Source organism: Hermetia illucens, chromosome 1 (genome assembly GCF_905115235.1).
Source record: "Hermetia illucens chromosome 1, iHerIll2.2.curated.20191125, whole genome shotgun sequence".
In the NCBI taxonomy this organism is placed as follows: Eukaryota; Metazoa; Arthropoda; class Insecta; order Diptera; family Stratiomyidae; genus Hermetia; species Hermetia illucens.
Genome location: NC_051849.1, coordinates 90,766,150 through 90,910,328, shown reverse-complemented (window position 1 = coordinate 90,910,328; position 144,179 = coordinate 90,766,150). Strand labels below are relative to the sequence as shown.

The window sequence follows — 144,179 nt, the reverse complement described above, 5'->3', positions numbered from 1 at the left end:
CAGAAATACAAACGGCTTGGGGTCCAAATAGACCCACGACACCAGTTATAAATGTTTTCTTTTGAATTTGAATTTATAAATAATATTTTTGTTTTTTTCGTTAATTTGAAACAAAAATGTCACGAAATTGAAATGCCCACGGGTACATGTATTTCTGGAAGAAAAGCTTGATTTCGAGAGGGATAATATCCTTGGTAGAAGGAGGTTATTCGACGATGGACTTTTTAGTGATTGAGAAGAAGTGGAGAGTGTTTGTTATTATATAATTATTATTAACTCTGGGAAAAAAGAAAATAACACGTGCAGTCGTTTTAGGGTATTTTTAAGGGATGAATCGATGTAAATGGTTAGTTTTTTTAAAAACTTCTAATTTAGAAAGCTTATGAATAAACATTAATATATAGAGATTTGCTGACACCAACTTTTCAAAGCACACGAAACATGTTGAAACCTTTAGGCCAATGAAAATTTTAGTGTGGGTCATGACGTCATGAACACAAAAGAGGGCATTATTATTTATGCCACCGAAAGAAGGATCAAAACCAATGTTCAAAATGTTGTAAATATATTTGTAAAAGTAATTTAGTGAAGAAGGTAATGTGTTTTAAATGTCAAATATAAATAGTTGTGAAAATATTCTAAACAACTCGCTTTGTTTTCGCTAATATTTTGAAATTACGTTTAGTTTGTCATTTTTTTAAGTTCAGAACCCAAGTAAATATAAAAAGGTGTCTGCTTTTCTTGTTATTTATTTTTTTAATATTTTTCAATTATCTGAAGTACCCACTTAACAAAAAAAAATACTCAAAATCGAAGATAAGTAATATGTGATGAAGGATTTACGATAAAGTTAACAAAAAATTAATTTGTATTTAAAAAAGGTGCTATTTTTTAAAATGTGTAGATTTTCCCTACAATTTTTATACATTTATTTGCTTTGTAAGGGTCATGTGGGCTATCAAATGAAAGGTATCGATCAGTATTTTTCGAAGTCACCCTTAGTTTTGAGGTTTATTAGAAAGGCGGGAAGCGGGAGGGGTCGAAAGTGATGATTTCTTTAACGTACCCATTCTCAGCAACTACTACACCGAAAAATCTAAAAAAAAGGCATGAAGCGGCCTCTATATGGTGCCCAGGCCTCAAAATACTCTCCATATCGATATCCGTTCAAATTAAGTTAATAATAGCATATTACAATATTTTTGGGGAAATTGAGTAAAACCCCCCTTAAGTTTATCCCAGAGTTATAAAAGTTGGTAGTGGTATAAAATATAATATTAAGCATATTATCCCCAAGTTTGATCGAAATCATGCTATTAGTAACAAAGTTACAGAAGCTCAAATTTACTTTACCGTGTAAATTTACTGCAACTGAATATCAATATCACACTAAAGTAGTCAGTAGTAGTCAGACATGCTAAATGCATATACATAATGGGCTACGTTCAAATGGGATAGTTCTACACTTAAATATACGCACACAAGAAGCAAACAAAACCTTTCATACCTGAAGTGCCCAGCTTCCGGTTTCCCGACTTGTTTCCAATTGGGATCATTTTGGACCCACAACACCAATCACGTAGCTAAAAATATCGACACCAGGTAAAGGTTAATAAAGTTATAACAGATCAAAGTTGCCGCTCTTGTGCAAATTTATTGTAATACAACATAGACAGCGTGATGTCTGACTGGATAGAGCGTCAGCTTTTCAATGTCTCTTAAATATGGTAGTTTGAAATGCGTATAATGGAAAATTAATGCGCCAAAACAATAGAACTACCATTTTTAAGTAAATTTGTTCCATATCACCACGTTTTCGTGCATTCAATGCATAATATTCTTAAATTTTCCATAACTAAGCCCATAATTTTTACATGCCATTGCCATAATCAGGCAACTTTTATCAACACTGCAGGCATATTTACACAAAAGCCATTTTGAAACGTCTTTAAAATTTAAACAGTTATATTTTTGAAGGGATTATGACCTTTGCAATTGAAAAAATATCCGTTTATAAGAAATTTTATGCAGTTTCCGAAAATGTTATCAAATCTGGAATTAAATGATTGATGGAGTGGAAAATTGTGGTTTTTTTGTCAAGCTTTTTGATACTTCTTCTTTTCTTTTAGCCTTTGTTGGCTCGTCGTGCCCAGTTGCGCTATTTCATTTTATCAAAATCTTGATCTGGATGTAGTCGTGAGGCCTTCAAATCGCTATCCAGCGTATCAAGCCACAGTTGTTCCCGTCGGCCTCTTGGTCGCTTACCATCGACTTAGATGTTTAGACCAATCTTGGCAAGTAAATTCCCTTTAGCGCGAATTATATGACCATACCATCGAAGACGAATCTCTCACAATTTTTCCACGATCGTTGCGACCTCATATGAATTGAGGATATCCTCATTTCGGATGTGAACAAGGAATGTCACGCCATTAGTCCAACACAACATCTTCGTCTCCATTAACGCAAGACGCGGTACTTGTCCTTTATTGTCGGCCAACACTCAGAACCATAAAGGGTGGCAGGACGGACGACATTGCGATAAATTTTAGATTTGAGACGTTCCTTGATACGTCGATTACAAAGAACACAAGTTGTGGAACACGCCGCTTCATCCAACAATTTCGTAATGCAGTTTTCCATTGACTGAGCATTGACCTGATATATTTAAATTGCTCAGTTCTGGGCAGCCCACTGACATTGACAGTGATAGTCCCTTATTCATGGGGGGCCGTCGTCAAAAATTCTGTTTTATTCAGATTCAATCTGAGATCGTGTTGCATGAGGCGATGCTATTAGATGTTAGGAAAACTTCATCTGCATAAAGCGGTTTATAGGGCGCTGGACGTTGCAGAAATTCAATGTAAAGAGGGTGATGTTGTCACACTGTTTCTTAATGAGTAATAGCGCAGCGTGTATTGTCTCAATAGTTCCGCAGTTCTAGACAAACCCGGCTTGATTCATGTTGATTTCAACGATTTCGCAAATACGGTTTTGAAGGATGCGTGTCTTGCTAGTTAGATGGTGTTCTACCTTCCTCAATAACCCGATCGAAGAATTTACTGCGCCACAGTGGTGGGTCGTTTTATTGCTTCCTCGACTTCAGTGGGCTGACATGTGAAATGGCTTCAAATGTTGGCAATGGTTGCGGAAGTAGAGGATGAACCAATTCCGTTGAAATCTGCTCGAAATATTCTCGCCATCGGTCCGTCGCGACCTGCCTTAATAAGGAACTCCAGACATCCCGGTTTTGCGATGAGGTCCAACAATTTGATATCCCTAAAAGTTATCTGGCATCCTGACCTACGCCATTACTCCATCTTAGGCAGGGTCTGCCTCGTCTTCTTTTTCTACCATAGATATTGGGCTTATACACTTTCTGGGCTGGATCATCCTCATCCATATGGATTAAGTGACCCGCCCACAGTAACCTATTGAGCAGGATTTTATCCACAACCGGACGGTCATGATATCGCTCATAGATTTCGTTGTTATGTAGGCTACGGAATCGTCCATCCTCATGTTGGGGGCTAAAAATTCTTCAGAGAATTCTTCTCTCGAACGCGGCTAAGACATCGCAATTCTTTTTGCTACCCAAATCTCCGAAGAATAAATGAGGACTGGCAAGATCATAGTCTTGTACAGTAAGAGCTTTGACCCTATGGTGAAACGTTTCGAGCGGAACAGTTTTTGTAAGCTGAAATAGGTTCTGTTGGCTGACAACAACCGTGCGTGGATTTCATCATCGTAGTTGTTATCGGTTGTGATTTCGACAAATTATCAATGGTCTCAACGTAGTATTCTCCTATCTTTATTCTTCCCGTTTGATCAGTGCGGTTTGATGTCGTTGGTTGGTTCGTTTTCGGTGCTGACATTACCTCCATATACTTTGTCTTGCCTTCATTGATGTGCATCCTGAGATCTCGCGCCGCCTGCTCGACCTGGATGAATGCAGTTTGTACGTCTCGGGTGGTTTTTCCCATGATATCGATATCGTCAGAACAGGCCAGTAACTGGCTATACTTAAAGAGGATCGTACCTTTTACATTTACCTCGGCATCACGGATCACTTTCTCAAGGGCCAGGTTAAAGAAGACGCATGATAGGGCATCCCCTTGTCGTAGACCGTTGTTGATGTCGAATGGTCTTGAGAGTGATCCTGCTGCTTTTATCTGGCCTCAAACATTGGTCAGGGTCAGCCTAGCCAGTCTTATTAATTTCGTCGGGATACCGAATTCTCTCATGGCCGTGTACAGTTTTACCCTGGCTATGCTATCATAGGCGGCTTTAAGTGATGGTGTTAAAATGTCTGCGTCTTATGAGAATATAGCCGATTTTGCGCTTTATTTTTCCACAATGAAACGTAGGAAGATGAGACAATCGTTTAATGAAACATGTATTCATAAATACAAGGTCATGAGAGCCTGCAAAATGTTCAAATCAAATCGTCTGACTTCTTTAATGGCATTCCGGAAACCCTCTGGGATGGCAATGCCAACACCATAATGAGTGTGTGGGCCACTAAAATAGAGAACTTCATAGCCATTTTTGCCACTTTCGGCTCCTGTGTCACAGATTCGGCACCATCAGGTTTCTTGTAGAGCGCAGATATCAAAGCTCATTTTTCGCAGGACTCTTGCGAGTTTCTCGGCCCCTCCTGTGAGGGTGCTAAAATTTAGCATGCGGACACGTATTTGATTTGCTCTTACTAATTTACTTACGTCCTGACGCCATCCATGTACTAAGAACCTTTACCCATTTCCCGACAGGACCGAGGTTCGTCCTGCCGCGCCGACTGAAGCGCTAGGATTTCAGCATTTTTCCGAAGCTTATAGCTCAACCCAATCATTTTTTAAATAATATTGGATGCATTTTATTGGGCGGCCTGTCGCGGGACCTGGCACCAAGAGAGATCAGGTATAATTTATCATAGCAGAATAGCTACCTATCCCATAAGATCATATTACTGTGTTAATTTGGATATTTGAGAGATTTATTAAGAACTGTCACTCTGCAACCGAATCCTAACAGTGGAAACGCACAGTATAAGGCTAGGATGCCTCAATGCAGCGTCGAAGGAAGAACGTCCAATCGTGATGAATAACTGGCCAAGACAATGCTAAGCCTCACACAGCTACACTCACTCAGAGAAAAATCGGAGTTACGTTTACAGCAATCAGTCTAACACCCATACGCCTCTGCAGATTTTTACTTGTTTCGCTCCTTGGACAACAATCATTTGAAAAATGGAATTTTATAACGAAACTGCTCCAAAAACCGAACTTACGGATTTATGCAATGCAACATTTTTCTTAACATTTGACTTAAAAACAAAAAAAAAACATAACGTGCAAACAAAAAACCTTATTAAAGTCGGTTCAATGTTTGTCTGTTAGAAACTGCCGAACCGATCGATTTTGGGAGAACATGTGGTCTGTGTGTCCCTTAACATACAATGAGTGGCGCCATTTTGTGTTGAATTTTAAGAGGGCTCCCCATACATGCAAAATGACGGTGTATATATAAATAAAAGGGCTCAATTAGTACTTTTTTTTTTCTGATATTGGGTGAAACATAGGGGAGATAGGGCTCATGTGTACCCCAACAAGTGAAGCAGCAACATTGATTGGTTTTGCAGACGACCTGGTGGTGGTACAACAAACCCAGGACGTGGAACTATATGGTAGTGAAACCATTCATGCCATCAAAGCATGACTCCAAATACTGAAACTCGATCTGCTGTAAGCTAAGATGGAGGCGGTTCTTATTACCAATCGCAAGAAAAACACCAGGTTTTTCAAAATCGATCATTGGATATCTGGGGGTAATGATCGATGCCTAGCTAACCTTCAAGGCGCACCTAAATTATTCGCGCAAAAAGGCAGCAAAGGCTACCTCATCTCTAGCAAAGATGATGCCAAATATTGGAGGGCCAAAATCTAATCGTCGGCTATTTATCGCAGCGGTGCTGAAATCCATGCTGCCACACATGGTTTGGGCGTGTGTACTAGATAACACAGTGAACCAGGGACGGATCAGTTCCGGATACGGGCCAATCGGGCTGAGAGTGAGCAATGCATATAGGACAGTATCCGGTGAGGCAGTGTGTGTCTTCGCGGGGATGATTCCCTTGGATATTCTAGCGAATAAGGAACACTGTCTTCACCAGGGAAGGAAGACGATCCCGGCCGAAGTAACTGCGAGCCTCCCGAAAGTCACTAGAAAGAGAAATGGCAGCAACGGTGGGATAATTTCGAACAAGGCCGATGGACTAATACACTGATCCTGTGTATTGAGAGTTGGATTACCACCTAAGACTGTTCTTTAAGGGACACGAAGGATACAGGAAGTACTTGTATCGCTTCGGATTGGATGAGTGCCCAGACTGTCCCGAATGCAGCGCTACACCGGGAGCATGTTATGTTCCATTGTCCCAGATTCGCGATTGGAAGAAGGAAAGAGAAACGGACCCAGTAACTGCGATATAGGAAAAGCTACAGAAACTGGATCGGGCCCGGAAAGCGCGACCGACGCGTCACTTAGTTGTACTGGTATAAATCAGAGTCCTCTTCGCGAAGTAATACTTCACGGTGGTCCTGCGGGAATATGGGAAGAGAAGTGGAGGTGGCCCAACTTCGTCTTTTTAACATTTCCACCTTCACCCATCAAAAAATATGTATGTACATATTTATATCTTGCAGTTTGGCAATATAATACAGAATATTTTGCACTTTTAGCTATGGAGGAATGGAAAAACGTCCATGGAGAGTTCCTCACATAAGATGAATACAAAACTTTTATACTCGAAGCGACGAGTTTCCGGTACTCCGATTTGTTTTAAAGAGTTTTCGCAAATGACCATCAAAGTTTCTTTCAAAATTGTGTAGTATAGAAGTTGCTTAGTTTCAATAACATTAAACTAGTTCCTGCTTTCAAATTGAAAGTTGGCCTAATGAAAGGAACAGTTACATATTTTTCCGGGGAAACTCTAATTGAAATTTTTCCGTGATAAAATTTTGTCCATTTCGTCCGTTTCGTCTCACCCAAAATCTTAAAAATTCACAAGCAGAAATTGAGAACATTTCACGGAAAATTTGGGTGTGTTTTTTGCACCGTCGAAATTTCTAGTATATTTGTGAAAATATGCCGCAAATTTAATTCTCAAACTTCCTACTTGAGGCATATTCTGCGCAGAATGTACTTTCAGAACTTTCGAATCTATTTTCCCCCTTCAATGCATTTGTTCTGTACACTACTGTTTATACTGGATCTAGGGCTGGAGGTCAATAATGACGCAACACAAGCTTTGAACCTTATTATAACGCGCATCGTATATTACAATCTATTAAAACTTCCTAACCTTTAATAACATGCATTTCAAAGTCGAAATCGAAGTGAATGCGAAAATATTTTACATCTAAGTTTGGCGTCGTCTTGTTTTGCGAAGAATTTTTTTTATTTTAACAGACGAAGTAATTCAGGAACTAGTTCTTCTTTCTGTCAACGCTAAACCTCTTAACGGAAACGAAGACATATTTTTCACTTATACTGGTAATGGCGCATTGAAAAATTATACGGGGGTGCAATTACACGACTCTGGGGAAGACATTTTGCGGGCGAGCCTATTATCCTTTTTTCAAATTCAAACTTCTTTTCCGGGCCCCTGAGAGAACTCCGAGCCCGAGCAGGAATTCCCTTTCCATCCCCTCTCGTCTGGCCAGGATATTCATATAAACCGTACATACTTATGCAAAAGTTAAGTGTATATATATGTATGTATACAAATATTCTATAAAAATGGATCGCTGTACTTACTAACGTAAACTACTGCCACTGAGAACAACATTGTATACGCCATACAAGCAACTAATCCAAGGATACCCAGAACGTACGCTCCAGTTTCCAGTTTGCAACAAAAACAACACGATTCAAAGGGTAACATTTTGATAATGTTACTACGTTCTGTTCAATTATATTTGTATATATATTTGTAGGAGTGAAACCGAATTGTCACTAAATGCTAATGATAATTGGAAGACCACTTCTGTCTATTAACTCTTCTAAGATTAAACTGAAAACATAGCCTTCATCTGCAGTCGCATAAGCACTAATTGTGTGGATACTCTCGAGATCCCGAGAACTCGATGAGTAATTTACTTTTGGCAAAGAATTATAGAAAATAGTTTCATTAAATTTAGCCGGACGTAAACAATAAATACTTTAACAAAATTTAACTTTCTGAGTTGATAATGCATCACAGCGTGTGCATACATATGTACTACATGACTTCAACCCATCTACGTTTGTGTTTAAGTTTCATTGTGCGTTATAATTAGTTTCATTCTAATGACAACCAGGAATAATGCTTCACTTGTTTTCATTGAAGGTCATTTTCATGAAGGCATAAATTACAATTATTATTGATAACATACACAGCGCAGTAATTTAATATGGGTTTCATCCTTTTACTTTATTTTCAACGAAAAATGTATCAATCATAATGTAGAGTAAAAGTGGTAAATCTGCTTTATAATTACATAAGCGCAAATAGTGATAGTTTTGAAGATAAATCTAAACGAAAAGTCGAAGAAGCGATGGTAAATAAGCAGAAAAACATCCATAAAGGAGTATACATCCATGATTGGAACTCAAAATGCACAATCGTTAGGGTATGGTACACTAGAGCAACGATATCTTTATATCTTTTTGAAAGAGGAGTAGGAATACAAATACACACTTTAGCAATAAAGTGCGTACACAGCAGTGGAAAAAAAGATTGAAACATTTGCCAAATGCATACCCAATAATAAAATAAAAATACAAACAACGGTAATTATATTCTATATTAATTCAGTTGAAAATCACATATATGGTGTAAGCATATCAAAAGATATTCTATTAGCCCTCACCAAACGAAAGGCCACAAGGAAAAAAATGTCGTCCAACCACTACGAAATCGTTAAGGAGTTGAAAGAGAAACTAGTTTGCTACTTACCAGCGGGCAAGACTTAGTACGAAAATATTAGAAGAAGGTAAGTTTCATTTCATCATGAAGGACCCTCTACCAGACTCCGTTAAAAGAGTGGAAAAGGCTCTGGCAGAATGCAAATCCATCATTAACCTAACCCATCTCTGCCTTGAATCAAGTGTCTCTCCAAAATACATAAAGAAGGTAACGCGGTCAGAGGCATAATAGCAGCCATGAACTCACCAACCCTAAATATTGCGAAGAGGACAAATCATCATCATCAATGACGCAACAACCGGTATCCCGTCTAAGCCTGCCTTAACAAGGAAATCCAAACATCCCGGTTTTGCGCCGTGGTCTACCAATCCGATATCCCTAAAAGCTGTCTGGCGCCCTGACCTACAGCATGGCTCCATCTTAGGCAGGGTCTGCCTCGTCTTATTTTTCTACCATAGATATTGCCCTTATAGACGTTCTGTACTGGATCATTCTCATCCATACGGATTAAGTCACCCGCCCATCGTAACCTATTCAGCCGAATTTCATCCACAACCAGACGGTCGTGGTATCGCTCATAGATTTCATCGTGATGTAGGCTACTGAATCGTCCATCCTCAGGTAGGGGGCCAAAATTCTTCGGAGGATTCTTCTCTCGAACGCGGCCAAGAGTTCGTAATTCTTCTTGCTAAGAACCCAAATCTCCGAAGAATAAATGAGGACTGGCAAGATCATAGTCTTATACAGTAAGAGCTTTGACCCTATGGTGAGACGTTTCGAGCGGAACAGTTTTTGTAAGCTGAAATAAGCTCTGTTGGCTGATAACAACCGTGCGCGGATTTCATCATCGTAGTTGTTATGGGTTGTGATTTTCGACCCTACATAGGAGAAATTATCAACGGTCTGTTGTATTCTCCTATCTTTATTCTTCCCGTTTGACTAGTGCGGTTTGATGTTGTTGGTTGGTTGGTTTTTGGTACTGACGTTGCCACCATATATTTTGTCTTGCCTTCATTGGTGTGCAGCCCAAGATCTCGCGCTAATTGCCGCCTGCTCGATCTGGATGAAAGCAGTTTGTTCGTCTAGAGTGGTTCTTCCCATGATGTCGATATCGAGGGCCAGGTTAAAGAGGACCCATGATAGGGCATCCCCTTGTTGTAGACCGTTGTTGATGTCGAATGGTCTTGAGAGTGATCCTGCTGCTTTTATCTGGCTTCGCACATTGGTCAGGGTCAGCCAAATTAGTCTTATTAATTTCGTCGGGATACCGAATTCTCTCATGGCCGTATACAGTTTTACCCTGGCTATGCTATCACGGGCGGCTTTAAATTCGATTAATAGATGGTGCAACTGTTGTCCATATTCCAACAGTTTTTCCATCGCTTGCTGCACTGAGAAAATCTGATCTGTTGCTGATTTTCCTGGAATGAAGCCTCTTTGGTGTGGGCCAATGATGTTTTGGGCTGGGTGTATGGGGTTATCCGGCCTAGCAAGATATCGGAGAATATCTTATAGATGGTACTCAGCAACGTGATACCTCTATAATTGCTGCATTGTGTGATATGTCCCTTTTTAAGGTTTTGTGTAAACACAAAACCTTATTAAAATCGGTTTACTGTCTGCCTGTCTGTCCGTCTGTCTGTCTGTCTGTCTGTCTGTCTGTCCGTCACACGCATTTTTCTCGGAGGCGGTTATAGCGATTGACACCAAATTTGGTGGAAAGGTGGGAACTGTGAACGCTCACGCATATAGTGAGTTACATCCTTTTACGATGAATTAAAAGAGTGGTCCCCATACATGCAAAAGGGGAGTGTACATTTTTTTTTCATCAAATATAGTTATGTGGGGTATCAAATTAAAAGTCTCGGTTAGTACTTTTCAAAGCCGGTCTTAGTTTTGACATTTATTGAAAAGGTGGGGAGTGCGGGGGGTTGAAAGTGGACATTTTTCCAACGAACCCATTCTCAGGAACTACCCAGCTGAAAAATCTGGAAAAAATCAGGGGGCTGCCACTATATGGTGCCTAGGCTCCGAAATACCCTCCATATCGATACCTGTTCAAATAAAGTTAATAATAGTATATTACTAGAATTTTTAGTAATTGACAGGAAAACCCGCCTTAAGTTCACCCTACAATCAGTAATGTAGGCTACAGTATGGAGCATGTTCCTGCTAAATTTGGTGGAAATCGCACTATTACTAACAAAGTTATACAAGGTTAAATCTGTCACTCCCCTGCAAATTCAAGACTATGAATGTCAATATCACTTGAAAGTGGTAATTTTCACAGAATATATGCATATTTTACGTGCTACATGCTAATGGGACAAATCTACACCCAAATCTCTTTATAAAAGAAATACACAAAACCTTTCATACCTGAAGCGTCTAGCTTCCGGTTTCCCGACTTGTTATGTATGAGGCAGATAATGGTTCGTTGCCAATCGTCAGGCATTGATTCGCTGGCCCATACCATGAGCACAAGTTTATGAACCACTTGGTGTAATTGGTCGCGTCCATATTTAACCACTTCGGCTGTAATCCCATTGGCTCCTGCGACTTATGATTTTTTAGCCGATGAATTGTACGGACTGTTTCTCCTAAACTTGGTGGTGGCAGTATTTGTCTGTCGTCTTGAGTTGGCGGGACCTCCAAGTCGCCGATGTTCTGGTTGTTTAGTAATTCATCAAAGTACTCAACCTATCGCTCCAATATGCCCATTCTGTCGAAAATCAGATTTCCCTTTTTGTCTCAGCAGGATGAGCATCGTGGTGCATAAGGCTTCATCCTGCTGACTTGTTGGTAAAACTTGCGGGCCTGGTGCGGTTGCTCCCTGTACTTTTCTAGTTCACAGACTTGTATGTTCTCCCAGGCTTCCTTTTTCCGTCTATGCGCTTCTCCGCTCGACGGAGTTCGTGATAAGTCTCCGCGTGTGCCCGCGTTCTTTGAGAATGCAACATTACTCGGTATGCAGCATTCTTCCGTTCCGTTACTAGCTTACATTCATCGTCAAACCAGCAGTTCCGACTCCTTTTGCGGCTGGGGCTTGTCGCCGTATCCATGATAACATTCTTCAGGTGATTGTGAAGATCATTTGTTGATGCTTCATCTCCAGGTCCTCTGTTGGCTGCGGTTATTGCGGCATCCATTTCCCTCTTATAGGTGTCGCGGAGGGCTGTGTTGTGGATGGCTTCAGTGTTGACTCTCACCTGATTGTCAGAAGGGATTCTAGGTGGTAGTATTATTCGAGTCGGAGCACCATGCCAACGAGATAGTGATCCGAGTCTATGTTCGCCCCCCTATATGTTCTGACATTCATCAAGGCTGAGAGGTGGCGGCGTTCGGTATTATTCGAGCTCGGAACACCATGCCAACGAGATAGTGATCTGAGTCTATGTTCGCCCCCCCTATATGTTCTGATATTCATCAAGGCTGAGAGGTGGCAGCGTTCGATCAACACGTGGTCAATTTGGTTGAAAGCGGTCCCATCTGGAGAGGCCCACGTATGTTTGTGGACTTTCCGCGCAAACCGGGTACTTCCAACATCCATTTCGTGTGACCCTGCTAATTGAATAATCCGCAGTCCGTTATCATTTGAATTTTGGCGTAAGCTATGGGAGCCAACGTATCGCCTGAATACGGGTTCCTTCCCTATTTGCTGCTAAACCTCCAAGTATGATTTTGATGTCATATCTGGGACAGGCTTCGAGGGTTCGTTCTACTGCCTCGTAGAAGGTATCCTTCTCCAACTCTGCAGTCTCCTCTGTAGGGCCGTGAACGTTAATTAGGCTTATATTTCTAAACTTGCCTCGCAAGCGCAGGGTGCATAGCCGTTCGCTTATGTTTTCAAAGCCGATAATAGCAGGTTTCATTTTTTTGCTGACTAAGAAACCTACCCCGAGCACATGGTTTACTGAATGGCCGCTATAATATATGGTGTAGCGGCTCTTCTCCAGGAAACCGGTCTCTATCGATCGTATCTCTTGTAGTGCTGTCATATCAGCCCTATATTGGGACAGGGTATCGGCTAGCTGCTCATCAGCTTTATCTCTGTACAGGGAGCGCACGTTCCATGAGAAAATGCGCAAATCGTTATTCCTTTGTCGTTGCCAGGTTCGTCGTTGTAAACTCCATCCTGGCCGAGGCTCCTTTCGTGGCTCCTTAACATCGGTTTTCCGTGTAGGGTTGTCAGCCCGACCCAACCCCAACCTACAGGACCAGTTGGTACAGTTTGTCCCGTTTTTAGGTGCGGGAGACTCGCCTTCATCCTTCTCCGTGTGCAGCTTTTCGTTAAGAAAGAGCTCCCAGCGGTCACCACGTGGAGGTGGAGATACGGTTTGGTAGTAGAGCTGTTGGTGTTGGTTCAGCAGGCATTTCCCAGGTTTTATGTTCCATCGTGGGTACCAATCCGCGATTCGCCCTGGAACCTATACTATCCTTTGACCACCATTATGTTTTGAATTTATTTATTGGCATTAAAAAGAAAAATTTGCTTTAATTTGATCAGCATTGGTACATCGTTGATGAAAAAAGTGAATTTGTAGTAAAAACAATGGTTCTGACACAAATGCAAAAAGCTGACCGGCTTACTTATAAAAGGGAATTAGTTGCAAACTTATGCTTATTAAAAAGACAAATGATGCTATATCTTTTAACTTTAACTTTTTCTAGTTCCTACATGGACCGCCTAATTTATAGCGCCTTCCTGCAATATAATTTCTTCAATAGCATTGCTTGTAATTACTTTCCGAGCATAATGCATGGAGAATGATTTACAGTACTCTGTACTCATTCCTCCTTACATTACCCATTGCTTATATGTCGCGGCATGTAGCCCAGTCATTAAAGCTGAAAATAGGGTGCGATCTTCGAATTCTTTCAGTCAAGACCGATTCATATGAAAATTCACCCCCGGAGGAAGGTTTCACACCCGTCCGGGGGGAGACGCAGATCGGCGCTATATATCTTTTGTTTCTCACGCCACCCTCTACCCCACCTCAAATTCAATCGGACTTGACTGAAAGAATTCGGAGGTTGAAAGCTTTAATGACTCCCAAATCTGGACCAATTGAGTTCGTTCTGCTTTCGCCAGAGGAAATTGCATCAGCCCATCACCTGCTAACCAATTTTTGCTTTTTGTGTACCAAATCATTCGGTGGGAACACATTTTCGCAGAAAGAATGGCCTTTTTAAGGTTTTGTAAAAAACAAAACTTTATTAAAATCGGTTCAATGTCTGAATGTCTGTCACGGGCAGGGTTGGGAACTATGAACGCACACCCACGCAATTAGTAACATTGTTTTACATTGAGTTTAAGGGGGAAGCCGCCCCCATATATGCAAAAAGTGGGTGTAATTTTTTTTCACCAAATATAGTCATGTGGAGTATTAAATGAAATGTCACGACTAGTATTTTCCAAAGCCGGTATTAGTTTTGTCATTAGTTAAAGTGAATAGTCTGACATACTAGATGGATTGCGAACTAGATACAAATGAGACAAATATTCAGTATATAAAAATTACACAAAACTATTCATACCTGAAGCGTCCAGCTTCCGTTTTCTCAACTTGTCCTAAGCTTTTACAGCTGAGCTGCTTAAATCCACATTAAAGGCGTTCTTCATTTCCACACTAATTTTGGAGGCAGCTTTACGACAATTACACAAAGATTTTCGGAACAAATTCCTATCCTTCCGCTCGCTTGTCTTTTTTGGAACGCCGCTACTGTATATCATTATATATGTATATATCTGACTATATTTAATGTGTTTAAAGTTAAAATTAACATGAAAGTGGCAACTTTGACCCAAACAACTTTGTGAACAAACCTTAAACTATTCGATGTATATTATGTTATAGCTTATATCATTAACAAATATTGTGCTTCTAGAGTGAACCTAAGGGGGGTTTTTGGTCGTTTGTTTTTGCAAACAGCGAAGTACATCCTGTTTTTTTAGATTTTTTGGGCAGGAAGTTTCTCAGAATGAGTCCCGTCTTATTTAAAATTAGGACTTTTCATTTGATAACCCACATTCCACTCCCTTTGGTTATCATCAAAAACGGACAACGATTGGAATGTACGCACCTCCTTGATGGTGTTGATGGTCCCAATAATACTGGATTATTTCAACTCAAATGAGAATTCCAGCGATATATGCTGGGCATTCTGGGCGGAAGCGAAGTAAGGTGGTGGCATTTCTGGAAAGTATTCCTCGCCCTCTTGCGGCATGTGTTTTTGTACTTGGGAAGGCCAAATGGTAGCAGGCAGGAATCCGTTGTCAGGTTGCTTCTGGAGCCATTTTCTGATAGGAGCCTGACTTCAAGATTCTGGTGTAAGCTAAGTAGCATCATAATTATACACAGAAAGCTGTGCACATAGTTAAGGAGAGGATTTCTAAAGGTGATATTGTTACCGTGATGAGTGATCTATATGCCAAGAAGAACTCTGATCAACACTTTGCTCGGACTTGTGATGGGAAAATACGCTCTTGATGACCATAACGATACTGGTGGGAGGTTTGTGGATTTCTATAGATTCCACCTCCTTGTCATTGGTGGCAAATTATTCCAGCACAAAGCTTGCCATAAGGTCATTTGGATTTCAATAATGACTTATTGTGATTGGTGACGGCCAAAGATCAAGACGGGAGAGCTGTCCCAGAAACCCAAGGGAAACAAGTCGGAATACCGGAAGCTCGCGCTTCGGGTATAAAGGTTTTGTGTTCATCTTATGTAAGAGACGCACATTTCTCTGTCCGTATATAGCTGCAAATCCAACAGAATCCTTCATATTTTTCCAAACTACGAGACATACGTACATATTAGAGCCATAGATATCACGCTCACCCTAAACAAACAAACTGCCTATTACCTGCTGTACACATATATGCACGTATCTAAATTTATCGTACCCATATTTCCGATTTACGTCTTATATCTATCTGAATTAGGCACTAGCCGCAAAGTTCATTAGCACGCATATATTATATACCTACATATACACATGTCTGGTTGACAAATAACTAAAAAACTAAAACAAAATAATTGTCTGCGACCCAATTCATAAGAATTCATTTCGTTGTGGAATTGACGAATTAATATGTGATGATGACGTCATGCGGGTTGTAAAGTGCACGAAATTCACAAAAAATTGTAAAGTTTCACCCCCAATAACTTTGTTAATAATAGTTGGATTTTCTTCAAACTTGACCAAACTGTGCATTATATTCTTCGTTACACTCATGCCAAATTTTGTATTTCTGGGATGAACATAAGGGGGGGTGCCGGGTAAATTTCTAAAATGTGGAAATATACTATTATTAACTTTATTTGTGCAGATATCGGAACCGGATATATTTTGAGGCCTAGATTTCGTAGAGATGCACCACTGTGATTTTTTCCAGATTTTTCGGTTGGATAGGTTCTGAGAACGAGACCTGTTACACTTTTTGTGTGTCATATTTTCAACCCTTACTCCCCTATGTTTCATCTAATATCAAATATTGAACCAGATTCGAAAAGTACTAGTTGAGACCTTTCATTTGATACCCTACTTGGCTACATTCTGTGAAAAAAAAATTTGCACCCTCCATTCACATGTACGGAGAGCCCCCCTTAAACTTAACGTAAGATGGCGCCACTTACTGCATGTAAAGGGATCACCAGATTACATACTCTCACCAATTTTCGTGACAATCGGTTTAGCCGTTTCCGAATAAATCGGGTGTGACAGACAGACAGACAGACAGACAGACAGACAGACAGACAGACAGACAGACGGACAGACGGACAGACAGACACCGTCACCATTCTAATAAGGTTTTGTTTCACACAAAACCTTAAAAAACTGGCGAACTTGACCGAGAATTTTTCCCCCTCAAATATTGAAACTCCAACATAGTTTTTCATCGACAGATGGCTGCTTGCCAATATTCTAGCCAGACTCGGGAATGTGTGGGAGGCCCTTGAGCACTTCGATCCCTCACATTCCATTTACGTATCATTAACTGACACACTGACAGCTAAATAAAGCTGTATTCTTACTTCTGAAAGTGACTACAACTTCTATTACATTTGTATTTACGGGGGTGAATACGTATTCTGTTGGATTCATATTTCTAAGTGCGAATACGAATTCTTTTGAACTGAAATATTAGTATTCGCCCGGATTCCAAATATTAGCGCCTTAATGAACTGATCATGTCGTACATATGTATGAAGAAGTCGAACTTAATATCTCAAAAATAGAAAAAGTGAAAAAATTAAATGGTGTAGTTAAAGAAGTAGAATATGTACGTATATGTAAACTCGAAAGATATTTCCAAGTCGGAAGAATTGTTTTGTGAAGAGAAAGCGCTTGAAAGCAAAGGCATCAATCAATCTAGACAATTTCCCCAAGAATAGTAATACACTGTTATTAACAGTATGCTAGACGCACAGACAGACAGACCGACAGATGGATAGACAGACAGGTGGACAGGCATGGTGACTTTTTTTTTGGTTTTTTGGGGCACAAACCGAATTATCTTCATTGATTGCTTCCAGAAGGGTAAAACCGCCATTAGCTGAAGTGCAAAGAAGGGCCGCATCGGGGTTGCTCCATAAGAACACATTTGTTCATACGTCAATCATTATAATCACTAAAATAAACGGCTTAAAGTTCGAATGGTTCTCCCATCCAGCATATTCATTAGATTTAGTCCCCAGCGTTTTTGTTTCCTAATTACAAAAAATGGCACGGAGATGAAAACCTCCTTTACGTCCTCCGTACAAGGCAACGCCAAAAAAACGGGAATGAAAAGCATCATTGACAAGGTGTCGCTGAATCACTTACGCTATTATTTGTCTCTTTGATATTAGCTATTAGCTACTCCGTATACTACGCATATATTCAGAACATGGGATGTGAAAACGAAGCGGCAAACGGAGTATCAGGGGTAGTTAATTAAGTTTTTATACCAGAAACCGAGATTCGACTGGTTCAAATGTGTTATGGATATATAAATGAGCTATGCGTAAGTGTATGCCTGAATTTTCTTATCGAAGTTTTAAATCCTCGAATCGACTAAGTTGAGATCATCATACTTCCTTGCCAAAACCGGGGATATTCAGTCGTTATTGCTAGAGGTCGTTGTTTTTTTCTCACCGTTTCCGATCTTCATCTCTGTTCAGTTTTATAGTTTCTCAATTACTAAATTGATCGAGACGATTTTGAAACCTTATTAAAATCGGCTCAATGTGTGTCTATCTGTCTATCTGTCTGTCAGAAACGGCTATACCGATTGACACGAAATTTTGCGAGGTGGGAACTGTGAACGCCCAGATATGCAGTGAGTGATATCCTTCTACGTCGAGATTTACTCTCCATATCGATATCTGCTCAAATTAAGTTAATAATAATGCATTACCATTTTTTTGGGGAAATTGAGTAAAATCCTCCATTAAGTTTATCCCAGAGTTATAAAAGTTTGTATAGAATATAATGTGAAATATGTTACTAACAAAGTTACGGTAGCTCAAAGGTTACTTTACTGTATAAATTTACTGCTAACTAAATACCAATATCACCCTAAAGTGAGTAGTTTGATATGCTAAATGCATATACATAACGGGCTACGTACAAATGAGATGGTTCTGCACTCAAACATATTCACAGAAGAAGCAAACAAAACCTTTCATACTGAAGCGCCGGTTTCCCGACTTGTCTTTTATTTTGTTCAGAACGACGCGTAGAATGCTAAAAAAAATTGATTTGCTAAAAAGGCTCCTTTTCGGTACAACTTTCTTTTTGTTTTAAAGAAGAAAGATAAATAAAGGTTGTACCAATAAGTAAACTAGTTAAAAAATTGTATAATGTAAAAACTTCAACTTCTATTTCTTCATTCAAGTTAAGTTTTCTTAACATCTACTGCGATTTTCCGAAAAAGGGCCCGGGGTAATCTTAATATTCTTTTGCTGATGATTTTAAAAAAGAATAAATTATACATTCCCAATGGATTTTGAGAAAAATGTATCGAAACATTGAAAAAGGTAACTTTCCGGGCAACATTATTTTTTAGTTCATGTTCATATTTTGCCGCCCTTTGTTATCCTATCGGTGAAAATCGATTCCTAGGTCGTGTAGAGGTCGATACTTCATAGGAATGCCTTACTACGTAGGAGCAGTCGGCCACGTTTTTAAAACTAAGCTTTGTCTGCCGACTTGCTTATTTAGTAAAATTGTGTAATTATAACTTCTTCACTAATGCCTCGTTTAGGAGGAGTGTATAAACAATTCGGGAAACGGGAAGCTGAGCGCTTCAGGTATAAAAGGCTTTATGTATTGCTTATATTAGCATATTTGAATAGGTATCTATCTCATGTGTACCTAACTCGTAATATTTAAGTATGTAGTTTGTCAGACTGCCACTTTAGTATGATACTGACATTTAAAAGAAGAAAGAAATTTGCATAAAAGTGACAACTGACTTATAACGACTCTGTTATCTCTCTCTCGCACTATTAGTGCGATTTCGGCCAAACTATTATGCTCTATAGTATAACCTATATTACTGAAAAAGTTCAGGATTCTAGGTCAAACTTTGTCAATTTCTAAAAAATAAACTTAAAATAAATAAAATAAATACGGTAATGTACTATTTTAACTTTGAACACTTTTCCCCTTTGGAACCAATGTCAAAATTGTTACTACTTGAGGTCTTGCATTTGGGGAGTACGTGACTATATTCGGTGAAAAAAATACACTACACTACTTTTTTGCCTGTGTGAGGACCCTCCTCTAAACTCAACGTGGAACTATGCTATTTTCTGCATACGAGGGAATTCGCAGGTCCCATATTTCTACCAAATTTCATAGCAATAGGAGTAGTCGTTTCTGTAATAATAGGGGTGGCACACAGCACATAGGAAGACAGACAAGCGGACAGATAGACAAATAAGCAAAAAGTAAACCGTTTTAAATATGATTTTGTTTTATACAAAACCTTAAAAACGAAAAGGAACATGATACGTAACACGACTTCATTTTCCAGCGCTCCTCGTCATATCTCCAACAATGTTGCTTGGCGGGAGCTCCCCTATGTCTGCATAAAGCTGCTGACGAAAGCCGTCCAACCTTTTAATAATAACAATCGTTGGCGCAACAATACATATTGGTTCAGGGCCTTGAAGTGTATTAGAGCACTTCATTCAAAACCAGAACGGTATACTACAATACACTGTAGGAGGCAATGTGGTTAGCATTGCGCTCGCCCGAGATTATTACCCACAGCTGAGTCGCCTGGTGTTGACGTCCATCTTAGCAGCGAGATTTGAACCGCGACCTTCCGCTAAGACAGCTCAGCGCGTGAAAAAATTGTGCTCGGCGTCGCCCGCCACTCGATTGCAGAACACACAATCATGAGATCATGCCTTTCCAATCTTGTGCAGGTACGACTGAAAACCTCCATGTCTACTTAAAAGTTGGGTAAGGAAGCAATCAATCTCACCATACTTTTGATTCAGCCACGGATTTAAATTGCGATGAGCCGCGCAGTCCATCTTCCTTTTGGCTTATTTTGCCAAAAGAGTTGCCACTCGATAAGTGTGCGCTGACATTCTTCATGGGTAACAACCTCTCTTAAATCTTCGCCCATGCGACTGTAGGTAGCTTTACGTTCCTTAGTAAGGGGGGCGATGCGGATAACTTCCCTGATCTCCATCACGGCGGTTTTGAGACAGTGTTATAAGCAAACGCCACCCGTTTCTGCACTTAAAAATGGCGCTTACGATTACCTCTTTGTCAAGCGCAATAGCGCATGCTTCCGTGCGATAGGGCAGAACTGACTGCGTTGTTTCCATAACAAGGCATCTCCTGTAAATACAGAGCCCTCAACATTCCCCCTTAGCCGACTCAAGACCAAGACTCCCGCTGCAGCACTGTCCGCTGCTACTTTGATTTGCACGAAGACGCTACCCCCGACGTGATCTCCATCCTGTTCTGCCTCTCTAGCGTCTCACATGGCAGGGAGCGGTACTTCAGATAATCCTTCAATGTCCGCAAGAGATAGCTTGATCGGTGGAATACGTTTTAAATGTGCCTTGCATATCGGTTCATCTTACGGAATAGAAGACATTTCTGACATCAAGCATTATGAGGAGCACTCTCCGCCGAAGTCGTCCGATTTGTGTCACGCACATCGTCGATGAACCGTATCCATGACCTCGATAATAGCAAGTAGCGTTAACCAATTCGAACACGATGTGCTGGTGACAACTTACCAAGAAGTTTTCTAAGACCTGCCACCAACCTACCGATGTTGCCAGAGATTTTGAAGGTAGAGCCCGAAAGCTGGACATAGCAGTAATTTTACGGCCTTTGGTACCGTTTTAAAGTAACATGTACACACTTTAAAAATAATTCTTACACAGCTGTAGCTGGAGAATTTATTCTTATGTGAGACATGAGCCATGTTTCCCTTTCAATAAACTACATAACCTTCAATTTATATGAGGTTACTATCTTGCTAGGATACTTGTTGCTTTGAGATCGATATAGTTCGCTCCTTGTTAGCTGCATTTAATCTACTTTGTTCAGCCTTGAGGTGCATGAATATATCTAAGTTATTAAGACTGGAGCGAGCGACTTTTCATGCATTTTCCTTTCCGTCCTTCGTAAATCGTATTTGGATGCAATATTATGTGGAGCGAGTTTAGAGAGTATAGTGAAAAGCGTTCCTCTTGAGCAGTAAATATTTAATTTCATGGAGACAAAACGGAGGGGCTTTCATTTTTTCTTCAATCTAGAAAGATAAGCTACTGGAAGTTGGCAGATCCTATGTATTTACATTTTGCCATTAAAGACAAAAACCACCGAGACTAATCGAAAAGGTTTTTTTGAATATCTGAGACAAGCATAAGAAGGACTTGCAGGTGTTATCCATTATAAAGTATTTTTTTTCATATTAGAAAATTATGATTGCGCCTAAGAGATTGAAACATTAAAAGCACATCCATCAAAGTACTTACTTTTTCCACCAAGGGGATTCTGCCGATCTCCATTGATTCAAGCATCTGCGCTGCAAAGTTTTTCTTGTGAGGCGTGTTATTTTTAAGATTTTGTGTAAACACAAAACCTTATTAAAATTGGTTTACTGTCTGTCTGTCTGACTGTCTGTCCGTCACACGCATTTTTCTCGGAGACGGTTGTAGCGGTTGACACCAAATTGACACGCATATAGTGAGTTACATCCTTTTACGTCGAATTTAAGGAGGGTGCGGGTAAATTTTTTTTATCAAATATAGTCATGCGGGGTATCAAATTAAAGGTCTCGGTTGTTTGACATTTGTTTGAACGGTGGGGAGGGTGGGGGGTTGAAAGTGCTCATTTTCTTAAAGAACCCATTCTCTGAAACTACCCAACCGAAAAATCTGAAAAGAATCAACGGGCTGCCACTATATGGTGCCTGGGCTACGAAATACTCTCCATACCGATATCCCTTCAAATAAAGTTAATAATAGTACGTTACTATAATTTTTAGTAATTGGCAGAACAATTTTGCAGCAATGTAAGCTATAGTATATATTAGGTGAAAATCGCACTATTACTAACAAAGTTATACTAGGTCACAGCGGTCGCTTCTGTGCAAATTCAAGACTATGAATGTCAATATCACTTGAAGGCGGATATTCTCACATAATATATTCATATATTACGTGCTATATACTAATGGGACAAATGCACACTCAAATCTCTTTAGAAAAGAAATACACAATTCCTTTCATACCTGATGCGCCTAGCTTCCGGTTTCCCCCTTGTTTACTAATCAAATGTGTTACCGAAAAATGCTTGCAGGTTGCTTGCCAAGGGTAGTGACAAACGAACTGGTTTTAACCGAATTTTACTCGTTAGCGTTACTTTGTTGTCAATGGGTGATAATACACGTAACGGCGCGTTTTATGTTAAAGTCATTTAACATTTTAAAAAAATATAAAAATGAATAAAACACCGATTCACTATTGACTGATTAATTTAATTACTCCAAAGCCAGTTGAAATTCTAGGTAGCATCCAAGAAAATTCAAATATGCTGAAGTTGCATGTCCAAACTAAACATTTTCCAATCTGACACGTGGCTGACACAAGTGTAAGAATTATTTGTTGATGAGTGTGGAGTTTCAGGTAACTTAACTAGCACTAGGTGGTTTGAGGCAGCCTCTGCATTGGAATTACCTGACATTAAGGTGCTATGCTGTTATGGTTGTTATTTTCCCGAAACATTTAATCACGTTTTTTTCAACTACCTCAATGTTTACCTTGGTATATTCTCTCTTTGCTATCGAACTGGCTTGAAAGCTGATCGTAAAATCATCGTATGAATAACTCCATGAAAATCGCAGCGGGACGCTTCGGTTGAAACCGTTTAATTCATCTAAAAGTTTACAGCGAAATATCTATGAGATTGCATTTTATGAATTTTATATCATTTGAAGAAAAGGATTTGACTTAGGTTTGTTGCTGCTTTCGAAATTATATAGATTGAAAATCAAAAGATACTTCTGCTGAATGCTATATTTTCGTGGTGATACATATTCTTATAACATTTGACAATTACTATTCATAATTGGAGTACATATGAGACAATGTTCCTAAAATGAAATAAATTTAAGAAAGGTAATTAAAGAATAAATTGAGATTTAGAACATACCTATAACCTAATTTTATATGTGCATATCTTTCTCCAACCGATAGAATCCATCCTTTCTTGTGTCCGCTTCTTCCTTCCTGAATTTCATGAACAGAGAAATCATACTAAGCACACAATGAATGCCCAGTAGGAGACCTTTTGAGAACAAAGAAAACTGTTAATTTGAAAAGTGCGCTTTCAATTTCGACTTACAAAAAATGGAGATTCCTAAGAGCTCAAGGTCGTTTGCATCCACTTTTCCATGCAATAATGAAATAGTAAGCATTATTAATATATCCGTAACAAGGATTATGATAGCGAAGACTATGTATGGCAATAGGAGCCATTTATTTCTTGTCTTCGCCCCGAATATCATCAGCAGAAAACAACTCAAAGCGTTCGATGCGAAAAGTATTAGAATTACTGGCAAAATGACTGTAAAAATAAATAGAAAAAAAGAAAAATGAAAAATATGTATATGTGTGGATAACGTATATATAGTGAAGTCATTCGAGAAATTTTAGGGCTTTTACACTTTGCAGCAATTTTTTTCCATATAAACCGATGGACCTGTGAGCAGAGATTCGACCAATTAATCGACACCATAGTCTGGTATTTATGTGGGTCATTAGGCTGTTTCGCTCCTACAGCATTTCATAATTGAGCTCCCTCAAAATATTATATCTTCACAGTATATGTGCCCAATATCGAATCTCGAAAAAGTTTCCTTTTGTAGGTATAACAACTCGAGACGTATATAATTTAGCTGTTACTTGCCATTTCAGGCCAGGCAAACAATTCTCTTATAAGATACATACAATAACTATTTGTCCAACTAACTACAACGATTTCCTACACTCGTAGCACCAACGAGTCGGTCAAACGTCAGCTTCTCGATGCCATTGCCCTACGTTCGGAGCTCATTTGGTTGGTTGTTTTCGTCTTTGTGGTGTCCCGCTGCTGTGGGCTTATCACTTGCACATCATTAAGTGTGATAACAATGAAGCTGAAGCATAATCTCCCTGAAAATCAAGTAGAGAAAGATCAATACGGAGTAGATATCGTCTGGATGCCCTATACTTAGGAAATAACAGGAAATTTACTAAGCTATTAAAGGAGGAATAGTTCCATTTTAGAACGCTCTAAATTCTGTGAAGCTTGTGTGGCTGAAAACTTTTCTGACTCTAGATGATACCGAAAGTGTTCCAAGAGTTGTATAAAACAATACATTATTAAGATCAATTCAATGCCTGTCTATTACACGCGGTTCACTCGCAAAAGGTTGAAACTATCGTCGCGAAATTCGGCGAGAATGTGTGGTCTGTGAAACTCTTTAAACTCTATTCATACTATTCAGTAACTAATGTGTCCAGCACAGCGCAGACGAAAGTATTCACACCTTCCAGCAGCTAGCGTGTCCAGCACAGAACGTGTCAGACCCAAAAGAATTCTTCCGTACATTTACTATGAGCATTTATGGCACGGAGCTTTTCAGGCACGGCATGGGTAGGAACCAAGAAGACTTACTTTTTGGCTTCAATTTGTATGGTGGAAGAAATTTTTTGCGCAGGTACGCCATTCCGCGTATCCCAGTGGGACTTTGTGCAAGTAATTTGTTCTTGCATCAATGCAAACTAATGAAAAATGAATGTATCTAAAATTTGTATCGACAATGGCAACTACAGCTCGTTCTGTGTGACATTGGAATAATTTGTTTATTTACACAAATTAATAATAAATTCACAGAGCACGAGGAGAAATATTCTTTCAAAAGTGGATTGAATCAAGCCAAGGCTGGCGACTTGAACTACTTCCCCAGATGTGTCAATATGATTGCGAATGTGGAGCATGTTGTATTTCATTGCTCGAGGTTCACTGCGTAGTGTGGAGGCTGTCATATTTAACAGCTGAAAATATTATGGAGTTCATGATACAAACAAATGAGATTTGAAAGCTAAGGAACAAAAAAATTCAGATGACAACAAGAAAGGGAGAGAACCATAGTGAGCCGCACTTAAGGACTGATCAAGTTCCATGACGTAATGCTTTGGGAAAGTTTATGGAGACAGTGGAAGGAGGTGGTGTTTTCAAGTACAAGTCTCACATAACTTTGGGCATGAGCCAGCGATCACCCTAGAATGCTAGCAAGGGTTGCGTTGTCGAACTGGGTGTAGCAAATACAAGCTATAATACTCCTAATCCGAAATCGTCGACGTCGAGGACCCCTCCAAAAGTAAGGGCTGAGGAGAATGATGGCCACTACAAACCAGCAAAGAAGCGAAGGCCCACTGGAGTCCAGCTCAAAAGCGAGTACCAGAAGGTCATACAAATTGGCGACATTGAAACGACAAATGAACTGGAATCAAAGGTCGAGCTTCAGGAAAAGGCATTCGAAACCGCCTTCAAAGTCTCATGCTCTCCTGTCAGTTGGTGGAGTGTAGATCTGTATAACCTCAGAAAACTAGCCAGAGAAGTCTACAACATATGCTACCCTCACAAATATTGGCAGCGATACAAGGACTGCATTGATTCATTGTCAAACAATTGAAAGAACCAGCAAGGCTGCCAGACTCAATGAGATTCTGGTCTAGTTTTACATAGAAGCCGATTCTTTCTTAAAAAGCCGGCAGGCTCCTGCTCGGAATCTTCTGGTGAAACCCAGAAACTGCTGGTTGAATAGCATTTCCCCACCAGTCGTACGTTACAGTCAAATCGGTGATTACCGAGGATAAAATCGGCTGAGCTATAAACAGCTTCTCCACATATAAATTTGTGGGCTCAGATGACATAAATCTAGTCATGCTACAGAATTAACAAGAAGAAGTTGAGTCATGGCTTGTCGGGATTTACGGAAACTGCATTTCTTTGGCATACGTTCCCCACTTTTGGTGACGCGTGCGCGTGGTTTTGATACCGAAAACGGACAGATGCAGCCATGAATTCGTGGAGGATTTTTGACCGATTAGCCTCATCTTTTTCATATCAAAAACCCTAAAGCATGCAATGGACATCCACTTAAAGAGGATTATGGAGAGAATACCTTCCTCCGAGTCTCAGCACGCCTACCTCAAAGGCAATCCATAGCATTATACCCTAGCCGCCTTCCTTGGTCAAGAAAGAGTATTCCATGGCGTCAGTGTCAACTCCATGAGCCATCAAAGAAGTTTTAATCAGGATAGAATTGGAGGGGTTTCTTAACTGTTGGGTAATATCCACGCTAAGAACTAAGATAAACCAGTTTAATCTAGGAGGAAACACTTAACCACAGCAGAAGTACGCTGCAGGGGGGTTAATAGTGATGAACGAAACTCTATGCATATTGGACAGAATTAAGATGAAACTATTTCGGCGTTGTTTCCCTCCGATACGGGTGTGGTGCCCCCGTTGACTGCGAGATGTGGACTCGGTATAAATTCAACCAAAACGGAGCTGATGCTATTCATCATCAAGGCAAGGGTACCTGAATTTCTCCATCCGCGGCTTTCCTCCAATGTAGAATTATCGGTGTGTCACCTTGGATCCTAAGTTAAATATGAGATTGAACATAGAACTAAGATTTAGCAAAACCGGGCAACATAATTTGAACAGCAAGTTCCAGGTCACCCTTCTCTGGGTTACCGGTCTTAGGAACATAGAGGGGACCGGGCGGACTGACGGACTAGCCAGGTGGGGCTTTGTTTTCGGCAACCCCGCGGTAGCACAGTTTGTGTCCCGCTGACGACTGTTACACGCACTACCTTATAGCCAGACCCGATCTTGTGGCAGACACGTGCATACAAAATGACGGCAGTTTGCGCGGGCACTGGTCTATAGAGACCAGACAAGGTATACCTAACAATTCGCATTGCCTACATCAATTGTGGTCTTAAAAGTTTGTGGAATCACAACGGTGCATAATTGGGCCCCTCGCGACCTCTGATACCTATTTACACTTTACAAGCAAATTCATTATCCGTGCATGAGTTTTTCTCTTTCAAAATTCTTTTTATCTTATCTAATAGAGCCGCGCATAAGGGGAAGGGTGTAGCGAGTCCAGGACGTAAACCAGTTTTTGCTTTTATTGGGACAGATTTATTCTACACATTGAATACTTAATGAAGTACATAAAACGTTACAGTTTCCCTATTCTAATCTATTTCTATCTTTTCCTACTGAGACCAGTGGCGTGGGTCTTTCCCAATTACAGAAGATACCATCAATAACAGTGCATTATGTTCTTACCACCTTTTCTCTTTTCAGTAGCGCTTTCTCCAAAAGGTTACAGTTTAAAAACCTGGACCTCCTGACATTACCAGGAGCGCAACAGAGAAATTGAAGTATAATAGTTATCAATATAAATTTTATAATTATTAACTGGAGGGCCCCTCGTTCGTTAATCAGGTAGCATACCAGGTAGGCCAAAAAGTTTTAGGCCATCCTAGAAAAATATTTCTTTTTTGACAAAATTTGAATTTATTATTTAATATAGTTGCCTTCCAGGGCAATACAACCATTATAGCGGCCATACAATTTTTCGATACCATTTTTAGTCTCAAAGTTGGCCTCCGTTTCTGCGACTACCTTTTCATCGGCGATGGATTTCTTCCCAGCCAGCATTCTCTCGAGGTCTGAGAATAGGAAAAAGTCGTTGGGGGTCAGATTTAGAAAATACGGTGGGTGCGGGAGCAATTCGGAGCCTAATTCATGCAAATTTGCCATGGTTTGTGGCACAGTGCATTGTCTTGATGAAATAACGCTTTCTATTTCTCCAAATGAGGGCGTTTTTACACAATCTCATCCTTCAAATGCTCTAATAACGCTATGTAATAGTCGCTATTGATGGGTTTTCTTTTCTCAACATAGTCGATGAATATTACATATACCATGTGACTGGATGGCATAGGCTTGCTACCTGACTTTTGCGTCTTTGCAGCCTTTAGAGTGATCCACTCAGATGACGATCGCTTTATTATTATTATTTTTGGCCAAAAACCAATGCTTTATTAACGTACGAAATTCCCTTTTATCCATTTTTAAAGTTTTGTGTAAAACAAAACCTTATTAAAATCGGTTTACTGTCTGTCCCTCTGTCCGTCACATGCATTTTTCTCGGAGACGGTTATAATGATTGACACGAAATTTGGTGGAAAGGTGGGAACGCAAGCAGCGAGGTACATCCTTTTATGCAGAATTTAAAGGGGTGCAGACTTTTTTTTACCAAATATAGTCATGTGGGGTTGGTTTTGACATTTGTTGGAAAGGTGGAGTCGAAAATCATCATCTCTTTAACTAACTTTAACTCTTAAACTACCCAACCCAAAAATCTGAAAAAAATCAGGAGTCTGCTACTATATAGTGTCTAGGTTGCGAAATACCCTCCATACCAATATCCTTTAAAATAAAGTTAATAATAGTATATTACTATAATTTTTAACAATTGGATGCAAAACCCCGCTATGGGGTATGAGTTTGGTAGAAATCGCACTATTACTAGCAAAGTTATAATGGGTAAAATTTGACGCTTCTTTGCAAATTCAAGGCTATGGATATCAATATCACCTGAAAGCGGATATTCTCACATAATATATGCTCATATTACGTACTATGTACTAATGGGGCAAATGCACACTCAAATGTCTTTATATAAGAAATACAAATCTTTCATATCTGAAGTGTCCAGCTTCCGGTTTCCCGACTTGTTTTGTAACTAGCAAAAGTTAAGCCAATAGTCCGACAACTGCCAAATTAGTGCACGTGACTTTTGAAGGTTATGGTTAACCAAAAACCAAATTAATTTAACCCTAGTAGTGCCATCTGTGTTAGCCTACGAACTTTTTCACCTGCCTGGTATGTTAATCGAAATCTTAAGGTATAAGAAAAAAATATTTCTACTTTATTTTAAAACAAAATGGCGGCCAGGCAACTGATTCGACAAAGCTGTATGTGCGAAAGTCTGCAAGTCGTTACTTTTTTATATACAGCATAAAACCAAAAAGTTTCTTAAAGTAGACAAGAAAAACCTAGTGAATTACATCCGATTTCTTTAAAATATTGGGTATTTACAAGAATAAATATCTACACCAACGAAAAAGAAACAGCAAGTTTTTTATTATTTCAGATAATTAATCGTTGGAAACACTGCATAATTACACTCTTATAAAAATCGCATTTTTCGCAGAAACAGTCATGCCGATTGGAACCAAATTGGGCGGAAAGGTGGAAGTGGTGATCGCCCACGTACGCAGTAAGTTATATCATTGAACGTGGAACCTAAGGGAGTCTCCATACATGACAAAGGAAGTATACAATTTTTTTCGCCGAATATATTCAAGTGAAAGGAATCGATTAGTACCTACTTTTCAAAGCTCAAAAGCGGAAAGAGCAGAGTAGAAACTGTCATTTCTTTCACGGACCTATTCTTAGAACTTACCCAACCTGAAAATCTTAAATCAATAAGGAGGCTACCAAGGCGTCAATTGTAAAGTGCGCGAGTAAAGAGTCAAAGCGTGCACATTTAAAGTGAAACAGAACTCACTTTCGGAAACTACCCAAAAATCTAAAAAAAAAATCAAGGTGGTGCGCTTATATGAAATTTAGGCTTCAAAATATGTCCCATTCCGGTATCTGCTTAAATAAATTTACTAAAAGTATATACGAATTTTTAGAAATTGACTGAAAAACTTCCCATAAGTTCATCCTAGGAGTACTAATTTGTCCAGCATAGAGGACAGTATTGTGCATACGTATGCCAATTTTCGGGACATCCCGGTATTAGTGTCAAAGTTGTTGCAGTTCAAGCTTATGAATTTCGCACGAATTTAATGCATCTTAAGTCATGCAAATAAGATGCCGACACTATAATTAATGAGAATAATTGATATTCGAGTGAAATGTTAAAATTCCATCCATACTATATGCAAATTGGAAACCGGGAGCTTGGCGCAGGTGTAAAAGGTTTTGTTTTCGCTTATGTAAGTATATTTAAGTGCAGAACTATCCCATTCGTACGTAGCCCGTAATGTATATGTATATAGCAGGTGCTCTGAGGTGGCGGGGAGGAAGATGGGGCGGCAACCCTGTCGGCTGAACCAAAACCAAACCACGACGTGGTGTTGCGTATCAACACGGGTGCCGTTCGGTAGAGATTTAGGTGATGCTCGCATCCACCAGTATGAATGCCAAGCCATGCACTTGACATAGACCGGTACCGTTCTGCTTCTCTAACGGGGCTCTGATTGTGGTCACAAAATCAATCCATGCCTGAAGAGGGCCGTAGGATTAAGTCTCAAGACAGGTACCTACGTTAAACACCGAGGACTTCACTGTATATTTAGCAGGTACTCAACCCTGTCGGCCAAACCAAAACCAAGTGCCCGAGGAGAACCTCCATAGTGGTGGTACCGGGAAAACGCGGTACTCACTTTGGCGTGCCGGCCGTGATGCAGTAGCCGAATGCTCCAAAGAACTAATGAGGGCGATCAGACCCGAGTCTGCACGGGGACTCATCTGAAGTGGCAAATTGGTCACGAAACCTCACCAGGGGTATACTGATACCATGGGAACCGAGATGGCCCCTGGACTCTCATACTTCGGGTGAACTCCCGTTGTATGTGAGTACAGCTCGGTTGTTTGCGGTTGGCCCCCTAGTAGGAGCTTCATGGGGGTTTTTGGTATGCTCAAGCGAGAAGAGACCTTCGGGCCTCGACGTGGTGTTGCATTTCGACACGGGTGCCGTACTCCTTAGTTCGGTAGAGATTTAGGTAGGTCTTGCATCCATCAGTATGAATGCTAAGCCATGCACTCGGTATAGACTGGTACCGATGTTACTTGTCTCGGGGGGGTCTGATTGTGGTCACAAAATCAATCCGTATCCTAAGAAGACTGTGGGATTAAGTCTTCCAGACAGGTGCTCACGTAAAACCCTCAAGGACTCACTGTATATTTAGCATGCTAAACTACTCACTTGGTGTGATATGGTATTGAGTACTTTAGTTTGCGGGAAATTTACACGGAAAAGGCAACTTTGAGCTACTGTAACTTTATTAGTAATAGTACGATTTTGATCAAACTTTGGGAGAATATGTTTCATACTATAGTCTATATTATAATAATGACGCTCAATTTCTGAAAAACATAATAATATACTATCATTTACTTAATTTGAGTATATATCAATATGGGGTGTATTGTGAGGCCTGGACACCGCATGGAGAAAGCATTATGATTATTTTCAGATTTTTCGGTTGAATAGCTTCTGAGAATGGTTCTGTTAAAGGAATGATCACTTTCAACCCCCTGTACTCTCCGCCTTTCCAACAAATATCAAAACTAATACAGATTTCGCAAAGTACTAATCGAGACCTTTCATTTATAATGATATAAACAATAGTTAGATTCCGTTCAAATTTTCAGGAATTATGTCCTATATTATCGCCTATATTGCTACAATTTTATATTTTTAGAATACTAATACTACTAATAATAACTTAAGAGGGATTTTCAGGTAAATTTCTAAAGTATGGTGATATACTATATATTATTATCTTTATTTGTGCATATATTGGAACAAGATGTATTTTGAGGCCTAGATTTTCTATAGGCGCATCACTATGATTTTTTTTCATATCTTTCACTTGGATAGGTTCTGAAAACGAGACCTGCTTCACTTTTCGGAGCTCACATTTTGAGTCTTCATTTCCCTTTATTTCACCCAATATTAAAAGTAAGAAGGTTTTCGAAAACTTCTAAGCCCTTTCATTTAATACCCCACATGACTATATTCGGTGAAAAAAAAATGCAACCCTCTTTTGCATGTATGAGGTCCCCCCTCCTCCGTTGATCCAGACATAAAAAAATGTAACTTACTACATGTATGGGCGTTCACAGTTGCCACCTTCTCATCAATTTCGAATGAATGTGAATATGAATATAGCTTTTTCTGAGAACAGTGCGTGTGCCAGATAGATAGACAGACGGACGGGCAGACAGCCAAACAGGCACTGAACCGATTTTAATAAGATTTTGTTTTACAAGAAAACCTTGAAAATCTACTTCTCTCCAGCCATTTTGTGATTTTGTGTAAATACAATGTATATGCTAATGGAGTTTGCGGATAGTATTCAATAAGTTGGACAGGTGTACGTATGTAACATATGCTTTCGTGCATACAGTTAAGTGGAAATGCGCCAAGATGCGCTAGATCGATTAGATGGAATGTTTGTTTATTTAGGATGAACATAATTTAAAAAATGCCATTAAAGAAATCAAACGAATTGATGATCGGCTGATGAAGCTCACCATTATATCAGCTGATCGCACTATTCACCTCTTCATCGCGTACGCACCACAGACAGGTCGAACTGATACCGAGAAAGATGCCTTCTGCCAACTTCTCGATAGAAAGACTTGATTTTGCGAACACCTATGACCTTGTACTTATGAATACATGGTTCATCAAATGATTGTCTCATCTTCCTACATTTTATAGTGGGAACAGTAAAACGCAAATCGACTATATTCTCTTCAGACGCCGACATTTTACCACCATCACTGATTGCAAAGCCGTTTCCTATGAGACCATCGCACCTCAACATCGGCCATTGATTGCCGCCCTGCGAATTAAGCCACCAATAAAACAGTGTGAGGAACGCACTGGACTGCCGCACATTAAATGGTCTCGATTCTCGAAGGAAGAAGAGACGATCTCACTCAAACGATTACCCACCATTACGAATGTGGAAGAATCGTGGAACCAAATAATTTTACCTGAAGCGCCAAGTTTCCGGTATTCCTACTTGTTTGTATCTGTTCTAGGTTACTTTCTTTATATTTGTGAATAATATTGAACTACTAGTGCGAAGTGTATTAGGTTGTCTATTATCAATACAGCGCTTTCCAGAATTATTTGAATATGTTTTTTTTTAAAATAGAGAGTAATGAGGTTTTCAACTATGTGCAAACGGAACTGTCATGCATTCATCGATTTCCACATAGGGAAACACAAAACCTTTTATACCTGAAGCGTCTAGCTCTTTCGGTTTCCCCACTTGTTCTATATAATATAACATATTACAATATAAAAGGCTGATGAAATCAATTTTGTCGTGAGAAACACGACTCACTCACAACGAAATCTATCGGAGTTTTTGGTATCAACTCTTGCCTAGGATGAACATTTACCTACTAGAAACATCTAGTGGGCCATTTCAAAAGATTTACAAACCTCGATAATACGTAACACATTATTAGCTTACAAATAAACTAGATATTAATGGGGTGATTTGCTTCCAAATTACCTTCGAAACGACACCAAAACAAGCATTTCTGTCAATAAAAACGTACATATTGCCCCTTAAATTCTTTTTTAGGTAATTAAATACTATTATATTAAATATGATTTATTAAATTATACAAAATATTATAATAAAAGTTATTCGTGCTTCAATGGCAGAATTAAACATCTTTAAAAAACGGAAAACCGTTCCTCATCGACTGCTTGAGACTGACTGCTCTCTGAAATTTAAGTGTCAACTCGAATATCGCTTCGCAAATGACCAATTATTATCGCTAAAGTTCTGATTTTAGTTTCGAAAGCATCTTTGTGTTCAGAAATTAACAGCTAAAGAACCAAAAAGTATGTGCAGGCTGGCTCCAAATGTTGCCAAGAACAACCAGTACTCGATACAGAAGGTTGGCCACGGCTTATATCGATTATAAATCGGCCTTTCACTTCGTGCCACATTTGTGCTACTTCTCCTAAAAACAGTGCTGGGGAATTGGAACACAAAGCTATTGGTGTCGTCACAAACAACAAGAGGGATTTCAATTGGACATGGATTATGCCAAGGTAACTTCATGTCGGCTGCCGGTTTTCTAGGAAAAAAATCCTCTATCCAATTTCACGAAGCTACCGTCACGGGACATTATAAATTGTCCCCTTCGAACTTGAAAAACAGAGAATGGGGTCCTATGTCGAGACTAAATTCAGCTTAATAAAAGACCCACATAAGAAAGGTCAAACCCATTTACAGAGGGCACAATCAAATTAACTGTTGCCTCGAATTGATAGTGAAGAATCTAACAAAAGGTTGTTACTATTGGTGTATTATTTTACCAGACCATACTTTACTTAAATTCAGGTTGCTTCGCTCCCAACAAAAAACTATAAATCGTATGTTCTTCCCAACTTTTCAATCAGTGCCCCATCGTAGACTATCTAATTGTAAAGAGCAGACCATCCAACATAAACATCTGTGGGCAGGATGCTGACCAGTACTAGATTCAGTGACAAACTACCATCCACAGTGTTGACCACTATTCGTACAGTTGGACCGGAATACTGTTGGAAAACAACCAAAAAACCGGGATTAAGAGCTGCTCGCTAAAAACCCTGATGTTCGAGGAATACATAGGAATACATACGGACTGATAAGGTCATTGTCTTGTCAAGTAGGTGCTTTGGTCTTTTGGTGAGATGTTCCGAGTGAAAGAGGTCGAATGCCCAATGTAACCTTTGCCATAAAAAGCTTTCCACAATACGCAGAAACGACAGGAAGATAATCTGCGTTATTGGCCATGTTTTGTTCGCAGTGTTATTCAAAATGTCATGAAAACAATAGATTCCTTGGTTAAGGGCACCTACCATAAAATATTCTTTTCGAGAACGTCTCACACATTTTGCGTCTAATGTGATCCATTTTACGTACACACAGATTATCTCCACAGTGAAAAACGCCCCCGATATTTACCTTGCCTGAATCATGATGTTTTCTTTTCCTGTCATACCTTGTAATATAATTTGAGCATAATGCGGTGTACTCACAAAAGTAGTAAGGTGTTCGTAACTCACCTAGGATTCGAACCCAGGGTCCGAAGACCAAGAGTGGGCTACAAATCCTCGTTTTTCGTTATTCCACATGCAAAATTGTATTATCTTCAAATATGACTTAAACTTACGTAAAAAAGGGATTTGTTGGAAAATGTGACCTAAAATTATCAGACCAAAGAGAATAGTTCCTAGTGAACCGAGTGATCCCAGAATACCCAAAGTATATGCACCCGTTTCCAATTGACAACAAAGGCAACACGTTTTAAAAGGAAACATTGCGAAAAAGTACTTGACACTTGCACCGGATTCGTGTAAAATTTTTTTATTATTATCTACGATCACACAAACTATAGATCAGAACATTTGGAGGAATCAACAAGAAGCACTTCGAAGAACTGTGAACCTGTTCGAGATTGAACTGAAATCGACGCAGATCCCAATGCACATATATATATGTTGTGTGTGTTGCTTATGTGGATTTCCCGTGATTCCCAGAAATACAAGTTGAATGTTTTTGTTTTGGGTAGCTTTCTTGCATACTCATTTCAAGAATCTACAACGGAAAGCTTCGTAGAAACTTGCAATGCACCACTAAATATATGCAAATAATCTAGTAAGAGTTTGACCTCCGAAATTGATAATCTTCAATGTAGTATGGACAGTGAGCAAAATTGAAATCCGGACACTATTGTAAGAAATACATAAATATTCAAACAAGTCGGGAAACCGGAAACTGGGCGCTTGAGGTATGAAAGGTTTTGTGTATTTCTTTTATAAAGACAGTTGAGTGTGAATTTGTCCCATTAGTACGTCAGACGTGATATACGCATATATTATGCCAGAATATCCACTTTCGGGTGATATTGACATTCAAAATCTTAAATTTCCAAAGAAGTGACAACTTTAACCTATTATAACTTTGTTAGTAACACTGCGATTTCGACCAAACTTGGAATAATCAAGTTCCATATTATAGCCTATAGTACGGCTTCGTGGTGCCAGGATGAACTTAAGGGGGGTTCTGCAGCCAATTACTGAAAATTATAGTAATATACTATTATTAACTTTATTTGAAGGGATATCGGAATGGAAGGTATTTCAGAGCCTAGCCTCCATATAGTGGCAGCCTCTTGACCTCTTGATTTTTTTCAGATTTTTCAGTTGAGCAGTTTCTGAGAATGGCCCCATTAAATAAATGACCACTTTCAATCCCTCCCACTCCCCGCCTTTCCAAAATCAAAATTAGGACCAGCTTCTGAAAGTATTACCCGAGACCTTTCATTTGATACCCCACATGACTATATTTGGTGAAAAAACAAATGTTCACCCCCTTTTGCATGTTTGGGTCCCCCCCTCCCTCCTTAAGTTCGACGTAAAAGGATGTAACTGTATGTTTGAGTGTTCACAGTTCCCACCTTTCCACTATTTTGTCTCAATCGCTGCCACAGTCTCTGTGACGGACAGACAGACAAACAATTGTAATCTCCAGCAGAGGACGTCTAATGCGGAGATACTCAAGAAGGTGAAATCTGATCCCGACCTAAAAGACCTAAGCGGAAATGTCTGCAAAATCCGGAGGACCTAGAAAGGGGATCTCATGTTTGAACTGAAAAAATCCAGCGTGGGAAAAACTGACGGCTTTCGTAACCAAGTTATAAACTCACTTGGGGAGAATATCGCGGTTCGTTCCCAAAAACATGAGGTCTATATACAGTGCAAGGATCTCGATGAGGTAACATCCAGAGAAGAGATCTACACTGCCTTGAAACAACAATTCAAGTTGGAGGAATTCAGGGAAGAATCTATCGTGAGCCTAAGAAAAGTTTGTGGCGGTACTCAAACGACCACAATGCGACTGCCAGTGGAGTCAACGCAGAAATTGTTAGTCGTGGAGAAGGTTCAGATTGGATGGGTTGTTTGCCGACTAATGGAACAGATCTCTTTAAAAAGGCATGCACTAGCTGCATTGATCGGTCTAATCAATGTGGAAGGTGTGGGGAAAAAGGACACATTGCCAAGGAGTGCAATAGAGACCCCAAATGCATTTTGTGCGAAGAAAAGGAGGGAAGGGATAACCGGCACATTGCAGTGAAAACATGAAGTTAATACAAATAAACCCCAATCGTTGCAGAGTCGTACAAGATTTGCTAGCGCAGACCACTTACGAACCCGCGATGGAGGTTGCTATCTTTAGTGAACCGTACAGAAATCTTGACGATAGTGTATGTGTTACAGATTCGACTGATGGAGCGGCGATATGGACGTACGGTCGGCTACGGCTAGTGGCTTTGTGTGGGCAAAAATAAGCGGTATATTCGTATATAGCTGTTACGTCACACCGAGCCTCACATTGCTCGAGTTTGAAGACTTGTTAGACCATCTTGTTCACGAAGCAAGGGACGAGGTCCAAACGTGATAATAATAATCGTTAGCGCAACAATCCATATTGGATCAGGGCCTTGAAGTGTGTTAGCGCACGTCATTCAAGACCGTAACGGTACACTACAATTTATTGTAGGAGGCAATATGGTCAGCATTGCGCTCGCCCGAGATTATTACCCTGATCTGACTCAGGTACTCATTCACCGGTGAAAACCGGTGACTTTAGTGCGTGGGCTATTGAGTGGGGCAGCAAAAAGACTAACGCAAGGGGCGGTGCTTATTAGAAGCATTCGCCCAATTGGATGTAGTTCTGGCCAACGAAGGCGATGTAAACACTTATCGGAAAGGGGGAAGTGGTTCAATTGTTGATCTGACTTTTGTCAGCCCTGCGTTAGCACGTGACATATCCTAGGAAGTTAGCGAGGACTTCACGTACAGCGACCACCAGGCAATCACCTTTGAACTAAGGACGGAGTCACAAGGCAGTAGACTCGCACCCCGGAAACCGAAATCCAAAAGAACACCAGAATGGTCTGTAAAAGCGATGGATGGGTAAACATTCATGGAAGTGTGGCTAGACTTGCCTAGCAAAGCAGGCACTTCCTCTGATAGAGCTCTCCATGTCACACAGAGCATCTGTAAAGCATGTGACGCGTCGATGCCTAGGAGATGCTCATTCCCCACTAGAAGACCCAATTATCGGCGGAATAGTGAACTTGCCAGCGTTCGATCGATTTGCCACAGAGCCAGATGAACGGTTCAGAGGGCAATAGGTAGGATCGATCAAGGGCCAAAGGAGCATCCTTATAGGGAAGCTCGCCATCCAGCGGAGTAAGAGGGGGTATGTTTTAAGGAGCTCTGTTCGGAAGCGGACATAAATCCGTGGGGTAGCGCCTATAAAATCGTGACAGGACGATTCAGAGGCCGATCATCACCACACATTACGTGCCCTATGCTCTTGTTGAAAATAATCCAGCGATTATTTCTCCAGCAAGAGGGGGTACTGACACCTTCCAGCGCGCCCTGAATGTGACGCCGATTCCACCAGTCACCAGAGACGAGCTGCTGGAGATCTGCAGTGAAATAGGTGACATCAGAGCCCCGGGTCTTGACGGCATACCGAATAAGGCCCTCAAACTTACCGTCAAATGTAGACCGGATATGTTCGCATAGCTGTTCGAAACGTGCATGCCCGAGGGTACCTTTCCTGCACCATGGAAGCTTGTGCTACTGCCTAAGGCTGGCAAACCTCCAGGCGAACCGTCCTCCTATAGAATATGTCTTCTAGACACTATGGGGAAAATGTTGGAGCGGGTTATTTATAATAGATTACTCCCAGTCGTCGAGAGCCAAGGGGGTCTTTCAGATAGGTAGTATGGGTTCTGCAAAGCCAGATCAACCATTGATGCCATCAAAATGGTTACTGGCTTGGCCGAAAATGCAATTCACGGAAGTGATTGTACCAGCAAATATTGTGTGGTGGTCACTCTGGATGTGAGTCTCTGGCGACGATTGGTGTTCCCAGCTACCTCGCCGCTATTATCGATAGCTATTTGCATGAGCGAACACTCTAGTATAATACCGATGATGCACCCAAGGAGTAAGTTGTCTCCGCGGTTGTCCCACAGGGCTCTGTACTAGGACCACTACTGTGGAATATCATGTATAATGATGTACTTAACATTCCGGTTCCGGAGGAGGCCACGGTGGTGGGTTACGCCGATGTTATAGCACTGGTTGTGGTCGCAAAGCGACGATGCTGAGTTGTACCCAAGCGAAGCAATCAGTGTTGTTAAGGCTTGGTTAGAGAGTGCTGGACTGGAACTTGCGGAGGAAAAGACGGAAGGGATCCTCATCACCAAGCGCCGCAATAAAAATTGCGCTTGCATTAGAATTGGGAATCGCATCATCACTTCCAAGCCGGCCATCAAATATTTCGGGGTGATGATAGACGGAGGACTTAATTTTAAGCAGCACATAGAGTATACTTGTAAAAGAGGCTCTGGCAAGGATGATGCCGAAAGTAGGAGGACCACGGTATACTTGCAAGCTGCTCATAGAAAGGGTGGAGAGTTCTATCATGCTGTATGGAGTCCCAGTTTGGGGAAAAGCGCTGCAGGTTTTAGGCAATACACATAAAGTGAGTACGGTTTACAGAAGAACATCCTTCTGTTTCTTGAAGAAACCTAAGGTTTATAGACTAGGTATAGCAGATTAATGATCAGTTAAGATTTTATGGCTAAAAATCACATTCTACTTTTTAAATGCGTTTTTTTTCGCAACTGCATATTGAAAAAAAAATCTGCCACCATAGTCCAAAATCTATCCAATGAAATTCTTTCAAATTTCCACGACTTATTCAGAACATATTTCTACGGTCCGCAAACTAGGCTAATTGCGATTCATTCAGTAGTTTTTTTTTACCGGCCACAAAAATTTGGCTATATTTTAATATTTTTTAATAATCTTAGTTTTGCGGACTGTATTACGTCTGCACGTTAAATTCCGTTTACTTTTTTTCCTTTAAGATTATCACAGCGCCCTTTAGCATGGCAGCAGAAAAACACTTTTTTTTTAGATGGGTTTATAAATTGCTCTGTATTTCAATAGTGAACTATGCTATCGGGCTGGAAAATTATTACGCATGCTCAAGATATTAGTAAATATATGGTGAAAAATTCGTATTTGTATCTTTATCCAGTTCTTCACAACAAATTTATAAAAAAAAAACGAAAAGAAACGGTCTTCACACGGGATGACCCTCTTATCAATACATCGACCGATATCCTGAGCCTGCCATCTACCGAAAAGCGAGCCTCGCTAGTTTGAGGAGGGATGTAACCTATTCCAAGTGCAATACAAATAAACCACAAACTCGATCGTTTCGATTTGACCACATTTTCCGTACATTTGCTGCACTGTGTTATCTAAATAAACGACGCAGGTTTTATCTATGAAATCCCTGAGGACGCTCATTCGATCATTAGACGTTGAAACGTGGCCGTGGCGTTTTTTAACCCAAACGACATTCTAATGAACTCATACAACCCATGTGGTGTTAAGGTACAAACGCTGTTTTATACCTGTCCTTTTCCTTGACCAATGCCTGATGGTGGCCTTTGGACCACTCAGGCGTAGCCATTATCCGACCGGTCTTGTGAGTCATACCTACTTTTGAAAAATACATTTTTTTTAAACAATGTACAGTGTTGAACCTTTATTAAGACAAATATACATCCATATATACATTGATTCGATTCTTATATCTAAACTCCAAAAATGAAATTCAAACCAAAACTTGTGATGTGTTATGCCCCCATTTTAAATATGTCGATTTTCTTCCAGTTTATAGAATGTATTAGCTTTATCTTCGATTTGTTCATGCTTGATTTTCAAAAATAGAGAAATCATGCACAGAATAATGTAGACTGCTAAACAAAAGCCTGCACAAAGATAAATCGTAAGGAAGTCTTCCATATAATTTGATTATAATTTAACTTACCTAACATATAAGAGATTCCAAACACAAGTTGAAATTTATAATCGGATGCTGACGCTAATATGCGGATTACTAAAACTGTATTCGCAATCAAACCGATGATTGATAAAATAATATACGGGAGCAAAAGCCATCTATTTCTCTTCTTTGTCCCGACTATCAACGAGGTAAAGCAAAAGGCTCCAACAACGGCGAATCCAACTTGAATTATTACTGCAGAAGCTGTAAGAAACCATATTAAGTCAGTATTTATATATCTGTAAACGCAGCGTGGATCTGCAAAAATGAAATCAATCTTTGAAATATTAATTCACTCAGATAGTAAAGTTAGAGTTAGTAAACAACGGAAAAGGATTTTTGAAAATGGTGTTATAATATTTAGTTTAAATATTCGGGTAACTCGATCTCAGGCGAGTGGAAAAGGATGCAGGAAATTTCATTCCAGCCTGAGTTGACGAGAAAAATCTAGCCGTTATCCCAGGGATTATCTGCACAAGCAGATCAACTAAAATAAATAAAATTTCAATCTTTAAATTCAGCAGCTAAATCATTGGTAATGAAACGGTACCTCCACCTCAAATTGCACAATTTTTAAAGTCTAGACATTGCAAAACTCAGCATTTCTCCAATATATCCCTTCCACTGTGTCGATTTCCATCCCGGCATTCATTTATACGAAAAAGTTAATTTTTAAAGTAATCAACTTAATTTTTGTTTTTATAATTTGGTTTGTTTACTGAACCTTGTAATTTTTCCGAAAACTCTAAAACCCATTTTCATTTAAATATTTCTAAATTTACCATATCAATTTTCAAATATTGCAAATGATCGTCGAGTTTTTTGCCGACACAAAGCTTACTCAGGCTGCATATGATTGCATGCAAACGTGATGTTATTGTTAATGGCTGGGGCTGTGTTGTTGCTGCTTGTTTAGCTGGTGAAAATTTAAAGTCATTTTTGCTTTTGCTGTCGCCGACATTGAATGCGAGGTTGAAAGTTGGGGTTAGCGAAAGCGAAAATTAGTGGGCCTAGGCCCGTCAACAGCTGGACGACTCGACTCTCTCGATTTTAAGACGGAAAGAAATTAGCAGTGACAGTTTGTCGTAATGAAAGCAGTGAGGATTTCAACGTTGAGTGCTTCATGAATAAAATGGAGCGCCTTTGTCCGCTATTCAAGCGTTTTTTGTTAACATCATTTATTCGAGTGTCTTGAACAAGATTTTTAAATCTCGGAGCTTTTTTCCCCCTGATTTTTACCATACAAATGTGAAAATCAGCCAGAAATCAATGCAGCAAATCATGTAAAGTAAGAAGCAAGCTTCTGTCATCCACCGCTGACCAACCAACTTCAAAAGTGAAAAGGAGAAGGAGCTGAATCCACTATCCTTGTCGTCTGTAAAGATCTCTAATTAGCATTATCTTCCGTGAAATTATTTTCACGCAATTTCTTGATTCTCTTGCTAAGGGGTACAACCATCTGATCGGTTAAAATACAATAATGTCCCTGAAAGTCCCGCAAAACCCCGGTACGTTTGTTCTCCCGTTTTCCGCTGGCGTGTTTCCGTGAATCAGCTCTGATTGGGCGTCATTCAATCAAGTGCTCTGTTAGGATCTTGTGAAAACATGTGTGAATCGAAAAGCTGATGAGCGACAGTAGCAGCGCACAATTTGCAAAATAAACAAAAACAAACCTTAAATAGAACCGGCTTATTTGCACTGACTATTTGATAGAAAAACGCAAATTGTTCCTTTAAGTCTATGAGCGATTTATTGTTTCAAATGTACATTTCGATAGCCACTTGCTACCTTCGGAGATCTCGTGGACTTTATAATAGTCTTACACCAAATGTACGTGGATCCGGAAGCGCACTGGGAGTTCATATTGGGCTCATTAATCCAATTAAAACCTGATCACAAGGACGAAATACTCACAACTCCTTTAGGACTAACTTTGCTTATGCTGCCTACCTCAGAAGCAGGCATGTTGATGCTCATAATCACAGGCCCAATTTGAGTTATAAAACAAGTCGGGAAATCGGTAGCTAGACGCTTCAGGTGTGAGCGATTTTGAGTATTTCTTACATAAAAATATTTGAGTGGAAATTTGTTCTATTTGTAGCTAACACGTAATGTACATACATATATTATATCTGAATACTCACTTTGGCATGATACTAACATTCAAAGTCTTACAATTTACAATGAAGCGACAATCTAAACCTGGCCTAACATAAATAATTCTATTAATGACAATGCGTTTTCCACCATCATGCCTTATAGTATATATATTATCTGGGTAGTATAGGTACCCACGATGGAGCATAAAACCTGGGAAATGCCTGCTGAACCAACACCAACAGCTTTACTACTAAACCCTATCTCAACCTCCAAGTGGTGACCATTGGGAGCTCTTTCTTAACGAAAAGCTGCAGACGGAGAAGGATGAGGGCAAGTCGCCCGCGCCTAAAACCATGACAATTGTACCAACTGGTCCTCCAAGTTGGGGGTTGGGTAGGGTTAACGACCCTATATGAAAACCGACGTTTCTTAGCGACAGAAGGAGCCTCGGACAGGTTCGACTTTAAAACGACGAACTCGCCAACTTAAACGAAATAATGATTTTCTCATGGAGCGTCCGCTCCCTATACAGAGATGGAGCTGCCAAGCAGCTAGCCGATATCCTAACCTAATATATGGCTGATGTAACAGCGTTGCAGGAGACGCATTGGACAGGGACCGGTTCCTTAGAGGAGAGCCACTACGCTATATATTATAGTAGCCATCCCGTAAATCATGTGCTCGGAGTAGGTTTCTTAGTCAGCAAAAACAAAATGAAATCTGCTGTTATTGGCTTTAAAAACATAAGCGGCAGGCTATGCACTCTGCGTTTGCGAGGCAAATTTAGGAATATAAGCGCCGTTAACGTTCACGCCGCTACAGAGGAGACTGCAGAATCGGAGAAGGATATCTTCTATATAGCAGTAGAACGAACCCTCGTATTCAAGCGATACGTTGGCTCACATGGCTTACATTAGGATACAAATGATAACGGACTGTGGATTATTCAATTCGCAGTGTCACACGAAATGGTTGTTGGAAGTCTCTGCTTTGCGCGGGGCACAGTCCACACATATACGTGGGCCTCTCCAGACGGGACCACTTTCAACCAAATTGACCACGTGTTGATCGAACGCTGTCACCTCTTAGCTTTGATGAATGTTAGGCCAATAAAGACTCGGATCAATATCTCGTTGGCTCCCGGCTCGAATAACTTCACCACCTACATTCTCCTATGACAATCAAGCAAGACTTAACACTGAAGTCATTCACAGCACAGCCCTCCGTAAAACCTATAAGGGGGAGATGGATGCCTCAATAACCGCAGTCAACAGAGATCCTGGAGATGAAGCATCAACAAATGATCTTCACAATCACCTGAATACTTATCACGAATTCCGGCGAGCAGAGAAGCGATTCACAGACGGAAAAAGGTAGCCTGGGAGAACCAACAGGTCTGTGAACTCGAAAAGTGGAGGGAGCAACCGCACCAGGCGGGATGTTTTCCCAATAAGTCAGCAGGATGAAGCCTTATACAACTGGAGCGATAGGTTGAGTATTTTGATGAACAGCTGAACAACCAGAACATCGGCGAGTTGGAGGTGCAAACACTGCACCACCAAGTATAAAAGAAACAGTCCGTGCAAGTCATCGACTTAAAATTAATAAGTTGTGAGGAGCTGTTGGAATTACAGCCGTTACACGTTGCTGAGTACCATCTATTAGATATTCTCCTCTATCTTGTTAGGCCGGATAACCCCATTCGCCCAGAACATCATCGGCCGCTACCAAAGAGGCTTCATTCCAGGCAAATCAGCAACAGATCAGATTTTCTCCCTGCGAGAAGCGATGGATGCGTATCGAACTACTCTGGGATCACCTATTGTCACCGACCACAGTGTTAATCATAATAGACCCGATCTAGTTCTGCTTCTCAAGAAAGAACGAGTGTGTTTCATAATCGGTGTAGCGCACCGTTGCACCGGAATTCTGTTGAAACGGCGAGTCCAGAACCACGGCTCTTGACGGACGATATGAGGAAGACTTAGAGACTGCAAAAAATTGAAGTAATCCCAGTCGTAATTTCAGCGATGGGCTCAATCCCGAAAAATTTACATTACGCGGTAATCCTTGTAACCTGTGCTGTAGTCCGGATAGCCTTGTCTGATATTAAGTTAGCCTGGCCTATTGAGCCTACCTATGTACATTTCTGTAGTTAAAAGCCACTACGTCACTGCTTGACCTTCAGCCCATCTCTAGGATGAAGAAAGATCGTTGGCTTTTTTGACTATACATATATATAATGTTTCAGGTTCTGTTGTGGTTGCGGCCGGATTAAAAACAAATTAAGTGTTACACATGAGCTAAGATGACTTAGTGATGGATTCCATTCCATGACATGGCGTCCGTGTCCTACCCACTGCCACGTTCACACACACCTGGTCGGCCAAGTTCCGCATTGTCATATTGTCTCAGGCCAGAGTACCTCGACAGACATAAATTCAAAGAATATGCTTTTTTTCCTAAACATGGCTAAGGGGGAGGCACGCAAGCATGCGTTGATGGTTGAGATGCACTTCAGTGCTAGCGGATCTATATTGTCAACCGTCAAAACTGTTTTTATCATCTTTTGGAACCGCTATGCTCCTGTAGTAACAGAAGTTAATCCAGTATGATTCGCTACCAGCTGGAAATTGCAAAGGGTACATTTCTCAAGTACAAGTACATAACATGCCACGTACTCAGCCCTCATAGCTAATTTTACAACAGTCTTCGTCAAAACGCCGCGTTGGAGTGCATTTTATCGAGAAACTACCATCCTTACTATAAGATTACTCCGCAAAAAAAAAATTGGAGAATGGTGCCCGACCGCACGCCTGAAGTAGGGTCTTGATAGATGGTGCGACGACAAGTAACTGACTTTTCGAAAGGCAAACAATATCTGTTTGTTGAGGATGAGATAAGTCATCACCTGGATGAAAAATTATCCATCACTACCCTGTGAATGGTCTTGACGTGCTTTAGCTAGAGGTTATGTATCTTAGTAACTATTGCCGCCTTCAAATTGCATGCCATTTCAAAGCTACTTCACCATTGTCGGTTATATGAAAACTGTGGTGATGATTTTTCAAGATATGATCGAGTGGCGCGATTAACTTCATTTCTTAACTTTCCAGCTCTCTTATTAACGACGAAACGTCCGGAACGGTAAAGTCCTCCTGCGCGTAGTTCTCTGTTATTCGCACCAAGGTATCGATTGTGGAAATGAACAATCATGACAACCGCAAAATAAACTCTGGACTCAGTAATCTCATAAGTTAATGACATCCAAAATTCTACCATCGCATTGGCAAAAATGATTTTCTTAGTTGTCGTTTTAGGATTTTTAGCCTGAGATCCGGGACAACAACATATAATGCATTCAAAGCCTCATTATCAATTGGAGATTTATCCTGGTTACTGGGTTCATGAAGTACGTTACAGGCCCGTGATGTCAGCTCCATATTGAGCTCAACTGGAGCTATATTATGTTCTACTATTATCCGATATTGGCTCCCCCTCGGACACCACCTTGTTGTGGTGGGGGAGCCTGTAGTAGTTTACTACTACACTAAGGGTGTCCAAAAATATGGAAACGATGGATTTAAACTCTCCAAGTGGTGAGAAGTCACAGACTTCGAATCCACCCGCGACCATGAGCAATCATGTCGCGGCCGAGGCGCGGATTTTAGAGGCCTCACCATATTCATATTCGCCTACAGATCAATTTGTAGAAGGCATGCTTTCCGACTCAGTAGAAAGTTTGCACTTGGTGCCTACGGCGAAGTTAGCCAGAAAGGAAAGTACGGAAACTTTCAAATTGGGAGAAACTGGAAATCCGACTACGGCTGAATTCTACCTGTCAGAACCTTCTCCTTCATCCTTACCAGGAAGAGCGGAAGAACGGGAAGCTGGTGACGTGGACGCTACTGGTTTAACGCCGGTGTGTGGAAATGGATCCAAGCGGTCCGGACACCGTGGACCTGGAAAGGCCCTAAGCCGACGGCAGAAGAGAGCACTGCGAAGGACGATGAAGCACCTTGGGAATGAGGACATGGACGTGGCTGTACCACTAGGCGCGGTAACGCCCAGAGAAATCAGACACAAGGAAGCGGAATCTCCGGCAGAAGGTGGGGATAAACTGGAAACCCCGGTAAGATCCACACTGGACGCACCAGACTCCTCTGTCAGCGACAATAGACTAAGTTTATGTCGAAAAACATAAAGATTGGTCAAATCAACCTGCAGCATGCCAAAGCTCCCTCCTACCTGTTGGCAGCGAGAATGACAAAGCTGCAGGATTTCCCCTATATCTTTCTGGTGCAAGAACCGTGGGTTCGATTTAACAGAATCTGTGGCATTGGATCAGTAAAGGGGGCTAGGATCTTCTACGACGAAAGATCCATAAGACCGAGAGCTTGCGTCCTGATGTCAAGACGGTTAGAGGCAACTATGCTGAGACAACATTGTTCCCAGGACTTAGCTACGGTCATCATACAATACCAAATAAGTGGCGAGAGTATCCTCCACCGACGCAAGAACTTAGGGATCTGGTGGCGTATGCAGAATCAAGTAGTCTCGAACTCTTAATAGGTTGCGATGCGAATGCTCAACATATTTGTTGGGACAGTAGCAAATGCAATCCAAGAGGAGAGAAGCTATTTGATTTCATCACTTCAGTTGGTCTTATGACTGCAAACGTAGGGTGCGAAGTAATTGACCTAACAATCTGTACCCCAAAATTGTTAGAGTTGATTACACACTGGCGAGTGCTAGACGAGGTCTCACTGTCAGATCACCGATATCTAGAATTCAATCTGACTATTGCGGACGAACAGTCTGCAGTACAAAGACGGAACCCTAGGCAAACGGATTGGGCAAAGTTCAATGAACTTCTTGGCAATACAGTACAGTTCTCTAGGCGACTAAGGACTCCTTTGGTGCTGGAAGATGAATTGAAAACTCTGAACGGCACACTTTTAGAGTGCTATGAAGAGGCTTGTCCTATTTCCCGAAGCCAAAGCGGTAAAACGGTTCCTTGGTGGAACCGAGAACTGCAAAAACTCAGGAAATCAACCAGGCGACTTCTAAATCGTGCTTGCAAAAGTAACAAGGACGAAGACTGGTTAAATTTCAGGAACTCACAACGTGAATATAAGAGGCTCGTGAGGTGCTCGAAACGAGATTCCTTTAGAGCGCACTGTGAGGAACTGGAAGGCGAAAGGGAGACTTCAAGGCTGTGCAGAGTCCTCAAAAGGGATGAGTCGGCCAAGTTGGATTCTCTTAGAAAACCCGCCGGTACTTTCACGAGCTCCAGGCTCACGAGACCCTCCTGGAAGTGCACCACCCGGGAGAACGGGTGAGAGAAGTGGCAGGGGGAGAGTTGACGGTTCTTGCAACCCCTTCAACACGCAAGCGTTGCAAGGGGAACTGGAACACTGCGAAAGCGGTTGTTACCCATGAAAAGGTGGAAGCTGCCATACTGTCCTTTGAACATTTCAAAGCACCTGGCATGGATGGCATCTATCCGGCAATGCTAAAGGAGGGTATGGAGCATTTCGAGCGACCTCTAACAAATATTTTTCGAGGATGTCGTGCTCTGGGCTACGTGCCTTCTTCTTGGCAACAGGTTAAGGTAGTTTTCATACCGAAACCTGGGAAAGATGACTATTCTAATCCAAAGAACTTCAGACAGATCAGCTTGACTTCATTCTTGCTGAGAGGTTTGGAGAGACTGGTGGAGCGTCATATTCGTGGAAACGCACTTAGGTCACACCCACTTAGTGAAAACCAACATGCTTACCAACGTGGAAAGTCCTGTGAGTCTGCTCTTCATTCTTTGGTCACAAAGATAGAGGATGCAACTTTGAATGGTGAGTACGCGATGGGGGTGTTCGTGTACATTGAAGGGGCTTTTGACTGTGCGCCTTTTCAAAAACTTTGTGATGCCGCCAGAGCGCATGGTGTTGATGATGCTTTAATTAAGTGGATCCATGCTATGCTAACGCAAAGGTTGTTGTGCGCTGAGGTAGGGGTCGATCGCTACCTGACTACAGAAGCGACGAAGGGCTGCCCCCAAGGAGGTGTGCTTTCGCCGCTTCTGTGGAGTATGCTAATCGACTCACTGCTTTGCGAACTGCAAAATTTGCCAATACACGCTCAAGCTTATGCTGATGACGTGGCTGTACTTGCTGTTGATCGGGATCTTGGAACGGCGTGTAGGAACATACAGCGTGCCGTTGATTTGATAGACAGCTGGTGCCTTAGACATGGTTTGTCAGTTAATCCAAATAAAACCACAATGGTTTTATTCACAAAAAGGAGAAAACTGGATAGACTTTTTCTCCCTGAGATGAGGGGTATTACCCTTCAACTCTCCGAAGAAGTGAAATATCTGGGGGTCACTCTAGATAAAAAACTTCTTTGGAACAAACATGTAGAGGTAAAGATGAAACGAGCTCTCACAGCTTATGGGCTGTGCAGACGGACCTTTGCCTCGACATGGGGACTCAGGCCTCATGTGGTAATGTGGATATACGTTGCCATCATTAGGCCGATGTTCGTATATGCATCCGTAGTGTGGTGGGTTAAGGTGAGACAAAAAGGTTTTCACCGTAAACTAGCTGCATTGCAAAGAACTGTTTGTCTGGGTATCATTGGTGCCATGAGCACGACATCCGGCGCAGCTCTGAATGCACTACTCAATTTGCAGCCCCTGGATATATTTATTCAAAACACTGCAATGAGAGCAGCTCATAGGCTAATTCGATTAGATCTATGGGAAAACAACGGATGTGGGGGGCACAGAGCATTGGAAGAGTTACTGGGAGGACTAAATCCAATTCTTACAATGCCTTCCGATTCTCGTGTCCCCATACATCTGTTTGGTAGAAGATATGTTGTTACCCTGAAGCGTTGAGAGGACTGGGAAGACCCAGAGGAATGCGTGGCGGGATATACGGAAGTCTTCTATACCGATGGCTCAAAAACAGAAGAGGGTTCTGGAGCCGGAGTCTACCTCTCGAATAAAAACGAGAAGTGGGTTTTTCCTTTGGGACAATATGCAACGCTTTTTCAAGCCGAAGTTTATGTGATCTTAAGGGTGGCAAACTGGGTGATTGACGAGCGGTTGAAGGGCAGGGGCATCGCAATCTGCAGTGACAGTCAAGCTGCACTGAGGGTATTGAGCAGTCCTTTGATCACCTCGAAAATCGTTTAGGAATTCAGAAACCGTTTGAACTCTATGTCTAGATTCAATACGGTGGAACTACTCTGGGTACCTGGTCACTGTGGCATAGAGGGAAATGAAATCTCGGACGCTTTAGCGAAAGAGGGGTCAATCTCCCCTATGCCGGGACCGGAGCCAGCAATTGGGGTACCAGTAGCATTGGCTAAATCTGTTTTCAAAAACTGGGAACAAGTTTCCCATAACGACAGGTGGCAGACCTTAAATGCTGCTCGACACACCAAACTTTTCCTGCCAGAACCCAACATACGTACCGCAAAGTTTATCCTGTCGAAAAGCAGGAGGACTTGCAGGTGTATTGTGGGCATTCTGACAAGCCATAATTCACTAGCTGGGCATATGTTCAGAATAGGAATTACCGAAGATGATACGTGTCCCTCCCCTCCCGTAATGAGGAAGCGGAATCCACGGAGCATTTCCTATCTGAATGCCCCGCCTATGGACGCATTAGGCATCAGATCTTTGGTGCCGATTTCCTCCAATTGCCACGGGTAGCATCACAACCACTAACGGAAATCCTGCGATACGTTAACGAATCCGGAATATTCCGTTAGACGGGGGAGGCGAGTACAATGGGCCAATACGGACTGAGTGCTAAGAAGCTGTAGCTTCTCCCCCACCATACACACACACACACACACACATCCGATATTGACTAATGACGCTAAACATGGCCGGGCTCCAGGAAATGGACGATGAACCTGTTATTGAGTTGATGTCTGCACTATGAGAAATTTCACTTTATACCTGCAGCATGGTAATATTGTTACTTATTGATTTATGTATTCCAATATTTAAAAATATTTAAGCGGACATTTGCCTCATTAGTAGCACTAGCATATAACATATATGTATACAGACATGTCGGGCACAATAGTTCCTTAAGGACGCGGTGCGGCTTCCCCTTAACAGAATAATATATGAAGTTAGAATATTCACTTTCGCGTGCTACTTTGTCCTATTATAATTTTGTTATTAATAGCGCGATTTCCACCAAACTATGCTATGTTACTGATTGTTGTGCATTAAATGTCAGAACTGAATTGAAAAGTACTAACCGAGACCACTTAATACCCCACATAAATATATTCGATCAAAAAATTGAAATCCCCCTTGTGCATGAATGGAGAACCCCCTATAAACGATGTAGAACGATGTAGCTCACTGCATTCGTGGACGTCCAAAACTCCTACCTTCCCATCAAATTTGTTGTTATTGGGAAAAGAGTTTCTGAGAAAAGACATTAGCCGGTTTTCTTAGGGTTTTGTTTTATAGAAAACTTTAAAAATTGTTGTGTGTTGGAGAAAAAGTAGTGGTAAACAATCATCGTCAATCCACTAATATAATAACGGCAGGCGTGACATCTTCAGTACAGACTGAAATCTTTTTGATTTTCCAAAAGTCGATCAACCAATTTGTATAAATATCCCCCGCCATCCATGAACACCTGCCAAATAATTGACGGGTAGATAATTTATTCACTGAAAACAATGGGATTTGCTCCTTCTTCTTATTATTGAAGAATTCAACTTATTTGACATGTTGGCTCCGATCGGTAAATTTAATCTTTCTTTGCTATGCTTTCCGTCAAAACATTTATCTCCTTTCAGCCCTAAAGTCCTATTTGGCAAGCGCTGGTAAATAAGTCAAAATACCGGGAGCTAGATGCTCTAGAGGTTTTCTGTTCATCTTATGTGAAAAACTACCGATTGATACGAAATTTGGCAAGAATGTGGGAACTGTGAACATATGTACATGCAGTGGGTTACATCCTTTTACGCTGAATTTAAGGGGGTGTCCACATATGTATGTACACGAAAAGGGGGGAATGTGATATCGTTTCCACCAAATATGGTCGCATGGGGTGTTAAATGGAAGGTCTCAATTAGTACTACCCGCAACCAGTCTTAGTCTTGATATTTGTTGAAAACTAGTCGGAGAACAAGAACTATAAAATGCTAATTTCTTCAACGGACACATTCTCAGAAACTGCTCAACCGAAAATTCTACCTATATCTGCCCAAACTAAGTTAATAATAGTATATTATGTTTTTGAAAAGTTGAGGTTTCAAGGAACGTCACAACATCATTTTTAAAACAAATAAAGGTGGTCAAAGGGTAGTGTAGGTCCCAGGGCGAAACGTGGATTGGTACCCACGATGGAGCATACAACCTGGGAAATGCCTGCTGAACCAACACCAATAGCTCTACTACCAAACCCTATCTCCACCTCCACGTGGTGACCGCAGGGAACTCTTTCTTAACGAAAAGCTGCAGACGGAGAAGGATGAAGGCGAGTCTCCCGCGCCTAAAAGCGGGACAAATTGTACCAACTGGTCCTCCAGGTTGGGGGTTGGGTAGGGCTAACAACCCTACACGGAAAACAACTTGTTACGAAGCCACAACAGGAGCCTCGGACAGGACGGACCCGGCAACGACAATGGATGAACGATTTGCACATTTACTCATGGAACGTGCGATCCCTGTACAGAGATGAAGCTGAAGAGCAGCTAGCTGTCCCAATATAGGGCTGATATAACAGCGTTACAAGAGATGCGATGGACAGGGACCGGTTTCCTGGAGAAGAGCCACTACACCATATATTATAGCGGTCATCCAGTAAACCATGTGCTCGCAGTAGGTTTCTTAGTCAGCCAAAAAATGAAACCTGCTGTTATCGGCTTTGAAAACGTAAGCGAACGGCTATGCACTCTGCGCTTGCGAGGCAAGCAGAGTCGAAGAAGGATACCTTCTAGGAGGCAGTAGGACGAACCCTCGAAGCCTGTCCCAGATATGATATCAAAATCATACTTGGGGATTTTAACAGCCAAGTAGGGAAGGAGCCCGTATTCAGGCGATACGTTGGCTCCCATAGCTTACACGAAAAAACAAATGATAACGGACTGCGGATTATTCAATTAGCAGGGTCACACGAAATGGTTGTTGGAAGTACCTGGTTTGCGCGGAAAGCGGTTCACAAACATACGTGGGTCTCCCCAGACGGGGCTTTCGACCAAATTGACCACGTGCTGATCGAACGCCGCCACCTCTCAGCCTTGATGAATGTCAGAACATATAGGGGGTCCAATATAGACTCGGATTACTATCTCGTTGGCATGGTGCTCCGAGCTCGAATAACAATACCACCTAGAATCCCCTTTGACAATCAGGTGAGAGTGAACGCTGGAGCCATCCACAACACAACCCTCCGCGACACCTATAAGAATGGGAAATGGATGCCGCAATAACCGCAGTCAACAGAGGACCTGGAGATGAAACATCAACAAATGATCTTCACAATCACCTGAAGAACGATCATGGATACGGCCACAAGCATACTTGGCCCCAGCCGCAAAAGGAGTCGGAATGGCTGGTTTGACGATGAATGTAAGCTAGCAACGGAACGGAAGAATGCCGCATACCAAGTAATGTTCCATTCTCAAAGAACGCGGGCACGCGCAGAGACTTATCACGAACTACGTCGAGCAGAGAAGCGACTTCACAGACGGAAAAAGAAAGCTTGGGAGAACCAACAAGTCTGTGAACTAGAAAAGTACAGGGAGCAACCGCACCAGGCGCGGAAGTTTCACCAGCAAGTCAGCAGGATGAAGCCCTATACACCACTATGCTCATCCTGCCGAGACAAAGAGGGAAATCTGATTTCTGACAGAATGGGCATATTGGAGCGATGGGTTGAGTACTTTGATGAGCTACTGAACAACCAGAACATCGGCGAGTTGGAGGTCCCGCCAACTGTAGACCACGGACAAATACTGCCACCACCATGTATAGGAGAAACAGTCCGTTCAATTCATCGACTTAAAAATCATAAGTCGCCAGGAGCCCATGGAATTACAGCCGAATTGGTTAAATATGCAGACGACCAGTTACACCAAGTGGTTCATCAACTTGTGCTCAAGGTATGGGACAGCGAATCAATGCCTGACGATTGACAACGAGGCATTATCTGTCTCATACATAAAAAGGGAGATATCACATAGTGCAGCAATTATAGAGGTATCACGTTGCTGAGTACCATCTATAAGATATTCTCCTCTATCTTGCTAGGCCGGATAGCCCCATATGCCCAGAACATCATTGGCCCATACCAAAGAGGCTTCATTCCAGGAAAATCAGCAACAGATCAGATTTTCTCTCTGCAGCAAGCGATGGAAAAACTGTTTGAATATGGACAACAGTTGCACCATCTGTTCATCGACTTTAAAGCCGCCTATGATAGCATAGCCTGGGTAAAACTGTACACGGCCATGAGAGAATTCGTTATCCCGACGAAATTAATAAGACTGACTAGGCTGACCCTGACCAATGTGCGAGGCCAGATAAAAACAGCAGGATCACTCTCAAGACCATTCGACTTCAACAACGGTCTACGACAAGGGGATGCCCTATCATGCGTCCTGTTTAACCTGGCCCTCGAGGAAGTGATCCGTGATGTTGAGGTAAATGCAAGAGGTCCGATTCTCTTTAAATCCACCCAACTACTGGCCTATGCTGATGATATCGACATCATGGGAAGAACCACCCGAGACGTACAAACTGCCTTCATCCAAATCGACCAGACGGCGATCGGCGCGAGATCTTGGGCTGCACATCAATGAAGGTAAGACCAAATATATGGTGGGAACGTCAGCACCGAAGACGAATCAACCAACAACATCAAACCGCACTGGTCAAACACGAAGAAGAATAAGGATAGGAGAATACAACTTTGAGACCGTTGACAATTTCTCCTATCTAGGGTCGAAAATCACAACCGATAACAGCTATGATGATGAAATCCGCGTACGGTTGTTGTCAGCCAACAGAGCCTATTTCAGCTTACAAAGACTGTTCCGCTCGAAACGTCTCACCATAGGGTCAAAACTCTTACTGTACAAGACAATGATCTTGCCAGTCCTCATGTATTCCTCGGAAACTTGGGTTCTTAGCAAGAAAAATTGCGAACTCTTCGCCGCGTTCGAGAGAAGAATCCTCCGAAGAATTTTTGGCCCCCTACATGAGGATGGACGATTCTGTAGCCTACACAATGACGAAATCTATGAGCGATACCATGACCGTCCGGTTGTGGATAAAATCCCGCTCAATAGGTTACGGTGGGCGGGTGACTTAATCCGTATGGATGAGGGTGATCCAGTCCGGAAAGTCTATAAGGGCAATATCTATGGTGGAAAAAGAAGACGAGGCAGACTCTGCCTGAGACGGAACGATGGCGTAGGTCAAGACGCCAGACAGCTTTTAGGGATATCGAATTGATGGACCTCGGCGCAAAACCGGGATGTCTGGAATTCCTTGTTGCACGCCTAGACCGGATACCGGTTGTTGCGCCGTTGATGATGATGAAAGGTGAAACCGAAGGGATACCTTCAGATTTAGTTAAGAAACTTTCAAAAATGTGTGATGGATATGAGTTACATTTACAATTTTGATGAGACTGGTTTATTTGATAAAGCAACACCTGAGAAGACATTGTATTTGAAGAATGAAAAATGCTTTGGTGGGAAATTGGCGAAAGAGAGATTGACGGTAGCTGTGCCCTGCAATCCGCTAGATGATAAAGAACCTTTGTTAAATATCGATAGGATGTTTCAAATTGATCAACAGTCAATGTTCACTGTGGCGAAGTAACAGAACAGCCGGGATGATTTCGAAATTCTTTGATGACCTGACGACATCGCATCTGAGCTCTGGCAAGGGAAGAGCTGGGACCCAACACGGTGGCCCAGTGAATTCTTTAATCGGGTTATTTAGGAAGGGAGAACACCATCTGACTGGCAAGAAAGTACCACTGTTCCAATATGGAAAAAGAAAGGTAGTCCAGCAGAATGTTCAAATTACCCTCCGATCCGGTTACTTCGCCATACCATGAAGATTTTTGAATGCATTCTTGACAACCGTATTCGCGAAATCGTTGAAATAACCGTGAATCAAGCCAGATTTGTCAAAAACTCCGGAACTACTGACGCAATACACGCTGCGCGGTTGCTCATGGAGAAACACCGTGAGAAGCATCGCCATCTTTACATTGCCTTTCTGGATCTAGGGAAAGCGTTTGACCGTGTGCCACACGAACTCATCTGGTATGCTTTACGACAACACTTCGTGCCAGAAGAACTCGTGCGCTGGATTCAATTGCTCAACCACGATCCGAAAAGTAAAGTTCGAAGTATGGCGGGTGTATCAAAACCGCTTCGTGTCTCAGTTGGAGTTCATCAAGGAAGCGCCCTCTCACCACTCCTCTGTGTTCTTGTTATGGACACCGTCACACGGGATATCCAACGTCCAGCGCCCTACACACTGCTTTATGCAGATGATGTTTTCCTAGCATCTGATAGCAAAAATGATCTTGAGCAACTTGTACAAAAATGGAATGATCGCCTCATGCAACACGGTCTCAGATTGAATTTAAACAAAACTGAATTTTTGACGATCGATCCCCATGAAACAGGCACAATCACTGTCAGGGGCTGTGATCTGCCCAGAACTGAGCGATTTAAATACCTCGGGTCAACGCTATCGGCCAATGGAGAACTGCGTTATGAAATTGCTTCATGCATTAATGCAACCTGGATGAAGTGGCGTTCCGCAACTGGTGTTCTTTGTGATCGACGTATCAACGAACGTCTCAAATCTAAAATTTACCGGAATGTGGTCCGTCCTGTCGCTCTCTATGGTTCTGAGTGTTGGCCGACTATAAAAGGCAATGAACGACGTCTTGCGGTAATGGAGACGAAGATGCAACGTTGGACTAGTGGCGACACACGTTTAGATCACATTCGAAATGAGGATATCCGCGATCGTTATGGGGTTTCACCGATCGTGGAAAAGTTGCGAGCGAGGCGTCTTCGATGGTATGGTCACGCAATTCGTGCCAACGAGAATTCACTTGCCAAGATAGGTCTGAACATCGAAGTCGATGGTAAACGACCAAAAGGCAGACCTAAGCAACGGTGGCTTGATACGCTTGTTTTTAGTTGAAGACTGCATGGAACGAAGTAATAAACGGGAATACACTTAAAAACTGTTTCAAACAAAGTGAATTTCATTTCCCGTCAAGTTCATAATCGATGAAACGATTCGTTGATATGGATGATGACATCTTGACATTCGAACCATGGGCCTCAAACCGGAAAAATGAATTTCTCGACTCACTCGATGTTTTCAAAGAAGAAGATGAAATCCCCATATTTTCAAGATAATGGAGTTGATGATACAGACGATTCTCTTAATTTTTTTGCAATTAATAACGGTTTAGGTGACCGATTTGGAAAAAAGTAACCAAAGATTCACAAATGTCATTATTTCAAAAGAACAAGTGTCAAAAAAAATGATTTTTTTGGCTATGCATACTCTAAGTTTCATTTTGTATTCTTTATTTCTTTGTGTGCACTGTTGATTAAAAAGTACAAACATATTATGCTTATGTATAGTTTCAAAAAGCAAAAAAGACGGCAACGGTTTCGTACCAGGGCAGAGGCAACTCATCAGACGCTGCCCCACCTCTGCCCTGGGAGCAACGTGACCAAAGTGGCTCGCAAATATATATTATAAATATATAATTCGCAAAACACGACAAGGGTGCGAATTATATCCAGCGTAAATCCGCCCGTAGTTCGGACCAAAGCTTGGTCGGAGCTAGACACTTTTTTTAGGAATTTAGGAGTCCTAAGTCTGCATCCACTTGATGCCAGACCAGACCAAATGGAGAGTAACTTGCTTCCATTCTTTATGGTTTGGTCCGGCATCAAGTAGATGCGGACTTAAGAAATGCAATGAACAACATCAATTTGAGACTGTTCTGTGCTACTGATCTTTGTGTGTTTCTATATGGGAGTAGCACATGGAAAGTGAACACTACTGTTATCCAAAAGCTCCAAGCTTTCGTTAATACCTGTCTACGTCGTATCATCGGGGTACGCTGGCCTGCCACTATCTCAAAGGAACAACTTGGTCGGCACACAGGCTTGGCACTCATATGCATTGTGATCGGAAGATTGAAGTGGCAGTAGATACATCACACATTAAGGAGGGGAGGGCAATTGTATTGCGGGCTACACCATGTAGTGGAATCCATCTTGGGAGGGCGGACGAATGGGTTACCCCAAGGGCATGTAGTGTAGAACAGTAGAGGAAAAGTGCGAGCGTCTCGGGAAGTTGTGGAGGTGCTGGAGCGCATTTCAGATCACCGTGAGCGATGGAGTGTAAGTGTGGTTGACGCGCTATACCCCACCAAGGGTCGAACCATATATACTAGCCACTACTAACAAAAAGACGCAAGCAAGTTAAAATACCGTCAATATTCCGTCATATATTGCCAAATAAAACATATGCAGGGTGCGGCAGCATAACTTCCTTTTTTAAAATGCGCGCCACTCAGTTAGTTGATGTCATAGCGGAGCGCTAGTGGTCTCGTTCAAGAGGGGATACTGTAAAGTTTTGTCCCGACACGGTTCAGTCGCCATCATGTATTGGAATAGTGAGGAGCGTGCCTTTGCCGTTGAGATTTACTTTTCAAGCGGATGTTCGGTTGTTGCAACACAGCGTGCATTTCGGTATCACTTTAATTTAGCCCCGTTGGCTCCCGTCCCAGACCGCAAATCAATTGTTACATGGGTCACTACATTCAGACAAACTGCAAGTGTGACAAAAGGAAGAACTGGAGTCCCTCGGCCCGTTAGATCACCTGAGAACATTGAAGCAGTGAGAGCGTCAATGTTGCGCAAACACGCATCTGCTCTTGGACTATCCGATCGTTGTGTGAGAAGATTTCTTCGTGATGATCTTCATTTTCATCCGTATAAGATGGCGATAGTGCAGGAACTTTCAGAACGTGACTTCAATTCTCCAGAGCGCCTTATCTCAATTAGAGGCGATTTGGAATGGCCGGCACGCTCTCCCGATCTGTGCCCTTGTGATTTTTTTCTATGGGGTTTTTTGAAATCCCGTGTTTATGTGAACCGTCCAAGAACCCTACAAGATTTGAAGACCAAGATCCAAGAAGAAATTGCCAACATAACACCTGCTATGCTAACAAGAGTCATGACAAACGCCAGAAATCGGTTTACGCAATGTATGGAGAATGGGGGACGTCACCTAACAGATTTGATCTTCAAAACAATGTAAATAAAAACTTTAGACATGTACCTACATTATAAATATCTTCCGATGCATACAATAGTTTTTATTGAGTTTTGAAAAAAGGAAGTTATGCTGCCGCACCCTGTATATGTACATACATATTAAAGACAAATATTGTGCTTATCCAAAACAAACAAACATTACCTACTACCGTATACCGATGCTTACATACATATATGCACGCATTTAAATCGATTTAATTTTTTAATTTCTTCACGCATTTCCCCTTTACTCTGCGCGCGAAAGCATATATACGTACACACATACATATAACATATATATACTTGATAATGATACTCAAATAATCAAAAATAGCTTAAAAAGAAAAGGGAAAATTTTTCCATGAACATCGCCGTTCATATAAGTTCACTTTATACATATAATGATGACATCATATACGTTCTAGATTGTAATAAATTTACTAGAAATGCAAAATTTTCAACTTCTGGTACGTTGTTAATAATAGTTAATAATTGCGTTCAAACTTTATTATGCTGTATATTATTCTCTATATTGCTACCAAATTCTATACTTTTTAACTTTACTTGAGCAGATATTGAAATGGGATGTCCTTTGAGGCCTAGATTTGATGATGATTTTTATTTCAGATTTTTCGGTTGAATAGGTTCTGAGAACGAAGCCTTCTTTCACTTTTTAGAGCACACATTGTGAGCCCTTAATCCCCTTATCTTTCACCCAATATCAGAAATAAAATCAGATTCGAAAAGTACTAACCGACTACCCTACATGACTATATTCTGTGAAAAAAAAAATATACACGCCACTTTCGCATGCATTTAAAGAGACACACAGACCACATCTTCTCACCAAATTTCATTACAATTGGTTCAGCCGTTTCCGAATAAGTCGGGTGTGACAGACCGACAGACAACGCATCGAGAGCTGCCAAAATTCTGCTTCACTACCGATCCCGTTAATTCTATTTCGGGCCATAACTACATGTGTTTGCGCTTTCTTCTTCGGGTTCACGGTTGGGTCAAAAGAGCTGGAGAAGTTGGGATAGCATACTTAATACTATAATCTATAATCTATATTACTACAAATTTTTATAACTTTAGGATAAACCTAAGGGGGCTTTCTAGTCAATTTCCTCAAAATTTAGTAGTACATTATTATTAACTTAATTTGAGCAGAGGCAGAGACGGCTTCATAATTTTTCTCGGATTTTTGGGTTGGGTAATTTCTGAAAAGTCTGTTAAAGAAACCACCTTCGACCCCCGCACACCCCGCCTTTCCGAAAAATTCCAAAACTAAGACTGGCATTGAACTACCAATCAAGACCTTTCATTTGATAACCAACATGACTATATTTGGTGAAAAAAAATTTTACACCCCCGTTTCGTATGTATGAGGACCCCTCTCCCTTACTCTCAACGTAGAAAGATGGAACTAACTGCATGTCTGGACGTTCACAGTTGCCACCTTTTCACCAAATCGTGTCAATCAGCCGTGCGTGTGACAGACAGACGGGCAGACTGACATTGAACCGATTTTAATAAGGTTTTGTTTTACAAGCAAAACCCCAAAAAACGGTCATTTTTAACATAAAATTTTAATTTTATGCTTTATCTCCAGAATAAATCGAAAATCATCATTTCTGAGAAATCTAAATTTAAAAAAACTTTACTAATTGCCCCCTGAGTGTTTTCCCCAAACTTACAAAATACGCTTCGACTACTTAGAGCAATTCGACTTAGAGGTTCAATTTTGTATAGGAAATTGATGACAAAATAATTCGGCATAGAGCGATTTCGCAATAGAGAGATTTGACTGTATAAAGCTTCGGATACGCTCATTCTTAAGTACACTTATATAGATGCAAAACGCCAAGCAGCAACTAACAATTCGCTAAACGAGTATGCAATCAAAAGCACAAAACAACAAATAAATAGAATCATAAACGCCTTTTTCGATAAATTTCATTCGACGGTAGAGCTTGAAACTTTGTTGAACATATTTCGGGGCTCAATCATAAAAAGCAGAAATATTCTTTGTGATTTATAGTTGTGATGTAAAAGAACTGGTTCTTACTTCAAAATACGTCAACCAAGATACAATTTGGCAAATACCAATATCTTATTGTAAACAAATCGGGTTTGCGATCAACCAACAGAAATATACTCAAGCTCTTCTCAAATTTGCTTTTCTGATTTTCAAATCTTTATAATGTACGTATACGTATATGCATGTTTCCATTTTACTGAAAACTATCGTTGAAACGTACCAAAAACTAAGCAGCAGAGTTAATAAAAGTTAAACATTTCACAATTTCGTATAAAATTTTTAAATTATCTATTCACTGGCATTGCTAACAACCAAATTCTAGGAATATCCGTTCTTGTATACATATAGTATGTTACTAATTCGATAATCACATATTCAGGTGTTACAACACTATTAAACGGAGAAACGGGAGTTTTTCTGAAAACTATTATTGCCAAATCTTTTTTTGTACTTTATAGATTATGTTGCTGACTACAGACTTCAAAAATAATAAAACATAACTGCATCTGCCTTTTAATTTAAAGTGCAGTTTTCTATTTCACAAGCATTACAACAGACTGCGACTGAAAGCCTTACCATCAGTGTTTTGTATATTACTCAAATATCACTGAACCAGTCAACTGAAAACATAAACTTGTTAGTAAATAATATCGAGGCGTTATAAATCCTTTTCGAGCAGGATATCTGTGTATACTATATATTTCCTTTTAACTCCTTCGTAGAGTATAGGGTATCCATACAATCTTCGTCTGATTGCCGTTTTTCATTCCTATTTGTTCTTCAATGAGACTGTGCCCCAGTTCATTAAGCCTGCAGAGACAGAACCGGGATTTGAACACGGGGTTACAAGATCGAAAGGGTATCCCTCAATTAGTTCAGTCAGTGTATTGTTGACCAACACATAACCTAGTCAGACAATAAATTAATAAGAACTTTGAATCTTATAACATAAGCTTAAAGTATATTGTATGTTCACATGGAACTTCTTCACCTCCACCCTAGCCAAGGCACCATAAACAACGCCATCGACAAGGAGAAGAAAAAGTAGAAATTTACATTTTGACTTACATATGTCTCTCATGTGAAAGGTATCAGCTTCTCCACAATGCCTGTCTGTGAAGTGGCAGTGGATAGATCACACATTAAGGAGGGGCGACAATTGCAACCATGAAAATATCAAATCGAAATTCCAAGTTATAATCCCTCACATCCTTAAACGAGTTTTTCTCAAAATGTGTAAAACAAAACTTTATTAAAATCGTTTTTGAGACCTTTGTTGATACGCCTATCACAAAGAACACCAGTTGTGGAACGCCACATTATTCAGGTTGCGCTAATGCGTGAAGCAATTTCATAACCCAGTTCACCATTGGCTGATAGTATTGATCAGGAATAGTTAGATCGCTCAGTCCTGGGCAGGTGACTGCCACTGGTTCGACGATGAATGTAAGCTAGCAATATATAGCATATCCATATCCAGTAATGTTAGATACACAAAGGACGCGTTACATCCTCACATACTCCGTCGAGCGGAGAAGCGACTTCACAGACGGAAAAAGAAAGCCTGGGAGAACCAACAGGTCTGTGAACTCGAAAAGTACAGGGAGCAACCGCACAAACCGCGGAAGTTTTACCAACAAGTCAACAGTATGAAAGGGGGATATCACCAGTGCAGCAATTATAGAGGTATCACGTTGCTGAGTACCATCTATAAGATATTCTCCTCTATCTTGCTAGGTCGGACAGCCCCTTACAACCAGAACATCATTGGCCTATACCAAAAAGGCTTCACTCCAGGCAAATCAGCAACAGATCAGATTTTCTCTCTGCGGCAAGCGGTGGAAAAACTATTAGAATATGGGCATCAGTTGCACCATCTCTTCATCGACTTTAAGGTCGCTTATGATAGTATAGCCAGGGTGAAACTGTACACAGTAATGAAAAAATTCGGTATCCCAATGAAAGTGATAAGACTGACTAGGCCAGGATCGAGCCAATATGCGACATGCCGACATCAACAACGGTCTAAGACGACAATAACGTGGCTCTGGAAAAAGTGACCCGTGATGCTGAGGTAAATGCAAGAGGTACGATCCTCTTTAAGTCCACCCAACTATTGACATATGCTGACGATATCGACATCATAGGAACAACAACCTGAGATGTACAAACTGCCTTCATCCAGATCGAGCACGCGGCCCGAGATCTCGGGCTGCACATAAATGAAGGCAAGACGAAGTACATGGTGGCAACGTCAGCGCCAAAACCAACCAACCAACAACATCAAACTGCGCACGATTGTTGGCAGCGAACAGAGCCTATTTCAGCTTACAAAAACCATTACATTCGAAACATCAAAGCTCTCTCTCTCTATACAAGACAATGATCTTGTCAGTCCTCATGTATTCCTCGGAGACTTGGGTTGTTATTAAGGTAGGTCTAGACCAGATACCGGTTGTTGCGCCGTTCATGATGATGTTGACTGCCACTGACAGTGATAGGGGTCAGTTTCATCTGGATTGGTCGTCAAAAAATCAGTTTTGTTCAGTTCAATCTGAGACCATGCTGCATGGGACGATCATTCCATTCGCGAATGAGTTGCTCAAGATTTTGCTATGGGACACTAGGAAAACAGCTCCTGCATTAATGTCGCGAAAGACAGTCGCCCAAAGGTCCTCCATTAGGTTTCTGCCTAGTGAATAACTGACAATGGGTTCCTGAAGTCGCCCTTTCACAATGTGGTAAACGATATGGAATATTGCACTGGAAGAAAACTAAATATAACGATTGATCCTAGGAATAGATATCTGATTGACGTGCTCTTATGGTAGCCCAACTCGCCTACCACTTACCACTCAATCGTTCATTTAAGAATAAGTCCCAGAACCCTTTTATTTCACTCCTAAACACTGGCTAAAGTAAATTTGAATCACATTTGGCGTTAAATGGGCCAGTTTTGAAACGCCTAATGCCAATTATCGACAGTAACATTGAGCCGTGTGACTTTTCCTAGAAACTGACAGCAAAAATATATTCAAGATGTTGAGTTTATTTCTTATATTTTCACTCAATTGATAATATCGCACCAAACTTCCGTTCCAATGCATTTTACGATATTGCAAGCAAACTGAGTGGAACCTTTTCTGCTCGCATCCGGTGCAATGCGCTTTTATCTAATTACTAATACTTTGATTGTAATAAATGATTCATTCATTTCATTTATTTGCATTTGGCGTGATAAGAGAGAGTGGCTCTTATATTCTATCCGAGTATTTTAGCCGCGGGTTCCATTGTACAAGAGGAGCTATAATGGGCGATCTCCACGGAACGGTTGGATGCCATTATGATGCACAAAAGAACGTTTTACAGAGTAAATTAGAATTTCAATATCAACCAAGAAAACTGAAAAACGGTGGCACGTTTTGTTGACATGGGTAATTGGACCATGTTAATATTTATTAGAAAACTAAAGTAAAAATTCAAGGCTCAAAATGATTACAAGAAATGATAGCAAGTTGTTGCACTTTAATGGCGGTTGTGGATATGCATACTGCTATTTATTTGAGAACCCAATAATCATGAAATCAATCTATGATAAATATCCTAAAAAGGAAGTAGATTAGAAAGTAATATACAATAAATCGAAAGCTGTAGCTTCTAATGCGGCGTCTTTGAATTGTCAAAGTCGGGTATCGAAATAGAAACCGTTCTGCGGCAAATCATCATGCCGCCAGTAGGCAGAAATTTCTTCGATAAGATACGTTCGAACCCATTGTCCTTCTCTCGCCAGAGCTTCAATCGGGGTAATCGCTGATTGTTCGGGGAAAGAAAGGGATATCTATATTCTTGCCATCACTTCTCCGATGTTATATATCTTGGTTGCTGCACCCTCCTAAATACTTGAGCATAGGCGTGGAACGTATTATTTCTGTTGTTTGATCTTCATAGACATGCCCTTACTCCGCTTAGTAATAAGTACTACTTCTGTTTTATGTTCTGAGAGCGACAGGCCCGCCTTCTCCAACCAGGACTTATTGCCGTAGACTGTTTCATTCGGGTGAATCTCGAGCTTATCAAGCATGCGTTCTAAGAATTTCAAACCACTGTCGTCCGCGAAGCCAATGTTTGCTATGAAGGTAAACTGATATAAAGTCGGCACCCCGTTATACATAATTGTCCGCAAGAGCAGTCCTAGGGCGGATCATTGTGTAGCCTATCGATTAAAAATGATGCTCGCAAGACGCAAATTTGTCCAAAAGTTTGTTTAGCTTGCGAATGAGTATTAGCCCCTCCCTCTGTCTCTTCCGTTTATGGGAAACGCTCCTTTCTTACAACATGCGGTAAATACCTCGACAAACATATTTGGCGGTATCTTGACTGCTGTCTTAAGAACTTTCTTTGGGATGCTAGCCAGGAGCGTATTTCCTCTTCCCATTCTTAACTTCATTCAATACCTCCATTACCCTCCTTTCAATTTCCTAGACCAACATCCACTAATTTTGAAATATTAACTTTAAAAGGAGGATTTTTAGTTTCAATTCTGCTTATGAAACTCTCTCACCTTTTAACTTCTAACGAAACCCTAAAATTCATTTAAATATTTCATGGTTAATAAAGAAATTTCCTAGCATTTCCAAAACGGCCATTAACCTTTATGCTGTTTTTTGAAAATAAATTTAATCATGTTCCCTAAAAAGAAATGCATTCCTAACGCTTATTTCTAGCTAAAGCGAAATTTTGTGAGCGCAAATGCGGACTTAGCGGATCTATATTTGGGTAGATGATGACTCGATGAAGAACGGCTGAGCCGCTGCTTGGGGAGTGCAATGGGAAGGTAAACCACACATAACTTAGTTCCCTTGTTTGCTGTTGAGCAGTCTCCATGTTAAACCATTAACAAGTTTTACTCTATTCTTAGGGAAATTGAGCACTGTCGACAGCGGTCAAGTTGTGAAAGTCTAGGCATTGACTTTTTCTTATAATCTTCTGAATAATTTTCGGAAAAACCAGAGTCCCGTATCTCCATTGAATTTGCCCAACGGTGGTAGCGGTGGCATTGAAGAAAATCATGGAACTTTTCATATTGACAATCTACCTAGTGGTAATCGTAATAATCATCGTCAACAAGGAGGTTTTGTTCGTATGGGGTCTAAAACTAGCAATCAGCAAGATGGGACCATACGTAAACAGAATGCCTTTATCGGACCAAGAAACTTCCGGCTAAAAATTCTAAAATATATTATGGATAATGTTAATTCTGCGGTGCAAGAAGAGTGCGATATTTTCGTTTTTGCAGGGCGATTTGGAGAGACTGCCCAGAGTGCGTGCGTTCTTTGCTTTTTTTCTTGAGCGCACTTGAGGCTTTTATCCTGAAATTTCTTAAGCCGTGGATTAATTCCTAAAGGTTCGTAAAGTCCCGCAAAGGGGGGAGGGGGGGGGGGGGGTTTCGTATGAAAACAAACCTAAAGTAGAGAAAGGTACTTGCAGGGTACTTCGCCACAATGTCGTCATCGTTAAGAAGGACCATTGTATATGAGCCCCAAAACATTGCAGGAATTCTTTTCGGATTCGTCGAATACAGTTGTCAAAATTATTTTCACATAACGATATTCCAGTATTTAGTAATGGAATTTGGTGTTACGACCTGGCATTTTAGACAAACCTCTGTTTTCGAACGCCGGTTACCTATTAAAATTATGTTAAAAATCTCACTGGCTAAATGAAATCACGCGTGCGGATAAGACGTTATGTTTTTTTTTTGTTTTGATTTCTAGTTTTAACTTGCGCCTTATGTATTATATTCCGACGTTTATTTGTTTTGAGGTTCCGTATAAGGACACGTGAAGCTTTGCTAAATGACACGTGAGGAACTAAAGTGGGACTGTTTTGCTGACTGTTTCTTCTGGCTTTGAGTTATTCCTCAATTTGAGAGTTCCACCAAAAGTTCAGTACTCTTTTCTAGGAACAAGTACGCCTTGGGCGCACGACATGTTCACGTAGCTTTTCGACGATTTGGGTGGCCTTACAATTTGCACTACCTTCCAACATTGTGTTTTGCAGCAGAACCTCTTTCAAAGTCTCCTAATCAAACCAGTTTACTGCCCATCTTACAACTAATCATCTAAGACCAATTTATTTTTTTACATTGCCTGATTTTGTCTTGTTTGTTATTATGTCGTTGTGGCCACTGTGTGAATAGTTTTCACTAAAGTATAATACAACTGGAGATCCTTAGCTAAAGTGTCACCAGCAAATGTGATATCTATCACCACCCCATTTCTCACCAACAAGATTCAGACGGGAAAGAACTCAAGGCCCATACCCGGTAGAATATTTGTGTCCTGCATTGATTGTATTCCAGCTGGGACCGTAAAGCTTGGCGAATTTCCTCCCTCCTAGTAACCTCATCCGAGTCCTTGCATTCAATGACTATATGACTTTTACTCATTCCTATTTCTGCCGTTTCTTCCAGTGACGATTCAATTTTCTTCTGCAGGTTTTCTAGTTTTTCGCCCGGTTTACATTCAAATAATGAACCATACCTCCGACGTTCGCCTTATATCGTCCACACTTCATCTACACCTGCCTATCTATCCGCCTGTCTGCTTTTCCATTTCACTGCCTGTTAGCATATTTGTGGGTCACAGGCAATTTAGTCGGAAAATATTGCACATATAGACATGCAATTTGATGGAAATCGGTACCCCCATTTTAAAGAAGTTATACTAGAAGCCTGTAGCCTTCAGAGAGAGTCATCTTCAAATAACTTTATTCATTGCCATTTTCGAAGTCTACGCGCGATAAAGGACGAACACGGAGAGAGTGACAAGAAACGAGAAGCAACGAAACTACTAAGCTCCCCAAATCGACGCTTGCAGACAATTAGAAGTATATAATAATCGTTGGCGCAACAATCCATGTTGGATCAGGGCCTTGAAGTGTGTTAGAGCACTTCATTCAAGACCGTAACGGTACACTAGGAGGCAATGTGGTCAGCATTGCGCTCGCCCGAGATTATTACCCTGATTTGACTCAGGTACTCATTCACAGCTGAGTCGACTGGTGTCCGACGTCAAATCACGATACAAATTCCACTGCCACCAGCGAGATTTGAACCGCGACCTTCCGTACGACAGCCTTGCGCTCTAACCACTCAGCTATCCGGACACTATTAGACTAATTAGAAGTATGATCCAACGATATTTGGGATTTGAGTCCACTGACTATTCGTTGTGGAAAGCAGCACAGATCATCATCAATGACATAACAATCAGTATCCGGTCTACGCCTGCGTTAATAAGGAACTCCAAACATCCTGCTTTTGCGCAGACGTCCATTAAGCTAAACAGATTAATAGATCAATAATCAGGAAGACTCCGTGGAGGTCAGTCATACGGATTTCAGTTAAAATACAAAGTTAAAGCACAGCTCACTTCGAAGCAGTATTAATAGCAGCCAAACCCTAAATGTCACTTGACCATCCCCAAATGTCGAGTAAGCAGTAGAAGGATACTCGAATTAAATCTCACACACCTTAAATTAAAACAAGTCGGGAAATCGGAAGCTCGGCGCTTCAGGTATGAAAGGCTTTCTTTGCTTCTTCTGTGAGTATATGCATTTAACATGTCGGACTACTCACTTTAGTGTGATATTGGTATTTAGGACTTTGGGATGCAATGAATTTATATAATACAATACAGACAACTTTGAGCTACTGTAACTTTGTTAGTAATGGTATGATCTTGATAAAACTTGGGGATAACATGCTTCAATCCAACTCAAAAATCAACTTATATGAAATCTAGGGTTCAAAATATGCTCCATTGCGATATTAGTTCAAATAAACTTATTGTTAGTATATTAACAACTTTTTGAAATTGACGGCGGTAGCGTAGAAAAAAGTATCGCACATAATACTGTCAATTTCATGGAAATTCAAGAGAATAATTGACAATCGAGTGAAATATTAAATTCCATTGATGAAAGATCTACTTGTTCGCAGCCCTTTTTAAGGTTTTGTGTCCCCATACATGCAAAAGGGGGTTTACATTTTTTTTTTTAAAAATATAGTCATGTGAGGTATCAAATTAAAGGAATCAATTAGTACTTCCGATGCCAGTCTTATTTTCGAAAGGTGGAGAGGTCAGAAACTACTCAACCCAAAAATCTGAAAAAAAACAAGAAGCTTCCATTATATAGTGCCTAGACCTAGGCTCTGAAATACCCTGCATGCCGATATCTATTCAAATGAAGTTAATAATGGTATATTACTATAATTTTTAGTAGTAGACTGCGAAACCCCCCTTAAGTTCACCCTATAATCACGAAATTTTGGAGTGATGTATGATGTATGTGACGTGGCTATAATATAGAGCATGATCCTACCAAGAAATACTCCAAAGTTATAATGGGCCAAAATTGTCGCTTCTGTTCAAATTCAAGACTTTGAATGTCAGTATCACGCAAAACTAGATATTCTCACATAATATATCCATATAAAGTTGAAATTTATATCCATGTTTTTTTCAATTTTTGAAAGTGGTTATATATTAAGAAAAGAACTAGGTTTTCTTCCTTATTCTGTCAATTTTTTATTTTCCTTTTACATACAATCGTTTCATCACTCATCAGTGCTAATACCTAAAATTAGGTATTAGCACTGATAAAGGAGGCACGTGGCCTCCGAAACAATTGTAGTTATTTTCTTAATATATCCATATATTTCGTGAGTGCACATTTGTCCCATTAGTACCTAGTAATGGGACACATGTGCACTCAAATGTTTTTATGAAAGGATTACACAAAACCTTTCATACCTGAAGCGTCCAGCTTCCGGTATCCTGACTTGTTTGTATCTATTATAAGTGAACTTCTTCACATTTGCTAATAATGCTAGACTCCCAGTCTGAAGAGCATGAGGTTGACAATTATCAATACGGTCCTTTCCAAAATCAAATTATTTTTGTAAATATTTTTTTAAAAATTAGAGGGCGATTCAAAACTTTTTAAAAAGTGTGAAATACCAAACGGGTGATCATACTTAGTACTTCATGAAATCGACCTTCAAGTGTAGTGTAATGCAAGAAGAGTCTTTTTTCAGCCTTTGCCAGTTCAGAAAGGCAGACGGCTCGTCTTGATCAGCTGTGTCATCTTGCTCGATCATAGACTTGATCTGGATCGAGTCGAGAGGCTTCCAAATCACCATCCCGTGTATCAAGTCATTGTTGCTGCTAAATGATTCATATCAGAATGATAAGAAGACAAATATATTATGGAATTATAGCAAATACTATTATAGTTTACGACTATTCTATTGTTAAATTAATTTAACAGCCGGGCTATTGGCCCATCGACTTCGATGTTCAGGCTAATGTTGGCAAGCGAATTTTCATCAGCACTCGCTCGTAATTTTTCTACGATCGGTGTAAGCCTATATCGATCACTGATGCCCTCTTTTCGGATATGATCACGACTTGCTACTCTGTTACACCAATGGTCCAATGCAACATATCTAACTCCATTATCGCGAGGCGTTGTCCGTTGTGTTTTGAAACTTCATTTATACATCGATCATAAAGAATGTCGATTGTGCAACACCACTTCACCCAAGCTGCGCTAAAACATCAAGGAATTTCATAACGCGGTTCACTGTTTGCTGATAATATTGATCCTACATATCTCAATCGCTCAGTTCTAGGCAGGTCGCTGCCATTGACAGTTATAGTGCCTGTTTCATTGTCTATTTTATTCAGATTCAACTTCGGACCGTGCTGGATTAGGTGGTCATTTTTGGACATGTTGCTCAAGATCAGCTTTGCTATGTAACGCTAAACACACAAAACATTATCTGGAGAGAGCAGTGTTTCGGGCGCTGGACTTTGGATGTCTCGTGTAACAGTATTCATAACAAGAACAAAAGGGAGTGGTGGGAGGGTGTTTAATTGATGAAAGCCGACAGAATCACGAATGTGTTTTGATACACCTGCCACACTTCAAACTTTACTTTTCGGATCGTGGTAGAGCAATTTAGATGAGATGAGTTTGTGTGGCACACGGTGAAACGCTTTCTCTATATCCAAGAACGCAGTGCAGAGAGGGTAATTCTTCTCACGGTGTTTCTCCATGAGTAACCGCGCAGCGTATATCACGCCAGTAGTTCCGCAGTTCTTGATAAACCCGGCTTGATTCATGGTTATTTGAACAATTTCGCGAATACGGTTGTTAAGAATGCGTCCAAAAATCTTCAAGTTGTTGAACAGAAACCGAGTCGGACGGTTATTTAACATTCTGCTGGACACCCTTCTTTTTCCATATTGGAAGGGTTATGCTTTCTTTACCAGTGACTATTTGTCAGTGACCATTTGTCAGATGTTCTACCCTACGCAATAATATGATTGAAGAACTCACTGGGCTCTTTGGGTCCCAGTCCATCGCCTTTCAGGACTCAATTACAATGTCTTCATGCCCCGCGAGTGTTTCATAGCTACCTTAGGGATCGTATTTTATGGGTGGCTTGATTTGCAAGACAGCAATCATTGGCCGATGTTTAGGTGCAATGGTCTGACTGACTTTTCAGTCAGTGTTAAAATATCGATGTCTTATGAAGTCGATTTGTGTTTTACTGTTCCCACACTATTAAATGTGGGAAGATGAGACAATCGTTTATTAAAGTATACTTTGAAAAATACAAGATTGTGAGTGTCGACTCTCATTGCGTGCTCCAAACCCTTTACCCTATGACATCGGTTGTCGTCTGCCTTTTTACCCATATATGTATAATAACAATTGAGATACCCCGCAATGACGATAAAGTCATCAGGAGGCACATTACAGGCCTTTATATCAAGCCGGTATGTCGAGTCGACTTGTTCGTGGTGCGTATGCGGTGAAGAAATTAATCGTGTGGACACCATATAGCTTAAGTGAGCTATCAAAATAGAAAAGTTTATAGCCATTTTTACCGCAAACATCTATGGAATCTAGGGTCAAATATTTGCTCCTTTGATTTAAACCGTTTAAACACAAACAAAATTTAAATGGAATCCCTGACAAATAATTTACTTAGAATATATTGCACTTATTAACACGAAATTTGGTTGTATTGTATGGTTTGTCATTGCGTTCAAGAGAGACTCTAGTTGCGTGAAGATGAAAACCTTGACACTTGAATAAGAAATCGAAAAGCGTATGTATATGAGATCGTACCTTAAGATTGCGATAAATTTGCATGAGGGCGACAAGTTTGAACTATTATAACTTTATTACAAATAGAGTTAGTTCGTAACTGATATTGTTGTATTTTATGATTCTATGATGAGTTTAGGGGAGGGGGATTTCCACGCTATTATTAAATTTAATTAACCATTTCTCCTTACCGGGGGTATTTTGAGCCTTAGGTACTGTATAGTGGCAACTTCATGATTTTTTTAAAATTTTTAGGTTGAGCAGTTTCTGAGAATGCTGCCAATAAAGGAGTGCTCCCTTTCCCCCGTTTACTACTAATGCCAAAACTAATACCACCTTCGGGAAGTACCTTTCATTGAACACGTGACATAAGATTAGATTTTCGTCTGCTACTTGTAGTCCAGCCTAAAATTAATAGACAAGGAGTAGTTTTCTCCAAACTACAATTTTTTACATGTCGCTGCCGAAATATATATATATACGCTAAAAAAAAATTGTAGTTTGGAGAAAGCTACTCCTTGTTTACCTCACATGACTATATTCATTCGCTTTTGCATATATGGAGAGACCATCTGCTCCCTCTTCGAGGGGGGAGGCGATGTTAGTCACTGAATACATGCTTGTTTACAGTTCCAACTTTCTCACTAAATTTCGCGTCAATTGGTGCAACCGTTTCTGGGAAAAGTACGTATCACAGACAAACAGACAGACGGAGAAGCAGACAATGAAAGGATTTAATAAGATCTTATTTTAAACAAAACCTTAACACTGTACTCCCAAAGTTCCCTACACAAAATTTCCTACTTCCAAAGTGTCGAGCTTCCAGTGTTCGATTCTTTTGTAAGGGGAACTTATAGCATCTGAGAATGTATATACCTTTTTGAGTTATTCTTTTCAATGCCTACCTATGATTCCAGACTGAATAAAAATTCGATTGTTTTGTTATTTTGATTTGTGATTTTTGCTGAAGTTGCGATTTGAATCATCTAGAGATTACAAAATTCTGTCTCGGACCATCAAACTTTATTCTTCACTTATAGCTAAACCAGAGTTACATTGCTGGGTTACCCCAATTGCTTCCACGGCAGCAGGTTATCACTGATCTTTTGAGGAAACAACCAACGGCGCACATTTTTAATAAGATGTAAGTATTACGTATTATCGAATCTATGAGTTCATTTTTAATCCGAAAAGGATATGCAAACCAGCAACAACCTCTATTTACCCACATCCATAATCATTGAACACAAACAATGCACATTGGATCAAATCCTTAAATTGATGCACTTACTTGATTCCGGATGATTCTTCGTATGATAGGCCAGAAAGAAAATAGTGAGAGCAATGTTAATTGCGCATCCCACTAATCCACTGATACCAATAGTGTAAGCACCCGTTTCAAGTTGACAACAAAAGCAACACTTTTTGAAAAGCCGCATTTTGAATGATTGGTACCTGCACCAGCAACTTTCGTTATACTTGAAATTTTTCTAGAGCAGCACTCCTCACTGAATTAGAATATTCACTCAGCTACAGCTAAAGCTAAACTAACGACTTTATCAGCTCGATGTCCATCGGGAAGTGAAAAATTACGAATATTGCCAATAATTGAAATTGAAAAAAACTGAAATTTATTCTACGAAAAAGATTATTTGCATTGGTATGAAGAATGTACATATGTACACATGCCAGCCTCTCATATTAGAATAAGCAGAAAAGCATTTAACATGGTGGTCACTAGCAGCTAATATTTGGCGACATACATACGTAAATGATTTGTAATTTTTCATGATTTGATTAGCGATTCGTATGTATATACTTACTTACATATGTAATTTTTGTGTAATGGAATAAATACGATTTCGGCAAAAACTCTGTAACTTTTTAGTTGCCTAACAAAACGATTAAAGCAATCGTGGCTTAGAAAAATTGTTTTGTTTTTGTTAAGCAATTCCCTAGGATCTTGCTCGATTAGGGGTTATGCAGTTGTAGCGTTATGAGTTTGGCCAACTCGAAAAATGTAGTTTCGAGAAAAATACGAGAAAAATTCCCTTAGTTCCCATCGGACTAAGTGGCTGCGCCAAAATTTATAGTTGAAGTATTTAGATACTGTCTTCTTCTTTCTTAAGAGGTTAGGGTAGAAGTTCCGTAGAAAAAGAAAGGATCGATTTATGAAATTTCTACAGCGGCCTAGCGCCTTAAGGGACTTCTCTTATGTCACTCCAGATATTTCAATCTTTTTCAGATTTTATTGACAATAAAAAAGATGTTATCTTTTTGATATTTGTCCAATAAAAGGCATCTTGAATTGTGATACAAACTTTTTAATTAATAATGTGTTTATTTATTTTTTCTGCGATCAAAGTGTACTCTTCTAAAAATAAGTAGGTGGTAGGTGGAAGGCATATTTCTATTTGAAGTAATCTGGAAGTATAAATCTAAACGTTTTCTTATTCCGTATGCTTGCCTTTATCGTCCGCACCACAGTTGTAATTTTACCTTACAACCACATCAGCAGTACTGGCTCCCCATTTTTCTCTAAGGTGCGTCCATTACCACCGCAGAAGCTCATTGTTGCGCAAAAAGAATTCGAACAACTTCTTAAGCAGGGTATTTGCAGACTTTCAGACAGTTGGTAATCTTCGCCAGGAGGAGTAGGAAGGAAATCGTTCGTAAAGAAGTGGGGGACATTCTAGACAAGAGAACAACAAGTGAAAAAACATACCGATATGACCCGAAAGTTAATAAATGACGGGAAAAGGACGTTCCCAACACGCAAACCCGACAAAGGAAACGCAGTTGTGATAATAAACAAGAACGAATACAACAGTGCCCTAGAAGAAAAACTGAAAAATGGAAATTTTTCCAAGTTGAGAAGCAATCCTCTTCCCGAATCCATAAAAAGGGTAGAAAAGGCGCTCAACGAAAGTAGGAAAATACTAGGAAACATAGCAGACTTGAGGATGCCAAACCCGTTTTTACCGAGAATGAGGATCCAGCCAAAAATCCATAAGCAAGGTAATGAGACACGAAAGAGCATAGCGGACACCAACTCTCCAACCTATAAAGTTGCAAAGTGGCTTATGAAAGAAATAAGCATCATCGGAAATTATCCCCGCAAGTATTCAGTAAAAAACAGCATGGAGCTAGTGGAGAAACTTGTTGCACACAAAACCCAGGAAAAGCGACTGTCTGGTATCATTCGATATAAAAGCCTTATATCCGAGCATACCAACCAAAGAAGCCATTTGGAAACTCGAGGATTGGCTAACGGAACAATGCGTGGAAATTAACGAGAGGAAAAAGGCGAAAGTCTACGCAAAATTAGCAGCTCTCTGCATGAATGAGAACTACTTTATCTGCAGAGACCAATTCTACAAAATCACTTCAGGAACTGCAATGGGGAATCCGTTATCCCCTTGATAAACGAAATAGAAGAAGAAATTGAAAAACGGGGCATCAGGAAATAAACAGAATATTACGTAAAAAAACAAAATAGAGTAAATACGGACCAACTCACAACACTCTATAAACAACAAAAAAGGAATAATGCTCCTATCAGAGCGAGCATTACATTTTCATCGCTAACGAGCAAAATAAGGAATACACTTTCAAAACATCGAAATAATAAGCGCAAGCGCTAACAGACAACTGAGGACTAAGCTAGGTTCAACCAAAGATAAATTGAAACAAGTCGGAAAACCGGAAGCTAGACGCTTCAGGTATGAAAGGTTTTGTGTATTTTGTGATTCTAGGGTGAACTTAAGCGGGGTTTTCCTGTCAATTCTACCAAAAATTATAGTAATGTACTATTATTATCTTTATTTGAACAGGTATCGAAATGAAGGGTATTTCGGAGCCTAGGCACCATATATTGGCAGTCTCCTGATTTTTTCAGACATGTCGGTTTGGTAGTTTCTTCTTCACATAGGTTCGTTAAAAAAATTATCATTTTTGACTCCCCGCACTCCCCACCTTTTCAACAAATGATAAAACTAAGACCGATTTCGAAAAGTACTAATCGAGACCTTTAATTTGATACCCCACACGACTATATTTAATGAAAAAAGAATTTACACCCCCCTTTTGCATGTATGGGGACCCCCCCTTAAATTCGACGTAAAAGGATGTAACTCTCTATATGCGTGAGCGTTCACAGTTTCCACCTTTCCACCAAATTTGGTGCCAATCGCTACAACCGTCTTCGAGAAAAATGCGTGTGACGGACAGACAGACAGACAGACGGACAGCCAGACAGACAGTAAACCGATTTTAATAAGGTTTTGTTATTACACAAAACCTTAAAAAGAAGAGATGAGTGGAATCTATAAGGTTAGCTGTCCAGAATGTGAAAAATTATACATTGGTCAGACTTAAAGGCTAGTGACCACAAGATTCGAGGAACACTTAAGAGAGTACAACACACGAAAGAGCGGCGACCCTCGAAACATCAAGTCAATGGTTGCAAGGCGTACGGTGGAAGAGGGACATACCCTAACGATGGACAATGTGGATATTATAAAACGGGTGCGGAAACCCCACCTTTTAGATGCAGCAGAAAGCATATACATCATCAAAGAAGGGAGGCAGGTAACCTTAAATCACGACGAAGGAGGAGGAGGCACGTGGTCTCCGAAACAATTGTATGCGGGGAAAAAATAAAAATGTTTACAGGATTACGAAAAACACCTAGTTCTTTTCTTAACTTATATATCAACTGTAAACAAGTCGGGAAACCGAAAGCTGGGCGCTTCAGGAATGAAAGGTTTTGTTTGCTTATGTGAGTATATTTGAGTGTAGAACTATCCCATTTGTACGTAACCCGTTAAGAATATGCATTTAGCATGTCAGATTCAGTACTTCGGGTTGTAAATTTACACGGCAAAGACAACTTTGAGCTACCATAACTTTATTACTAATAGTATGATTTTGATCAAACTTGAAGATAATATGCTTCATACAGGGTGCGGCAGCATAACTTCCTTTTTTCAAAACTCAATAAAAACTATTGCATGCATCGGAAAATATTTATTTATTTTTTATAATGTAGGTACATGTCTAAAGTTTTTATTTACATTGTTTTGAAGATCAAATCTGTTAGGTGACGTCCCCCATTCTCCATACATTGCGTAAACCGATTTCTGGCGTTTGTCATGACTCTTGTTAGCATAGCAGGTGTTATGTTGGCAATTTCTTTTTGGATGTTGGTCTTCAAATCTTGTAACCGACCCACACAAATGAAAATGGGCTTCATCGCTAAAAAAAACAATAGCACCCTCGGGAACGACATCAAGAAGAAGCTCACACGCGTTCATCCGAGAATTGAAGTCACGTTCTGAAAGTTCCTGCACTATCGCCATCTTATAGGGATGAAAATGAAGATCATCACGAAGAATTCTTCTCACAGAACGATCGGATACTCCAAGGGCAGATGCGTGTTTGCGCGCAAAACGCCGTGGCGATCGCAACATTGACGCTCTCACTGCTTCAATGTTCTCAGGTGATCTAACGGGCCGAGGGACTTCAGTTCTTCCTTTTGTCGCACTTGCAGTTTGTCTGAATGTAGTGGCCCATGTAACAATTGATTTGCGGTCTGGAACGGGAGCCAAAGGGGCTAAATTAAAGCGATTCCGAACATCCGCTTTAAAAGTAAACCTCAACGGCAAAGGCACACTCCTCACTATTCCAATGCATGATGGCGACTGAACCGTGTCGGGACAAAACTTTACAGTATCCCCTCTTGAACGAGACCACTAGCGCTCCGCTATGACATCAACTAACTGAGTGGCGCGCATTTTAAAAAAGGAAGTTAAGCTGCCGCACCCTGTATTATAATTTGTACTACTACCAACTTTTATAACTCTGAGATAAACTTAAGGGGGGTTTTACTCAATTTTCCCAAAAATATGGTAATATATATTATTAACTTAATTTGAATAGATATTGATATCGAGAGTATTTTGAGGCCTGCGCACCATATAGACGCTGCTTCATGATTTTTTTTAGATTTTTCGGCTGGGTAGTTTCTGAGAATGGGTCCGTTAAAGAAGTCATCACTTTCCACCGCTCCCACTCCCCGCCTTTTTAATAAATCTCAAAAACATGGACATCAATTTCAACTGTATATAGTACCTGCTGAAATACATAAAATCTTTCATACTTGAAGCGTCCAGCTCCCCGTTTCCCGACTTCTGTTATTAAGGTTTTGTGTGAAACAAAACTTTATTAAAATCAATTGAATGGCTGTCTACATGTCACACCCGATTTACTCGAAAACGGCTAAACCGATTGTCACAAAATTTGGAAAGAAGATGTGGTCTGTGAATCCCATTTCATATAGCCAGTGGCGCCATTCAGTGTTGAGTGTTTGAGGACGGGCTCTCTATACTTGCGTTTGTTTAGGTTGAAGATAATATCTATGGCTGTAATATGTACGTATATATTGTAGTTTAGAAAAATATGAAGGAATATGTTGGATTTATAGCTATATAAGGATAGAAAAATGTGCGTTGAAGTTTCTTACATAAGATGAACACAAAACCTTTATACCCAAAGCGGGAGCTTCCGGTATTCCGACTTGTTTGTATCTGTTATAGGTTAAATTCTTCGTATTTGCTAATGACATTAAACTCCCAGTGTGAAACGTATGAGATTGACTATTATCAATACGGTGCTTTCAATTCAATTAGTTATTTAAATCGCTTTCCAAATAATAGAGGGCAATGGATGAACTGTCCAGATAGCTGAGTGGTTAGAGCACGAGCCTGTCGTATGGAAGGTCGCGGTTCAAATCTCATTGGTGGCAGTGGGATTTATATCGTGATTTGACGTCGGATACCAGTCGGCCCAGCTGTGAATGAGTACCTGAGTCAAATCAGGGTAATAATCTCGGGCGAGCGCAATGCTGACCACATTGCCTCCTACAGTATACTGTAGTGTACCGTTACGGTCTTGAATGAAGTACTCTAACACACTTCAAGGCCCTGATTCCAATATGGATTGTTGCACCAACGATTATTATTATTATTATTATTGGATGACCTGTGTGCCCACGGAACTGTCATGCACTCATCGTTCCTCACATCTTCTTTCCCTTCAGCCTTTGCCCCGTTCACAGACGGTGTCGGCTAGTTGTGATCGGTTTTGCCATTTTATTTTATCAAATGAATGATTTAGATGTAATCCCGAGGCTTTTAAATCCCCAACCAGCGTAACAAGCCACCGTTCTTTCGACTGGTCTTTTGGTCGCTTACCATCGACTTCGGTGTTCAGACCAATCTTGGTAAGTGAATTCTCGTTAGCGCGAATTACGTGACCATGGCATCGAAGACGCCTCTCTTCTAATTTTTTCACGATCGGTGAAACGCGCGCGGATATCTTCAGTTCGGACGTGATCAAAACGTGTCACGCCACTAGTCCAACGCAACATTTTCGTCTCCATTACCGCAAGACGCCGTTCATTTTCTTTTATAGTCGGCCAACACTCAGAACCGTAGAGAGTGGCAGGACGGACGACACTGTGGTAAATTTTAGATTTAAAACGTTAATGCGTTACGCAAGGTCATTATGCAATTCTTCATTGGCTGATAACATTGTCCCGAGATGTCTAAATCGCTCACTAGGTAGGTCACTGCCTCGGACAGTACTGAGCGACTTAAATATCTCGATTCAATGCTATCAGCCAATGGAGCACTGCGTTATCCTCCTCACATAGGGAACCACAAAACCTTTTATACCTGAAGCATCAAGCTTCCAGTTTCCCGACTTATTTAAAGAACGACTGAATTTTATATGTTTTCTTCCTTATCTTATAAAACAAATTTCTTAATTCTTAAGCGATTTTTTTTAAATCATCATCTTGTCGGATAAACGCAACAATTTTGCAATTATATAAAGGACGGTTAATTGCACAATACTGCTTTTATCCAAATTCTGGCTAAATACACAGCCTGGTTAAATACCAAAGATTTTGAAGCGGGCTAGGTACTACTGGGACAAGCGTCCACTGAAATGTTTTTATAAAAGAAGTACACAAAACCTTTCATACCTGAAGCGTTCAGCTTCTGATTTCCCGACTTATTTAGCACTGTCCGAATTTCAGTTTTGCATAGGAAAATGGAATTTCTTTTGTGACTTAATTTTAGTTTAATGCTTTTTCGTTGATCTTGTTCGCATTGTATACAACGTTATGTTCTCGTAAAAAAAGCGAAACACATACCACTCCTTTTACCCCCTTTCTAAAAAGTTATGTATTTCGTACGACGGTGTCAGGATTTCAATTTTGCTTATTGCATGTGTCAGAAAAACGTTTAATTTTGTAGCTGTTGAGCGTATTTATTACCACGTTTATAGTATCCATTCTGAACATACTCTAATTTTCCAGTAATCAAACACAACATGGCCAAAGAAGTTTTTGTAAAAATTTTAATATAAAAGACTTGCCATGTTCTCAAAACCATTCCGTGCAAGATTCACTTTGCAGCTCCTGCTATGGGAATTTTTGAGGATCCCGAAATGGTTACCGCTCAATGTGCTCAAGCGTGCCCAAGGCTTGACTACACGTTACTATACCGATAAAACTTGTTTGGTAAGCTTCAGTTAAAATATTGAGAAACGGTAGCTTTGCATTTATACATATTAGAAACGGTGTTAAACACCATAATGCTTCTAAGGTATTATACTTTTCGGCGTTCTAGGTGTAATATCTACAATATATGTAGAAACATTTAACTGATGTTGATTGGTCGACAAGGGCAAAAAAGATTGATTTGCAGCCATAACCCTGGGATTATGAAAAAACTTGAAACGATTATCAAATTCAAGTTCACATGGAAACATCCATCAAAAAGCGCGCAATGTACCAAACCCAAATATGTCGAAAACAATCAGCTTCACACGATTGTTAACCGCATGAAACAAAATGTTTATATTTCTATTTTGTTTCAATTGAGGCTATAAGCTTGGATACCGGTTAGCGAGTCTCTATAAATAATTACATATTTGTTCAACTATAAATCTTTTGTCTGAGAATTTCGTCTTCTTCACTTTTGGTTTCACCTGCAATTTAGATGTCGCTTCCAAATTGTTCTCTCATTTTTTATTTTGCCGCTTCAAGTATCTATGAAATCCGTACGAAGAACAGGTACAAACTGTGGAATGCAACAAAAACCTACGAGTATGTATGTGCATGATATGTAGTGAGTACGCTAGGCTAGTTATACGACATTCCAGTTGAATGAGTTTCGAGCGTGAAATGAAGAATGTACGGATAAAAGTATGAATAGTAAATGCAAGAGCGTCTACCTGGGTAAGCTGGAGAAATACTATACAGTATAACATTCTCCGATTTTTCAGCCCGTTACTTGGGAGTACATGTTATATTTCAATGATTTCCGAAACATTCTCGCTGAGCATGTATGGATTAGGTTGGTTCATTCTGTGCTTCGGGTTAGATTTCCAAAAAATTCAAAATTTGAGGGAGGCAATATGATTTGTCTTCAGAAGTTTCTAGTTATTTGCATCCCAATACGCAGAGCATACGTTCATATGTATATTATCTGAGAGTGCTGTTTAAAAAAATAAGATGTTAGATCTCTTCATCCACATACATGCCACTCATTACCACGAAAGGTGGCACCGTACTGTTGTGAAATATGAAGGGTCTCCCCTTTATAAGGTTCTGCGTCAAAGAGGGGCTAGCTGTTTTCGAGCGAATTAGGTAGATAAACCCACAAAAAGATGGGTAAACGGATAGACGATCAGACAGGTAAACGGATGTTAAAACGGGTGTTATGAGATTTTTTTAACGGAAAACCTTAAAGATATACTTTCCACCTGTAAACAAGTCGGAATACCGGAAGCTCGCGCTTCGGGTATAAAGGTTTTGTGTTCATCTTATCTAAGAAATTTCAACGCACATTTTTCTGTCCGTATATAGCTACAAATCCAACATACTCCTTCATATTTTTCCAAACTACGAGACATACGTACATATTATGCTCACCCTAAACAAACAAACTGCCTATTTCTGAATACTGTACACATATAGGCACGCAATTGATCGTACCCATATTTCCGATTTACATCGTATATCTATCTGAATTAGGCACTACCCGCAAAGTCCACATACAAATGACTAAAAAACTAAAACAAAATAATCCTTTTCCACCCAATTCATACGAACTTACTTCGTTGTGGTATTGACGAATTAATATGTGATGATGACGTCATGCAGGTTGTAGAGTCCACGATATTCACAAAAAATGATAAAGTTTTATCCCCTATAACTTTGTTAATAATAATTGGATTTTCTTCAAACTTGACCGAATTGTGCACCATATTCTTCATTACACCTATGCTATGCTTGTACTTCTGGGATAAACATAAGGGGGGTGCCGGGTAAATTTCTAAAATGTGGAAAAATACTATTATTAACTTTATTTGTGCAGATATCGGAACCGGATATATTTTGAGGCCTAGATTTCCTAGAGATGCACTACTGTGATTTTTTTCAGATTTTTCGGTTGGATAGGTTCTGAGAACGAGACCTGTTACACTTTTTGATGGTCATATTTTGAGCCGTCACTCCCCTATGTTTCACCCAATATCAAATATTGAACAAGTTTCGAAAAGTACTAATTGAGACCTTTCATTTGATACCCAACATGGCTACATTCTGTGAAAAAAAATTTTGCAGCCTCCTTTCACATGTATGGGGAGCCCTCCCTTAAACTTAACACAAAATGGCGCCAGTTGCTGCATGTAAAGGGAACGGTCCAGCCGTTCCCGAATAAATCGGCTGTGACAGACAGACAGACAGACGGACAGACAGACATCGACTCGATTCTAATAAGGTTTTGTTTCAAACAAAACCTTAAAAATGAAATCATCTTTTTAACGGGGTCATCCCGTGTGTTAGGTCCGGGAAATCGTTTTTTTCGCCAACAATTATATCCAGATATGCCGTAGATTATTTGAGCATCGATTTTACGACATTGGGAAATTACTATGTTAAACAAGGAAGGTTTTATATGTCAGGTTTATGTCGTTCGTCATAACGAAACGCGAATTTACGGTTCGCACACTAGGATAATTGCGATTCACCGAGTCGTTTTTGAGGTTTTGCTCGTAAAACAAAACTTTACCAAAATCAGTTCAATGTACGTTTGTCTGTCTGTCACACGCACATTTCTCAGAAATGCCTGTACTAATTGACACAAAATTTGGTGAAAATTTGGGAAGTTGACGTACTTCCCAAATTTTCAGTCAAATTTGAGTCCACTTATATGCAAAAGAGGGGTGTCAATTTCCTTCAACGAGTGTAGTCATTTTGGGAATTAAATGGGAAGTCTCGATTGGTACTTTTTGAAGCCCGTCTTAATTTTGACATTTGTTCGAAAGGCAAGGAGAGCAGGGGTCGAGATTGATGGTTTCTTTAACGGAGCCATTTTCAGGAACTAACCAAACGAAAAATCTGAAAAAAAATCTTGAAGCTGTTTTAATTAAAATAGTCCATTTCTTTGCAAACCACAATTTTTAGGTACACTGGAACATAGACTAGGTTTTTTACAATCAATACTCGATAGATGAAATAATTATAATTTATTTATTTTAATGAATCAGTAAGAGCAAACGACTATTTACACGTTAGAGGCAGAAGAGAATCATCTCGCTTCATGTGTTTCTTTCTGCCCCTAACTCATGGCACACTTTCCTCGCTAGTCCTCCACTCCCGTGGCGAGCTCTACAAAGTTAGTGCAGCGCCATCTATTTGTTCGCATTCGCAACATTCGAAATAAATTTCGAATGCTGCGAATCCTGCCGCGCCACACTGTCTCTATACGGTGCCCACGCCTCAAATACCATGTTTTTGGAAAATTGACCAGAACCCCCCCCCCCCCTTAAATTTATACTAGAGTCATAAAAATTAGACTATGAGGCATGATATCCCCGAGTTTAGTTGGAATAGTACTATCAATGACTACTACCAAACGCCAATAAATGAATTTTGATCAACATAGAAATAAGGTAAAAAATTTAACATGATTCGTACTTTACACAGAATCCCTCCGGATTCATCTATAATCAATTTTATATCGTGGTGGGAGGGTGGGCGTATTTTTGGGTTCAGATATGATATAGGAGCAGGTAGTTTTCAAGGATAGGTCCTTTGCGTCTAAATCACGTATTACAGCAACTCTAAAAAAAATATTAAAAAACATTTAAATAGATGTAAATGACTGTGTAAGAGTACATTGCGAAAGCAATATTGGTGTTTCGTTGTGTACTGATTATTTTTTCAGGAATATTATACAGAACTTAGGGTATTTCGGGAATAAACCAAATTCGTTGTAATATTACACAGCAAGCTTTGTAAAGTTACTACAATTTCAGTGGTTTCAACATTGGAGTGATTTTGTAAAACTTTTCATTAAGTCTCTTTGCGTTAAGTCATTCATTGTTTTGCGACTTGACGTGGGCGGACGTAATCGTCAAATGGCCAAGTGGAGGATTTTTGAACACTAGGCAAAATATGTGGAGAGTTAGAGTTTATTAAACAGTCTCACCTCGATTGAAGTTTTTTTCTATGACGGCTCATAACGTGATTTTTGTCCTGTCCTCGCTGATTAATATTTAGTGGAGTAAGAAAACAAGCGAATTTGGTGTGGAGTCAGTGAAATTTTTGATTTTATTTTAAAATGACTTTAAATTACGGTCAACGGGTAGCATAGGTCCCAGGACGAAATATGGATTGGTGCACACTATGAAGCATAACCTGCGTAACACGTGCTGAATACAACACCACGTAACTCTATCTACACATGGTGGTTCCGCGGAGTTCTTTCTCAAGCAAAACTGCAGATCTAGAAGGATGAAGACGAGTCAACCGTGTCTAAAACCGGGGCAAATTGTACCACCTGGTCCTCTAGGTTGGGAGTTGGATAAGGCTGACAACCCTACACTTAAAACTAAAGCTACTGAGTCACGAAAGGAACCTCGGACGACGCATTTTTCAACAACGGACTCGACAATAAAAACGGGCGCATTTTCTCATGGAACGTACGCTTCCTATATAGAAGAGGAAATGCCGAGCAGCAACCCAATGGCCTGTCCCAATATAAGGCTGACGTGACAAAGTGACGGGCCCCGGTCCTGTCGGGAAATGGGCAAAGGTTCTTGATGCATGGACGGTGTCAGTACGTAAGCAAGTTAGTCCGAACAAAACAAATACGTATCGGCACATTAAATGTTGGCACCCTAACTGGAAAGACTGAGGAACTCGTAAGAGCCCTTCGGAAAAGGCGCATTGATATCTGCGCTCTGCAAGAAACCCAATGGTTTGGTGCCAAAAGCTGCGACATAGAACGCGAACGTGGTAAAAATGCCTATAAACTTCTCTATTTTGGTAGCCGACACTCTCAATACGGTGTTGGCATTGTTATCTCAGAGGGTTTCCGTGATCCCATGAAAGAAGTCGAACGATTTGATGACCGGCTGATGAAGCGCTATTCATTTCTTCATCGCGTACGCACCACAGATAGGTCGGCCTGATACCGAGAAAGATACCTTCTGGCAACTTCTTGATACAAAGACCTGCAACGTGCCTGCTGATGACTATATCATCATTGTAGGCAGCCCTAATGGCCATGTGGGTGGAAAGATAGACGGTAACAGGTACCATTGAGGAAAGGGGTTTGGAGCGCGGAATGAGGGTGACGAGCGTATAATCGATTTTGCGGAAACCCAGGACCTTGTACGTACGAACACATGGTTCATCAAAAGATTGTCTCATCCTCCTACATTCTATAGGGAGAATAGTAAAATGCAAATCTACATTACTCTTATAACACGCCGATATTTTACTACCGTCACTGATTGCAAAGCCGTTGCCTATTAGACCACCGCAGCTTAACATCGTCCGTCCAATACCGCCCTGCGAATCAAGCCACCGATAAAACAGCGTGAGCAACGCCCTGGCCCGCGGTGCATTAAATGGTAGCGATTTCGTGAGAAGAAAGAGAGGGTCTATCAAACCACTTCGTGTCTCTGCTGGAGTTCATCAAGGAAGCACCCTACCATCACTCCTTTTTCTTCTTGTTATGGACACTGTTACATGGGATATTCAACGTCCAGCGTCTAATACCAAAAATGATCTCGAGCAACTTGTCTAAAATTGAAATGATCACCTCATGCAACACGGTCTAAGATTGAATCTGAATAAAACTGAATTTTTGACGAACGATCCCCATGAAAGAGGTACAATCACTGTCAGCGGCAGTGACCTGCCCAGAACTGAGCGATTTAAATACATCAGGTCAATGCTATCAGCCAATAGAGAACTGCGTTATGAAATCGCTTCCTGAAACCTGAATGAAGTGGCGTTCCACAACTGATGTTCTTTGTGATCGACGTAACAACGAACATCTCAAATCTAAGATTTACCGCAATGTCGTCTGTCCGATCGCTCTGAACATTTAAGTCAATGGTAAACGATTAAAAGGCTGGCCGAAATAACGGTGGCTTTATATGCTGAATGGGGATTTAAAAACCTGTGGTCGCATACAGATCAGGCATTTGATAGAACCAAACGCGAGACCGATTATGGCGAGCCGACCCCGCTTGTGAATGGGACCAAGGCTGAAAAAAAAGAAGTAGTCGTCTATTAAACCATGTGTTCGGACTAGGCTTCCTAGTGACCACGACCACGTGGCAATCGAACGCCGCCATCTTTCAACCATGACCAATGTCAGAACATATGGGGGGGGGGGGGGGGGGGGGTGTCAATATCGACTCGGATCACTATTTCGTTGGCATGGTGTTCTGAGCCCTCTGACAATCAGGGAAGAGTCAACACTAAAACTATTCATAGCCGAATTCTCCATAATATCTATAAGGGGAAAATGGATGCGGCAATGCCGAAGCTAATAGAGTTTCTGGAGATAAAGCGTCAACAAATATTCTTCACAACCACCAACGTTGTTATTGGTACGGTGGAAAACACACTTAGTCACAGCGACTGGTTCAACGAAGAATGTAAGCTAGCAACGGAACGGAAGAATGCCGCATACCGGGCAATACCGCATTCTCAAAGAGCACGAGCGCGTGCAAAGATCTATCATGAACTCCATCGAATGAAGAACACATGTGTGTGAACTTGAAAAGTACAGCGGACAACCGGACCAGGTGCGAAACTTTTACCAACAAGCCAGCAAGATGGAGCCTTATTCACCACAATGCTCATTCTGCCGAGACAAAGAGGGAAATCTGATTTGCATCCGGACGGGCATATTGGAGCGATGCCACCACAATGCATGGAAGAAACATCATCAGCTTAAAAATCATAAATCGCCAGGAACCGATGAAATTGCAGCCAACTGGTTAAATATGGAGGTGACCAATTACATCTAGCGGTTCAACAACTGATGCTCAAAGTGTGGGACAGCGAATCAATGTATGAGGGCTCGCGACGAGGCACTATTTATCCCATATATAACAAGTGAGATATCATGCATTGCAACAATTATACAGGTATCAAGCCGCTGAGTGCCACCTATAAGATATTCGCCGCTATCTTGCTAGGCCCGATAGCCTCATATGCCAACAATATAATCAGCACATACCAAAGAGACTTAATTTCAGACAAATCAGCAGCTCAGATTTCCTCTGTTCGACAAGCGGCGCAAAAACTGTTGGAATATGGCCATCAGTTCCATCATGTTTTCATCGACTTCAAGACCGCCTCTATAACCTCACCGTGGAAAAAGTGATCTGCGATGCTCTTCAAGTCCACCCAATTACTGGTCTGTGCTGATGATATTGACATTATGGGAACTACAACCCGAGAAGTACAATTGACCTTCATCCAGTTCGAGTAGGCAGCAATTGGAACTACATCTTGGGCTGCACATTAATGGCAATACGAAGCACATGGTGGCAGCATAAACACCGAAAACAAAAGAAGCAACAATCAAATGGCACTGGTCAAATGAGAACGATGAAGATAGGGGTCGACAACTTTGAGACCGAACAGCTACGATGCGGAAATCCGCGCACGGTTGTTGTCAGCCAACAGAGCCTATTTCAGCTTACAAAAATTGTTCCGCTTGAAATGTCTCACCATAGGGTCAAAGCTCTTACTGTATAAGACAATGATCTTGCCTAAACTCATGTATTCCTCGGGGACTGGCTTCTTAGCAAGAAAAATTGCAAACTCTCGAACGTTCGAGAAAAGAATCCTCCGAAGAATTGTTGGCCCCCTACATGAGGATGGACGATTCAATAAATAACAACGGGATTTATGAGGGATATCGCGACAGTCTGCTTGTAAATAAAATCCGGTTAAACAGGTTATGGTGGGAGGGTTACTTAATCCGTATGGGTGAGGGTGATCCAATCCGAAGAATCTCAAAAGACAAAACCTAGGATGTGTCCGGATGGCTCAAGTGGTTGGAGTGCTGGGCTGTCGTAGCAGAAAGTGGTGGCAAGAGGGATTTGTTATCGTGACTAGATGTCGGATACCCCGTCGACTCAGCTGTTAATGAGTACCTGTGTCAAATCAGGGTAATGCTGACCACATTGCCTCCTAGAGTCTACTGTAGTGTACCGTTACGGTCTTGAATGAAGTGCTCTAACACACTTCAAGGCCCTGATTCAATATGGTTTGTTACGCCAACGATTATTATTAAAATCTAGGACATAAAAAAAAGACGAGGCAGACCCTTCTTTTGATGCATACCGGTTGTTACGCCTTTGATGATGATGATAACTGTCAGCATATGTCCCGTGATGATTTGCGTAATTGTTTATTGAAAATTTGGGAAAGTCATTCTAAAATTGGCAGTTCTGCAAAATGTGATTAAAATGAGGCAAATTATATGAAAACAAATTTTGTTTAATTGCAAAAATTCTGCCCCCTTTTAACAACTCATCATTTGGGAACCATAGCTATAACATTGAAATTTAGAAGGTGTGTCAGTGATAGATGTGGCAACGTGACAAAAAACCAAAGAACAGAAATCTGATCAGTAGAAGTGTCACATTTGGTCATATGACTAAAGGATTCTTACAAGTCATCAGCCATATCTAACCTGCCGTCTCCTCGCTAAGGACAAGACAGATTTTTTTCACCGAATATTATTATGGGGTATCAAATTGAAGTCCTCGCTTAATACTTTCCTAGGCTGGCATTTACTTTGACATTGGTTGCGAAGGGGAGAAGTGTGGGGATCTGCAAAGGCTCATTTACTTCGTGGACCGGTTCTAACCGTCTTCTAATTACCCAATCCAAATATCTGAAAAAAATACGGTGCATGCTAGGCCTCAAAATACGGATGCTTGTTACAATAAAGCTAGTAATATATCCATTGTAAGTATATTTTTAGAAATTGACTGGGAACTCCCTTAAGTTTATCCTAGAATCATCAGGTTTTGAAGTAGTAAAAACTGTACTATAGAGCAAGAAACTGCCAAGTTTGGCCGAAATCGCACTATTACTAACAGAGTAAAAAATGTCACATTTGTGCAAATTTATTGCATGCTAAATGTCAGTATCCATACTGAAGTGAATGGTCTGCCAATCTAAATGCATAGAAATCACGAGCTAGGTACAAATGGGGCAAATATCCTTATATATGCAATACACAAAACCTTTCAACGTTTAGCTTCAGGTTTCCCGACTGCTTCATTTTCGCTAGTATTTCCAGTTAGCAATTGTAGCACCGAGGAAAAGAACAATTGGTTCCCGAAATATCCGTATATATGGATTAAAATAATTTTTTTTTTAGAAAATACTTTTATCTTGTTTGATCGAACCACCTTAATCAACAAATTTCTTCAGTAGATACATACTATCATATATGTATGCCAGCAGATTTCTTCGGTCTGCTGAAGTTCAGACTTCTTGAGCCTAACTTGAAGCAACAACCAATCTTTCTTGAGGCAAGCTATACACAAACAGAGAGTTGAGTTTCGACTCAGTTGCTTCGTATTACCTGTTCGCTACAGGTAGAAGATGGATGTGAGTATTTGAGATACAATCGTGGTATGCAATGTTAAAGAGAATCTTCTTGCCTGGTGTGGTCGTTTTCTGTTTGTTGATGCTCAAAGTAAGAACGAACGTGCACATACATACATACCTGTCTCTCCATTAACTTGACTTAAATAAACAGTTGTTAACCTGAACTTGTGCTGAGTCCGCATTGAAAACGCATTTGTGTATCGACATTAAGGAAAGCAGTTTTGTATTTGGGTGGTAGTTTGTCGAGAAGTAAGAAACGGAAAAACGTCTTCAAGAAGCTTTTCTAGAAGTGTGGGCTCAGTGTTTTTAAGGTCAATTCGTTTAAGTTTGGAGTGAAACGTTTTTGCATACAAAGTGTTTTTGTGAGTTCCCCGTAGTAAATAATTAGGTGTGACAACAGTGATGTACATAGGCACCAAGCAAGCAATCTTAAAGAAAAATCTTTCGTTAGTAGTGGGTTACATTCTCATTTCTCAGAGTCTTGTGTTTCAAAAGCTGAAAGTTATTAGTGCAGATAATAATTGCTAGCCAAGCAAATCTGAGCTGGATTTCTAGGAATGTGATGATCCGTGCGACTATCGACTTCTACTAATACGTAAAAGTGGAACAACTATTCCAATCAGCAGCTTCGGTGTCGGTTCAATGTACTTCAGACATATAATGACCATGTTCTGCATACCTTAGCAGACGCCAGCAAAGAAATCATATTCATCAGCGATAAGCAATTTCTTCAACATCTTCATCGTCATTCCGGCTTCCACCTTTTGGAGCAATCAAATTTGTGAGTAAATTTTGATACATTGCTTGGTTTTTGTACGTTCAAAACAAAATATGCAAATGTGCTCTTTGGCCGTACAAAACGGACTAAGAATTAAGCGTCATCTGCCATTTAAAACGTGATCGAAATTACTAATGTAATATTGGTGGACAAGTGGCTGAGCACGTATCGATCAAAAACAATGAGGAATAAAGTTGACACACAAGGTGGACAAACTACTCCTAACAGCTGATAGGCGAAGATGCACTAAGCCACTTCAATCAGCTCTGCCATTTGTGCAATATATTGTCGACTTTATTCACTCGTTCAAGATAACTTTGCGAGCGAACCGCCTAGATATTGTCTGGAGAACACAGAACAATTGAAATCGGTTTCGACTTGGAACTCCTTTTTCGGAAATAAGTAAAGGAATTTTATTTGATTTTTTCTTCATTTTAACCCATTGATCGGATTGAAAGAGATTATTTGGCCACTTACGTGAACAATTAATAGAAAATGCGATAGTCGGCTTTTGTGATATCCACGAAGTACACCGGTTGTCGAAGATATTTAACCTCTTTCTGCTTTTTTTGCTGTCAGTAGGAAGGAAGGGCCTTTGGCATACTGTTCTAACCAGATAATTGTATTCTATTTTGTCACAGCAAACTAACCGACTTTTGCATTACTTTGAAAAATCTGAACGATCTAAATTCGAGTTCAGTAATTTACAGGCAAAACCAATGGTAGTGGATCAACTTAAAAATACTGAATTCTGTCGTCGCCGTCGAGGCACTAAAGAATATTTTGATCCTTGGCCTTCAGGAAGTCTTTCCTCGGCCATCTTGATATATCGATCGCGACCCTATTGATCAACAGGATCCGCCCAACGCTTCTGGGGTTTTCTTACCGGTCTTCGTCTTTCTGCTCTCTGCCCAGTGGACGTAATTTTTTTCGTTTACTTCATAAAAATCGTCTTATTTTTGTTAATTCGAAGACCAATTTCGTTTGCTGTTTTATCGAGGTTTATAAAAATCTCCTTTGGTTATATGAAAGATCGAGTCATGATGTTTATATCGTCGGCATATGCGACGATTTGGAGGCGTGCCTTCTGTGTCCACAGATAACTTCCGTATAACTTCTATTATTATTCTGTTAAGGGAAAGTCGCATCGCGTCCCTCAAGAACTATTGTGCCCCCACCCTCCCCCCCTCCCGTATAACACTCCAGTGCCAGCTTGTAGAGTAGAGGTGCCAGCCCATCTCCTCTTTTATATCTACGTTTGTCCACTGGGAGCTCTTCCTTAATGAAAAGCTGCAGACGGAGAATAACAGGCGAGTCTCCTGCGCCTAAAAACGGGATAAATTGTATCAACTGGTCTTCTAGGTTGGGGGTTCGGTAGAGCTGACAACCCTACACGGTAAACCGAAGTTACGAAGCCACAACAGGAGCCTCGGACTGGAGGGATAACACAACGACAACGGAATAACGATACCCATTTTCTCATGGAAGATGTGCTCCCTGTACAGAGATGAAGCTGCCAAGCAGTTCCAATATAAGGCTGATGTAACAGCGTTACAGGAGACGCGTTAGTACCCCATATATTATAGTGGCCATCCAGTAAACCATGTGCTCGGAGTAGGTTTCTTAGTCAGCCAAAAAATGAAACCTGTTGCTATCGGCTCCGAAAACATAAACGAACGGCAATGCACTCTGCGCTTGAGAGACAAATTTGGAAATATAAGCCTCATTAACGTTCACGCCCCTACAGAGGAGACTGCAGACTCGGAGAAGGATAGCTTCTACGAGGCAGTAGAACGAACCCTCGAATTCTGTCCCAGATATGATATCAAAATCATACTTGGGGATTTTAACAGCCAAGTAGGCACGGAGCCCATATTCAGGCGATACGTTGGCTCTCATAGCTTACATCAAAATACAAATGATAACGGACTGCGGATTATTCAATTAGTAGGGTCACACGAAATGGTTGTTGGAAGTACCTGGCTTGCGCGGAAAGCGGTTCACAAACATACAGACTCCGGCGAGCGGAGACGCGACTTCACAGACGGAAAAGGAAGCCTGTCAGAACTAACAGATCTGTGAATTCGAAAAGTACAGGGAGCAACCGCACCAGGCGCGAAAGTTTTACCAACAAGCAGGATGAAGCCTCGATGCTCATCCTGCCGAGACAAAGAGGGAAATCTGCTTTCCGACAGAATGGGCATATTGGAGCGATGAGTGGAGTTCTTTTGAACTACTGAACAACCAGAACATCGGCTAGTTGGAGATCCCACCAACTGAAGACGACGGACAAATACTGCCACCACCAAGTATAGAAGAAACAGTTCGTGCAATTCATCGGATTAAAAACTATAAGTCGCCAGGAGCCGATAGAATTACAGCCGAATTGGTTAAATATGGCCGCGACCAATTACACCAAGTGGTTCATCAACTTGTGCTCAAGGTGTGGGACAGCGAATCAATGCCTGACGTCTGGCAGAGAGGCATTATCTGTCTTATACATAAAAAGGGAGATATCACACAGTGCAGCAATTATAGAGATGTCACATTGCTGAGTACCATCTATAAGATATTGTCCGCTATGTTGCTAGGCCGGATAGCCCCATACGCCCAGAACATCATAGGCCCATACCAAAAAGGCTTCACTCCAGGCAAATCAACAAAAGATCAGATTTTTTCTCTGTGGCAAACGATGGAAAAACTGTTGGAATATGGACATCAGTTGCACCATCTATTCATCGACTTTAAAGAACCACCCGAGACGTACAAACTGCCTTCATACAGATCGAGCAAGTGGCGCGAGATCTTGGGCTGCACATCAATGAAGGCAAGACAAAATATATGGTGGCAACGTCAGCACCGAAGACGAACCAACCAACAACATCAAACCGCACTGGTCAAACAGGAAGAATAAGGATAGGAGAATACAATTTTGAGACCGTTGATAGCTTCTCCTATCTAGGGTCGAAAATCACAACCGATAACAGCTACGATGATGAAATCCGCGCACGATTGTTGTCAGCCAACACAGCCTATTTTAGCTTACAAAAACGAAACGAAACGTCTCACCATAGAATCAAAGCTCTTACTGTACAAGGCAATGATTTTGCCAGTCCTCATGTATTCCTCGGAGACTTGAGCTCTTAGCAAGAAAAATTGCGAACTCTTGCGTTCGAGAGAAGAATCCTCCGAAGAATTTTTGGCCCCCTACATGAGGATGGACGATTCCGAAGCCTATATAACGACGAAATCTATGAGCGATACCATGACCATCCGGTTGTGGATAAAATCCGGCTTAATAGATTACGGGGGGGGGGGGGGTGACTTAATCCGTATGGATGAGGAAGATCCCACCCGGAAAGTCTATAAGGGGAATATCTATGGTAGAAAAAGAAGACGAGGCAGACCCTGCCTGAGAGGGAGCGATGGCGTAGGTCAGGACGTCAGACAGCTTTAAGGGATATCGAATTGGTGGACCTCGGCGCAAAACGCGGATGTCTGGAGTTCCTTATTCAGGCAGGCCTAGACCGGATGCCGGTTGTTACGCCGTTCATGATGATGATGACGTTTGTCCCAAATACATCTGTCAGGCTATAATTTGTTTTCACAAAGGCTGGTTTTGGATTGATATCTACGCATCAGGCTCTCCATTACTTTGTAGACTTGTCTTGTGTTGTTTGCTCGCGATGTTGTCAACAACTTCTTCGCTTCTTCGTAAAATGTTTTCTCTTCTTTTGCCCCAACATTTTATTAACTGTTCATCAAAGGTTCCGTCCTTGTACCTCATTCTATGTATTGTTTGAATCCCTCATTTTCCTGTGAAGCACTTCTTGGCATTCCTCTTCAAACCAATCATTTTTTCGGAGCCGGGATTTACATCCAACCACTTCTTCTACTCTTGTTTTGATAATGTGTTATAGATCATACCAGGTGTCATCTCTAGGCTAGGGAGAATAGCACCTGATAGTTCTTTCATTTTACATTGTATTCTCCCGCTATTCAATCATTTTTAGCTTTCCCACCTCAAATTTTCGAAATAGGTCTCCGCGGGTCTTTGTAATTCGGCACATGTAGTCAATACTGCCCAAAGCTATTCATTTGGTTTCTGTACATAATATTTGGTTTTTTAATGGATGACGGGTTGTGGACCCATAGCTCCGAACCCCATAGGCTTCGAGGGAAAAATTATATTTGGTGAAGTAAATCGACTTGGCAAAGCGTTACTCTAAGAATCGTCCGTAATCCTTCGCAGCATAATTCACTGTCGTGAAGAAATTCTTTACCTGCCATAGATCATACCCGTTTTGCCATTGTAGATAATCAAACGTGTGAAAATACCTTTATACAGTCGTGAGCGATATTTTTCGATCCAAAGCAGTATATTTGCATCTATTTCTCTTAGGGTGAAAATTCCTAACAATACTTTTATTCAAAAAACAAATTGGTTGGTTGGTTTTGTTGTAATCAGTGGTCTACACCCCAGGTTCTGACAGAATACCTTGGACTCATCAATTTATTTTTCAAAAGGGACTTGACGACTCCCTAGCATTTGCACCAGCACCAGCCTGCATCTTTACAAAGTTATCTTTAACTCTGAAGTGTAGTTTACATGCATTAGATAACTAAATGACTAACTCATTGCCAATAAAGCGTTTCGGGTAATTTAGTACTTTTAGAAATATTTATCTTCAATCTTGCTTCCGATTCTTCCTTCCGATATACGCCTTTCTACTTACTGAAAATGTGCAGGTATGCATTTATTGTATTTATATGTACATGTTTAGACAGTCACTCACCTTTACCTTAGTAATGAGTCAGTATCAAAACACTTTTTGCTTCATACTTTCCAATACGTGCTTTCAGTAGCCGCTATCCACGGAATTGGCGTCCACACTCGTACATATGTGAAATATTCGAACAGTACAATTGATAGAAAGCAACTTGATGTTTATAATTTTTTCCAGGCAAATTGAGATTAAAGTTGTTAAATAAAAAAGATGCGATTGCGAAGAAAGTCAATGAAGACAAATTTTTGTAGTAGATTAGAAAAATTGGCTTCGCAATTTTCAGAGCAATTTGACTTTCAGTTTCTTTTGATAATTGTTCGATGTTTATATCAATTGCGGAATTGTCCTATTTAGTCTAAGTGGCCTTTGATATTCAGCTAAATAAGGAGGGACTAAGTAAATCTTTCTTCCGCTTGCCGCGGTTTACACATACTTCACAAATGTGGGACAAAAAAGAATCTTCCCCTGGGTGCAGCTGGGGCAGTTAGCTTTTCTCTATGCATAGTGAGAAATAGGATAAGACTATATTCGATCGACCGATCAACGGCCCTTTTCTGCTTGTGTTCGTCGATATTGTTACCTACATACTTTTTGAAGTGCGGCCCACAGGAACTGCATTTCTCATATGTGGATACGCTTTGCCTCATCCGACACATCATTACAGCGACAGTCTGTCTCAGCTCGTCCAAGGCGAAACTAAAGGCTCAATACAATCTTCGGACGCTCATCTGTAAACCGCACTCAGACTAATGCCGACGGATGGCTGAATGACGAACTTCGATACTTAGCAGCATCTTTGTCGGAATCACGCTGGTATTGGATGCTTTATCGTAAGCATAGTATAGTTTGTGAACTCAGCCTGGCGTCTATCACGATTTCAAGATGTCTGGTGCACCGCCCTGAAGTCAAATAATTCACTGTTCCTTTAAAAGCTGAGCTTGTTTTGTACGCTATTCTCTTCTGGCCAAAATTCGTTGCGCACGTAGGCTTGCAAAACCTTGACTTTTTGTTTATATCTAAAGCTATTGGACTATGGAAAACTAAACACTACGTTGCACTCGCAAGAAGGATTCTGTTGTTCGAGGTTATATCGCCAACGTTTGCCATTTGCCAACTTGGGGCCAAAACTCCAGCTGCCTTGCCAGCTTTGGATTTGATTTGCTCGAAAAAAGCTTATTTTCGAGTGTAGCATCAATTCAAGGCACTTAACCGATGATTTTGACTCGCCGATCAAAGTGTGGCGTATTCCAGAGGAAGTATCCCTGTACTATACCCGAAGTGATTTCCATCCCTATCTGCATGTATTCGAAATAGATTTCGAATGCCGCGAATCCTGCCGCGCCACATCACTCCGCCCCCAGATGAAACCGAGGGGTTTCAGCGACCGAATCCGGAACGCTGTTCCCCATCAGTCGTTGAAGCGAACGCGCCATTGTTTAGGCCTGGACAGGGAGACCGCCTTTTTGTGTCCACCGATCTCGAGCTGAAAGAAATGTTCTCCCCGCTCGAGAACGCGGTACGGGCCTTCATAAGGAGGCTGCAGCGGTTTCCGGATGGCATCCGTCCTGACCAGGACGTGCGTACACGTGTCCCGTTCCTTGGGCGCACAGACAGGTGCGGGCGAGTGTTGGGTGGGAGGAGTGGCCTTCACACCAACCCCGACTCTGTGATACCCGATCTCTTGTCGAAGACCGGATCACTTCGGAGTCTCGGGTTCTCCCCGTATACCAGCTCCGCGGGGCTGGCAGCTAATTCTTCTCGGCGGGTTGTACGTAGGCCGAGTAGGACGAGAGGCAAGACTTGGGTCCAGGACGGATCGTCACGTGCCATAATGGCAGCTTTCAGCGTCCGGTGCCAACATTCTAGCATCCCATTGGATTGCGGGTGGTATGCAGTAGTCCGCTGGCGTTTAAACCCCAGGAGTTTGCCTAACTCCGAGAAAAGGGTGGACTCAAATTGCATTCCCTGGTCAGTGATGACCACTGTAGAGATGCCAAAGCGAAGTATCCACTCTCGACAGAGGGCTTCGGCAATGTCTTTCAGAGGTATTGCCTCAGGCCCCTGCGTAAACCTGTCGATGATTGTGAGGCAATACTTGTAACCGTGCGAGTCTCGCAAAGGCCCTACTATGTCGAGGTGTATGGTGTGGAATCGATTAGTAGTGCGGGGGAATGAGCCCACTTCTTTCCTTACATGTCTGGTAACTTTACACTTTTGGCATGCGATGCACTCTCTGGCCCAGGACTTGACATCCTTGTTCATGGAGGGCCAGAAGTATTTATCGGTGACTAACCGATTTGTTGACCTGATACCTGGATGCGTTAAGTCGTGAACTGCGTGGAACACTTCCTTGCGAAAGGTGGCCGGAATGTATGGCTGAGGTCCCTTTTCCGAGTCTGCGCAGCAGAGAGAGGTTCGAGCCGAAGATGGGCAACTCTCGAAATTTGTATTTGGGGTTGGATTTGAAGCTCTGAAGTACTGCGTCATCCTCCTGCGCCTTGGCAATAGCCGAGAAATCGAGTGAGGCGGGGATGTTAACCTCGGAGACACGAGACAAAGCGTCAGCAACTATGTTGTCCTTGTCGGACACGTGCTGGATGTCTGACGTAAACTGGCTTAAAAAGCTCAGATGTCGAAGCTGACGAGGGGACGCTTTGTCGGGCTTTTGTTTCAAAGCATATGCGAGAGGTTTATGGTCCGTGAACACTGTGAACGGCCTGCCTTCAAGGGAGATGCGGAAGTATTTCATGCTTACTGTATACTGTAGTTCCGTTGAGCGGGGTTCAGCTGCCTAGAGAAGATGCTCAACGGCAACGGTTTAGCATGCCCAAGAACCTGCGCAAATCCTTTACAGTTTTCGGACGCGGGAAGCTTGTAATCGCTTGCGCCTTGTCTGAATCGGGCTGTATTCCTTCAGGGGAAATGGAGTGGCCGAGGAATCTCACCTGTGTTTGAAGGAACTTGCATTTCTCAACGATTAGGATTAACTCGGCCTCAAGAAGACGTTGAAAAATGCACTCGAGATGGCTAAGTGCTCAAAATCTGAGGAAGAAGCGACCAAAACATCATCCAAATAACGAAACAGAAGTCGAGGTTTCGCAAGACCGAGTGGATGAACCTTTGAAAGTTTTGCGCCGCATTGCACAATCCGAAAGTCATCCGGGTGAACACGAAAAGTCCAAAGGGTGTGCATATTGCCGTCTTTGGAATGTCTTCTGGAGCTATAGGGATTTGATGATAAGCCCTGGTTAAGTCCAAGGTCGAAAAGATGCGGCAATTCGCGAGGTAATGCGCAAAGTCGTGGATAAGTGGAATTGGATATCGGTCAGGAACCTGAGCCGTTTGGCTTAGGGACCATATGTAGTAGGGAAGACCAACAGCTCTTTGAGGACCTGCATAATTGCTGGACTTATACTTCGACTGACAACGACCTGAAAAAAAAGGAATGGACATCTGCACTCCGCTGACATTTTGAGATATAAAAAGTTTTTATGAATTGTGTTAGTTTATGAAATTAATTGTTTTTTAAAAAAATTTAAGTTTAACAGTATATAATTCATTAAATACTAAAAACTCATCTTCCCAGGTGACAAGTTTATAACCGAGTCCCTATGGAGCCCTAATCGCCTGGTCGACTACGTACTGCCAACAGCGAGCTTTGTTTTGTATATCTTGTTCCGAAGTTTCTTTTTGGTTGATCAATACTTTGCCCTTATGGTGCGTGCCTTCTCCCGGGCGATTAAACATTGTGCCAAATTTCTTGGAACGCAATATATTGATTGTCGCTTGTTGAGAAGTCTTGCAGAACTCATCATTCGTCTACCAATGACACCAGTGATTCCGATGCAAAGATTACACCGGGAATGCTCCGCTGCATGGGCACAGAATCATTGGATGAATCCGGTGTTTAAAATTTCCAGCCTTTTTCTCGCCGTCATTTCCAAAATCTGCTTCCCTCTAAAGCTGAGTGTGACATGCCTCGCCCAAGGGCCTTGTCAATAAAGTTATCAACCAGGATACACTCTTCGTGCCCAAGCCATGGTCTTCCAGAGCACCAAGCCTGCGTCGAAAGTCCTGTATCGCCTCATTCCGTATTAAATATACACTGAAAAATATTATGCTTAAATACCGAATTCAATCAAAGCCATCCTATCAGTCTTGGACAAGAATCCGAATTCGAGTGCTTACCTCAACTAGGCAGATGCCACGTGACTGGGATCTTGTTTCGATACTACGCGCTGATTAGCACTAGATCTAGATCTTTATCTCCGCAGTGAACTACCCTAGCAACTCGTATTACTTGTAAGGTGGGTCAAGTTTATTGCGTTTTAGCCTTTTCTAGTTTCACTCTGAAGATCGGTCGTACCATTGTTTCTTGTCTTCGGATATAATTTAACGCCACAATTACCACCTTCGTCGATGCCAATTCACGGCTCTGCGGACTCGCAGTATGTCCGCAGGTGTACCGGTCACTAGCGGTTAGCTCTTCATCAAGAAACTTTCTTAAGGCTACTAACTAGGACATAGGTATAATGTTACCTAACGGATTAGAACTACTTGCTCAGGCACCTCGGGAGCACCATTCCCCGTATCGTAACCGCCCAGATGACCCAGACAGTAGACACTAGTAGAATAACGTCTTATATGTTTATATAGACTAAGGCACTGATTTATATATATGATAATAACTTACAGTTCAGAGAGAGTGACATCCACAAAAAGGTTTTAAACGTAAGTCTGAGTTGCTAATTCTTGCCATTCTGACCTACAAGAAACACTTTTAATGAGGCTTGTTCCCAGCTATTTAGCGTCATTTACAGATTAGTTTGGCAAACTGAAAGTGTTTTACATACACTTCGAATCGTTTACCTCCATCCTTCATACCTTTTTATTCTACAGCACTGTACATATTCTCCCATAATGCGCATATTTGAAACACTTGAAGCATTTCCTTCAAAGAGACCTGCCCCTCATTAAGCCAGGGTCACCCAATGCGAACTTTTTGTATACCTAAGTATGTGTAGGTTGCGTAGTAGCAGAATAATCGCTGTGAATGTCACCACATATCTTCATGAGAATAAGTCACGACATCTCCTGCAAAGCCTATAGTTTAAACTATCCTATTAAAGCAGTACCGATATTTACCCCTTAGATTTAACCTCTGCACTTGGTGGCTTGGATCTCATTCTTTTGAAGGCGTCCTGCGGTATTCTCCACAAAGAAAGTTCTTACTTGGCTGCAGAGTTGAAACACCTTTTTTAGAGTTCTCAGATTCTGGTACTATTTCCTTTTCTTTAGATTGAATTCAGCGTTCACCTCTTTGGACTTGAGTGTAAAACAGCAGCAACATTTCTGCCATTTCAATCACAACTGATCCAATATATATCGCGCTCATGCTGCACACTTTTCGTTTAGAGATCGGCCCGCCTCCGGGCGCTTACACCTGGCCCCCACTTTTCCACCTACTGAAGTTTTAGCCTCCTTGTTCAACTTGAGTGACATGTTTATTTTTTGTTTCTTAAACTTCTTCTGCTCACTTAGGATTTCCCATTTTTTAAGGTTTTCGTTGTCTCCCTGTCTGTCACATGCACTTTTCTTCAAAATGACTACTCTGATTCAAGCGAAATCTGGTGGACATATGGAAGCTATGAAATCCCACGGAAACAGTGAGTGGCATAAATTTACGTGGAGTTTAAAGGGGGGCTCACCATACATGCAAAGCATGATGTAGAGAAGGCGTATCAAATGAAAGACCTTGGTTAATACTTTCCGAAACTGATATTGACGTAAATTGCAAAATACGCGAGTAAGGAGCTAAAATATACACGATTAAAGTGAAAGAGGACTAGGAAACTACCCAAACCAAGAATCTGAAAAAAATCAGGGTGATGCGATTATATGAAATGTAGGCTTCAAAGTGTCCTATCGCTAATAGTATATTACCAAGTTTTTGAAATTGACCGAAGAACCCTTCTTAACTTCATTCTAGGAGTTTCGTGGAAATCCTACAAACTTATCAATTGCCCGCGAATTTACTCGATTTTAAACCATGCAAATAAGATGTTGACGTCATAATTAACGAGAATAATTGGCATTCGTGTGAAGTATTAAAATTCAATTTATGAGGAATCTACTTCGCTCCAGCCCTTTTCAAGGCTTTGTGTAAAACAAAGCTTATAAAAACCGGTTTACTGTCTGTCTGTTCGTTTGGTCGATGGAATGTTGAAAACTTCAAAAGCTACCGCTAGTTCATGCCAGACAGTTATGTGGGACTCTTACCCACTCAAACCACCTCCTTCTCCTTCCAATCTCCCCGTGGGACTCCCATATGATATTATGTCGCGGGGCTGTGTCATGATTTATCCTATACTCGGGTTCACGTTCGTGCTCCTCTGTCGTTCATTCTTCCGACCGTCTTCTTCCTGCCTAAGCTGCTATTACCTTTTCGACTTGGGTCCATATCGCCTTCGACTTCAATATATAATGCATGCTGTTTTCGGCTTTTAAGTTCTCCTCGATTGTATCATAACTTCGAATGCAGCCCTCTAAGCTGCGAATATCAGAAAGTGAAAAAAAGGTCTTGCGTCCTCCGCAATATTCGTGCACTTTGGGCAACATGGAGAATCGTCGTTATGTCGAAACCAACTTCTCCTTGTGGTTGCTCGATCCATTTCCAAATATCCCCTGTTCCACCTCTCCTATAATATACCTATAATTGGGAGCATTCTGGAAATCAGTTCTTCGGTATTATATACCTTCGTGGCTGCACACTCTAAATGCTATTTGAAATTCAGCCTCTCGTCAATCATTACGCCTAAGTGCTTGAGCGTAAGCTTGGAATGTATTGTTTGATATTGTTTGATTTTCATGGACATGCACTTTCTCCGTCTTATTTTCTACAAGCAATAGACTAGCATTCTCCAATCAGGACTTAATCTCATAGATTGCTTAATTCACATAAAGCTCGACTTCTTCGAGGAGGCATGCAATAACCGACACATCGTTCGCGAAACCAATGGAGGCCCCACCAATAGGAAGTTCTAGTATCAGGACTCCATTATACATAATAATCCACAAGAGTGGGTCTCGATCGAAGCTTTGTGAGACTTGCAAGTCGTTCGATATTAATTCCGTAATCTGGTTTGCAGCACAAAAGCCTATCAATTAAGGAGTCGGCAAAGTAAGTAAGTATTTTGCTTCATCTCGCGGACTTGAAGGCATTCTTAACATGATCAGTGTGATCGCTGCGCAGCACTTATCCTCGTCAAGTGCGACCTTGGCTGTATTAGTTACCAGGTTAACTGCATCAGTCGTAGTCCTCCCCTTTCGAAAACCGAACTGATTTTCAGAGAGAACGCCTTCTTTTTCGGCAATAGGATGTAATTTGTTATAGATGATGCCAGTATTATTTAGAAGGCGTATCGACCTGTAGAATGAAGCTTCACCCAAAGGTTTGTTTAGATTGGGAATTAACATTGGTTTCTAATCCTCCTTCATTAAGGCATGTGGTAAATGCCTCGGCAGCATATTTGGCGCTATCTTGACTGCAGCCCTAAGAGCTTTGCTGGAGATGCTATCCAAATCAGGCGCTTTGTTCGCATTTTTTTTTTTCGCGGCTTCTAGGACTTCCTCCTCATTTACCAAGGGAACTTCGTTAGTGTCTACCTCAATCAGTGGGAAGGTTAGCGGTGCTCATGTTTTGTGGAAACAGATTCGTTTCGTTCATTTTCGTTTCATAAAGCAGATTAGGGAAAAAAATTGGTGAAGAGCGTTTGCTTTTGGCTTTTGACATTATTTTCTTGTAGGCGCCACCTCAAGGGTCCGTGTCATCTTCCTTACACAGTCGCTCTTACTTTCTATGATAGCCACATGTAATTTCTTCTGAGTCTCTGTATATTCTTCATGTAGCTGCTCTTCTGCTTCGTTGATTGCGTCTTCTGGCAAACTTTGCGACATTTTCCGATTTCAGAATTCCACCAAAAGTTCGGAAATCGCATCTGTCTGGTGTGACAACACGCACTTTTTTTTAGAAACGATCATACTGTTTGGCACCAAATTTGGTGGGGAAGTGGGAACTTTGAACTCTTACGCATACAGTGAGTCACATCGTTCTACGTGGAAGTTAAGGCGATTTCTATGGGTGAAAAAGGGGGTTCTAAATTCACCAAATATAATCATGTGGGACATCAAATGAAAGTCCTAGATTAATATTTCTGGCTTCAGTTCTGGCATTCAATGCATGGGGTAGCAAGGGCTAATTTCTTTCAGGGACCTACCCAACCAAAAAATCTGAAAAAAATCACAAAGCTGCTCCTATACGATACGATAAGCCATACCGATATCTGTTCAAATAAAATTAATAATACTATATTAACACTATATTACTAAAAATTTTAGTAATTAACTGTTAAACCCTCCTTAAATTCATTCTAGAATCGTGAGTGCTGTAATATACGTTATATTATATTGATCCTACCCAAATTGGTGGAAGTCGCTCCACTATTTAACAAAGTTATAGCAGGTCAAAGTTGTCGCTTCAGTGCAAATTCTAAAACTAAGATTTGACATAATACATTACGTGCTAGGCACAAATGGAACAAATGCTCACTCAAATATTGATATATAAGAAAAACACAAAACCTTTCATACCAAATCCAGTTTCTGGTTTCCTGACTGGTTTGTATCTGTTGGAAGTGTACTTCACATATTTTAGTAATGTTGAACTCCTAGTGTGAAGCCTATGAAGTTGACTACTATCAATACATTGCTTTCCAGATCAAATTATTTGTGTAAATGACTCTTTAAAAAATAAAGCCCAATTAAAGTTTTAATGACGTACATACGGACTGTTACGCACTGTTCATCATATTGGGCAATACAAAATCTTTTATACCTGAAGCGTCTAGCTTCCAGTTCGAATTGTTGTCTTCTCTTCTCTCGTTCATTTGACCAGAGGTCAACGGGAATATAATTAGATGCTGTTGTAAGCCTTTCCTGCTTTTATTCCCATGATTTATTGCGTAGTGCTTTCACCGTGTTCTTGATTTACGTCTATTTATGTTGCTTGCCTTTGGTAAATTCAACCAGCTGAACAATTTTAGTTCCAAGAGGAGTGTAAAGTGACTTTTCTTGATCAGATCCCCATTCCATTTCCTGTCGTGTAATATTAAAGAAAAAAAATACCAACCTTTCCGTTTTCTTCAGCGATAATCAGTAAAAGTAAGGATTACCTACAAAATAACTTGTTATATGTACATGCATACTATATGCATTGTTGAATGTTAAGGTGAAAATGGCTACAGCTAGTCTGATCCGCATCCTATAAATCAACATGCGACGCAGCGCAGCTTAAGATTTTATTAGCGCAATTCGCTCCTAGCTGATTTAGTTCTAATCAGCGAATAGTACCGGAATAAGGACTCAGCTACATAGCGTCTTGACTTATCAGGTATGGGCTCGGAATTTGGTGACCATCAATGCATCGCGTTCGAAGTGGTTGACGCTGTCCCTCGACGTCCACCAGCCTAGCGCTCTCTCTGCGCGTGGAATGTCGTAAAGGTGAACATCGGAAGATTCGTCGAAGCTCTTAGAACGCTGGAGGATACTTCAGGGGGTGGTCGCGCTGCAGTTGGCACTGTGGTATTATACATTATGTTATGAACCTGGTAGCGACGGCCAAATAAGCGCCATGCCGGGCCATGAGAAGCCATCTATGTCTGGGTGGGCGGACAGAAGGAGTGTCATCAGCTTCGCCGTTCGGCGCAATATTTAAATGGCCGGAAGGCATCCATTACAAAGACACGCTCGAGATTATTACCCTGATTTAACTCAGGTACCTATTCCCAGCTGAGTCGACTGGTATCCGAAATTCAGTCACGATAACAAAAACCACTGCCACTAGTGAGATTTGAATCGCAACCTTCCGTACGACAGCTTTATATTACAGACCATTATTTCGTATGAATCCTGTTCGGGTTGACGACAACAACAGATTGCCTACTTTTCACTGCGAAAGAGCTGAGAGAGAAAGTCCCCTCTATCATAAATAAAAAGGCGCCGAGATCTTAGGGTATCCCGGGCATTTCTCATTGTCGCTGGAGACCTTGAGCTAGTGTTTATATACCGGTCACTGTATGTTTGACATACCCGAAAAAATACTCGAAAAGCTCATAAGAAGACTGCTGCCGGGGAGTTATCTCCAAGGCCGTTCGGTTTTAGAACAGGGAGATCCACAGTGGATGCTATTCATCAAGCTGAAGCATACATCCGTTGATCTCGACGAATAGTACTCTTCGTAACAATTGATGTCAGAAATGTAAATACCTTGGATTGACACTTAACTCGAAGATAGACTTATTGTGCAAATCAAAGCAATAGTGGATAAGGTTGTAACTTACATTTCGGCTTTAAGTCGACTGAAGGCGAATGTTTGGGATACTTCTATATCTGGCTGTCTTCTTGTAAGTGCAGCGCAGTCCGTTCTGCTCTATCGGCCGATGCTCTTGGCAAGGAGGTGTATCGTAAGCGCCTTGCATAGAGACAGGGAGCTTTCCGGGTATCGCGCTCAGAATCGGCAGTGACAATGATCGCGGGAGTTATTCCCGTGGCCTTCCTTGCTAAGGAACGTAAAGTCCTCTATAATGCTTGGGAGAGACTCAAGGAAGTGATTGCTTCTGGCAAAATGAATCAAGAGGCAGTGGAACTGCGCTGCTCATTGACAACTTAGGTCCGTGACTGAACCGGAAGCATGGTGAGATAAATTATTTTCTCGGGTATGGAGGCTTTCTGTGATACCTGCATAAGTTTGGTAAGGCACGGTGGACGACGCTGATCATACTTTTTTTGTGGAAGATGGATTCGTTGGCAACTTTGTCCAAGTACAGGGAAGCTCTCTCCGGATAACATTTGTCAAAGACATAATGAGGTGGATTAACAGATGGAGCCGCGTTGCACGTTATGTTCGCATTCTTGTTTTCGTAAAGCAGATTGACCTCGATCGGTGGAGAAACCGGATGGCAGGGTTCTTTGAACTAATAATTCCCTTCCTCCTCTCCGCTCCCTTTGATGAAAGGAATCCCCTGACTTGTAAGCTTCGTAGTCCGGGAACTAGAAACGAGTTCTTTGATAACGGGGTGGTGGATGTTGCGGTAGCCCAAATGCAATGCGTAAATATTATATATTCACCTACCCTACCGAAAAAAGGGAAATAAAACATAAATAAATACTTTGTAAACTGAAAACGGATTTCTAAACTCAGAAATTAGAACCAATTATTCCAATCTCATAGCGACACATGTAAAGCTTTTCTAGTTTCTGTGAGATCTAATTTTAAAGCGGATACAGTAAGTATGCAATGGTTGGAAGGCAACGAGGCAGTGGGCAAACTAGTCAAGAAGGGAGCAGGGACGCCTTTACACGGGCCAGAACCCTTCTGTGGAATCGGAAACGGTTTCATGGCTATGAATCTAAGAAATGAAGAGGAACGGTTGAGGGAACTATACTGGGCGGGCCTACCGGGGATGTAGCAGTCCAGGGTGCTTATTGGGGGATACGAACCCATACGCACAAAGGATTGCTTAAACCTCACCAAAAAGAACCTCCGAATCATAGTGGGAATTCTCACTGGTCATTGCCGGCTGAACTATCTAGCAAGGGATATCTACGGACACTGCCTGCAGGTTTTGTAAGGAGGAGGACGAAACCTCTATACAAGTCCTGGGACAGTGTCCGGCACTTGTGCAAAGTAGGTCGAGGCATCTGGGAGAACACTTAGTACCAGATGCAAGGCTGAAAGATCTGGAAGTAGGGAACATACTAAAGTTCCTAACGGTTATAGGCCTGCTTGAGATACTATGATCAATAGGTACACTATAACCAGTAAAAGGGGCACAATAGTTCTTCAAGGACGCGGTGCAACTTTCCCTTAACAGAATAATAATAATAAGTATGCAATTGCATCCATTTGAAGATTTGATAATCATAGATGCCCATCCTTTTGAAGTTTGCGAAAAACACAGCAGATATACTTCGAAAACGCACTTTTCCAATTGACCACCCAAACCTAATAATTTGTCTGCAATTCTAAGGCAAATACAAGGTAGAGGCTAAAGGTGGCTCATCGACACTTTAGTGTGAAACAACAATTTACGGATTTAGAAACATAGATGTTGGTGATAGACTTGTAGTAGGGGCGGAACACAATTTGGCCTTTAATCAGAAAACCAGGGGTCCAGAGTAACATGTCCTGATTATACATTCCATATGTTAATACCCATTATTTGATCCATGGCCTATAATCAACTATAAGGAGCAAATCGAAGAATTACATCAAGTAATAGAAAATACGTGTCCGGATAGCTGAGTGGTTAGAGCGCAAGGCTGTCATACGGAAGGTCGCGGTTCAAATCTCACTGGTGGCAGTGGAATTTGTATCGTGATTTGACGTCGGATACCAGTCGACTCAGCTGTGAATGAGTACCTGAGTCAAATCAGGGTAATAATCTCGGGCGAGCGCAATGCTGACCACATTGCCTCCTAGTGTACCGTTACGGTCTTGAATGAAGTGCTCTAACACACTTCAAGGCCCTGATCCAACATGGATTGTTGCGCCAACGATTATTATTATTATTATAATAGAAAATACATACAATGATTTGAATGATATCTAATGTAATAGAGAATAAGACTTATCCCGTTTATATTAAAAAAAACTATATCCAACTGTCAAGGAAATTGCTACAAAAAATCAAAGAGTATAATATAAATGAATTGTTTTTTGACTATAGTTTCACAATTTTCTAGATGATCTACCAAAATGGGAGTCCGGAGAACTGGAGTTGGCAGAGGATACGAGGAAATGGATGGCGCCAACATACAGGTACCGCAAAATAACAACCTTAATGATTCGCACGTAATCAACACATCACTAGACACTGAATTCGAGTTGTCGTCAGTAAGCGTTGTACCTGATGGTGAGTGTTTTTACCCTTAAATTTTTCAATAGTAACTAATATCCTTATTTTTCAGATACTTTCACTGTGCAGCAGGCAGTCAATGCTTTGGGTTTTGGATGGTTTCAGGTGAAACTTTCTCTTTGCGTTGGGCTATGCTGGATGGCAGATTCAATGGAAATGACAATACTGAGTGTTCTTGGTCCGGCATTACATTGTGATTGGGGCATTTCCAGATATCAGCAGGCTCTCACCACAACAATAGTATTTTTAGGGATGATGCTTAGTTCCACATTCTGGACGCAGCTCAGTGATCGATATGGGAGGAAACCAGTAAGTAATTGACATGCCTAAATTTCAAAATTGAATTTAAGTTGATTATTCAATTCGCTTGTTAATATTTGAAACGGTTTTTAGGCTTTAACACTTTGCGGCATTCTGTTGTTCCTTTACGGATTGTTAAGCGCGGTAGCGCCGAGTTTTGGGTGGTTGCTATTACTTCGAGGATTGGTGGGCTTCGCTATTGGATGTGTTCCCCAATCGTAAATTTTACCTTTACTTGCCCTTTCGAGAAATACAGTTTCCATTTTCTTCCAGGGTAACTTTATATGCAGAATTCCTTCCAACTAAGCAAAGGGCCAAATGTGTTGTCCTTTTAGATGTAAGTAATCAAAGAATAGTAATAGGGTGTATATGTAAAGGGAGGAAGTTGATTAAATTTCTTTTGCAGTGTTTCTGGGCGCTAGGGGCGTGCTTCGAAGTTGCTCTTGCATTGGCTGTTGCCCCAAATCTTGGCTGGCGATGGCTACTTGGACTTTCAGCTGCACCCTTGTTCATTTTTGCTGTAATAACACCGGTGAGAGTGACATATTTTTCAATTGAGAATCATGAAAATGAAATATTCTCTATTTACAGTGGTTGCCAGAATCAGCACGATATCATGTCTCAAATGGTCAAAATGAGAAAGCTTTACGAACGCTTGAGGATGTGAGTCTTGAATAGCAATTGTAATATTTTATAAATGCCGATTTAGTTGCATTTCGAAGACTATAATAAAAGATACTGCTTAGCAGCTATTATTTTCTCCTATAGAACTATTCCCACTTTTAGTTCAATTTTGGCACTTTTGCAGCAAGCAGACATAAATGATTATTATAATAAATATAATTTGTACATATGAATATACATACAAAAACTATTAAGAATTTTTGAAAATTGCCAAAAAAATAGTATATTTTAAAACCTATCCATTTTATTTGTACTCCGACGAAGCTTTTTCTGATATTTACAGATTGCCAAAGATAATAAACGACCAATGCTTTTGGGAAGACTAGTTGTTGATGGACCAACAATCAGCCGAGGTAGTGTTAAAGCTTTGCTGAGTGTATCGCTACGAAGAACGACACTCTTGTTGTGGTTCATATGGTATGTCTATTATTATTATAAACTATTTTTAGTTTATCATGTTTTTATGAATGCCAATGAATGAAACTACATGAAATTTTCTGTAAGCAGAAAGTCGACTCACGAACAACTTTACAAATCCGCTCTTAAAGTATTGATACGTAAATATCTGGTGTTTTATTTGTTGAAATTATGAATCCAGAAGAAAGTTTCATGAGAACAAAATCAGAACAATAGAATGAATAGGGCCAGCATGAACGCCACGTACGGTACTTAAGAACAAGCACAACATAGGAATCATGAGTCAACTTCCAGCATTTTATGAAGTTGGACAATATTCGAACAATTAATACTCGCCAAATTTCAGTTGCAAATATTCTATGAAAGCCAAATAACGAATGACGGAACTTAAGTTGACAATTATTAGCATTTGATTGGAAGCTATCTAAACTATATCTGCCTTTTGAAACTTCTTTGAAATTCAACTCCAATGAATTACACGTCTCACGAATAATTAATTCCACTACTAATAAATGATGTACGTATGACTGCACTACAGAAAACTTTCACTGGCGACAAACAAAAACAATTTTTTTATAGTTACTAAATCCAGCACACATCCCCAAAAGCTGATAGCGAAGGGTATACATTTTTTTTTTGGGTCTTACATAATTCCATATGTCCAGAGAAATGCCATTGCATACAGATTTCTAGAATGGTCGCCATTATACTCATTTTACAATTTTTTCTTTAGCGTCAAGTATCCAAACCTTAATGAAAATAAATGTGCTTGATTTTGTAGCTGATTTCTAAAATGTATGAAAATTTTACTATTATTTTTGAGGTTTCATGTTGAATGTTGCAGGATTGCGCAATCTCTCCGGTCTTTTAGTTCATGGATGAAAAGTTAAATTGGAAATTAAACATAGAACTAACCCTCAGTTCTGTATAAGGAAATAGTATCTTCGATCATGGATTGGTCTCTGGCTGAACAGAGACGTGGTGCACCCCACCCTACCGTACGATTCTATTGTGTGGTGACCGGCGCTAAGAAAGAACTAGTGAATTTCTTAAAAACGACGGTGTTGTTCGGCATATACTCTCAATTTACTCCTGCACCTCCTTCCTATGACCCCTCATTAAATATGCTGCAGCGTGCCATCAGACTGCGTGAATCCGGATGTTGACCTGTGAAGGGCATAGTAACACCCTAGCCGGGAAGTACGTTGAGATCTAGATACCATGTATATCATGGACCACCGTATCCTTTAAGATTTATCAGTTGAGTAGTTTCTCAGAAATGGTCCTTGAAGTAAGTGACACTTTTCGGACATTCCCCTTCGTAACTAATGTGGAAACTAATATCTGCTTCGGAAAGCACTAATCGCGAACTTTCATTTGATACCCCACCTGAATATATATTCGGTGAAAAAAAATTTAAACTCAACCTTTCCACAAAATTTCGTATCAATAGAAGTAACGACACATAAATGGACAGACAGACAGAGAGACAGTAAACCGATTTTAATAAGATTTTGGTTTACACAAAACCTTACAAAAAGGGTCAATTATAATTTCTAGCTGTATACAATTACATGATTATTAAATAGGATTTAGAGTTTCGAGAAATTTGATGCATCTTTGACAAACATTGTGTGCGATTTATATCGTGACTTACGGTCGGACACCAGTCGACTCAGCCGTGAATGAGTATCTGAGCCAAATCAGGGTAATAATATTGGGCGAGCGTAATGCTGACCACATTGCCTCCTACAGTGTACTGTAGTGTACCGTTACGGTCTTGAATGAAGTGCTCTAACACACTTCAAGGCCCTGATCCAATAAGGACTGTTGCGCCAACGTTTATAATTATTATTTTCCGAGTTATCACAATCTCGGCAGATGCCGGATTTTACCTAATACTAGCACTAAGTGCCAAGCATTTAGGCTCGGACGATCCTACCTACTTAAAAACTAAAGGGGCACTGGTGGTGGTGGCCGGTGGTAGGTCAGTGGGAGAATCCGTCGAGTCCTCCCCGCAACATCGATCACGTATTCAGAATGGTGTACTTCTGCATGGTTTGAACCAGACTGTGCGAAAGTTCCAGGACATCAAGGGAAGCCGTGAGGGATTTAGGTACAATACCTGTAGCTGACAATATTATGGGAACTACAATCACCCGCTCGAGACGCCAAATTTCTTTGATTTCCCGAGCCAATGGCTCATAGTTCACCTTCTTCTCCACGTATTTCAGTTCAATGTTGCTCTTGTGGGGAGTAACAACATCAATAATATACGCGGAGCGACCCGTCTTGTCAACTAACAGTACGTCAGGCTTGTTGTGTGCAGTATGGCGATCAGTCAGAACTTGCCGGTCCTTTAAGCAGAACTATCAAGTACTGCTTGCGGCTCATATCGGTAAACCGGACATGTTCCCGTGATCAGCCCATGCTTATATGCAAGGTTTTGATGGATAACCTTACACACAGCATTATGCCTGGTGATGTATTGCACCGGTGCCATAACAGTACAGCCAGAAATGAGATGGACCAACGTCTCTAACGCCGAACCACACATTCTGCACTGGTCGTTTTCCACCCGTTACTTCATGATGAGCTTTTTATAAGCTCGAGTGGCGACCACGCCGTCCTGAATGGCATACATGAACCTCCGTCTCAGCAAAGAGCTCCCCAGCACACAGCCATCTGTTCGACAAATGCAAATCGACAAATGGCTGTCAAAGACAATTCACGTGTTTACCGTGCATTGCCTTCGACTTCCATTCATCGATCCGCTCTTGGTCCGACTTCACCCCACTCAGAGGATTGAAAGATCGATCCTTCAAGTTAGGTGGAGTCAGCCCACAGTCTGCCTTACAGACAGCCGCATGCAAGGGACTCGCCTGCTCTTTGCTGTAAAAATAAGCGTGTAGCGAGTCAACTTGGTGATGATGTTGTGCCGCCACGTCAACCACGCCCCTACCGCCGATGTCACGAGGCAGGTTCATCCGCTCAACGGCAGACTTTGGATGATGTATTCGGAATTTGGACATAGTTGTCCGTATCCGCCGTTGGACGTTTTCCAGATCGGTCTTCGTCCACGGCAATATTCCGAATGCATAAGCCAGTGAAGGGATAGGGAATACACTCAACGCGCTTACTTTATTCTTCCCCGAGAGATGCGATTTCAGCACCAGCTTTACACGTCGCAGGAATTCGGACAGCAGAGCATCCTTCAGATCACTAACTCAAGCATGGGTTCCTTGCAGAATTCCTAGGTACTTGTAGAAGTCCGTCTCGGTCATAGCTGCGATGTGGAGGTCACCAATGCTATGTCCGGCATGCAGCTCGTGATGACCTTTGCGAATGGCTTGAATTCGATATTTGTCTAATCCAATAATCCAAACTCCATCCGAATATCACGGCTGAACATGTCTATTATTCGCAACAGACTTCTAAGATGGTCGTCAGTACCAGTATACAGCTTGATGTCATCTAAGTACGTCAAGTGTGTCAGTTCGCACTTAGCACGTAGGCCATACTTTATTGCAAAACCATGCCCTCTAGCTTCATTCAGTAGCCATGAAAGGGGGTTCAGTGCCATACAAAACCAAAGGGGACTCAACGAATCCCCCGGAAAAATGCCCCTCCGGATACGGATGGGCTCTGAGGTATTAGCACCCTCAGATGTTTGCACTGATAAGGTGGTAGGTCACCCTTCCATAACTGTCGCCAAAAACTTTATTAGTTTTGGATCAATGCGATACAGATGTAGGACATCGATTAGCCAGGTATGCGAAACGCTATCAAAAGCCATAATTAATATAGCAACTGAAGAGGTTTCTTTGGCCTCTAGTTGCTTGTCCTATAACTACCGAGTCGATAATGAGTTGCTCTTGCAACCCCTTGACCCAACTCGGCAGCCCTTCTGCTCCTCGGTCAGAATGTTGTTGGTCTCGAGATGCGCATTAATCCTTCCACTAATAATGGACGTGATGAATTTGTAGAGGGTTGGTAAGCAAGTGATCGGTCTTGTGTCTGCGGGGTCCTGCACCGTGTCCTTCTTAGGGATAAGGTAGGTAATCCCCGCAATGAGGAAGGGTGGAAATTCCTCCGGCCGACTTATGACCTCATTTATACTGCGTGCCACCCGACTGTGTATGCTGGTAAATTTCTTATACCAGAAATTCTGCACCCGATCCAGACCTGGGCCCCTCCAGTTCTTCGAGCTGTTTATAGCTCGTCGAACTTCATCTTCGGTAACATCCGCAAAATTCATGCCAAGCGTATTGGCATGGTGGGTGCTTTCGGCGGTGATCCACTCAGCATGCTGGGCGGGTAACCCCCAAAGTCCATCCCAATACTTTTTCGCTTCTGTCACCGAGAACTGTATTGTCTGGACGCTCTGTTGGGATTCGTTGAGAGATCTGAAAAAACTCCGCTGGTTCCTCGCGTATGTTGCATTCTGGACACGTCTGGAATGACTTTCGCCATACCATCGTAACCGACTGCATATGACAGAAAGTTTCTGTTTTATTATTATTATTATTATTATAGTGGGAGTGCGGGAACTGGAATTGGAAGTGGGACAATTTAACGGATGGAAATGTTATGTAGTAGACGGAAGAGGATGGTGCATACAATCAAATGAATTTCTCCATCACGAATTGAAATTGAAGAAACAATGATAGTTCGCAAGTCGCGAAACCGGCGAATAGTGCAGATTTTACTGCACCCTTTACAAAACCAATAGGAAGCCTATAAACGAGGTAATTAAACATTCCAAATTTACCTCATACCCATAAAATGTTACGGTTGCTGGACACTTCATTACTTTTTAAGGTTTAGTGTAGAACAAAACCCTATTGAAATCGATTCACCGTCTATCTATATGTCTGTCTGTCTATTTGTTACACGCATTTTTCTCCAAAACAGCTACACCGATCTGAACGAAATTCGGGAAATATGAAATCCCACGCATATAGTGAGTGACATAAATTTACGCTGAGTTTAAAGGGGGCTCTCCATACATGCAAAGGGGTGATGTATTTTTTTTTCACCGAATATAGTTACGGTATCATATGAAAAGCATCGATTAGTACTTTACGAAACTGGTTGTAGTTTTGACGTAAATTGTAAAATGCGTCAGTAAGGAATCAAAATGTATACACTTAAAGTGACACAAAACTCATTTTCGAAAACTATCCAACTCAAAACTCTTAAAAAAAACCAAGATGATGTGATGATATGAAATCTAGGCCTCAAAATATGCCCCATTCCGATATCTGCTCAAATAAACTCACTAATTATATAATACCAAGTTTTCCAAATTGACTGAAAAAACCCTTAAGTTATTTTTAGGAGTACTAAATTTTGCAAGAGCATAGAAAACAGTATCTTGCATAATGCTGTCGAGTTTGAATTTACTGCATCTTAAGCCGTACAAACAAGATGCTGACGTCACAATTAACGAGAATAATTGACATTCGTTTGAGATATTAAAGTTCCATTTATGAAGAATCCTCTTCTCAGCAGCTCTTTTTAAGGTTTTGTGTAAAACAAAAAGAGAGGGCGAGGTGAGATGAAAAGTGGTCTTTTTTTCACGGACCATTCTCAAAACCTACCGCACTGAAAAATATGAAAAAAATCACGAAGCGGCCGCTATACGGCACCTAAGCTCCATCCCGTTCAAATAAAGTTAATGATACTATATTACTATCGTTTTTAGTAATTGACTGTTAAACCCTCCTTAAATTCATTCTAGAGTCATGCATGAAATGGTTATAATAGAGGGCATGATTCTACCAAGATTGCTGTAAATCGCTCCATTATTAAGAAAGTTATAGTAATGCAAATTCTAAAACTTTGAATGTCAGTATCACACTAAAGTGAATATTCTGACATATATATGAATATATGCTAGGTACCAATGCTACAAATAACCAGTTAAATGTTGTTATAAAAGGAATACACAAAACCTTTCATACCAAGTCCAGCTTCTGGTTTCCCGACTGGTTTGTATCTGTTAGAGGTGAACATCTTTACATTTTCTGATAATTTTGAACTCCTAGTGGGAAGCCTATGGAGCTGCTATTATCGACACAGTGCTTTCCAAACTAAATTATTTATGTAAATGGCTCTTGCAAAAACAGAGCGCAATTGAACGGAACTGTCATGCACTCATCGTTCATCACATAAGGCAGCACAAAACTTTTCATACCTGAAGCGTCTAGTTTTCGGTTTTTCGATTTGCTTTTTTTAACCTAGGCCTTACCGTGTGAAAAGAACTACTTTAGCATTGAAATTATTTGCCTGATTTCTCGGTCACATACGCTGAAGCTGACTATACTGGAAAATCACACTTGCCTCCACAAAGCTGTGCTATGTGTGTTTATCTAACAAAATGTTCACTTGCCATTAGATCTTAGTCTGTTCTGTCCTTTTCAATGTACTATGATGTTTTGCTATCTAACAGGAGGGAAGGAGTTTGAATCCATTGAGCGGTACATACGTACAATATCTCTACGTTAATCGAGGACTAAACTTTAAAGAGTAGTCAATGCGTTGGAATTGGTCCAGCCGACCAGCATTCATATGTGTAAGAAAAGTGTCAAACCTATATTCTATGACTTACCAAAGTCCGATGCTGTTATATAGAAACTTTAACTAACCTAAAATCCTCTAATATCATCAGTTGTAATTTTTTTCCAAAACTCCCCAACAGGATGGCTTGTGCATTTTGCTATTACGGACTTGTTTTAATGTCAACTGAGATGTTTGCCAACAATCCTGTTGAACCTATACAGGATCCTACCAATGACTGTCAACATCTACAAACAACTGATTATATGGATCTATTGTGGACTACATTAGCAGAATTCCCAGGGATCTTTGCCACTATAGCAATCATTGAGAGATGTGGACGTAAGAAGACAATGGCGATACAATTTCTGCTTTTCGCAGTATGCGTAGGGACTTTGACTAGCACAAACGAGTAAGTAAAATTATTTAACGTAACGTCAACACATTATATTAGACGTACACTATAGCACCTTATAATAATGGCGTAGTGTACTTACTTGTTTGTATTGTCGGCAGAAACAAAAATACAAATTGCAATTTAATTGGACGTTGACTTATTTCTGTCATTTTCAGTCGAGTTCTGCTCACAATAATACTTTTCCTCGCACGAGGTGTTATCGCAGGATTGTTCCAAGCTGCTTATGTTTACACACCTGAAGTATACCCAACAGCATTACGTTCGATAGGGGTAGGCGGATGCTCTGCACTGGCTCGACTCGGTGCAATGGCGACCCCTTATGTGGCCCAAGTACTCCTGCAGACCTCGCTTTGGAGTGCAGTTTCAGTTTATGGATTGTTTGCAATATGTGCAGCTCTAGCATGTCTTCTACTGCCCTACGAAACGCAAGGATCTGAATCTAATTCATAAGTGTTACCACGCGTGGATATCTAGGTTCTGCAAGTCTGATTCACAATTTTGAATTAGAAATGAAAAAGTCTGAACTTAAAATGGAAAATTCCGAAAATGACTTGGAAAAATCTGAAGTTAGTTTGGAAGTTTCTGAAATTAGTTTGGAAAATAATGAATTTGATTTGCAAAACCTATATACATTGTACATACCGAGTTAAAAAAAAACTGATTCTCAAAGCGCGGTGCTTTCTGGCGTTAGAATAAGGGCAAATTGTTAAAGCTAGTTTTAAGAACCCGTAATATTTTAAACACTCTTTAGATAAAATAGGGTATTGTTAATTTATTCAATTATTTATTGCAGTTGAATTTTTAACTAATTAATAAACACTAAAATTTCATTATTTCATTATTTTAAATAATTCGGCTTTTGAAGTCTTTTTCACAGGCATTACTTATCATTTTCCGTCCTATAACTCGACCACGTTCATGTATAGATTCATTTTCAAACTCATTCTTAGTTACGATTCAACGTTTATTCTGGCTTCTAAGTGCTGTCCGAATCTGCTACGCCTACCAGACAACATCGTATGAGGCAGCATGCCAGGGAAGATTCCTGTGAATACTTTAGTCGATGAGGCAAACCGCTTGTACCTGAAGCAGGAAGCGAACCTTAGCAAATTGAGCGTAATATTCCTAAATTTTCCGTAATTAAGCCCATCATTTTTATTTATTAAGGTTTTGTGTAAAACAAAACCTTATTAAAATCGATTCAGTGTCTGTCTGTCTGTCTGTCACACGCATTTTTCTCCAAAACGGCTAAACCGATCCTAACGAAATTTGGTGGACAGATGGGAACTATGAAATCCCACGCATACAGTGAGTGGCATAAATTTAGATGGAGTTTAAAGGGGGCTCCCCATACATGCAAAGGGGAGATTCAAAAATTTTTTTCACCGGATATAGTTGTGTAGGGTATCAAATGAAACGTCTCGATTTGTACTTTCCGAAACCGACATTAGTTTTGGCATAAATTGCAAAGTGCGTCAGTAAGGAGTCAAAATGTACGCATTTGAAGTGTGACAGGACTCATTTTCGGAAACTACCCAACCTAAAAATCCGAAAAAAATCAAGGTGGTGCGCCTAGATGAAATCTAGGCCTCAAAATATGTTCCATTCCGATATCTGCTCAAATAAACTCACTAATAGTATATTACTACTTTTTAGAAATTTACTGAAAAACCCCCCTTAAATTCATCCTAGGACTTCCGAATTTTGTACCAGCATAGGGGATAATATTTCATGTATATGTGCTAAATTTCATGGAAATCAGGCAATTAACGCCAAAGTGATAGCAGTTCAAACTTAGCAATTTCGCGCGAGTTTACTGCTTCCAAAGCCATGCAAATCAGATGCTGACGTCATAATTACCCGGAAAAATTGACATTCGCGTGGAATATTAAAGTCACATTTATGAAGAATCTATTTATCTGCAGCCCTTTTTAAGGCTTTGTGTAAAACACTTATGTGAAATCTAATCTTCGAGAGATGTCCTATTCCGGTACCTGCTCAAAAAATTTACTAATAGTATATTATCAACTTTTAGAAATAGACTAAAAAACTCCCCTTAAGTTCATCCTAAGTGTACTAAATTTGCACCGACATAGAGGACAGCCTCGTGTATACACATTCCAAGTTTCATGAAAATCCAACTATTATTGGGAAAGTTATAGCAGTTCAAACTTATCAATTTCGTGCTAATTAACAGCATCCTAAGCCATACAAATAAGATGCTGACGTCATAATTAACGAGAATAATTGAAATTCCAGTGAAATATTAAAATTCCATTCAAGAAGAATCTAATTCTCCCTAGCCCTTTTTAAGGTTTTGTGTGAAACAAAACCTTATTAGAATCGAGACGGTGTCTGTCTGTCCGTCTGTCTGTCTGTCACACCCGATTTATTCGGAAACGACTAGACCGATTGTCACGAAAATTGGTGAGAGTATGTAATCTGGTGATCCCTTTACATGCAGTAAGTGGCGCCACCTTGTGTTAAGTTTAAGGGGGGGCTCCCCATACATGTGAATGGAGGGTGCAAATTTTTTTTTCACAGAATGTAGCCATGTAGGGTATCAAATGAAAGGTCTCAATTAGTACTTTTCGAATCTAGTTCAATATTTGATATTAGATGAAACATAGGGGAATGAGGCTTCAAAATATGACCCACAAAAAGTGTAACAGGTCTCGTTCTCAGAACCTATCCAACCGAAAAATCTGAAAAAAATCACAGTGGTGCATCTCTACGAAATCTAGGCCTCAAAATATATCCGGTTCCGATATCTGCACAAATAAAGTTAATAATAGTATATTTCCACATTTTAGAAATTTACCCGGCACCCCCCTTATGTTCATCCCAGAAGTACAAAATTTGGCATCCGTGTAATGAAGAACATAATGCACAGTTTGGTCAAGTTTGAAGAAAATCCAACTATTATTAACAAAGTTATAGGGGGTGAAACTTCACCATTTTTTGTGAATTTCGTGCACTCTACAACCTGCATGACGTCATCATCACATATCAATTCGTCAATACCACAACGAAATGAGTTCTTATGAATTGGGTTGCAGAGAATTATTTTGTTTTAGTTTTTTAGTTATTTGTCAGCCAGACATGTGTGTATGTAGGCATATAATAGATGCGTGCTAATGAACTTTGCGGGTAGTGCCTAATTCAAATAGATATAAGAAGTAAATCGGAAATATGGGTACGATCCATTTATATACGTGCATATATGTGTACAGTATTCGGTAATAGACAGTTTGTTTGTTTAGGGTGAGCGTGATATCTATGGCTGTAATATGTACGTATGTCTCGTAGTTTGGAAAAATATGAAGGATTATGTTGGATTTGTAGCTATATACGGACAGGAAAATGTGCGTTGAAGTTTCTCACATAAGATAAACACAAAACCTTTGTACCCGAAGCGGGAGCTTCCCGTATGCCGACTTGTTTATATCTGATGTTGGTTAAATTGTTGGCATTTGCTAATAATATTAAACTCAGAGTGTGAAGCGTATGAGGTTGACTATTTCAATACAGGGCTTTCCATCAAATGATTTATTTAAATTACTTTCTAAAAAATAGATGCCAATAGAATTTTTAACTATGTGACACGGAACTGTCAGGCTCACCGCTCCTCACATCTTCTTCTTTTTCTTCAGCCTTCAGTTCACAAGCGGGGTCGGCTCGTGATGATCGGTTTCGCCATTTTATTTTGTCAAATGCCTCATCAGGATGTAATCGCGAGACCTTTAAATCCCCATCCAGCGTATCAAGCCACCATTGTCTTGGCCGGCTTTTTGGTTGCTTACCATTGCTTTCGATGTTCTGATCAATACTGGTTGTTGAATTTTCGTTAGCGTGAATTACGTGACCACACCCTCGAAAACGCCTCTCTTGCAGTTTTCCCACGATCGATGCAAACCCATATCGATCGCGGATATTCTCATTTCAGACGTAATCAAAACGTGTCACGCCACCAGTGCAATGCAACATTTTCGTCCCCATTACCGCAAGACGCCGTTCATTCTCCTTTATAGTCGGCCAACACTCAGAACTATAGAGAGTGGCAGACGGACGACATTGCAGTAAATTTTAGATTTTACCACCAGTTGGGGAATGCCACTCCATCCAGGTTGCATTAATGCGTGAAACAATTTCATTACGCAGTTCTCCATTGGCTGATAGCGTTGACTCGAGATATTTAAATCGCTGAGTTCTGCCAATGGCAGTAACCTGCCCAGAACTGAACGATTTCAATATCTCGGGTCAATGCTATAAGCCAATGGAGAACTACGTTATGCTCCTCACATAGGGAAACACAAAACCTTTTATACCTGAAGCGTCAAGCTTCCGGTTTCCCGACTTGTATTTATATCATTTGAAACAAGCAACTTTTGTCAACTTTGCAGGTTTGTAAGTTTAAACGACCGTTACAATAATGCATATCGAAATTTAGACGAAAAATCGATTTTGAATTTTTTTTACATTTGAACAGTTACATATATCTTCGAAGTGTTGATGACCTTCGCAATTGAAAAATTATCCTTTTATAACAAATTTTATGTAGTTTCCGAAATTGCTATCACATCTGAGATTATATGATTGAGGGAGTGGGAAATTATGATTTTTTTACGAAAGTCAAGCTTTTTAATACTATTCACGGAAAACGCTATAACTCTGTAACAGTAAAAGGTAAAGTGTCCATTCCATGGGCCAATTTTCCTCAAATAGGTGGTTCTAAAAAAAATAACTGACGGTTTCAATTGATCAGACGTTGCCTCACCTCTGCTCTGGGAGCAGCGTGACCGAAAGTAGCGACAGGTGCTAATCGCTCCATTTATATATAATCGGAAATACGACATGAGTGCGAATTATATTGGTGATAATATCCACCATTAAAATTTATACCATCTAAAACGGGACACCCTGTATAGTAAAATTAGATACCGCTTGGAATGCAGTAGTCGCAGCCGTGAAATGGATGCTCCAACAGCTAAAAGACGCTGAAGCTGAATGGAGGCACAGCAGCGAACCTATTGCAATTAACACCGCGCAAAGCAATAACAATCAATCCATAAACAGCTTAACAGTTAAATAGCCCCGCGAAGCAATATCAGGACGGTCCTCGCGCAGGGAGAGTGTGGAGAAAATATGGGAGGTTTCAGTCGCAAAAGTCGAGCATGTGGATCCAAGTTCAATTTCCCCCAACTAAAAAAGACAAACAGACATTGAACCGATTTTAATAACACAAAACCTTAAAAAGGATGAAGAGCTTTGGGAAGAAGTATGATACACGGATAGGACCGAAGTCGGGTGAAAGCCGAGCACAATACTGCAGCTGAAAATTCTTTTTGTAACTGTGAAGTATGGTGGAGATCATGTTATGGTTTAGATAGCTAAAGAAACCACTAAACGTCAGCTCAAACACTATCCATTGGAAGTAACCGGTAAGGACTTCATTCAAAGGAGCTCGTTATACCTGCAAATGTGACCAGGTGAACTTACTTCATTTAATAATACTTAATATATCGAGGGCGGTTCACTCAGTTCTTTAAAAGTTTAGGGAACAAATTCATTGCTGCTGTGGATTTCACTGGGACTCAAAGTTAGTTTCTTCCAAAGGAAAAGAATTGTATGAAACAATCTTAGGCAGCAAAATTGACCACATATCGGTAGGTCAGCCTACATCTGACATCAACAAAACTCAAAATCTAATTGAAGTTTTAAAAAGAATACGACGAGAATGTACAAGCCTACAAATTGGAGAGCATACAAGAAGGAAATTGACGATAGCGTTTCATTACGCGTTAAAAAGCAAATCTGGCATCGATGAAGTGCTTGAGCGTTTTAACGAAATTATACTAGAAGCCGAGGCGGCCCCTATTATAATTTCTATATAGCAATCCGAAAGACTTCGTACAGAACCGATTTCAAAGAACATTTTAAAGCTTTTTGTAAAAGACGAACACGGAGAAAATGGCAACTATATAGGTTTCCGCAAACGAGAAGCAGACTCAATATAACCAAAAAATTGCTTAAATCGGCGGGAGTCTGATATACAACAATTTCTGCGTAGGCTATCTAAAGTGAAAAAAATTAATAAGTCTACATTTAGAGAGTCTAGCTTAAAAATTACAACAGGAAATTAAGCTAAAAGAAACGAGCACAAAGTCAAAGGTCCAAATGACGTAGTTCATAAGTATTCAAACCACTTCTTTCTTGTTGAAACAGCTTCCAGTGAAAGCCTTTAAACTGTTGTGCTATACTTTCCCCTTCCATTCCCATTTATCCGAATAGTGGTTTCCGCAAGAAATTATTGTATAAGTATAATGGGGTTCTATGAATTTGCTGGTTAAGAGAATGATTTACAAAATTCAACACGGGGGAGGAATATCTGCCCCATCGCCGGAAAGTGTCTTGACATTAGGCGAACAACCAACTAGCAAGAGTGATAAAGAAAAGTCGTCTACAAACATAAAGCGAGTAAGCGCAATACTACAATATGAAGATCGCGGACAGGGAAAACGAATCTGACCAGAAGCTAGAACAAAGACCCGTTGGCAACAAGTAGCGCTTATATCGCAGATGATGCAGAAAAAGATGCGTTTACAAATCTGGGTGTTATGATTTCAAAGCTGAATCTCTTGTACTTTTGATTTTTGATTTTTGCCTTTAGTAAATTACAATTTTCTTTTTGCAGTTATTTTTTATTATTTTATTTCATCCAATCTGAACTGATGAGAATTTTCTTTTCCTTCTACTCCTTTTAACTTTTTTTTTCCTAACTGACTTCGCGATTCCCAACTGCGTGCGCTTAACAAGCAAATAATTATATTGGAAATTGAAACTCCATACAGATCATGTGCCTCAACATTCTGACGAACAAGTCTATGCCAATTGATGAATCACATAGCTCTAGTCGATAATTAACACGGTCTGTGACGGTGAGTGACAAAGGAGATGGGAAAATTCCCCAGAAGGACACTGGGCCTACAGAATTATCCCACATGTTTCAAAGTGGTTTAAACGACAACATGCAGAATTAGCAACGACCTAAAGCAATTCCGGATACTAAGGCTATCGCGTACATCCATATTGCCCGACATATGAGATGATTGGCGAGGATGTGCGACACATTGCTTTTAAATGCCAGAGATTTGGGGAGGAGGTCGATACCAACCAACCAAGTTGCCGTTGTCCGTAAGAAAAAAGCTGACGGACAGACAAATACATAGACAGATAGGCACCAAGCCAAACAACCGATTTTAATATGCTTTGATTTTTACACAACACCTTAAATAAATTCGGAAACCGGGAGCTAGACGCTTCAAGCAGAAAAAGGTTTTGTTTCTTTCTGTGAGGAATAATGAATGCATAACAGTTCCATGTGTATATACTAGGTTGTTCAATAAGTTTTGTGGTTCGAAAAGAGAGGGCGTTGCTACTAGCCTACATTTCTCTTGTTATGTTGGTATACTCTTCATATGAACATATGTGAAGTTTCATTCTCACCTGTCAAATCATTCTTTGTTTACAAGCCGTTTAGTATCGATGTGCCACAGTATTTTTTGTAATGGAAAAAATTAAGTTTGGTGCTGCGATTGAATTTTTTTGGAAGGTTTAAAAACAAAGGAAATGTATGAACGAATGTTGAAAGTATGCAAGGACTCTTCGTCTTCAATTAGTACAGTAGTAGATACCGTACAAGCTTTGAGGACGATTCACATCGGAGACGTCCAGAAACAGCAACAACACCAGAAATAATGGAAAACAAGAGGATATTTAATTGGAAAATCGTCGAGCGACTTAGGCAGTGTAAGCAATAGTGGGTCTCAGAAAACCGCGGGTCCAATGGGTGCCGCATTCGCTAACAAAGGAACAGACACATTCGAATGCGACTTTCTCAGCAACATTTAGAGCGTTTTCGAAAGGATAACGTGAATTTTGTGCGTCAATTCATCACTATGGATGAGACTTGTGTCTATCACCATAATCCTGAGCAAAACAAGAGTCTAAAGAGTGGGGTGAACCTGGGTCTTTGGCTCTGAAAAGAATTCGTGTCCAGACATCGGCCAAGGTGTTAGCAGTTTTTTGGGGTGCGAAAGGAATTTTGTTTGTGGATTGGTAAAACTTAGTATTTTCAAACTCCAACCCCGCCGTTCATATGAGTTCACTTTATATCATTATGACGTGGTACACGTCTTAAAGTGCGATAAATTCACGTGAAAAACACAAATTTGACCTTATATAACTTTGTTAATATTTGGATTTTTATAAAACTTCACAAAATTGTGCATTATGTTATTACTTATAATCGTGTCGAATGTTATACTTCTAGGATGAACGTAAGGGGGGTTTTCGGGATAATTTCTAAGTATGGTAATATACTATTATTAACTTTATTTAAGCAGATATCGGATGGGGTGTATTTTGATGTCTAAATTTCGTATGGATGCACTATTGTGATTTTTTCTAGATTTTTCGGTTGGATAGGTTCTGAGAACGAGATTTGGTGCACACATTTTGACCCTTAACTCGCCTATATTTCACCCAGTATCAAAAATATCATCAAGCTCGAAAACTACTGATTGAACCCTTTTATTTGACACCCCACATGACCATATTCTGTAAAAAGAAATGTATACACCCCTTTTACATGTGCGTGGTCGCCCCAGCTCGACAGCATTGCCGATGTCGTGGCAAGTTTTCAGTGCAACTCTGATGTGGAAATGAGCGCTGATATATTTCTTGTATTTCAACCAGTTTGTCCTCTTATTTGTTAGTTTGTTGGACGTGTTTAAATTTATTGCTTGGCTGGTGATAGTGATTATATATAACAGGGAAATGATCCGAAGATAAGTCAAAGTTTGTGTTGACTGATGCCATTTGCATTCCAATGACAGAATTTCAACTCGATCATTTATTACATATTAGGACTTGTAGGATTTTTGATTGGTTACGCATCATCTCCTGGAGCATGGTAAGTTTATTTGAGCAGATATCGGAATAACACATATTTTGAGGCCTAGATTTCATATAACTGCATCACCCTGATTTTTTTTCAGATTTTTGGTTTTAGTATTTTCCGAAAATGAGTCCTTAAACCTTAAAACCTTAAAAAACATGAGTCCCTTATATACAAGAAATTTGTTGCAAACTTTAAAATTTGGTTTTGCTTCAAACCGTTCTAGTGTAATTCAAAAGATATGTTTCAAAATTCAAGTGTGGCTATAATTTCATGCAAGACTGCCCATCGATTTCAATTGGGGTTGATTAAGGTATTTGTTCATCTATTCTGAACAGACTACTCGCGATAGCCGCGCAACTAGTGTTGTTTGCATCCACATTAACCAGTGAAGCAATGTTCGTTTCCATATTTATTTCGGTTTGTTTAATTGTTGTATTCATATTCTACCGGCAACATGTTCAGGAAAAACGGGTCAAATATTTCAAAGACCGCGGCATTGTGATGCAGAAATCAGAATTCTTCATTAAGGAACTGTGGACTGTCCTAACAAACAATATCACTCTCCTTATCAATCAAATGTATGAAAAATATAAAAGTGAAAGGTAATTAAAGAGCTTATTGATATGTGCAAAATGTCGTGGCATATGTTGTTTTCGTTGTCTTTGACTGATCGATAATTATTATATTTATATCAATCCAAATACCACTTTATAAATTATTTTCACTATATTCTTAGAAGTTGCGTATATTGGTGATGGTGGAATGTGATTTATATAGTTCAATGACTATGTATGCGAACCTATTCGTGAAATTGTAAATATTGGAAAAGAAAAGCATATACTGGTTCGCTATTCGTCAAATGATAATTTACACCAACCTTATCTTGCTTTGTTTATCTGATATAGGAATAACAAAAGCGGAAGAGGAGTTATATTGAGTGACAAAAGTTTTTCAATATTGATCATATTCATTTTAATAGAAAATATACTTGGTATGGATCGGTTAAAAAATAATATATAACAATAATCGTTGGCGCAACAATCCATGTTGGATCAGGGCCTTGAAGTGTGTTAGAGCACTTCATTCAAGACCGTAACGGTACACTACAGAATACCCTATAGGAGACAATGTGGTCAACATTGTGCTCGCCCGAGATTATTACCCTGATTTGACTCAGGTACTCATTCACAGCTGAGTTGACTGGTATCCGACGTCAAATCACGATACAAATCCCACTGACACCAGTGAGATTTGAACCGCGACCTTCTGTATGACAGCCTTATGCTCTAACCACTCAGCTATCCAGAGACCGGGTAAAAAAAAATTTAAGCTATAATTCAAAATGTTTTCATCCTGCTTTACTAGGTTGTGTCGGTAAATTGATTTTAATTAAATTGAACTATTTTCTGAGTGCTCACAATTTCGTATGTCGCAAACTTATTCATGCCTGAATTAAGGACCTTCTTGATTTTGTTTGTAAGAAAACCCAAAATTTTTTTGCAATATCGAATCAACTCTTCTTGGAAATTTATTAGGTTGTTGCAAATGAAATGTCGGATTTTTCAATGAAGTGAAGTTAGTTATGATTTTAATGTTTAAAACTGCCACAAGGTGACCCTGGTGGTATGGGATAATTGAGTATAAATAGTCGTTCGTTCGATCAAGGAGTCATTTCAGTTTCAATCGTCATTGAAGTTCCAAGTAAAACTCAAAGAAAAAAGCATGCAAGGGAGTCAAAAACGTCTACTTTTTCTATATGAATTTAAACTTGGTCACAACGCAGCGGAGGCAACCAGAAACATTTGCAGAGCATTTGGAGCTGACGCAGCAAACGAACGAACGGCACAGCGGTGGTTCGAAAAATTCCGATCAGGCGACATGACCCTCCAAAGTGAACCTCGTGGACACCCAGGACCATCGATCGACAACGACGAGTTGCGTTTGATAGTGGAATCTGATCCCCGATCATCGATTCGTGACATTGCAGAGAAAATAGGCGTACACTATTCGACAGTATCTCGGCACTTACAACAGCTTGGAAAGGTGAAGAAGCTTGATAAGTGGGTTTCGCATGAACTCAACGAGCAAAACATGGCGGTGCGAATGGAAATATCCAGTTCTCTACTCAACCGCAACAGAAACAATCCCTTTTTGCGCAGAATAGTGACATGCGATGAAAAGTGGATATTGTACGACAACCGTCGCAGATCAGCGCAATGGATAGATGCCGATCAGCCTCCACAACACATGCCAAAACCGAGCCTTCACCCGAAGAAGGTAATGGTAACTGTTTGGTGGTCTGCATCTGGAATTATTCATTATTCGTTTTTGGAGCGTGGTGAAACAATTAATGCAGAGAAATATTGTGCCCAACTTGATGAAATGCACGAGAAATTACGTGTTCAGCAGCCTAGATTGGTCAACAGAGATGAAGTGATACTGCTCCATGATAACGCCCGACCTCATGTTTCCAGAATGACGGTCCAAAAATTAAATGAATTACGATATGAGACTCTTCCTCATACACCATATTCACCCGACCTCTCGCCAACCGACTACCACTTTTTTAAGCATTTGGATCACTTTTTGGCGGGGAAACAATTCAGCAATGAAGTAGCTGTCAAAAGTGCCTTTGAAGAATTTCTTAGCTCTAGAAACCCAGACTTTTACGAAACTGGAATAAATGCCCTTGTATCTCGTTGGGAGAAGTGCATTGAAGCTGCTGGTTCTTATTTTGACTAATAAAATTAATTTTCATAAAAGTTATAGTTTTTTGAAATTTTACTCAAATATCCGACATTCCATTTGCAACAACCTAATAGTATTGGAATGAAAGAATCTACGAATGAAGTTGCCATTCGATACATTCTAGCCCAATTTTTTTCTATCGCATAATAATTGTAGCCGCAGTTATTTTTTTTTGTTTTTTCTGACGGTGGAGAATTAAACCCTCACCCTTTAAAGCGAACCTTTGTAAACGGCAAATGTTTAGGTTCTTTTTTGGGAAAACATACTGAATATTGTACATTCTCTAAAAAAATGCTTCGATGTCCACCGGGATGTCCACAGAAACTGTTTTAATGAATTGTTTTCATTACATTTACTGCAGTGTGGTCTGCCCTATCGCTTTCTATAGTTCTGAGTGTTGAACGACTATAAAAGGCAATGAAAGGTGCCTCGCGCTAATGGAGATGAAGATGTTGCGATGAATCAGTGGCGGAAATCGCCATGATCATATTCGAAATGAAGATATAGACATAGACATGGGGATGCACCGATCGTGGAAAAAGTGCAAGAGAAACGATGGTATCGCCTATGGCCATGTAATTCGCATTGACGAGAATTTGCTTGTCTTGTTGGTTTGTTGGTGTTTATCGATGGGAAACGACCAAAAGGCTGGCTGAAACAACGATAGCGTCATACGCTGGTGATTTGAGAACATCACGACTCGATCTAGCTCATGCATTTGACCGAGCAAAATGACGCAACCGATAAAAACGAGCCGACCGCACTTCTGCACGGAGCAAAGGTTAAAGAAGAAGAAGACACTTTTAAACAGCTGGACACCATATTTCTGCTGTAAATTGTTCAATTTGATCCTACTTCGCTAATAATTTGTATATGGTATTCGAAAAAAAATTTGTAATTCTCAGCAATTCTACAACTGAAATTTTTGTTTTAGATTTACCTATAATTACCGCATGAATTAACGCTCTACTAGTTTAAATTCACATTGAAAGAAAGAGATTTATAATGTGGTGTTGTAAATATAACAAATTTCAAGTAGTAATTGCTCAAGAGTTGCTGATTTTTGGGAAAAAGTCTTTGTCCTATTCTCACTTAATCAAAATAATTGCTTGCTGAAATTTAGTTGGAGGAAACACTATGCATATGTATGCTACGGGGTTAGTCCATTGTTAAAACACGAAAAATGTCCTTTTTCCTTTAACTTGTCATAAAACTTTATATAAAAAATTATATACACAGTGTCGGTTGTCCACGCCCAGCGCATCAGCAGATATTCGTCGCTCTAAATGATGCCATTTGAAATATGAATACACTTTAAAAAGTGTTGAGATTCTTAAGTAGCTCTAGCAACTTGAGTTTCTCTGGCGGCTCAGTCAAAAGTAGCAAAGTGATCAGTCAAACAACACATACCAACACATGCCAAATTCAAAGCGCGACAATGTAAGCACAATACAGCACATTTTGTAATTGTAGTCTTCGTTGTAATTGAATGCTGCTTTATTAGGATCGGTTTTCAATCTTGATTGAGTCTGTGTGTTTTGCTCTTCGGGATTTACTACGGGTCCAAAAGTAGATGCATTTGCTTAAAGATTGATAATTGGTAAACCATGTTGTTGAGATGATTCGGCACCCCTTAAAGTGGAAGATCAAACTCGCAGGTTTCCACATCATGCATCTCGCTTTTCTAATGTTTCAGCAGCTCTTGAAATAAAAGCTCTGACTCATTCTGCGTCCAGACGCGAGTCTTGTTCTTCAGATATTTTAGCAGCTTTACTGGCTGATAATTGCCATGCATATCTGGTTTGTCTTCCTATGTTCGATATTTGTCATGACCACTGCTTGAAAGGTGTATAAGTTGATCTACTACAGTGTCATTTAGGGGCAAGCAACAACAAGGTCGGTAGGGCCAAAATGTTTTACATTAAAAACCACATATATATAGTATATAGCAATTTGCATAGCAATCAGATGAACGGTGTAAAGATTGATCTGCGCAGCACTATCTAGTGTCGAGCTACAACAACGGGATTAAGACCAAAACATTGTCAATGAAAAGATGCGTATATTTACCCATTTCTATGTTGATCCGTTGAACGGAGGAGAAGTTTATCCTTTGCAACGCCGTCTAGTGGCAAGTTACAGGAGCGTGAAAACCTTCTCGGTTGAACGGTCACGGAGACTATAAATTTCAAACGGAAATACATGTATATATGTCAACATCCATATTTAAGATTTTGTGTTTACTGTCTTCCCTCGCACGCATTTTTCTCGGATACAGTCTTGCCACCAAACTTGATGAAAAGGTGGGTGCGGGGGGTCGAAACTAATCATTTTTTCACTAATCTGAAAAAATCAGGAGGCTTCCACTATATGGTACCTAGGCTTCAAAATACCTTCCATACCGATATCCTTTCAAATAAAGTTAATAATAGTATATATTACTACATGTTTAGTAATTGGTAGGAACAGTTCATCCTAGTATCACGAAATTTTGCTGTAATGTAGGCTATAACATAGAACACCAAGTTTGATGGAGATCGCACTATTATTAACAAAGTTACAATAAGTCAAAATTGTCGCTTTTTTGCAAATTCAAGACTGTGAATGTCAATATCACCCAAAAGTGGATACTCGCACATAATATACGCATAAATTACTTGCTACGTACTAATGGGGCAAATGCACGCTCATATGTCTTTATATAAGATGTACACAAAACCTTTCATGCCTGAAGTGTCTAGCTTCCGGTTTCCCGACTTGTTATATATTAAGAAAATTCATTACAGCCTATAGAAGGTTCTCTGAAAATGAATAAATGGGAGATTTGGATGATGAATGTTACCAACATTGCATAGAGATATAAAAACGGAAGGGTGTTGAGAGGTTATTGCAGATTTTTTCATTATATATTTTATTATTGGTGGTACTCGGAGCAAGCGCTAATTTTTTATAGAATCAATTAAATTTACAATGGGTAAACAATAAATATATAATCAAGTCACAAAACATTTTAATCAGCAGCAGGTTAATTTTTTTAATGCAATTAATAAGTATTTGGAAGTTATTCTATATGAGAAGCTTCTTGGAGCAAAAATGTAGAGACGAAGTTGAAATGAGCTCTCATTGCCTATGGGCTGTGCTTGCCTCGTACTGGGGACTTAGAGCTCATGTTGATACATGTTACTATCATTAGGTCAATGTTCGCTTATGCATCCGTAGTAGGGCGGGTTAAGGTAAAACAAAGGAATTTTTACTGTAAGCAGCCATCCAGGGGATATTCATTTCCACCTCTGCACGTGACGGCAATCCCCGCAGTAACCAAAGACGAGGTGCTAAAGATAAACAGTAGAATAAGTGACAGTAAAACTCCGAGCCTGGACGGCATAACAAATGAGATCCTTAAGCCCGTCGTATATGTTCGCAGAATTGTTTGAAATGTGTTGATATTTCAGTATTCTATAAATTTCCAAACTTTCAGTCATGCCTAACATCCTTCCTTCCTCTTATTTGCTTCACCAATCTTGCGCTTCCCCTGGAAACCATGTGATTATTTAGACGATATGTTTCCCTACCTTCGATTTAAAAATTGTCGCACCATTCTGGGATCGATCAAGGATCCAATCAATCAAATGACCAAGTCCAGGATAAACGAAATTGCCTGCGTAGATTGCTGAAATATACATCGAACAAGCCGAAAGGATCGTGGAAACACTTTTTGGAGATCAGAGTGAAATTATGCGGTGTTTCCAACGATTAATTAATTGAAATAATAAAACTTGTTGTTTCTTTTTCGTTGGTGTGGGTATTTATTCTTGCAAATACCGATATTTCGGGAACCACTTGTTCCCTTCATCAGTGCAAACAAGTTTGCTCATCTATAGACATTATGTTCTATTTATACTACTCTATACTATGATATTATAATTACGACTAAAAACTTATATCTAGGTCCTGAAAAAGAAAATAAATATTTAATTTAACTACCTAATAGCTAATGTATCTTAAAACTTATATCTAGGTCCTGAAAAAGAATAGTTAATTCACCTCCTAATAGCTAATTTATCAATCCTAAAACAAGACGAGATTATTTTACTTTAAGAGTTTTCTAAACAATGGGGAATAGCAGTTACCCAAATCTGAGTTCAACCTAGTGTCAACCGGTTGTTTGTTGATGAACCAGCTTTCGTAAGCATCCAGTTGGTTAGTCTTTCTTACTTGCTTTAGGACTTTCAAGTCATCAGCGCTTACTTTATGGCCGCATTCGACCATATGTTTTGCCACCATAGATTTAGTGGGTTTTCGGGAGTGCTTTACAGCCAGCTCTGCCTCCTTCATGTGCTCCCTAAATCTAGTGGTTGCCAATCTTTTTGTCTGCCCGATATATACCTTCGGGCAATCCGAGCAGGCGATTTTATAGATGCCGCTCATCTCTTCCACCGTTTTTGGATCTTTTTCCCCCGCCAGCTGGGTTTTTAGCTGGTAGATACGGCTTGATCCTACCAGCTGTATGTCAAACCTTTTCAATGTCCTTTGTATGTGTTTGGACAAGTTTGAGAAGGTGACATTTGATCTTTTCTGAGCAGTTAAGGTTGATTGTTGGCTATAGAGTGTAGTAAGATTACTACGTTCTAACCTTCGGGTGTGTTTCTTAATCATTGTTTCTATGGTGGAGCTGGGGTACCCGTTCTTCATAGCCGTGTCCAAGATATAGAGTTTTTCGCTCAGGTAGTCTTCCTCAGTGAGCGGAATTGTTAAGAGGCGGTGGATCATGGTGCCATAAGCAGCCATTTTGTGTTGGTAGCTGTGGAACGAAGTGGCCGGGATGGTGCGTTGAGTGCTGGTCGGTTTCCTGAAAATAGAAAAGGTAACTTGTCCATTTTGACGTTTGATTGTCAAATCTAGGAAAGCCAATTGATTATTTGCTTCAATCTCATGGCTGAAGGTTATTTTAGGGTGCAGCGTGTTGATTTTTTCCAGCATATTTTGGATATTTGTGTCTGGGATCACTGCCAAAATGTCGTCCACGTACCTGAACCATTTATTTGGCAATAATCCATCCTCCTCCATTTTTTCCTCTAGTGATGCCATGAAAATTTCACTAAGGAGTGGGGAGAGGGGCCCATCGCTACACCTGAGGTCGTTTTGAAATATTTACCCCTGAAAGTGAAATAATTCTCACTCATGCAGAGGGAAGCCAACCTCGCATATTGTTTGGCCTTTTTCCTCCATTCTGGGGTCGAGCCAAACCGTAATAGCCACTCTTCAAATTTTGTTATGGCTTCTCTTACAGGCGTGCTTGGGAATAGAGCTTTGACGTCAAATGACACTAGTCGTTCATTATCCGCCAAAGTCCCCACTGCACTCAATCTCTCAATCAATTCTTTTGAGTTTTTTACGGATTGGTTTCCGTTAATGGATCCCAATTTTTGGCATTCATCGACCAACCATTTAGCGATGTTGTACGTAGGGGAGTTTGAATCTGCAATGATCTCCCTCATCTCATTGCCTGGTTTATGAATTTTAGGTTGGCATCTAATTCTAGGTAACGAGGGGTTTGGCATCCGCAGCCTGGTGGGATTACCAACCACTAGAGAGCATTCTTTGAGGGCCTTCTCCACTCTTTTTATAGAGCCTGGTAGCGGGTCATTCCTAAGTTCGAAATAGTTTCCACCAGTCAACTTTTCCATAACAAGGAAAAGCTAAGGAAAAAGCTCAGCTTATTGATAAAAAACTCCCCGCACACTAGTCATGAAAAACCAACGGTAAGTACTATTCCTAATCAAGTTATTAACAAATCCTCTACTAGTTTCAACAAGGATGAAATGGATCTCCTAAACAAGGGTTGGAACTACGCGGTAAAAACCGACCTGCCAGTTGAGCACACTGTAGTAGATGTAGAAGGAACTATAAAATTCATGGGCAATGAAGCAAAGGATGAAATCCGGCATGAAATGTCAAAAGCCATGGCTCACCAGAACAGGATTCGGAAGTCTGCTAACCAGCGTGAAATCAAGATCGTACGAGAACTGAAGAAGAAGCCGGTATATTACTTAAAAGCGGATAAGGGCAACATGATCGTAATTATGGACAAGCAACATTACGATAACCTTGTTACCAGCTAAAAACCCAGCTGGCGGGGGAAAAAGATCCAAAAACGGTGGAAGAGATGAGCGGCATCTATAAAATCGCCTGCTCGGATTGCCCGAAGGTATATATCGGGCAGACAAAAAGATTGGCAACCACTAGATTTAGGGAGCACATGAAGGAGGCAGAGCTGGCTGTAAAGCACTCCCGAAAACCCACTAAATCTATGGTGGCAAAACATATGGTCGAATGCGGCCATAAAGTAAGCGCTGATGACTTGAAAGTCCTAAAGCAAGTAAGAAAGACTAACCAACTGGATGCTTACGAAAGCTGGTTCATCAACAAACAACCGGTTGACACTAGGTTGAACTCAGATTTGGGTAACTGCTATTCCCCATTGTTTAGAAAACTCTTAAAGTAAAATAATCTCGTCTTGTTTTAGGATTGATAAATTAGCTATTAGGAGGTGAATTAACTATTCTTTTTCAGGACCTAGATATAAGTTTTAAGATACATTAGCTATTAGGTAGTTAAATTAAATATTTATTTTCTTTTTCAGGACCTAGATATAAGTTTTTAGTCGTAATTATAATATCATAGTATAGAGTAGTATAAATAGAACATAATGTCTATAGATGAGCAAACTTGTTTGCACTGATGAAGGGAACAAGTGGTTCCCGAAATATCGGTATTTGCAAGAATAAATACCCACACCAACGAAAAAGAAACAACAAGTTTTATTATTTCAACTTTTTGGAGAGTAACTGAAAGGAGCAGAGTTGCCGGAAAAAAAAGTCCGACCATCTTCCAATCAAAGATAGCAGAACACATTTCCCTAAATAAATACATAATCACCAGGGAGACCGAAATATTCTTGAAGAACGTAAGAGATACAAAGAAGTTAAACATGGCCGAAAGTCTAGAAATTGATAGAACACAGAAAAATGAACTTCTCAACAGGGATCAAGATAACAGTTACTCCTGACTTTTCAAATTGATCACTCGTGGACACAATTAGAAATTTGCTCCTTCGGCGAGACAACAACAAGACTTGTTTCCTGATTAAACAAGTCGTCAAACCGGAAGTTAGGCGCTTCAGGTATGAAAAGTTTTGTGTATTTCTTTTATGAAGAGATTTGAGTGTGCATTTGTTCCATTAGTACGTAACATATATATATATTATCCATACATTATGTGAAAATGTACACTTTCAAGTGATATTGACATTCAAAGTCTTAAATTTGCAAAGAAACGACAGCTTTGACCTATTAAAACTTTGTTAGCAATAGTGCGATTTTCATCAAATTTGCTAGTCATGCTCTATGCTGTAGCCAACATTGTTGCAATTGATGAACTGATTCATATTAAAAATTATAGTAATGTGCTATTATTAACTTTATTTGAACAGATCGGTATGTAGGGTATTTCGGAGCCTAGGCACTATATAGTGCAAGCCTCCTAATTTTTTTTCAGATTTTTCGATTGGGTAGTTTCTGAGAATGGGTCCTTTCAACCCCCTGCACCCTACACCTTTTCAACAAATACAAAAACTAATACCGGCTTCGGAAAGTACTAACCGAGACCTTTCATTTGATACCCCACATGACTATATTTGATAAAAAAAAAATTTACACCATCCGACATAAAAGGATGTAACTCACTGTATGCGTGAGCGTTCACAGTTCCCACCTTTCCACGAAATTTGGTGTTAATCGCTATAACCGTCTCCGAGAAAAATATGTGTGCAGACAGACAGACAGTAAACCGATTTTAATAAGGCTTTGTTTTACACAAAACCTTAAAAAGAGTGAATGAGGGTATAATCCAAAATGTAACCACCCAATTGAAGACAGTCGCAAAAGTAAACCATAAACATGCTTTAAAGACACTCACGGAGCGTGTTCAACAGTGCATCTATTTAAATGACAAAATGATAAAATACTATTTCATCTGTTGACGGGTGAATTGCCTGCAATACATAGAAATTTGCGTCAGTAGTTCGAGAACAGAAATACACAACGTTTGATATTTCCCACGGGAATTCAATTCTTCTCAAGAGGTGAAGCCGCTTTTCCCTAGCACTCGTATGAGAGTTATGTTCGATGATTTCACTTTAAATTAAAGTTTTTTATATAATAAAAGGAAAAGGAATTATATAAAATTATCTACAGTCATGAGAATACGATTATTACACAGTCAATAACAAATTCGTCTATTTCGCAGAATTATCGGATTTTTCAACTCAGGCATACCCCAGTGCTTTGTACTCGATCCTGTTATCATCAAGCAAATCACGGTCAAGGATTTTGACCACTTTGTAGACCATTTAAGCTTTCTGGATTTTTATCACGACCCATTTTTTGGGAACACCCTTATCTCATTAAAAGGCAAGCGATGGCGTGATATGCGATCTTCGTTAAGTCCAGCATTCACAGGAAGTAAAATGCGATCTATGTTCCAATTGGTGCAACAATGCAGTCAACAAATGGCCCAATACTTTTTAGAGCAATGTAATCAAAATGGACCACATTCATATGATATGAAAGATATTTATTCAAAGTTTACCAATGATGTAATTGCATCGTGTGCCTTTGGTTTGAAATGTGATACATTCCGTGAACCAGAAAATGAGTTCTTCAAAATTGGGAAAAAAGTAGCAAATTTCCAAAGTCCTTGGAATTTATTTAAACTTATAATCTACAGAATGATTCCTTTCCGGAATGTTGCAAAACTTTTAGACGTGAAACTCTTAGATGACAAAAGTAGAAATACTTTCACAAAGATAATTTTCACTTCAATGAAAACTCGAGAGGAAAGGAAAATTTTTCGACCCGATATGATCAACTTATTGATGGAACTAAAGAAAGGACAATTGCAAGCTAGTGCTGAAATAGAAGCCAATAAAAGCATAGCTGCAGTGGATGAACATATCAATCTATCAACAGAACCAAAACAGACTTGGACGGATGATGAGCTAATTTCCCAATGCTTCATATTTTTCTTAGCTGGTTTCGATACCAGCTCCACGTTGATGACCTTCACCGCATATGAGTTAGCACTCAACCCGAATGTTCAAACAAAGCTTTTAGAGGAAATTGATCGGATCAACATTGATTTGGCAGGAAAGCCATTAGATTACGACCACCTTCAATCAATGACTTATATGGACATGGTGATTACAGAAACTCTACGGAAATGGCCACCTGTGGCCATAACAGATCGACTTTGCATTCGAGATTATAATTATCAAGGGGAGGATGGTTTTCAATTTAGAATAGAAAAGGGGACCGACCTTCTCATTCCCATTTATTCATTACAAAGCGATCCAGAATATTTTCCTGAACCTGATAAATTTCATCCGGAGCGCTTCAGTAGTGACAGTAAATCATCAGTAAATTTGGGTGTTTATATTCCCTTTGGTATTGGACCAAGGAACTGTATTGGTAAGATAATCTCTTTAACTTTACCTTTATTTATCATCAACAAATTCCAAATTTTCTCATAAAAATAGTTTGATTGTAAACTTTGCAGATATACACATCACGATTCTTTTCCTTAGTAAATAGCATTATATTGGATTGGGGGAAAAAAAATGTCATATTTTGTCAATAGATGGCGACATTTAAACATATCTTGTGTTGTACTTATCGCATGGGGTCATACTATACGGCAATTTAAAGACAACAATCTGTGCTACAAGTTTATGGGCCCGATACTGTAACGATTCGCACAGTAGAGCGTTGGTTCGACCGATTTCGTTCTGGTGTAGTGGATGTCGAAGATACACCCCGTACTGGTAGGCCAATCGTCGTAGAAACCGATAAAATCGTCGAAATCATCCAACTACCTGCATGTGAGCATTCGCTCGATTGGCCAGGAACTAGGTATAGACCATAAAACCGTTTGGAACCATTTGCAGATGATTAGATTCCAAAAAAAGCTAGATGTTTGGGTACCACGCGAGTTAACCCAAAAAAGTTTCTTGGACCGAATCAACGCCTGCGATGCGCTGCTGAAACGGAACGAATTCGACCCATTTTTGAAGCGGATGGTGACTGGTAATGAAAAGTGAATCACGTACGACAACCTCAAGCGAAAAAGATCGTGGTCGAAGCGCGGCGAGCTGGCTCAAACCATCGCCGAGCCCGTATTGACGGCCAGGAAGGCTTTGCTGTGTGTTTGGAAGGGAATCATCCACTATGAGCTACTCAACTATCGCCACACCCTTAATTTGGTCCTCTACTGTGAGCAACTCGACTGTTTGAACTAGGCGATTGAGCAGAAGCGGCCAGAATTGGTCAATAGGAATGGTGTTCTGTTCCACCAGGACAACACTCGGCCCCACAGATCTTTGATGACCCACCAGAAGCTACGGGAGCTCGTATGGGATGTCCTATCGCACCCAGCGTATAGTCCGGACCTGGCACCAAGTGATTACCATCTTTTCCGGTCCTTGTAAAACGCTCTTGGTGCTACTAAGTTGCCCTCAAAAGAGGCTTGCGAAAACTGGCTGTCTGAGTTTTTTGCAAACAAGGAGGGGGGGTTTTATATGGGGAGATAATGAAGTTGCCTTCTAAATGGTAACAAGTTTGCGAACAAAACGGCGCATATTTGACTTAAATCGAATAACTCTAAATATGTTAAATAAAGCGTCAAATTTCAATCACAAATACGACATCTCTTTTTCCCCAACCCAATATATATCTGCACCAATTTATAAGAATAAAACATCGAGAACTTTAACGTTGCTAGTTCCTAGCTAGGAATTTAAACTTTCCCTTGTATTATTTTGCCTATTCCACAGTTGAGAGAAATCTTGAGAAAACCGGCTTTATTATGTAGCATGTTCAACAATGGAAGAAGTTCCTCCTCTCGTAACTGAGCTATACATAGAATTGATTTATTTTTAAAATAACTTTCTCAAATTTAGGCAGTAACTCAGAACCACTAATACCAACATTAACAGAAACAACTCCGGCCAGGCACACGTCAAACTGCTAGCTCTGCTAACCATTCCATTCATCAAGGCTTTTTCTATCTCTTTTTTCAAATCCAAGCCATCTACGACATGTAGCTGTTTGCAAACGGATATTACTGCCAATTGAATCCATTAGAGTATCCCACACAATATACAATATAATACAGCCCAAAGTCGAGGTGAAGAACAATCCGCCGAAATAATTTTAATTGTTCGCCTACAGCTATTTCGTTTCCATGAACGTAACATAGATTCTTTTTCAAAGTACATTTCCGTAAAATAGAGAACATTACAGGTTCTTCTAACTGCGCCGCTCGCTTTACTGATATTAAGCTCAAGGTGGAATGAACTTTTATTCCTGAATATCTGAACAATTATGATCTATTTGGTTTTTCTGATCCTGAGCATTAAGTGTTTTGTTTTCGTATGGATAAATCCAGAAACAATTTCAAAATTGGAATAGCTTTCCAGGTTCCCAACTGGGACACCGTCCAACAGCGAAAAAGAAATATCCTTTGCAAGATTTCTGAACTGCGTCTGTGGAGTCGGAACGCTTGCTGCTGAATCGTATGAATACTCTCATAGCAAATGTATGAAATAATTGCTTTGTGTCTGAAACACTAGCTAGCTGGTGGATCGTATGAGTAGAGCTTAAGAAGTCTTCCTCACCTGCAAAATATAATGGAGCAGTCTATATCATTGAATTGCCTTGGAAGGAATTTCAAAAGGCTGCATCTTACCTTCGTAGTGTTCTGAAATAAAGGTAATCGTATTTCACGCGAGCACTCTCAATACCCATGATACTATTATCGACGAACGGACTCATATAAATATCCCAATCATACGTAATCCATGTACTGATGATGACTAACATCTAATCTATACCCTGAAATAAAAATCGGCTGAAGAAAAAACAGTTTCCTGAGGTGCGGAAGAATTTCAAACTAATTAAGTAAATATGTAATATGAATAAAATGAAGTATTTCAACGTTTTTAATTTTTTAGCATTGCTAAAAACATAGTCTAATAAAATAACGATTTTTTTTCTATTTAAAGGTTCCCGTTTTGCTCTGATGGAAACCAAATCGATTATTTATCATTTGCTTCTAAATTTCACCTTTGATTTGTGCGAGAAAACTCAAATTCCAATAAAATTGAAGAACACCATGGGGGGAGTGTTACCAGATAAAGCCGAAATATTACTGCGGCCGAGACATTAACGGTGCGGATTTCTTTTTCCGGCAGACCTTTTCGGTTGCGATATTTCATTCTATAATTTTGTATACTAAACAAATATGTAAATATTCTAAGTGTGCATTTTGAATATATTGTTTCTCAAAGGAATAGTTTATGAACAGACGGAGAGACCGACCCACACGCACATGAGCAGTAGTTTTCCCATCACCAACGCAAATTTGTGAACAGGTGTGGGAACTTTTCATCGTGTCCTCTTAAGGTCAATATCATCTTACGGAATATTTTTGTAGCGACTATATATTCGTTGTAAGAAAATATTTACTGTAAATAATGGCGGCTCAGTACATGCTAAACGTATGCCGATCAATATTACCAATATTTACTACTTTATAATTGTAAATACTAAAAATCATGATCATCAACGGCGCAACAACCGGTATCCGGTCTAGGCCTACCTTAATAAGGAACTCCAGACATCCCGGTTTTGCGACGAGGTCCACCAATTCGATATCCCTAAAAGCTTTCTGGTGTCCTGACCTACGCCATCGCTCCATCTTAGGTAGGGTCTGCCTCGTCTTGCTTTTCCGTCCATCATGTAGGAGGGCCAAAAATTCTTCGGAGAATTCTTCTCTCGAACGCGGCCAGGAGTTCGCAATTCTTCTTGCTAAGAACGCAAGTCCGCGAGGAATACATGAGGACTGGCAAGATCGTTGTCTTGTACAGTAAGAGCTTTGATCCTATGGTGAGACGTTTCGAGTGGAACAGTTTTTGTAAACTGAAATAGGCTCTGTTGGCTGACAACAACTGTACGCGGATTTCATCATCGTAGCTGTTATCGGTTGTGATTTTCGACCCTAGATAGGAGAAAGGTAGTCTCAAGATACATAGTCTCAAAGTTGTATTCTCCTATCCTTATTTTTACTGTTTGACTAGTGCGGTTTGATGTTGTTGGTTGGTTGGTTTTCGGTGCTGACGTTGCCACCATATACTTTGTCTTGCCTTCATTGATGTGCAACCCAAGATCTCGCGCCGCCTGCTCGATCTGATTCCTCCCAAGATGTCGATATCGTCAGAATAGGCTAGTAGTTGGGTGGACTTAAAAAGAATCGTACCTCTTGCATTTACCTCAGCATCACGAATCACTTTCTCAACGGCCAGGTTAAAGAGGACGCATGATAGGGCATCCCCTTGTCGTAGACCGTTGTTGATGTTGAATGGTCTTGAGAGTGATGCTGCTGCTTTTATATGGCGTCGCACATTGGTCAGGGTCAGCCTAGTCAGTCTTATCAATTTCGTCGGGATATCGATTTCTCCCATGGGCCGTGTACAGTTTTACTCTGGCTATGCTAGCATAGGCGGCTTTAAAGTCGATGAATAGAGAGAAGAGAATAGAAAAGAGAAAATCTGATCTGTTGCTGATTTTCCTGGAGTGACGCCTCGTTGGTATGGGCCAATGATGTTCTGGGCATATGGGGCTATCCAGCCTAACAAGATAGAGGAGAATATCTTATAGATGGTACTTGGCAACGTGATATCTCTATAATTGCTGCACTGTGTGTTATCTCCCTTTTTATGTATGAAACAGGTAATGCCCTACTAAAAATGAAAATTCAAAACCGTTTCCTCTTTTTAAGGTTTTGTGTGAAACAAAACCTTATTAGAATCGAGACGGTGTCTGTCTGTCCGTCTGTCTGTCTGTCTGTCTGTCACACCCGATTTATTCGGAAACGGCTGGACCGATTGTTACGAAAATTGGTGAGAGTATGTTATCTGGTGATCCCTTTACATGCAGTAAGTGGCGCCATCTTGTGTTAAGTTTAAGGGGGGGTTCCCCATACATGTGAATGGAGGGTGCAAATTTTTTTTTCACAGAATGTAGCCATGTGGGGTATCAAATGAAAGGTCTCAATTAGTACTTTTCGAAACTGGTACAATATTTGATATTGGGTGAAACATCGAAGAGTGAGCGCTCAAAGTATGACCCCCAAAAAGTGTAACAGGTCTCGTTCTCAGAACCTATCCAACCGAAAAATCTGAAAAAAATCACAGTGGTGCATCTCTACGAAATCTAGGCCTCAAAATATATCCGGTTCCGATATCTGAACAAATAAAGTTAATAATAGTATATTTCCACATTTTAGAAATTTATCCGGCACCCCCCCTATGTTCATCCCAGAAGTACAAAATTTGGCATGCGTATAATGAAGACCATAATGCACAATTTGGTCAAGTTTGAAGAAAATCCAATTATTAT

General features: G+C 40.4%; 5 protein-coding genes across 5 annotated transcripts in view; 2 read left to right on the top strand and 3 right to left on the bottom strand.

Moving 5' to 3' along the window:
* LOC119661234 overlaps nucleotides 1-8,094 on the bottom strand; it is a 13,628-nt gene extending 5,534 nt beyond the window's left edge. Inside the window, exon 1 of the mRNA XM_038070463.1 lies at nucleotides 7,816-8,094. Within this exon, the coding sequence (XP_037926391.1) occupies nucleotides 7,816-7,942 (127 nt within the window). The 5' untranslated portion in view covers nucleotides 7,943-8,094. The remainder of the gene's footprint in view (nucleotides 1-7,815) is intronic.
* A 15,399-nt stretch (nucleotides 8,095-23,493) lies between these two features.
* Nucleotides 23,494-35,903, bottom strand: LOC119646669. The gene is made up of 4 exons (XM_038047199.1): nucleotides 35,561-35,903; nucleotides 23,840-24,061; nucleotides 23,648-23,782; nucleotides 23,494-23,588 (listed from the first exon to the last, which is right to left on the bottom strand). The coding sequence occupies exons 1-3, from the start codon at nucleotides 35,706-35,708 to the stop codon at nucleotides 23,661-23,663; spliced, it is 492 nt and encodes a 163-aa protein (XP_037903127.1). The 5' UTR covers nucleotides 35,709-35,903; the 3' UTR covers nucleotides 23,494-23,588; nucleotides 23,648-23,660.
* A 5,113-nt stretch (nucleotides 35,904-41,016) lies between these two features.
* LOC119658251 lies at nucleotides 41,017-74,620 on the bottom strand. The gene is made up of 3 exons (XM_038065538.1): nucleotides 74,313-74,620; nucleotides 41,317-41,535; nucleotides 41,017-41,257 (listed from the first exon to the last, which is right to left on the bottom strand). Exons 1-3 carry the CDS (start codon nucleotides 74,458-74,460, stop codon nucleotides 41,136-41,138), a joined length of 489 nt encoding a protein of 162 aa, XP_037921466.1. The 5' UTR covers nucleotides 74,461-74,620; the 3' UTR covers nucleotides 41,017-41,135.
* A 16,371-nt stretch (nucleotides 74,621-90,991) lies between these two features.
* Nucleotides 90,992-118,788, top strand: LOC119646576 (synaptic vesicle 2-related protein). Its single transcript, XM_038047069.1, has 10 exons — nucleotides 90,992-91,818; nucleotides 109,404-109,573; nucleotides 109,629-109,885; nucleotides 109,970-110,094; nucleotides 110,150-110,213; nucleotides 110,283-110,408; nucleotides 110,468-110,539; nucleotides 110,844-110,977; nucleotides 117,681-117,950; nucleotides 118,112-118,788. Exons 2-10 carry the CDS (start codon nucleotides 109,417-109,419, stop codon nucleotides 118,404-118,406), a joined length of 1,500 nt encoding a protein of 499 aa, XP_037902997.1. The 5' UTR covers nucleotides 90,992-91,818; nucleotides 109,404-109,416; the 3' UTR covers nucleotides 118,407-118,788.
* An 8,460-nt stretch (nucleotides 118,789-127,248) lies between these two features.
* Nucleotides 127,249-142,007, top strand: LOC119646401 (probable cytochrome P450 9f2). The gene is made up of 3 exons (XM_038046846.1): nucleotides 127,249-127,520; nucleotides 137,974-139,193; nucleotides 141,785-142,007. Exons 1-3 carry the CDS (start codon nucleotides 127,312-127,314, stop codon nucleotides 141,946-141,948), a joined length of 1,593 nt encoding a protein of 530 aa, XP_037902774.1. The 5' UTR covers nucleotides 127,249-127,311; the 3' UTR covers nucleotides 141,949-142,007.
* The last annotated feature ends 2,172 nt before the right edge of the window (nucleotides 142,008-144,179 follow it).

What these genes read in the sequence shown, in the direction of transcription:
- LOC119646576 (XM_038047069.1), top strand. Translation starts at nt 109,417, where the DNA reads ATGGGAGTCCGGAGAACTGGAGTTGGCAGAGGATACGAGGAAATGGAT. An exon ending in AATGTGTTGTCCTTTTAGAT is followed by an intron (nt 110,214 to 110,282) that starts GTAAGTAATCAA and finishes TTTCTTTTGCAG; the next exon opens with TGTTTCTGGGCGCTAGGGGC. An exon ending in TTTTTGCTGTAATAACACCG is followed by an intron (nt 110,409 to 110,467) that starts GTGAGAGTGACA and finishes CTCTATTTACAG; the next exon opens with TGGTTGCCAGAATCAGCACG.
- LOC119658251 (XM_038065538.1), bottom strand. Translation starts at nt 74,460, where the DNA reads ATGCGGCTTTTCAAAAAGTGTTGCTTTTGTTGTCAACTTGAAACGGGT. An exon ending in GAAGAATCATCCGGAATCAA is followed by an intron (nt 41,536 to 74,312) that starts GTAAGTGCATCA and finishes GGTTTCTTACAG; the next exon opens with CTTCTGCAGTAATAATTCAA. An exon ending in TGGAATCTCTTATATGTTAG is followed by an intron (nt 41,258 to 41,316) that starts GTAAGTTAAATT and finishes ATCTTTGTGCAG; the next exon opens with GCTTTTGTTTAGCAGTCTAC.
- LOC119646669 (XM_038047199.1), bottom strand. Translation starts at nt 35,708, where the DNA reads ATGTTTCCTTTTAAAACGTGTTGCCTTTGTTGTCAATTGGAAACGGGT. An exon ending in CCAACAAATCCCTTTTTTAC is followed by an intron (nt 24,062 to 35,560) that starts GTAAGTTTAAGT and finishes TTATTTTTACAG; the next exon opens with TCATTTTGCCAGTAATTCTA. An exon ending in CTTAGGAATCTCCATTTTTT is followed by an intron (nt 23,783 to 23,839) that starts GTAAGTCGAAAT and finishes TGTTCTCAAAAG; the next exon opens with GTCTCCTACTGGGCATTCAT.
- LOC119646401 (XM_038046846.1), top strand. Translation starts at nt 127,312, where the DNA reads ATGTTCGTTTCCATATTTATTTCGGTTTGTTTAATTGTTGTATTCATA. An exon ending in GAAAAATATAAAAGTGAAAG is followed by an intron (nt 127,521 to 137,973) that starts GTAATTAAAGAG and finishes TCTATTTCGCAG; the next exon opens with AATTATCGGATTTTTCAACT. An exon ending in TGGACCAAGGAACTGTATTG is followed by an intron (nt 139,194 to 141,784) that starts GTAAGATAATCT and finishes TTCTATTTAAAG; the next exon opens with GTTCCCGTTTTGCTCTGATG.